The 121,896-nt window shown below is 41.3% G+C and overlaps 1 protein-coding gene across 1 annotated transcript; it reads right to left on the bottom strand.

The window, feature by feature from the left end:
* Positions 1–4,186: 4,186 nt before the first annotated feature.
* TOP1 (DNA topoisomerase I) lies at positions 4,187–106,746 on the bottom strand. Its single transcript, XM_055137526.1, has 21 exons — positions 106,376–106,746; positions 105,901–105,925; positions 70,453–70,555; positions 60,025–60,148; positions 57,969–58,024; positions 53,566–53,661; positions 51,989–52,064; positions 47,391–47,497; positions 38,639–38,754; positions 35,129–35,250; positions 34,097–34,219; positions 31,193–31,380; positions 30,751–30,895; positions 22,394–22,537; positions 21,033–21,218; positions 20,199–20,267; positions 19,552–19,666; positions 18,097–18,224; positions 12,597–12,691; positions 12,081–12,230; positions 4,187–10,192 (listed from the first exon to the last, which is right to left on the bottom strand). The coding sequence occupies exons 1-21, from the start codon at positions 106,406–106,408 to the stop codon at positions 10,090–10,092; spliced, it is 2,304 nt and encodes a 767-aa protein (XP_054993501.1). The 5' UTR covers positions 106,409–106,746; the 3' UTR covers positions 4,187–10,089.
* Between the last annotated feature and the right edge of the window lie 15,150 nt (positions 106,747–121,896).

Raw genomic sequence — 121,896 nt, 5'->3', positions numbered from 1 at the left:
TTCCTGTGTCTTCTCTGCCCCTCTCCCTGACATCCATCTGTATCCCCCGACTCCTCTGCTCCTGGTCCCCACTTAACACAGCCCTCGCCCTCCCACCCCTGACGGCTTTACAGAGTCAGAACATGGCACCAGATCCTTGGATTCAATCCTCTCCTCCTTTTGGCCCCGCACCCACGTGTTTCCACTTCCCTGACCCCATGGTAGGTCTTTCCCACCCAGACTTCCCTTCTTGGCCTTGCTGCATCTTTCCTTGAAGACCTCGCCTTCAGCTCTGAAATGGAATGAAATCTGTCTGTAGCATAGCACCCTGACCGTGCTCATCTGAAATGGAATGAAGTCACGGTCGGGCTATGGTCGTCTCGCCCCTTTCCCCTCACGGCCACCTCAAATCGGATTGCATCTGACCCAGCAGTCCTGTCCTATCTGATCTGATTTCTTTCTCACTCACTCTGACCACTTCCCCTTCACGCTCTGCTCTTCAGAGGCCTTTGGGTGTATAGTTGAATGATTGATCTTGTCTTCGTGAAGCTGTTCCTTAAAAATTCACTCCAGCAATCTAGCTGATCCCTGCGCTGCCTAAATTGAGGACACCTTCAAGTAACAGAGAAGCCTGTCTGGAGAACGTTGAAACAGGGAGAGCAGGGCAACTAGGGAGAGACAATCCAGAGGTAAAAGACCAAGCTGATGCCAGAGAAAATTCAGATTTGCTGGAATGTGTGACTGTAAGAGGGAGTACTCAGGCTGTGTGTATGTGTGTGTGTGTGTGTTATATTGCAAGACTCTTTGAGAGTGGTTGTGTATGTGTGTTTTCCCCAACCACCACTAAGAAGCCCACTCCTATGAGTGAGGCTGAGATGGGTTTGCTGGTCAGCTTCAGCCAGGAGGGCGGTGGAGTGGTTGAGATGGACTGCCACCTAGTGACAGGCCTTTAAAGTAGTGGGGAGGGAACTGAGGTTAACCTACACTGCCCAGGCCAGTCTTACAAGGCATATGTGGTCACACCTGATCCTCATAATTACCCCTCTGACAGAGGATTTGTGTCCATGATGAACCTTGGAAACACACTCAGAGAAGCCAGCAGCCTTGAACCCAAGCCTATCTGACCCCACACATTTTTCTGCCTCAGTAGAGAGCCACTGACCTAAGTAGATTTTGGTGATGAATAGTCTTTGGGCACCTACTCAGCATGGCTGGTCCTGGACACAGGAAGCCCAGCATCCCATGAGTAGCTTGCACTGTGGCTCAGCTGGCTTGAGTCTGAAGAGGAGCTGTTTGTCTGTAGCCCAGTTCAGATTGGGGCCAGGAATTGGGAGAACAAGGGAAACCCAGCACCCACCCAATTTAGGCAGCCTTTGGACTGTGATACATTTAAACATAGTTTCTCTAGGGGTTCCAGAAATCCCTGACCACAGAAACGTGTGTGTGTGTGTGTGTGTATGTGTGTGTGTGTGTATGTGTGTGTGGTGTGGTGTGATTTGGGAGCCACACCTAGCTCTGTGCCTGGAGGTCATTCTGCGGTGCTTGGGGGACTGTGTGGTATGCCTTCTGCATGCAGAGCCCCATAGAAACTCTTATTTGCAGTCTGCTGCCATACCCTTGTTCAGTGAACAGGGGCTCCTTTCGTCCTGGGATCTCTGAGCCAGTGTTCCAGGCTTCAGGTGCCTCCCTCAGAAGTTCAGGAAAAGCAGGGCACACAGAGGGTGTGGCTGGGATGGGCTTCCCCCAGTTCAGCATATATATGGGTACGTGGGTGTAACTGGCAATGCGTGCAGCTGCCTATGCTGGTTGGGAGGGAGCAGCCTGGCACCCACACAAACCACACGCCCGTGACATCACCCATGTTCGCCCTGCTTGGGCCTATTTCTGTGAACACTCATGCTTCAACACGCCTTGACCTACACCAATACGGGTGTCTGGACTCTAGGGAGGAGTCCCAGCCTTGTGGAGGTTGCTTTGGACATGTGGGTAAAACACCTTCGAACAGCACTTGGCAAGATAGTGGGTTCTGCCCAACCATATGACCTACATTGGCTTATTGACTCCTAGTGCTAGTTCTGTGACATGTAACCAGATCAAAAACAGGCATGGAGCACTCGAGACACAAGGAAGACACACAAGAAGTGGCAGAGATGAGATTCAAAACCAGGCAGTCTGACTCCGACTCCTCGGCCCTTTCCATAATGACATCGCCACCGGGTGTGGCTGCTGTTTTAAGTTATTCAGTACAACAGTCCAAAGTTGGGTTCTTTGAAAGCAAACTGTGACAGAGGTTAGTGGCCAGAACATTTCTGAGGGTGTGTCATTGTGATGAGCACTGTGGGAGAGGAAAAGGAAGTGGAGGGACATAAGGAGAAATTAAACTGTGAGGCATTTGCAACCCTGACAGTTGCAGCCAGCCCCCCCTCCCACCCTGGGGAGCCATGCTCCATGGAGCAGGCCTGAAACTGCCTAGGCCTCCATTGCCTGCCCCGCCCCACCACCCGTCTTTGGTTGTGGGCTGCCCCGGGACAAGCCCTCTCTGCCTGGTAGGTGAGCAGTGCAGGTGTTCTTCAGGCTGACCACTCTCCCAGAAGCTGGGGCAAGAGCTTCCCTGAAGGAGAATTTGAATAGTACTGTGTCCACAGCATATTCTCTCCCTGTCCTTTAACTAAACAAACAAAAAAAGGAAAAGGGGCCCAGAAATGGCTCCAGAGGCTGGAGCCTATGCTTTGCACATAGAAAACCAGATCCCCAGGTCTCTCGAGCACTGTGCTAGGAATAGCTCCTCTGCACTGCTGGATGTGACCCCCCAAAAGAAAACATTGTACTAAAGTTAATAGGGTGTACTATTGTGTTATTATCAAGAAGGCATGTAATATGTAACAGTATATACTCTGCTGAAACTGAGAACTAAATATGGCTAAGCTTCCTGTTAACCACAGTAAAATCTCTTCTGATTCTTATTCCTTATAGGAACTTGAGTGACTAGAGAAGGGAAATAGAGTTCAACTACAGTTCAAGGAGGTCCAGGCCACAGAGGTAGGACTTAGGCTTGGAATGTCTAATTTATTTAATACACCGTGTGAAACTTTATCCTTTTACTTTAAACTGCTTTTTTTGCTTTCTTGGTCTTTTGGGTCACACCTGGCAATGCTCTGAGGTTCCTCCTGGCAGTTCTTAAGGAACTATACTGGATGCCAGGGATTGAAATAGGGTTGGCCACATGCAAGACAAAAGCCCTACCCACTGTACTATTGCACCGCCACCTGGAGTGTTCTCTTTCAGTGACTTCTAATATCTAAATGTGTCTTACCAGCCTTCTCTAGGTTTGTGAGTCAGTCAGCCTGCTCCTCAGTGTATAGTCAGCACATCGTATTTACCTTAAAGCACCTTGAACTGCCCTGCACAACATGCTCTCTGTACACTCCTTATGTGCCTTCCTCAGGCGGGTAGCAAGGACACTATAATTTCTTCACTATCGAGAAGGGCTAAGCTCTTGCCTAGCCACTGGCCAATGCCAGTGCAGATCTATTACTTGTCCATTTTCTAACTTTCTTCCCACTACTTGTTCTTCTCTTTCTTTCCCCCACCCCCCTTTTTTGTTTTTTTGGTTACACCTGGCGATGCTCAGGGCTTACTCCTGATTCTGCACTCAGGAATTACTCCTAGCACTGCTCGGGGGACCATATGGAATGCCGGGAATCACACTTTGGTTGGCCATGTACAAGGCAAATGCTCTACTCGCTGTACTATCACTCCAGTCCCTCCTTCTCTCCCTTTGTATCCTCCTTCCGTAGACACTCCCCTGCTGCCTCCTTTACATCAGTAATAGAGCATTAAGATTAGTTAGACCAAGTTTCCAGTCTAGTAGTGGATACTGAATTGCAACCAACATGTCAGTAGATCACAGTTCCCTGAAGTACTGAGAAGAGATGCCAGTCTTTAGATCTGTAGGTGACTGGAGGTAGTGATGGTACAGCAGGTAGGGAATTTGCTTTGAATGCATCCCAGATGGTCCCCTGAACACCTCCAGGAGTAATTCATGAGTGCAGAGCCAGGAGTAACCCCTGAATATCACCAAGTGTGGCTGGTCCCAAAACAAAAAACAAAAATGTATATACCTTAAGATATGGTGGCTCTCAGTCAATCTTTTGCATCGTAAGATCACTCCAAGTGTCGTGACTTTATTTTGGAGTTAAAACAAACATTTTTAGACATGCAGGATCAAAATGTCCACGTTTATTTGTTACATGTACATATACATTATTTAAAACAAAGTATTTGTGAATATTAGTTTTCCCTATTATCGCCTTTCTAGTAAATAGCTTTTTCAAACTCCGCATGAATCTTCGATTTATATTTGTCACCATTAAATTCATTTCTTGAATTATCTAATTCCTAAAAGCCTTTACTGCCTTTTACACTGAGAGCACGCCTGAAAAATCAGTTTTGTTTAGGAATTTACACATAACACCCATTTGAAGTGTAAAATTTGTGGAACCTTGACAAATGTAGATGCTCATATTATCTCCACTCAATGAAAACCAAACATTTCTATTGCCCAAAGAAGTTTCTTGCTACCCCTTCTGCACGTGTTTCCTCTGCCCCATCTAGCAACTGATGATCTACTTTCACTTACATCACTATAGACTATTTTGTTGAATTTGATATAAATGGGATTTGAGCACATGCTTTTGTGTTCAACCTGCTTGAAATTCATCCATATTTCTAAAGAAAGTCTGAATTATTTGTGTTGCGATCACTAAAAATTGTAACTTAAGCAATTAACCTTCATACAATATTAAAGGTTTAACTTTATGTATCAATAATCTACATAATACTTATTTCAACTTTTTTACACAAATTTTCAAATGCATATAAAGTATAGAAAGGATTATATAGGGAATGTCCACGTATCCATTAGCGAGTTTTAATTATAAACTGGTGGCCATCTGTATTTCATGTCGTAACTCCTTCCATATTATTTTAACACAAATTCTCAACTTTATAATTTTATTCACAAATTTGTGCTTAAGTTTTAAGAACATTTAACCTAACAACAGTATCATTATCAAACCTAAAATATGTCAGCACCTACTACTAAAGTGATCTTTAAGAGACTTGTTTATATGTAATACTTGGGATTGTGAGAAATAATTACTAAGTCTGTGGTAAATTTCTTTGCTGCCTTGTTTACTGATTTTGTAAGAGAGCTACTTAGAAGTATCCAAAACTAGCTTGACTGAGGTCATTTCAGGATAATGTTTTTCTCTCCCAAAAGTGCTTTTTGGTTCAAAACAAGTTGAAAGAGCATCCCAGTATATGAGGACTTTGTATGGACTGAAATAAGTCAACTTTTTTGAGGGAGGCCACACCCAGTAGTGGTCAGGGCTTACTCCTGACTGAGCTCAGGGGTCACTCCTCACAGGGGACCATATGGGGTGCTGGGGACTGGATCTGGGACAGTCCCATATAAGGGAAACACCCTATTTGCTATACTGTCACTCCCACCCCATAAGTCAACATTTCTCAACAAAGTTTTTTTTAAATATACATTCAGTGCATGTGGTGCTTAGGAGGCAATTTCAGTTGGTAATTTACTGGAGTGAAGGATGATGGCTACCTGAGTTTCTGTAAGGAGGGAAGAATAGATGGGGCTTTTCACTGAAATGTGAACTCCATCCTAGCTTAAGTAATAAGTACTGTACTGAGCTCCAGTTTAAGATTCGAGATTGAGAAGTCCTAGGATCGCCAGAGAAATACAGTTTCATCTCAGCAGTCCAGGCTGGAAATAAGAGGAATAGGCAGTCATCTTTACTTATGAGTAAGCTAGACCATGAGAAGAAAATGCCAGTAAAGGACCTGATAAAAGAGTCAAACAAGGAGGGTGGCATAAAAGCCAGAGAAGCACTTTAAAGAAAAGCATCATATGGATTAAAGATGAGCTGGGAGAGCCCTCTGAACACCAAGCCCCAAACACAGAGACACACAAATGCAAAAAAAGGTAGCATCGTACGGTAAGGTTCTGTTTACATTAGACACCCAAAAAAGATAAATTTCTAGAAGTGGATTAGTGTAGGCTGGGTGTGGGAACATGGAAGAACTGAACTTGGGCCTAAGGGATCTTACTAGAATGAGTGCAACGCTGACTTAACTGGCACTGCTATACCACTCAGTAAAGTTACTAAAAACATTTTGCACCTGATAGGTGACTTCACCGGAGCTGTCAAAAGAGTGATGTGTTCACTGACTGTGATCCCGATGGAGCGGGGGCTGAGGTGATGGGAAGGAAGCTAGCTGTAGTGGGTGGAGGAATGACCAGTGGCGGGGATGACTCACTCCAGGTGCTTGTTTGTGCAGTGTGGAGGGTGGGAGGGGTAGGTGGCTGGAAAGGGCTGAGTTGAGAAGTTTCTTTTTCCATTTTTAAAATGTGGCAGAGCTCTGAGGTAGATCTGACAGGTAGGACAGACAGGATTTGCTGACCAGCTACGAGGGGTGAGAGCCAAGTAAGCACCCAGATGTCTGGTTTAGGTTGAAGACAGCTATCTGGCTGTGCCTACAGCTGGACTCACCTAGACTGGTGTATGTGGAGGTAATTGAGGCACATTATTAAGAGCTAAAAAATTGTACGTGGAAAGGTATTTTTTTGCTTTTGCCATATGACCTATGCAGCCTCCAAAGGCAAGCATGATATTTTTACAAAAACATGGCAGGAGTGATAGTACAGTGGATAGTACAGTGCCTGGCACACGGTTGACCTATGTTTGATCCCCAGCATCCCTGATGTCCCCCAAGCCCTGTCAGAAGTGATCCCTGAGAGCAAAGCCAGGTCAGGAGTTAAGCCTTGAGCGCCACTGAATGTGACTTCAAAACCAACCAACCAAAAAAAAGTGAGGGAGGCCTGACGTGATGGGGCCCTTCAAACCTTTTAACTTTGCTGGAAGTGGAATGAGGTAACAGGCCTACTAGATTACCAAGCTGGGAGGGCCTCATCTGGACTATTAAGGCCAGTTCCCATATCCATCCTCACACCTCGCTGCCTGGCCTCTTCCTCAATGTAAGTGGTCAGGTGAATTTGCTCCCTCTCCTAGTCAGCTGCCACCAACCAGATGCTTTCACAACCATTTACCCACATGGAGCTGTTCTGCACGTGCCTCAGAAGATTTGTATGCAAGTCCTTGTGGGAGAGGTATGCCCAGCTTCCTGCTCCTCAGCAGAATCTGCCTGTAAGACCTCCTAATTTTGATGTGGTAAAGATTGGTCTCCTAGGTGTTGCATGTTCTGGCTTAAGTTTGCATCATACACCCATGAGCTAGCTACAAAGTGTATGCATTGACTGGGTACTGGAAGAGCCCCTGCTGACATTCCTTATAGTCAGTTGATCGCCTCAATACCACAAGACTGAAAAATACACGGTCACATTGTGCTGCTCCAAAGCAGTGACGGTGTCATCACTGGGGTGAATGCTCACAGGGTACAGAAATAAAGATGGGTCAGATACCGTAGAGGGATTTGCATGTAGCTGATCTGGGTTCAATCCCTGGCACCATGGAGACCACCAGGAGTGATCCCTGAGCACAGAGCTAGGAGTATATCCCAAGCACCATTGGGTATTACCCCATCCCTATCCCCGCAATAAATGACAAATGAAGATAGCTAATGAGGAAGACCTCCAGGGTTCCCTGCAATGGGTTTGACACCATCCCTATATCCAGTCCCAAGTTGAGTTCAGTAAAGGGCAAGGAGATGGCTTTCTTTCCTAAATTCAGTTGCCCTATGTTAACTAGTGGAGGATTCAGGTTAAGGGGGCAATTTTGACCACTACTGTCTTCTTGCTCCTTCCTTTATTTGAGTGGAGACCTCACCCCATCACCTTGCTCCCAGACTGAGAGGTAATCCAGGAAAGGAAGTTTTTTTTTTTTTTTTTCTTTTTGGGTCACACCCAGCGATGCACAGGGGTTACTCCTGGTGGTGCTCAGGGGATCATATGGGATGCTGGGATTTGAACCCAGGTCGGCCGTGTGCAAGGCAAACGCCCTACCCACTGTGCTATCACTCCAGCCCCAGGAAAAGAAGTTTTAATAGCTGTGAAAGTTGGGCCTAGTGGTGCTCCTGGCACTAAGGCCATACCTTGGTATTACTTGGGGGATTGGGGAGATTCATGCTTTGCTGTGGCTTTACTACTTCTGCCACATTCTCAGTGCATAAAGAGGAAAAATGTAGGAGTCTCTGTTCTAATACAAGAAGTGGTAACAGCTCATGTCCTCCTTCAAACATAGGGAGATGCCTGCATTCCAGTCAAGACTCTTGGGAACTAGCGTTCTGACAGCTCAATGTTCATCATAATCGCCATCCTGACTTTAAACTCAGTCACATAAGCAAATACTAATAAGCTGCTTTCTGCTTCTAGCCAGTACCAGATCAAACACTTGAAAAGATGTGTCTCCAAAATACCTGGCTTCGTCTTGCTCAGAAAAATATTACCCACGCTAGCTTCTAATACAGTTCTTGAATCAATACGTTTTGTAGATTTTCTGTACCCTCCCTCATTTCTTGGACATGCCTCTATCTAAGAAATGTAGACTTTGCTCTCTGACACACAACTGCAAAAGCTGAACAGATAAAGTCTCACCCAGTCCCAGCTCCTTTTTTTTTTTCTTTTTTGGGGGGTCACACCCAGCAATGCTCAGGGGTTACTCCTGGCTATGCACTCAGGAATTACTCCTGGTGTTGCTTGGGGGACCATATGGGTTCCTGGGGATTGAACGCCCTACCCGCTGTATTACTTTCGCTCTGGCCTCAAGTCCCAGCTCCTTGAGAGGGAACCACGCTTGTCACCTTAACAGTCAGATCACATGCATGAAGTGCCAACCCCAAATCCCCACTCTGACCTGCGGCTCTGTAACAAAAAGGCAGAGACTAAATTTCCGTTAAGTTGTAGGAATTTATTTTAAATAACCTACAGTTGATTAAAAGGGAATTCATGATAAAAATAGAAGATACTTGAGGAAAGATGTGGGAAATGGACTCTGCACACACACTAAACTAACAATGCCTCTAAACTAATGATTATAGCAAAAAATGTTTTCACATTAAAATTCTGCTTTTTATGTTTTTTTTTCCATTTTTTACACAATTACAAAAGAAAAAAATAAAAGCCCTAAAATCTTGATTATTTTTTTTTCCTTTTTGGGACCAAATACTCATTTTCCTCTAGATTTATTGACCTGTGGAACTTTTTATACATCTTTCAAGTGAAAGACTGGGGTTTGAAACAAAAAGATGAATATCTGAAAGGGTACAGAGAATGCTCAGAACAAAGAATGATGGGAAAATGGTTTCAGTCACTGATTATTTCATTATCCTTATACTCACTCACCCGTCATCCCTCCCCAACCCCAATCTACACGATCTTTAAGATCAAGAAAAAGGTTTAAATATTTTAAAATAATTAAAAAGAAATAAAAATTCACATTTAAAAAGGAACACTCAAGTCAGGAAATATTTTCCCATCATGCTTTTCTGTGAATAGGTGTCTGAACCAAAACACTGCCGATGTCACAACTGCTTCAAGTTTAATGAAAATTGATTCCCATGACACAATAGATAGTGACCACTCTAACAGGTGCGCTGGGTTTTTGTTCTACTTAATTTTAAATTCCTGAAATGGGGGAGGGAGGGGAGTTTAGGAATTCATTTCTATTAAAATATAGAAGTTATTGCAAAACCCTAACTGTAAAAACGCACCAATATAATCGGACTTTGTATACAGTAGCTAAGAGAATCCCAATGCTTCAGTGAAACAGTGAATTTGCCTGGCAGAACACTTGACAAATTCCCATCCACTTGCCCTTCTGGAAAAAAAAAAATTCAAAACAAATCATACAGCTAGAATTTTGATATTTGAAATATTTTTAAATAAGTTGTCCATAGGACAACTGGCTCAGCTCTCCCTTATAATATCTCCAGGTTTATCTTTTCGCAAAGATGTTGGTTTGTTAAGACTTGCTGCCTCTCTCCCTCAGGTCTGAGGGTAAGTGAGGCTCACAGTTTATCCATCTCCCCAAACCACACTGTTCCTTTCCACAGAACCCTTCCCCTCAAGACTGGCTAGAACTCGTAGTCCTCATCGGCCATGTCAATAGCCCAGGCAAACTTCTCCCGCTGGGTTTTGTTGTAAATTTTCTCAATTGGAATCCCCCACTTCTTGCACCTATGAACAAGAGAAATAAAGGAAAATTAATGATTTGGGGAACAAAGGTTAAGACCTGGAACTAAGGGTGCACAGATGGGCTGCCTTCTTCAAATGGATCTGTTCCAGACATTGTTTTAACATTGTTAAACTAATTAACATTGTTCCAGACCATGTTCTCAGAGTTTGTGTTCATCGCATTTAAAAAGTATGTTTTTTTATCAGAGATGTACAGATTAAAAAGTGAAGGCAGAGGTCAGCAAAATGTTACAAGAGATAAGGCTCTTATATACAACCAAAGCCCAGTTTGGTCCCCAGTACCACCAGGGATCACTCCTAAGAGCCAGGAATACCCCCCAAACCCCCAAACCCCAAAAAGCAGAGATTTCACTAGCAAGTGAGCGTGAGGATGAAAGCAGAACCCTAATAGTCTGGCTCCATGCTTTAAACCACTTCACAATTATGCTGCTCAAGCTAACAAAACCTCTTCCATGTACAGGGCAAAAGGAAGCCCTGGCCTACAGGTGCCACAGGAGTTGATTCCTAAGCCCACACCATAATAATAAACATCTTTTCCCAAGAGTCATTTACTCTGGATTTTGCCTTCTGAGTTAGAGTGCGAGAAGGGAAGAGGGAGCAAACTGCAGATTCTATATGCCTTTACATTGTTTAGCTCCATTTCTCATTTTTTATTTCTTTGAAATAATTTTATAAGGGAACTTTGTTGAACAGTTAGATAGTAGGAAAATGTAGGCAGAATTCTTCATGAAAAGAATCTAGAGACATGTCAGACAGAAATTTTAAAATGGGACTATATCAAATTAAGAAGACACCCCACAGGTGCTAGAGTGACAGCACAGCGGATAGGGCATTTGCCTTGCACGCAGCCGACCCAGGTTCAATTCCCAGCATTCCATATGGTCCCCCGAGCACTGCCAAGAGTAATTCCTGAGTGCAGAGCCAGGAGTAACCCCTGTGCATCGCCAGGTGTGACCCAAAAAGCAAAACATTTTTTTAAAATTTAAAAAACGTCTGTTTAAGATGACACCCCACAGACTGGGAGAAAATATCTGTCCACCATTCATCTAACAAAGAGTTAATAGTCAAGATATATAAAGCATTTATAAATCTTAAAAAATAAAACTCATCCAAAAACGGGGAGAAAGGATGAACAAACACTTCCTTAAAGAAGACCTAGATTGGGGCTGGAGTGATAGCACCGCGTGCAGAGCGTTTTTTGCCTTGCACACGGCCGACCCGGTTCAAATCCCAGCATCCCATATGGACCCTGAGCACTGCCAGGAGTAATTCCTGAGTGCAGAGCCAGGCGTAACCCCTGTGCATCACCAGGTGTGACCCCCCCCCCCAAAAAAAAAGAAAAGAAAAAAAAAAAAGACCTAGATGGCCAAAGGACATATGTGAAAAAATATGCCCCATCACTTATCAGGGAAATGCAAATTGAAATAACACCTCATACCAGGGAGACTGACACACATGAAAAAGAATAGAAACCACCAGTGTTGGCTTGGATGTAGAAGGAAAAGAACCATTATCCACTGCTGGTGGGAACGTCAAAATTAAAAAACAATGCACATATTTATCAAAAAAGTGTTAGCTGTTTTATATATTCCCCTCAGCAAGCACCAAAAGTGTATATTCTTATCCTAAAGGTCCACAAATAAGGACATTACACTAAACTTTACCTTCTAAAAGTAAGGCACACACTCAAGACAGATGTAACAAGTCTGGCATATAGGAACATTCCCCCTCCCCCTGCCCCCAATAGTCCAATGCGTGGGCATTGTGCACAGTGTGCTATGGTTAGGAACATGAAGGCTGATGTGAGGTATGCAAGTCTCCCATCAAGTTTCTCACGCCAGCAGCAAAAGTCTGAGAGCTCTGTCCTTACCAAGCCACTGAGATCCTAGGGTCCAGATAATTGAGTTTGGAGGTCCCCAAGGCAATCTGTTTATTTTCTTCTCGGTCTGTGGCCTGAACTTCAAGCTTCATTAATTGTTCCTCCAGTCTCTGCACAGCTTTCTTCTTTGATTCTACCACCCTAGAAGAATAACAGTCATCAGACCTAGGCTAGCTCTCTGCAAATGAGTGCTTGCAACCCCCCACCACTTTGGGCAGAAGTAGCATAAAAGCCCCAAGTACAGAGCCAGAGCCTTGCAAATACTGAACCCGGGTTTAATCCCTGGCACTTAATATGGTCCCCCAAATCTGCCAGAGTGATCTCTAAGCTCAGAGCCAGGAGTAACCCCTGAGCACTGCCAAGTGTGGCCGAAAACAAAACAAAAGTGACAAATACAGAAAATTTTCCAAAGAAACTTTAGAACAACAAAGCCCCTTTGGCTAGTTAACAGACCCATTTTATTCTCATCATCACCTCCCACAGCTTTATTTAACATGAGGCACATACTTCTTAGTCTTTGCATCCTTCATGACCTTGGCATCAGCCTTAGCACTCTTCAGATCTCTCCGGGCATCTGCTAGCTGTTCCTTTTTAGCATCGATCTGAATGAGAAGAACAAAAGAAACGAGGTTGGGGAAATTCGCTCTCTCATGCTCTGAGGCTAAAAGGTTTTTATATCCCAGTCCTCCTCCTGCTTCCCAAAAGGACAGAAACCAAGTAAGTACAGAAACCAAACAAAAATGTGGGTGACTGATAGATCACTTGAATGATTGAGACTCTGGGTTCGATTCCCAGCACCCCCCCAAAAAGGGACAGAGGTGCACTGAGGTTTAAAATATAAGTATGGGGCTGGAGAGATAGCACAGCCGGTAGACATTTGCCTTGCACGCAGCCAACCCAGGTTCGATTCCCAGCATCCCATATGGTCCCCCGAGTACCGCCGGGAGTAATTCCTGACTGCATGAGTCAGGAGTAACTCCTGTGCATTGCCGGGTATGACCCAAAAAGAAAAAAAAAAATAGACTCCAAAAGAATATGCCGGGGTGGGGGGGTGTTGGTGGTGGTTGTGAACAACAGAGTGAGCAAGACAGAGACAAATGACAGGCTTCATCAGAGAAATGAAACCTTGACAAGTCTCTACCAAGCTAAGTTAGCTCTCTAGTTTTTCATTAAAATACCCAAGATAAGCTAGGGAGATAGTTCAACTGACTGGAGCATATGCTTTACATGCAGGAGGCTCCAGTTTGAGCCCTAGGACCTTATGTATCCCAAGCACCAAACTGGAAGTAGCCCCTGAGCAATGATGAATATAGCCCCAAACAAGAAAAAAACAAACCCTGAGTGGTGGCTTCATAAAATGTACAGGAACTACATTTGCACAACTGAATACAACTGCTATTTGTCCATTCATGTCCTTCAGCAAGACTTCAAGGAATAAAAGTTACCTCAAGGGCAGTAATTGAAAATAGGAGTTACTTCCAGTGCCCTTATTAATTAGGAAACTCCAGAAAAAGGAACTTGGAATTTTAGACACCTGATGGTTTCAGACAGATAAAAAACTGTTTACAATTCCAAGAACAGAACAGAGCAGGGCAAGAAATGATCTCTATGAAACCAACAAAGTTACTAAGCAAGACTAGCTAATTCTTCAGACTTAACCAGCACTTCAGGAAGGAGCTGCCAACTTCTCAAGAAAAACAGAATGGGGCTAGGGAAATGGCTCAGCAGGAGAGCACTTGCCTCCCAAGTGTAAAGCCTTGAGTTTGATTCCTGTCACACACTCCCCCACCCACCAAAAAAAAAAAAAAAAAAAAAAAAAAAAAAAAAAAAAACCCAAAAAAAACGAAACAAAAAACCAAAAACAAAAAAGCACTGAAGAGAATATTTAAGCAACTAAATAATAGCCAGGAAGTCAATTGATCTATTCCAGACCAATTCTTAGCATGGCCTGGTTTTGGCATTCTGAGACAGGAAGGAAATTACAGTAGTTTTCACTCAAAAACAAAAGATTGCTAATATTTTTAGCCACGAAGCAATTTTTCCAAATGAAATCTCAGGGAGTCCCAGCCTACAAAGGAAAGGACAAGGGTAGCTGGCTCCCCCCCCCCACCACCACACTTGATAGAACCATGGAAGGGCCCTGGAAGACTTAATAATTAGTTCCTGTTAATAACATGGCCAACAACATGAAACCATTGCCCAAGTCTGCTTCTCACATGGCAAAGGAGGGGCAGGGGAAGCCCAGACCTGCTGTCATCTTGCTTACCCATAAGGCCAAGAGAACCTCCATAGAGCAAATACATGCCTGACTCACCCACTGTGCGCTGTTGCTTTGTGACTAGCATTGTCTTATTAGACAAACACAAAGCTCAGGATTGGAAACAGAGGCCATCATTGTGAAAAAAAATCATAAACTGCAGTTTGCTATGAATGGCTAATTTCCAAAACCTATATTCTAAGTCAAAATGTAAGGAACATTCTACACACAAAAGCATCAAGACTCCACTAGCCAGTTTCTTCTTAGACTAGAAGTGTAACAAGCCACAATCCTTTAACCATTTCTGTAAATGCTAAATTGGTAGGCTATGTAAGTTCTCAAGGCATCAAAGACTCCATTGATTCACTCAGCAAACAGGGGCGTGTGTTTGCTTTGTGGAAACACAGAAAAAAGTTCCTGGGTTTGGAGGGCTCGACTGGCAGGCAGCCTAAACTGCCCAAACAGTGGTTCCAGAGTGAGATCAACAATAATAACAACAAAAAAACACCCCTACTCATGCTCTAGGGAGGAGTCTCCTGAAATAGATAAACAAACAACAACCTGAATATCCAGGCTTTTATTTTTGGGTTGGAATCAGACAAGAACAAATGATACCAAGTGATTTACCACTTAGTTTTAACAGAATGGTAACAATGCAGCTCCTTGTAGGTATTCTTTAGGGTTCTTTGCCTACCAAGTGTACAGTCAGCATACAGCATCACTGTATTTGATAGGCTCACGGACATACATACTATGGACACATCCCTTCAAGAAAAACAAAATGGCATGTGAGGCATGAATTACAAGTTGTGTGTTGTCCCATGACCCAGATGTACTACCCCTGAGTATTCTTGGAAAATTTTAACAAAAGAAAAATACTCTGGGCCTTAGAACAGTTGTCTCATGGGACTGAAACTATAGTACAATGTGTAGGGTGCCTATCCTGTATTCAGGGATTACATACAGTCCACTCCTCAGTGAAGGGCAAGGAGTAAGCCTTAAGCACTGTTTGCTGTGTCCCAAAAATCAAAATCAAAGCCCAAAACCACAGTTATCTTGCTTGACAGTGATAGTTTTTGAACGCTAGTCGCACAGCTATAGAATTGGGGTGGGTGGGGGGAGACACCGAACACAGGCAGGGGGGACAGGACACCCATGCACAAGCACACCCGCTGTGTGCATCAGGGCTTACTCCTGTGGCAGTGCTGGCCGAGGGGGGGGGGGGGGGGGGAGAGTGGGGCAGATGGGATGCTGGGGATCAAACCCAGACCAGATGAGTGCCAGGGCAAATACCCTAACCACTGTACTATCTCTTTGGCCAAGCTATATAATTTGGAGAGAACTTGTGATTATGTCATTTAACTAGCACTGTAGCACTGTCATCCCGTTGTTCATCAATTTGCTCAAGTGGGCACCAGTAATGTCTCCATTGTGAGACTTCTTGTTACTGTTTTTGGCATATCGAATACACCACAGGGAGCTTGCCAGGCTCTGCCGTGCAGGCGGGATACTCTCGGTAGCTTGCCGGGCTCTCCGAGAGGGGCACAAGAATCGAACCCGGGTCGGCCGCATGCAAGGCAAACGCCCTACCCACTGTGCTATCACTCCAGCCCGTCATTTCCCTAACCTAGCTGAAATTCATCATTACCTGTTCAATAATCAATATGGGCAACAAAACTTACCAGTATTATTTACAAATTTACCGATTAACAGTATTACAGGACAACAGGACATGTCCTGGAGATAGCACAAAGGGTTGGAATAAATGCTTTGAAGATGAGAGGCCCAGATTCCATCCCTGGTAAATGGCTCCCAAGCACAATGCAAGAAACTGCTGAGCACCACCAGGTATGCTTTCCCCCATAATAATATGTATTATAACCAATGCCTGGGCCACATTAACACTACGTTAGCATGAGGTTTCATTCCCTTACATAGGAAGGGTCTGTATTTTTGTCAACAGAAAGAAGCTATAAAAGACAGACCTTCACCTATGTACCCCTTAAAGATTTAAGGAGGTGAGATCTCTTAGGTATAAGGAGGAGGAGGAGGCAGCTTTTATAGGTAGAGATGTGGTGTGGGGATGTGTGGGCTGGTAATGAGCTTTTGTGAACCAAGACACCAAACCAGAGAAGGGTGGATCCTCTCAATAGGAAATATTACAGAAGAATCTAAAGGTCATGATAATATGAAAGAATCATCAAGAGTCCAAGGCATTCCCTGTGACAACGCCCAGATTAGCCCAGATTAACTTTTATGTATACAGGAAACGCCAGGCCAAGACAATTTGGAGAAATTATAACCTCCCAATTGCCATTCTAGGCTTTTTCCTCAGTCAAGCCCAAGTTCTTTTCCCTTTCTCTCTCCCCCGCCCTTCTCTCCCCATTTCTCTGAACGTCTTTCAATAAAACTATTTTGCTTAACTAATATTAGTATTTTCATATCACCAGTTGCAGAGTATCTTACAGTATCATTAAGTTATTACTACCGTGAAATTCGTAATAGTTAAAATACCTACCTTAAGATCTTAATAAGTTAATAAGGAAGCACATTACAGTGTCACAGACTTTAATATATATTTTTAGGTACATTTTAGTATAACTGATTTCCATCATAACCCTATGTGCTACAGAAAGGAATATCTGCATTTTATCATGAATAAATATTCAAATGTGCTGATTATACAGCCAGTGCTAACACAGAAATGTCCATCTTATCAAATGCCGAATGTATTGTAGCTTAAAAGCTACTGTCAAGCAGAGCAAGGGGACATGGAAGAGGAGAATCATCTACTTCTTTGCAAGTCTTCCTCTCGACTCTGGCATACAGCCAAGAGTCAACAGATGTTTAACAATGAGTTATATAAAAAATGATTCATGTGGAATGTGTTAGAATAAAAACAACTGTGTTGCGATTGAGGGAAATTAATGTTTCATCATCTTCTCAATTTGAAACCATCTAATTTGGAAATAGTTGTATTTGAGGACTGTGGTATGAAAATTCTATGAAGACTGTCTTTGTAGTCATTATCCTTAGATAAAGCAGTAATTTGGGGGCTGGAGCAATAGTACAGTGGGGAAGGCATATGCCTTGCATACGATCGACCTTATTTTGATCCCTAGCATCCCATGTGGTCCCCTGAGCACTGCCAGGAATAATTCCTGAGTGCAAAGCTAGGACTGACCCCTGAGCATCACTGAGTGTGACCCAAAAAGGAAACAAACAAACGAACAAACAAACCACAACCAAGAAAGGACAGTTATCAGCACTATTTTGAAGAGGGTGTGTCCAAGTTTGCTTTGCAAAACTGTTTAAGTAGCTAATGTGGAACTTAAAAGGGTTTCTTGAACAATGAGTATTCACTATAGTTAATATTTTGATCAAAGATAATTATTTCTATTTGTTTACATTTAGCATGGACCTTTTTCCAGAACAGACCCAAACTTGGGCCCCCAAATTGAAATCCTTAAGGCTAAATTATTAGTGTCTTTTGTTTCTGACTACCTACCCACAGCAACATGGTTCCCTTCACTTTGCTACCTCACTGTGTAGATCCCAACCTTATTTGGCCTACCACCAAATGGGGGAATGATATTTGCTCTCTGTACCCCTGCATATTTACCTTCTACAAGTGAAGAACAGAAAGCATTCTCCCCTGCCACTGTGCCTGAGATTGCTACTGTGCCTCCCAACCTCCTCAGGGTGCGCCAAGAGCTCCACTTTGGAAACAATCATCTAGATTCAAGATACCTTAGATTGTAAGTTCATCATGGACTTCTCAAAAGTTTTAGGTGGTGCCCTCTGATGGTTACAGAGAATCGCAACAGCTCGATTGGCTCGGTTGTAAGAAAGGATCTTTGCTGGGATGTTCTCATCCGCTGTAAAGAAAGTGAAGTTAGTTTAAAACCAAGAGGAAATATACCATTTGCCTCTTTCATTCTTCATAATCCTAGTTTTACAGATCCGTATCTCATTCAGACTGAAGGCCCCCTCAGTCAGAATCTCAGAATCAACAGTTATTGCCTCGGTATCTACCCTCCACCCAACACAGCCAGAAATTGGAATTGGAACAAAATAGTCTGAAAAGAGGGTAAAGTAAAGGGAAATTTTAAATTTTAAAACCATAAGACATGGGCCGGAGTGATATTACAGGGGTTAAGTCACTTGCCTTGCATGTGGCAATCCATGGTTCAATTCCCGGCACAACATATGGTACCGAGCACCACCAGGAATGATACCTGAGCACAGAGACAGGACTAAGTCCTGAGCATAACCCCCGCCCCATGAGGGGCAGGGGGTGGGGGACAGGGGCAGGCTGAAAATAACACAAATTTAAATATGAAACAAAACCATAAAGTATGCTTTCTTTAAAATTTTTCATCTTAATCATCATTTTTCAATTTAGGGTCAACGATAAGTCTACGGTTGGCTGGTTCATGAGAGTTACTGCATCTCATAGACAATTTATGTAACACCATGTGGTAAAAGACACCGATAACTTTCTGCAGACTGGCATTAATCAACGGTTGTGGAAATAACTAACCTAAGAACAGTTTTCCTGGTACCATGTAATTTTTAATCCCTCCCCTAAAATACTGACCCCTCAAACATACTCAAGTTAGAAGAAGTTTAGCAGTGATGGAGCTCTGGAAAGAAAAAAATTTATGCCTCCTGTAGATATACCTCCTTTTACTCTATTTTTTAGGAGATTACCACCTATCTTGTTGCTTTGCCTTAAGGACAGATCCAGCTTGGTATGTGGGGGAACCATGCCAAGATCAAATCTGGGGGTTTCTGAATGCAAAATGTGCCTATCTTCCAGCCCTCTGGCCCATTCTTAAGGGAAAATAAGAAATGGTGTAAACATCTTCATTTGCTCCTATTTTGTACCAACAAGCATGATTAAACTTTTCAGTTTAACACAACAGCACAGCAGTTGTCTTTACCCTTTTAAATTATATACACAACACAAAATACGTACATTTTCAGAGCTGACTACAAACTCCACCTCAATATTCAATGGAATTTTTCTACAAGTTGGTGTGGAAATAAAACTTATCTTTATACAACTAGGCTATAGCTCTCAATGAGAGGCTATGTTCTAATGTGAAATCACAGCATTAATAAGGAAAGTGGAAGTTACAACACAGCTGTGTAAGGTCATCATCAGTGAGAGTGTGTGCGCTACCTGAAAGTAGTACTTACGAGCTGTAAGTTCTTTAAGCTGCTGCTGTAGCGTAATGGAGGCATTGTATGTACGGAACACCTTGGCTGTTAAGCCTTCCATGAGATCCTGAAGATGCTTATTTAAAATACCAGTCTAAAGGATACAAAGGAAAAGAGGATTTAGGTGAAAGGCATACCAGCTAGAGAGGATGTCTGGAATTTAGGCAGAAGCCATATACCCTGCTGTTTCTTGCAAACTCTGTAACACTGATGGGAGTGCAATCAAAAACCTTGACAAGGTTATTGTTGCCCTTGCCAGAAGATACTTGAAAAAAGAATTCCCAAACACAAAACTGTATGGTAATCTTAAGCAAGTCAGTAAAACAAATTTGTCTTTCCCCGTTAATATCTTCCCTGGTAACCAGCATGGTTCTCCAGCAGCAGAGTGGCTTGGCATCTGGACAAAGGAAAGCTCTGAAGAGCTAATGGAGGATAAAAGGTAAAGGTTATCTACCACATCTTAAGGCTTTGGCCATGGATTCAGTTTGTGATCCCAGGGAGAAAGAGTGTATAGGATGCCACAGGACAAGCTAAAGGAGAATCCAAGTCACCCCAGGCAAACCTTCTCTTTAGGAATTTGCAAGGCTCTGGACCATTTTTGGACCCATTGCACTATGTCCACTCACATTGAGTCTATCAAAAAGATCATCCTCAGGCTGCTTGTTCTCCATAAATAGTTGTAAGTTTTTAAAAACCTGTAAGAAAGGAGAATCTAACTGTTACAAAACATTTGCGAATGCAAATGAATAATAGCACAAGAAATACCCATCACCTTTACCTAGACTGAGATAAGATCGTCTCATTCACCACTTATACACTGTGTACTCTGCTCACTCATTCTATATAGATATGTAGATTTTAGGGGTACTCATTTTGTGCCCTCTTATCCTTAAGAATCTCAGTGTATTTTCTGAGGATAAATCTTCTTTTAAAGAGTATAAGCTTCATAAACTACATCATCATACTTTGCTGTGCATATTCCAAATCTGTCAGTTAATAATGTCCTTTCCTTGCCCAGCATGCTCTAGTAAAGTCAATTACATTTAATTGTCAAATTGTTTTAGTTATAGATACAGCTAGCTTACTTTTTTTACTCCATAAGACACTGCAGAAGTTGAGGAACACTTCCAAAGTGACAATGTATAACATGATCTGGGGCTACAGAAATTTGGTTAGATCATTAAAACAACAGAGTGGTTTAGATCTTATGTTGAGTTGATCTGTTGTGAAGGCCAACTCTCTACAGCATGCTTCACAGTAGATGGCTCCTCATTCCCACAAGGAAGAATGGGAAGGGGACTAAGAATCTGAAAGGAAGTATCTGCAGGACACCAAATACCTTCCTCTTCTTTCTCTTTAAAGTCATTTTTCCAGGTGAAGACCATGGATGGAAGGTAGGAGACCAGAGGAGAGGAAGGAAAAATCCAGGCAAGTGAGAAGCACAAGCAATATCAACTTACTCTTTTCTCAACAGGGACCTTGTTATAGTATCTGATTGAGTCCTTCCCAAGGAAGTCAAATTCTACCACATATTCCTGACCATCCAACTCTGGGTGCAGATTGATGTGTTCTACACGAAGTGAGCAGCAACCCACAGTGTCCGCTGTTTCTCCTTCCTCCTTCTCATTACCTGCTCTCAGAGCCAGCTATCCAGGGATGGGAACAAAGGAAGGAATTAAAATAAAAAAAAATGAATAAAGAAATTTGAATCTCACAGGATCTCTGGGAAATGAAACCAGAAGCCCCCTAATTTTTCTTGGGGCAAGAGCACTAGCCTACAGGTCCTGGCAATTCTGGAGTCTAAAGATTCACGAAACATTTATCTTCCCAGAAATCTACTTTTTAAACTTTTCCCTCTCAAATGGGGGTAGTAGAGAAAAGGAACATATTTTAAAAGCAAAAGGACATGCCCTCCCCTCTTTTAGCTCTGGGTTCAATGTGTGGCACCATATGCACACATTAAGGGGAAAAACATGAGGGGCCCCAAACTTGGCAGTGCTCAGTGTTTACTCCTGGTGGGTTCAGGGGACCATATTGGGTACCAGAAATTGTACCTGGCTTGGCATGTGTACGGCAAGCTCCCTACCCTCAAAATAAAATACATATCCCAATGCATGCAAAAAACATTTGATGAAATGAAACATTTGTTCATAATGAAAAGAGTATGGACTAGAAGAGAAATTCAGCAGGTTAAAAGATAGCTATCAATAAAGCAAAATGTAGGCACGTTCCTATTCTGGGCACTCATTAAAAAAAAGTTAATTTTGCTCAATCACTGAAACAATTCAGAATTTATGCTAAAATTAGGCAGTGGAAAATTGCGGGGTAATCATATAATCATTTTTATCTTTAAGATATTGAGAACACTGGGGCCAGAGAGATGGTACAGCAAGGAAAGCACTTGCCTTTCAGCCTTTCATGTTGTGGACCTATGTTTCATTCCTGGCACCTTGAATGGTCCTCTGAGCACCTCCAAGATTAAGCCCTGGGACTGCCATATGAGTCACCCTCAAAACATTATGTGTGTGTGTGTGTTTTATATATTTGTGAAGCAAGAGGGGACTGCTTAATGCATTTTCAGGCTTATACCCATCTAAACTAAAAATACCCTCCAAAAGATCACAATTCACTACCCACAGAAACCTTTGTTTGAACAGTATGTGGTTCCTGAAAATGATAAGCACACACACAGCGCACACTCCATCTTGATCTCATCTTGATCCAAGTGAAACACACACACAGCGCACACTCCATCTTGATCTCATCTTGATCCAAGTGAAACACACACACACACACACACCCCTCCCCCACCACTTCTCACCTTGTCAATAAAGTATAAGGCTACAGCTCTCTGCCGGACTTTCATCTCTTTGGACTTCCAGTCTTCTCGATATTGGTTCCGGATCTTGTCCACACACTTCTTCAGCCGACGAGCAGTCTCATATTTCTGCCAATCTTTCTCACCCTGCAAAGATCCAAGAATCCCAAATGCAGAATGACAGGGATGACAGTGTAGGGATTCTGAAATTCTAAGTTCAGAACCCTGAACAAAGAAACTAGACTTCAAGCAGAGCACTGGAAAGAAACTTAGGGTATTTAACCTGATGCGAGCTCTTACTTCCCCATTTCACTGTCAAACACAACTGGATCCTGTCTAACTGCTCAGAAAGTCTCAGCTAAATATTTATGCTCATGAAAAAAATCCACATGGCATTTCCCTGAAGTTGATTTCTGTCAATACCAAGGTATACACATGCCCACTGCATACAAGGACCTCAGCTTCACTGTTGAATCTGTGATCCAACAACAAATGCAGCTAGGATTGAATGTCATTAAATTCAAGATAACCATTCAGTTTGATGGAGCTGTCAAGGAAACAGAACCAAAGATTACAAGATGTAATCACCCAGGAACATTGAGGAACTTCCAGAACAGCTACAATTATTCACCATTTTCTAACCTTTGCATTTAAAAGTATTCTGATTAGATCGAGGTAAACAACGTTAATGGGAATAAAGCTTTTGGACTAAGGTTTAAAAATCGATTCTAAAAGAAATGAAAGGTTTTTAAAAGGTTACGAAAAAGACAATTTAATCAATGGCTATAAAGAAAACTTTGCTGTAACCATGTACAAAAGAAACAAATTTTTTTTTTTCTTTTTGGGTCACACCCAGCGATGCTCAGGGGTTATTCCTGGCTTTGCACTCAGGAATTACTCCTGGCGGTGCTTGGGGGACCATATGGGATGCCAGGGATCGAACCCAGGTCGGCCGCGTGCAAGGCAAACGCCCTACCTGCTGTGCTATCGCTCCGGCCCCAAAAGAAACAAATTTTTAAGCAAGGACCAAAATCAAAAGAAATGGAGTTTAAAAATATCCTAAGGAATACAAAAGGTTCGAGTATTATAAGGGTTAAAATAGACTATAATGGGAACCTAGATAGTACAAAGTGCGGGTGCTTGCCTTGCATGCAGCTGACCAGGGTCTGATCCTCTGCACCCTGTATGGGAATAAACTCTGAGCACAGATGCATGTGGCCCAATCCATGCCCCCCACCCTCAATTCCAAAAGAATAGTGATATAAACACAAAAATGGAAGAATCTTCATCTTAATTCTCCCACCTTGTATGTGGCCGACCTGGCTTCAGATTCCTCTGTCCCTCTCGGAGAGCCCGGCAAGCTACTGAGAGTGACCCGCCAGCACGGCAGAACCTGGCAAGCTCCCCGTGGCGTATTCGGTATGCCAAGAACAGTGACAAGAAGTCTCACAATGGAGAAGTTACTGGTGCCCACTCAAACAAATCGATGAACAATGGGACAACAGTGCTACAGTGCAGTGCTACAATGAAAGGGTAGTAATTTGTACCCACCTATGCCTGGTTTTCACCAATCACGTAGCCACAGGTCCTATAGTCAAGGAAATTTGCAGGAATATGTGTGTGTGGGGAAGGGGGTACACAGAGCAAGAAAAGGTAGAGACTTCTAGCTCCTGACAAATAATAAAAAATAAAACCTTACCCAAGTACTGCTGAGGACCCTTTCTCACAACCATGTGTGGACTAGTACTATGTGCTTATTTGGCTACAAACAAGGGATTTAGTATTACTTGATATGAGGGGTGATTTCATAATTAGTGATACAAAGAAATAGAATTTAGGTCTAAATTCTAAATCTATATCTAATTAGAAATAGATCTAAATTCTATTTCTTAGCCTTGGAAAGCTTAAGTTTTAGAAATACCTTCTGACGTTTAGGAAAGTTAGTAACAAAAGGTTATATTAACATTAATAATAACATGGCTTGGGTTTTTTTTAAGCCACACTTGGCAATACTATTTGGGGGAGGAAGGTGCTTCTGGCTACTGCTGGCTTGGATGCGGTGTGAGGGCTCCTAGTGATACAGGAGTCGGGTAAGCTGCACGTAAGGCAAGCACCTTAGCTCCTGTACTTTTTAACATTTGGCTCTTTTTAAACCTTTTCCTAAAGAACTTTAGAGGAATATTTCTAAGTATGAAGAGAAAAAGATGTAATGGTCCCTTAAAACGGAAAACAAAGTGTAAAACAACACATGACTAGGATACAGTAAAATTTTGAAATAAATTTCATACGGCATAAACTTCAGATATATATATATATATATATATACATACATACATATATATATATATATATAATCAGAAAGAGGAATTGTGAACTGAAACTGTGTCCCACTTACAAGATGACTTTCTAGGCAGAAAAAGGCAACTCTACTGGCATAGAGAATACACTATAAGTGATGGGAAAGAGAGAGATAATCAAATCAGAAATGCTAGCTAGTGGTTTTCTTTCTTTGTTCACAGGAAGAAAGTGTGGCAAAGGCAGATGAACCAGGAAGAGCCTCACATCTCACTCTACCAACCCCACCCACCGCCACAGGGTGTGGTCTCTATAAAAAATGTAAAAGATTCGGGGCAGGAGTGATAGCACAGCGGGTAGGGCATTTGCCTTGCACTCGGCCGACCCGGGTTTGAATCCCCGCATCCCATATGGTCCCCTGAGCACCGCCAGGGGTGGTTCCTGAGTGCACAGCCAGGAGTAATCCCTGTGCATTGCCAGGTGCGACCCAAAAAGCAAAAAAAAAAAAGGAAAAGATTGAAAGTTACTGTCCTATGGAGTATCTTCATCTATACAAAGACCACAAATGAAAACAAAAACATAGTTAAGTAACCACATGTAAACCTGGAAGATGGTTCAAGGACTGGAGCACAAGGAACCCAAGGCTCAGTCCCCAGGGACCGCTAGAGTGTTCCTGGAGCACCGCCAGGTATAGCACCCAAAATATTTTTATTTTTTAAAGAGAGAGCAAGTGAACATATAGATGGAGAAGTTCCAATATTCCTTTAAAATGCTCTAAAGGAAATTTCATGTAAGTAAAAGGAGAATTTGCCACCTAAAGATCCTCAAAGTATTGGGTGTACTTCAAGAAAAACCCTGAGGGTAGGTGGCAAGCATAGAAATTAATCAAGTATCTGAATGTAATTAACCATTAACTGAGTTTGGGTTCTTTGGCTGGATTTTTTTGGTAAGTAAAACTGGGTCTTGGAAAATGGTTCAAAGAGCTGGAGTGCAGGCTTTATGTGCGGGTATCCTGGGCTCAGTCCTGTACGGTCCTCTCAAAACAAAAAACTAAAGACATCGAAATATAAACTATATTGGGGCTGGAGCTATAGCAAAGCGGGCAGCCATTTGCCTTGCTCAAGGCTGCCCGGGTTCTATTCCCAGCATCCCATATGGTCCCCCCAAGCACTGCCAGGAGTAATTTCTGAGTGCATGAGCCAGGAGTAACCCCTGTGCATCGCTGGGTGTGACCCCCCCCCCAAAATAACCAACAACAATAACAAAAACAAAACAAAACAAAAACACAAAGAAATATAAACTATATGTAAAGAATTAAAAGTAATCTAAAGGTTAACTATCTGGTTAAAAATAAACAACAACTCTGTACAATTACTTTAGGGCCACACCCAGTGATGCTTAGTGCTTAGTCCTGCTTCCGTGGTCAGTAATAACTCTTGGTGGTGCTTGGGGGATGATACAGGATACTGGAGATTGAACCCAAGTCAGCTGCATGAAAAGCAAGTGCCCTTCCTGTTGTGCTCTCTCCAGCCCTACAACATTACTCTCAGAATGAGTTCAAGCAATGCTGCCCAATAGAAAAATCAGTACTATTATCACTTCAATAATAACCAATGAAATATAGCAGGAAAACAATCTCATTCACAACATTAAAATTAATAGGAACTCTTAGAAAAAAACAGAAAGCCAAGAACAGTTAAGAAAATTTTGAAGAACAAGATAAAGGAAACTTGTCTTTTTAAATTATAAAATTTCTGCTTAACATTAAGCTAGCTACAAGTAGTAAACCATCTATGCAGTCAATGTAAAAAATACAATGCCAAACAGACAATATACAGGAATATTTTTCAGGGTCTAGGGAGATAGCTCAAAGGGCTGGAGCATATGCCCTGATGTATAATGCCCAGATTTTTATTTATTTTTTTAATTTTCTTTGCTTTTTGGGTCACACCCGGTGATGCACAGGGGTTACTCCTGGCTCTGCACTCAGGAATCAACCCTGGCAGTGTTCAGGGGACCATATGGGATGCTGGGAATCGAACCCGAGTCGGCCGCGTGCAAGGTACAGTTACAGACTGACATACAATGTTCAAGTGCCCACCCCTCCACCTGTACCCATTCTCCACCACCAATGTTTCTAGTATCCCTCCCACTCCCCCCCCCCGCCCCCCGGCCTCTGTGGCAGATACATTCCCTCTTACTCTCTCTCCTTCAATGCCCAGATTTTAATCCCTGTCACCTCAAGGCCCACAAGTACAACAAGGCGCAGCCCTTCAGGCCCCCAGCCTAAGCATGAGCAGCACAGCTTCACAACAGTGGGCACTGTACCCGTCTGCATATTTGGCCAAGGACCACTGGGAGTGACCTTGGGGCTCCCTAGGCATTGCTTATGAGTTCCCACCACCCACCAAAAAGAAAACAAAACAAGACATTCTAGTGAAGCTAAGATCGAAATCCATAAGGCGAAACTTAGGAAATCTTCCCAAGAATGTGAAATATGAAAAATTCAAGAATAAGAAATAGAAAAAAGGCACACATGCACACATGACTGGGATGGGGGGGGTATGGTATTGGTGTAAACTGGTTCAAATACTTCAAAAACAATCTGAAAATATCAGGGAACCAGAAAGACAGTACAGGCGTACAGTATAGGACCCCCCGAGAACTGGATATGGCCCTTCAGACCCAAGCACCACTGGGGTGGGCCAGGTAACAGCTGACAATGCAGAGCCCAAGAAGCAATGGATCCCCTGGTGCTCACACTGAACCCCATCAGCCAGATTGGTTAAAAAAAGAAAAATCACAAGAAGGGCCTCTTAGGAACCCATCATCCTAAAACAATTTGGAAATGTTTTTAAATAATAAGCAACATTTCTAAGTCCAGAGGAAAAGCATAGTGACTTAAAACACAGGCCCTGCAAGCAAATGGTCCGGCATAAGGCCAGATCACCAGTGTATAATTCTGGCAGCTCTGCTGTCTGCAATCCCTGATGACCCAGGGATAGCAGCCATACCAGTCAGAAATGTTTTAGTACTACACCTGAAGGGAGAGCACACTTTGAGGAGCAGAACCAGATGTGTGTGTAAACCCTGGATATCTCAATAACATCAACAAGGGAAAGGGGAGGGGAGAAGGAATATAAAGTTAGGATTAAGGGAGAAAAAAAAGCCCAGGCAATTCTTTCAGGAGTAAGCTCTATTCATCTATTTGTGTCTGTTAACATCTCTTAAAAAAAAAAAAAAATCTCTCCCATTGTGGGATAAAAAGAAACATAGTAAGGGAATAAAAATAGTCAAAATCATCAGAAGTATAAAATTGAGTTTAGATCTGAGGGCAGAGGATGTTCTCAGGGACACCGGTGTAGTGGGTTCTCTGATGATGGGCATAGTGTTAAAATGATGTATGTATGAAAAGTATAATAGTACTCTAAATACCAGTACTTCATTACAAATGGTTATAAAAACAAGGAGAAAAAAGTATATCCATGTAACATGAATTTATCCCAGTATTGGTTATAAGAATAAAAGACTGAAACAACCTAAATATCAGTAATTAGCACATAATAGAATACTATGTACCAAACATAAAGAATTTAAGGTGTAACATCAAGAAAAAAAATTCTCAAAACCAAAGCTGAGTTTCAGAATTTCAGTAATATATCTAATTCATAATAACACCTTTAAAAACACTATTTTATATACATGCAAATATATATACTGTAAGAAATAAACAAAAACATGAAAATAGAAGGATTTAACTCATTAATTATTAATCTCCAGGGAGATATGAATGGTCCACCAGTGCTTCAGTGTGTTTCTCAGTAACACTTGTCATGAAATGAAGTAACCAAATAATACTAAAGATTGATACAAGCCAGATCATGGGTTTGAGATTGCTCACTACATTATCTATTCTTTATTCCTTTTTAATAGGGTGACTCCCTGCAGTTGCTCAGGGGATGATGTGTACCAGAATCTGAACCTGGGCCATACTTGAGCCGTCTCCCACACAGCCTTCCAGGGGAACGTATACACTTGACTGTGGTGCAGAGAAATCACACAGTTGGAGGCACTGGGGATTCTAGGAAGCAGTTGCCTCGGTGAGGCAGGTACTATAACACTGAGCCATCACTAGGCCCCATGTCTATTCTTTAAAAATAAAATCTGGGGAGAGCACTTGCCAGGGGTGTTGCCTTGGATGCACAAGACCCTGTGCTGGATCCGAAGTATTCCACAAGCGCCAGCTCTGCTGGTTCCCAGCAACACTGCATGGCTGAGCACTAGCATTAAACCAGGCCCAGGTGGCTGAGCATCACCCGAAGTGGCCACAGGTTGTGCACTGTCAGGGAACTTGAAAAAAATAATTAAAATAAAAACTCTAAAGTTACATCTAACTTAAGCTAAAAAGAATGCATGTCCTGTTGGCAGTAATCAAAACCTACTTAAGAGCTGTCAAAGCCTGGCCTTTGAGCATTATCTCACTATTCTAAATAGAAAAAAAAAAAATGAAAAAATGGCAGAAAGCTGAAGAAGTCAACTTTACACTCTTCCCTCCCACCCCCAGCCCCCCTGCTGCCGGCGCCAGTGGCAAAGCTTTAACCATCAGCATGACTCTTAGGATCTCCAAACCCTTAACTCTAGTCTAGGACTCTGTGCTGGTTTCATGAGTACTTTTCATACCTGTCTTAGAATACCTCTCTTTTTAAGTCCTAATTGTAATATAATTTCCTTCATAAAGTCGTTCCTGATCTTTCCTGGTAATAACTGCTCTATTTACCTAAAGCGTTTAACATCTACGTTCAGATACAACTGGATTCTTACCCATTCTGCTCCAGGCAAGTTTGTGAGAACTAAAACCCACTATTACACCACTACAGACCTATAGCCCAGCACTATCTCAGCCAAAGAATGAAAAATGTTTTTTAAAACTGCTTGACTTTTCTTCACCAAGAGGATGACTTTTACACCTAATGATTTTTTACTTAGTTTCTGATTCTATACTTACTCTAGTTGAGAAAGCATTTTTCCAAATTAACTGAAGGAAACGCACAGGTGGTATTTTTCTTTGGAACACAGGATGATAAAAGCTAAAAAAGGTAGGACAGAGCCTTTTAAACTATGATTTTTATATCTTAATAGAGGTTTTAAAACCTACATCAAGATTAAACTTTTAAATTTTGGTTTGCTTTAATTTTGGCAGTGCTCAGGGCTTGTTCCTGGCTCTGTGATCAGGGATCACTCCTCTTGGAGCTTGGGGAAACATCTGTGGTGTGGGGATCAAACATGGAAGGCAAGTTGTCCTACCCTTTGTAATAATTCTGTCCCAGGACTAAAATCTTTGGCTCTAGTCCCCTACATGGCAATAGTTAGTCTAAACAGAATTAGCTCGCCACTATTTTGTGGAATCATTTCTTTTTTGGTTAAGGTCACATTTCTAGAGTATGTCTGAGGAAATGTCTAAGACTCTCCCAAGCAGGATATGCCTAGCAAAAAACTCAAACTATCTTTTTCTCTTTTCAAATAGCATTACCAAATAATCAAAATAGGCATAAAACAGTTTATGGTGCTACCACATACATTAACCCATATGGTCCTGGTAGAATCTAACAAAAGGAAACCTTAGGAAGCTGGAAGTATGTTAAGACACTAGATATCAAAATTTCTTTCAGGAAACTGAGTGACTACATTCCATTCCTCAACGTAAAAGGAAATGAAGAGAAGAGAGTTTAAGTAGCCAATATACATTTATCACATTCTGGCCACAGACAGCTATCAATGTGAAGATAGGGAATACATCTATCTTGTTACAAAGACTAATTCCTACCACCAGGAACATGATTTAGAGAATATCTGAGTTAATAAATAAGGGTTCGTTCTTATACAGAAAACACATGCAGTCTTAGAGAAATTAGCCGAAAATGCAAACCACTAAACATACCTGTCCTTTCTTCTTGAGGGGAGCGTTTTAACTTGTCAAAGTGATTCTAGACACCAAAATCCATCACATTTCAAAAAAAGACAAGAGATTTTCAGACTAACTGATGCAGCTCTCTGCAGTCTTTTACCTTGATTCGAGAACTAGGGTTCAGCATGATGTATTTAATGGAACCTTGGATATTCTCTGTCCAGGAGACCAGCCAAGTAACCTTGTTATCATGTCGGACCTCTTTCCATTTATGTCCTGGAGGAGGAGAAGGAACCTTGGCATCTCTGTGGAAATAACAAGCAGGAGGTGTGAAATAAAGAGAACAATATGACTACTCATGACCTAAAGTGGGTAAGTTTCCTAAGCCTACATTTCCAAGATTCCTAACCAGCGATGAGTATCTGAAAAACCAGTGTGGGGGGAATTTATACACTGAATTAATGATGGTCTGCAAACAATTTTCTGTAATGTGGGTTAACATTCCCACATTAATGTTATTCCCACCAATAACAAAAAAAAACAAAAACAAAAACAAAAAAACCTCCATTTTATCTCTGGCCCAAAGGATGAACTGTGCTTACTTGCTGCAGTTGATGATTATATCTTCAGGCATAATTCGTCTCTTCAGCATGCCCATCTTTGGATGGTTGCCACGACCACGGAAAAGCCCAGGAGGTTCTATCTTGAAGTTGGCAATCCTCTCTCTGTGATTATCCATAATACAGAAGCCATATTCTTTCAGTAATTTTTCATTCTCCTCTTTGATTTTCTGTAAGACAGAGAAGTTCTCAAAATAGATTCAAAGTGCTCATCTCTATTCATATGTTCTTATCTCTTAGGAGAACTGGTCAAGATGGTGGGGAAAAATACCTAAAAACAACCCCAAAAACCACTTACTTCAAACAAGAGGCCTTCCCCCCACCTCCTTTTCTGGCGCTTTGGATCGCGTAGGCGATGCTCAGAGGTTACTCCTGGCTCTGCACTTAGGGGAATTACTTAGTGCTCGAGGGACCATATGGGATGCAGGGGACTGAACCCAGGTCGGCTATGTGCAAGGCCAACACACCCTACCCCTTTTACTCCAAAATGAAAATTGTGTTAAATGATACATATGTGTTTAAGAATATTATCAAAATAGTTCTAAATATAACTTTATTTTATTTATTCTGGTGGGGAGAGTGACAGTCCGAGGGTATTAGGTCACACCCAGCAATGCCCAGGGGTCACTCACAGCAGTGCTCAGGAACCATGAAACATGAAAGGTAAGCACCTTACCCACTGTCCCATTGTACTATTTCTCCAATCCTTAAATGCAATTTCAAAAGTATGATTTTGTAGGCCTGGAGACATAATACAGCTGGCAGAGCATTAGCCTTGCACAAATCAGACATGAGTTCAATCTCTGCCATCCCAGAGGGTCCAGCGGTCTTCCTAAGCATCACCAGGAGTAACTCCTGAGCATCACCGTGTGTGGCCCAAAAACAAATTAAAAAAAAAAAATACGGTTTTGTCTATTACAGTAAAATTAAGAGTTAAAACGGGAGATAAAAAGAGTCTGATTAGGTCTCATGAAGAACTTCTCATGAAGAACATCTCTATGTGTTCTAATAGATTCTAGAGCCCTTTAGTGTAAGGTACTGCACATGGGTTTGCAGGCTTAAACAAACCTGTCATGTCCTTGGCACATGAGTACATGTTATCCATGTTGCATAGAAGGGGTGGTTATTTTTAGCCCACTCACACTATGCTGACATTTCATAACATTCTCTACTTAGTGACACAATTTACGTCCTGTTGCTTTGTAGAGTCAAAACTTGTTAAGTCACAAGTGTCCTTGGCAAATGTTCCAAAAAGGTAGTATTTCTTTAACTTATCTTTGTATAATTATTTCAAAAAAGTGCCAAAGGATTCTCAAATTTAAAAATACCTCTAAAACAAATGGGGAAGGGCTGGAGCAATAGCACAGCGGGTAGGGCGTTTGCCTTGCACTCGGCCGACCCGGGTTCAATTCCCAGCATCCCATATGGTCCCCTGAGCACCACCAGGGGTGATTCCTGAGTGCAGAGCCAGGAGTAACCCCTGTGCATCGCCAGTTGTAACCCCCCCCCGAAAAAAATAACAACAAAAAAAAACACCAAACCAAAAAAATGAAACGAATGGGGAGACAGCTCAAGTTATCAGGTCCACACTAAAAGCACTGTTAGCAGTAGCCCCTAATACATATTTAAAAATAATAAATAGCATTTAAGGGGATCTGTTCAGTTCAAATCTATGTTCTTCAATGGTCAGTTGTCTTTTTGGCTTTAAGTCTGTTACAACTAATCAATTTAGCTAGTGTTATAAGACAGCAGCCACAGATAGTATGTTTAAATACGTGTTAAGTGTCTTGGTTAAAAATCTTTTTTTCCCTTTGGTTTTTGGGCCATACCCAGTGGTGCTCAGGGCTTACTTCTAGCTCTGTACTCAGGAATCACTCCTGGCAGGGCTTGGGGAACCATAGGGAGTGCCAAGAATTGAACCGAAATTAGCTACATCCAAAGCAAGCATCCTACGCACTCTACTATCTTTTCAGCCTCTGGGTTAAAACTTTTCAACAAAATAGACCATGTACAGCTGGAGATAGTACAATGGGTACGATGCTTGCCTTGCATGTGGCTGACCTAGGTCCGATGCTCAGCATCCCCTAGAGTCCCTTGTGCTCACCAGGAATAATTCTAACTCCTGATTACAGAGCCAGGTGTAACCCCAGTGCTGAGTGTAGCCCGAAAACCTTAAAAAGATAAAAAAAGAAAGAAAAATAGGCAGTCTAGGTTGCCTATAGAAAATAATATCCCAAGTGGAAACTAATAAAATTATTTAGACGAGAAAATGCCCAAGGATAGGAGACAGAAACAGATGAACATGGTTTGATTCTAGAATAAAGCAAAGAACAAGTAGGTATATGGTCAGGATTATTTTATATCTGCATTAAGTTTCTAATTCTCAAAGACTGTGGGAGCAGGTCTGTCCATCCTTTGAATACTGCTGAATTATATTAGAGTTATATTACTGCAGTTACTGACTGGGTTCAAGTGGGTGGAATTCCAACGTTTGTAAAATGAACTATTAACTGTCACTGTCATTCCGCTGCTCATCAATCTGCTCGAGCAGGCACCAGTAACGTCGCCATTGTGAAACTTGTTGTTACACCACAGGTAGCTTGCTAGGCTCTACCATGCAGGCAAGATACTCTCAATAGCTTGCCAGGTTCTCCGAGAGGGGCAGAGGAATCGAACCTTGAGTCAGCTGTGTGCAAGTTATTTGCAATTTTCAGTCTATATAAAATCCTTAGAAAAAAATTAACTTTACTAGGCTGAGAATCCTAAATCTTAATATAGCGCCATATGAAATCACTGAAGTTGTATTGAAAAGAATCAGAAAGAAGAAAATCAAGTGAACTATCACTATTCCAACACTCTACAAAGGTTAAGGAAATTCTGTAATACCTGCTTCTCTTCCTTGCTCATCTGCTTCCGAGCCTCAGACTGAGCTTTGAAATACTGGCTCATCTGGTTAAAATCACATTTGCTTAAGTTGGTGATAATATTCTTCTCATCATTAGTCATTTCCTAGTTAAAAGGGGAGATAGAAAAAGGTAATCACAGTTATAAACTTCTGGATTTCCCAGGGATTATGCAAAGCACTGTATTTTTCAAAGGTGTCTTAAGAGAAGACCAATCTAAAATTCACCTTCGAGGGAAAAAAAACAACAACCTTTTAATTACTCATTCTGTACGAAATATGCAATAAGAAAATGTTTAAAGTGACTATCATAAACACAACTCTAACGTGGTTTTTTGAGTTCCTTGGCACACTGCCATAATCTCCTAGGCCCAGGAGTCTCTACATCACATCTAATAATAAAAAAATATTTCCATACTTGTTTTCTCAGAAATATTATCCTCTTCTATTCATCTATTCCTATTTCCAGAGCTATTCAGGAGGCAAACTTCAAACCAGGCTGTCCATTTCATTCAAACTGAGAATAATAAAAGACTGTTTATCACCTAGGTAGGGCCAGGGATAAAGCTCTGCAGTAAAGCACTTGCATTGCATGCGTGAAGCCCTGGCACTGAAGGGGTTTTTAAAAAATAGCCAGTAAAAATACTGGCTCCGTGGTTTCAAGAACAGTGAGTATCTTAAAGCAAATGAGCAAGAGTCAAGAGAGGATGGGACATTACATTAACATCTCTCTTGCTAACAGCAGACAGAAAAAGTCCTTTAGGGGTAAAACTTTCTTTTACTTCACTGGAGTTAAGGTTTTCTGCTTGATCTATCTGATAAACTCTCTTCTGCAGCCAAGAGAGCTGGCAAGAAAAAGTAAGTATTCTTGTTGGATAAAAACCATGTAAACAAAAGCCCCCTAATTTTTAACACAATAAAACACAAACTTTCTATCAGGGAATATTTTTATAAAATTAGTTTATTATTTAGTAGCTGATCAATATTTGCAAGGTGCAACACATGAACTACAATACCTTTCTCCAGTCTTTAAAGAAATTTTTCCTAAATATTTCCTTAGTAGTATATTCATGGTCGAGCATTTTTGCAAAGAACGTAGCTACTTCTTCTGCTTTGGGGCTCAGCTTCATGACTTTACCTAGAGGGAAAAGTGGTTCCAAAGAGTGAGGTGTAGTATTGATGTTCTCAGTATAAACACTGAGCTTTGAATACCTCTTCAATGTTTCGCTTCTTCCCAAGGTCTGGTAACATATGGTAATACAACAAAACAACATAGTGCTTTTTAATCTATTTGTCCAAATTCTTGTTCTCTTTACCTTAATAATCTCTCTCTGGAGTCTATGACAGTGGATTTTTCTCAAGTGCCTGCTCAGGATCAGTGGGAGAGTGTGGATGTGTGTGTGGAAGGGGGGGGGGGGCCAAGCGCTGGTAGGAATGCTCAGCAGTCATGTTCCTTTTTCCTTCAACACGGTTTTCTAATAACTCCAATAGTTTTTGAAAATCAAATCCTCATAGTCTACTACTGCAACAACAGCCTCTTTTCAAGAGGAGGGATAGGGCAGGGAGCAGAAGAAAGAAATTGTGGGTTAAAGAAATAGGCATCATTCTTTTAAAAGCCAAGTGGGTGGAATATAAATATCAAATATACTTATATCAGTCAAATTCTAGATATTCCAAACAAAAGTTTAAATGAGTCTTTTCTCTAGAACCACATGGCTCAAAGTGTGGTCTACAGATAGTAATAACAGCACTACAAACACTTCCTTAGAAATGGATAACCTCAGGGCCCTCCAAACCCACCAAATCAGTAAGTGTATTCTTTAGGAGCCAGGTGGCTTGTCCACACACGGCCATTAAACATACACCACTCTGAAACACAGGCACTAAGAAGAGGCCTCTTTCAGGAGAAAAGATGTATCCAAGAGCACTGAGGTTCCTGACATTCTTTCATGTGCTTAGTAAAACCTACTTAGTCTAAAGAAATTCTGAGCTTACCTTATGCTAAATGGTAAAGAAAATCTAAATGGGGTTTTGTGTACCTTAGTTAATAAAGCATAAATGAAAAATAGTTAGAAATGTAATCTACTTTTCAAATAGAGTACTTTTAACAGTGCTCTTATGGCTAATTTCCAGTTTTTCTTTAAAACAATGGTGTTTCCAACACCATAGTATTTAGTTTATATGAAGTGAGATTAAATACTATTCCACTGCCTTACTATTAAACAGGTTATTAGTAATTCACCGAGGGTTTTTTGAAGTCATAGAAAAGCAAAACATGCATTTCAAAATTCAGAATATCTTACAATAGTTGGGAAGTTAACTGTTCTCACTATTAGGGATGTACGGAACTATAGTAGCACAAAACTCAAATTGTCAAAACTGATAAAACAAATGGCTTGGAACTCATAATAACAACAGGTGGCGCTGCTTCCCTCTATTAACCCAACAAACTCCTTTCAGTCTGAAAGTCACTGAATACGATAAAGGCTTTCCAGGGTTTCATAATTCTCCCACGAAGGCATGACCCAGAGTTACCAGTGAAGTTATAACAAGCTTTGAATACAGAAGGGAAACACTGTGTTGCTAAGAATAAAATGCAATAAAATACAAGAATGTAAATATCAAGAGAATTTGAATGAGGAAAAAAAAAGACAAAAGACTGAGTAACCTGACTGAGAGCTGTCCCAATAGACTATATTTTGATGATGATTTTAAATGAGCTGTCATATGACAAAATGACAATTCCCAGCAGCCGTGCTGTGGGAGGATGACTTGAAGGTTCCTGACAATTGGTAGTAGCACTTTGTGGAAAATGACAGAGCTCCAGAAGAGGAAGCTAAGCCAGATCTGAAAACTGAAGCAAGGAAGTAATTCACCGATTTAGTCAGACTGTACCTTCTTCCCCTGCCCAGCAGGTAGAGTCTGCAGGACAACTTAAAGTATTAACTTAGAATAACAAGTCAAAAAAAAAAAAAAAAGAAAAAAAAGAACAACAAGTCAAATATGACATTTATGTTGTATGGCAGGAATTTACACAAAAGGAAGAAATTCCAGAGGGAAGAACAACTGGAAAAGTGCTAAGAGGTTCTGGAGTTGTAATTCCTATAATCCAGGACTATGCAAAAACAGGAAGAGACCCTGGCAACTGGTCATGAATGGGTTGGGCCCCAGCTTCCCATCTTGCAAATAAAAATCCAAAGGCTGGGTTGTCTCGCATTCCTACAAATCACTTTGAACCTGGAATTAAGGTTTTACCAGAGAAGTTCCTGCTAAACTCAGACTAGGGCTAAGAAGACTTCACTTTTACAACTGTCTTCCTTCTTCCAAGGTTCTAGGCTCTTTCTCTACATTAAAGTTTTGACTTCTGAGTCCTATTAGTAATCTCCGGGAACGACTCATTGAAATGATAAATGCTATAACCCTGTTCTCAAATGAAAGGTCAACATAGATCAGAATGCTTTTCTGATACTAGTACTTGTCATTCAGATTATGGGGTATACTGAAAAGTTGCAATAAACAAATTTTAACTTGCCAGGTTTGACATGTTCCTCACTTGTAGGACCTATCTTTTCCATATAAACTACTATTTTTATATACAAAATCATGGTTCTGAAACCTCTGTTCACTACTAACACTTTTCTGTTTTCCTCCTCTTTCTCAAAGTTGTTCAACCACTTGGTTCAAAAGTATCCAATACCATTCCTCATCTATTAAACGAATCCACAATTTACTCTTGTGAACCTTAAGCACAAAAGATGCTGAGGAACAATACTGTAGTTATTCTGAATAGCTTCTTGGAATGTGGGAGATCAGCTGAGCATTACCAGTCTGCTACACTGCCAGTAAGAGGAATGTTAAAGACATTCAAACGTTCAATTCAAGGACAGAAGTACCAATGACAATAATTTTGAGGGTTAGCAGTATGAACATATTTATTTGATAGTGGGCAGGTAAGGCATTTTATAATTTCTCAAACACTGCTACATCTTCATGGCCTTGATCTAAGAAAATTAGCCAGAACCTTTCTTCAAAGTAGTTCTTAGAAGCTGGTGGCAAACTCTTCAATACTCAGATACTAGTACTATTGATAGTGATGAGCAGTTTACCAACTTTCACTCTACCGTTAAAACAAAATACTGTCATTTTAATAAAGTAAACTTTTCTAATAACTCCCAGAGAGTAATTCCCAGAAGTACAATTCAGGTAACAATGTTTAGCTCTGTCACAACATGTTAAACATATGTTGTAAGCCATGTAAATATGACTTCTTTTGGAGACTATACAGATGTAAGACATTAACAGCACCTTTCACACAGTGCTTTTTCAACTTTCACACAGGGCCTTTAAGAGTTGAATAAACACCTGATGACCTTTCCCCAAAACCATACAATGACAATGAAATAAAGTGGATTATATAGCACCAGAATCTTCTACATTTTCTGTTCCTAAGAATTTATACAGCACCAGAACCTTCTATAATTTCTATTCCTAAATCGCCATAAACTGTACAACTCTGGAACACTCACCATCATAGTAAAACTTGACACTCTCTGGAAGAGGCTCATATGGTGGAGCAAATACAGGACCTTTATGCTCTAGGAATTTCCACTTGATGCCTTCAGGATAGCGCTCTTCCTCCCACCTTTAAAAGACAAGGTTCAACCTCATTTAGTGACACTTCACCTAATGTAGAGAATATCACCTATTAAATGCCAAAATAAGCATGCTGATTAGTGCTCTAGAATGATACTAGCCTCAGAATGGAGGCCCGATGAAAATAATTAGCACCCTTTATTTTGAAAAAGTCAAAACAACTAGTAAGATGTAATGCTCTAAGTAGAGAAAAATGTATTTCAACAGTTCAGAGATGAGTGATAAACAGATGAGGTCTATGGAAACAGAAACATGTTTTACCAAAATGGGATAGTAGTAAACCACATGGTATACACAAAAGAGGTATTATTTGTATTATTAGTACATATGATTAGGTCTCCTGGAAGTAAAAATATAAAGTAAATGTACTTAAGGAAATAACCTTATGAAAAGAAAGAACAAAAAATAGTCAATATCTCACTGGGGGATCAACTAAGTTTATGGTATTTACAAGGTAGCTAGAGCAGGCCACCTTTGAAACTATTTTTTACTCACAACATTAAGAGGGGAAAAAAATCTGGGTTTTTTTCTTTTGGTCTAAAACATGTTCATAATCCCAGGCACACAGACATATAAATTAAATATACTAATCAAAATTTACTGTTAGTGAATCATTAAGAAATTTGTTCTCAAATATTTTCAGATTTTTCATGACTCCTATATTCAGTAATGAGACCCCATATGATGCTGCAATCCATAACTAGGCTCCAGAGTGATCTAACACTGAGAAGTGAATCTAAAAACTTGGCAGCAGCAATTTTGTTGTGAAAGCCACACATAGCAGTGCTTAGGGACCACACACACTAATGGTGAAACCTAGGATCTCATATCCACAAGACATGTGCTCTACTATATTCCCCACCTCTCAGCAGAAACAACTTTTTAGATGTATTAGCCAAAAGCATTTGACTAATAAACAACAGAAAAACTGGGGATGGAGCAATAGCACAGTGGGTAGGGCATTTGCCTTGCATACGGCCGACCCAGGTTTGATTCCCAGAATCCCATATGGTCCCCCAAGCACTGCCAGGAATAATTCCTGAGTGGAGAGCCAGGAGTAAGCCCTGTGCATCGCCAAAAAACGAAAACAACAACAACAACAACAACAACAACAATACAAAAAAAGAAAAACAAAAGACAATGAAAAACCATATGCCTGTCATTTAAATGCATCCACTAATGTCATTTTTATACTGAATCATTTCAAAGTAAACGGAATTATTTATGATAGTTCACCATTAAATATTTCCATAAAATATTTTCTATAAAATAAATTGTATCTCTTATATACAATTATCAATCTAATATATTTAGTAATTCACTTATACCCAAATCTAAGACCCAAATCTCCCCTATTATATACAAAATATTTCAGGCTAAGATCCATTGAGTTTCACACGCTGCAGTTGGTAGTGTCTTCTACTTAATAGAAGGAAGGTTCTGGAATTACAAATGTGACCTCTCCATTCTGACCACTGCTATTTTTGAAGATTGGTCCTCTTCATACAGACAGAATATTCAATACTTCATGTATTTTAACTTTCACCACTACCACACTAAAATCTGAGTAAAGTTCTACATAATCTTTGTGATGGCCCATTATGCAATATTCTGTTTTCTATCACAAATCCAGTATTTTACATCATGTTCAAAACAGTGAATTATTATTACATAAAACACAGTGCTCACTATGAAACCCAAACCACATATAGTCCAATGATATTTTGCTGAGTGTCACAGTCATTAAATGAAGAAAGGATAGTCTTTTCAAAAAACAGGGGCTGGAGCAATAGCACAGAGGGTAGGGCGTTTGCCTTGCACGTGGTCAACCCAGGTTTGATTCTCAGCATCCCATATGATCCCCTGAGCACCGCCAGGAGTAATTCCTGAGCGCAGAGACAGGAGTAACCCCTATGCATCACGGGTGTGACCCCAAAAGAAAAACAAACAAACAAAAAAACAATGTGAGGCAGGAGCAGTAGTACAGCAGGTAGGGTGCTTGCCTTACACTTAGCCAACCTAGGTTCAATCCCTGGCATACCATATGGTGCCAAGACCCGCCAGGAGTGAATCCTGAATGCATAGCCAGGAAGGAGTAAGCCATAAGCACCCCTGGGTGTGCCTACCTCCCCCCCCCCCCCGCCAAATAAAATAAAAGTGATGGGAAAACTGTAAAAGATTGAAAGTGTGTCCTTTCTCTATGTTAAAAAACAAACTCAACATAAATCAAAGAGCTAAAACTATGACTCTTTAAAGAAAACACGCAGTAAAACCTTCATGACACTGGATTTAGTAATAACTTTTTAGAGATGATAATAAAACCACAAAAGAAACATTAAATTTGACTACAAAATGACTACTTTGAAGAGCAATCCACAGACTAAAATGGCAACCCACAAAATATTTGTGAAAACATCTCAGTGTTTCCCAGGGGTTGGGAAACAGCCTCCAGAACTGGGGGAGAAGGCGGTGTATTTTGTTTGTTTGCTTAAAGACAGTAGACTGGGTGAACAGGAAAATATGCTGAGTTGTTTTGCTTCTTTTTTCTGAAAAGGAGGCAGTAGGTGAAGTAAATTTGGGAACCTCCGATCTGCACAATAAAGGGTTAATATCCATAAACCATAAAGAATGAAAACTCAGTAATAAAAACAACCCAATTAAAACACAGAGAAAGCACAGAATATATATTTCCTGCCACCCAAGATCTATAAGGAAAGATGTTCAATCATCACTAATCATTAAGATAATTTAAATTTCTATCTTAAATAAATTAATCATTATAAATTTATCACATCTCTTAAATCATGAGATATCACTTCTACCCACATACATGGATGGCCTTTTTAAGCCAAAAAAGGAAAAAACTTAGAAACAGAAGTGGCTAATGAGACTGCAAATAAACTTCAATTTTTGGGTCATAGGACACTGTCCTCATAGGACACTGCTGAATTCATTATTCAGTACATCCACTGATGCAAACAGTATGCTAAATTCTTCAAAAGCAAGCGCAGAATTTCCATATAATCCAGCATTTTCAATTCTACAAAGATGGCCCCCTCAAACTTTAAGCAAGTATTCAAAATGGTTCAAATGCTGAATTCACATTAGCAAAAAAGACTTAAGGGTCTATTAACAGATGAATAAATAAAATGTGGTCCCGCACAAAATGGAATATTCTTCAGTCTCAAAAATGAAGAATTTCTAGAAGCCAGGAATATGGTTCAAGGTCTGGATTTAATCCCCAGCACTGTATAATCCCTGACCTCACCATCAGTGTCCTTGGTACCACAAACAGCAGGAAAACTGATACATGCTACAATGTGGACAATCCTTTAGAAAGTCATCTTAAAACCAGTAACAAAATGATACATTATATGTGGCATTTTATGAAAGCACAAAAAGATGGTAGTTAACAATGGCTAGAAGAGATGAAAGAACAGAGTATCAGTTTTGCAAAATGAAGAGTTTGAATGCTGATTTACAATGGCCACACAAAAAGTTTAAGTTACCACCACCTAACAGTATCACTTAACCATGCTCAGAGTTGGTCAAGTTTTAATGTATTTTACCACAAAATAATGTTTTCATACCTTAGATTCAATCAAATCTTTACATGAAAGCAGTACGTCTATAACTAACCTACTTCACTGCTATCAAACTGGTTGGACTGGGGTTGAAGAGAGAATTCAAAGGGCTGAGCACATGCTTAGCAGCAGGAGACCCCTATTGATTTCCAGGACCATATACGGTCCCCTTGAGTACCATGCCAGGAGCAACTCCCAAGCAGGGGTAGGAGTAGATAGAACATGAACGCAGCTGGGTGTGGATCTGCTAACACCTCCAACCCAGATCAAAAGGCCTACACGCAGGAACTCACCCAAAGCCCAATTACCCTCTAAACAGAAACAAAAGAGATAAACAAAGGTAAACTACGCAGGCATGGATGTACACATGATGTTAAGTTTATCTGTGGCAGAGAGACTGTCAAGGGGTTAGAATGTCATACTTTCCTTTATCCTGGGACTTTATTCCACGCCTCTCTCATCATCTTTAGCATTTAAAAAAGTTTGTTTTTCTGGTTTTGTGCCATACCCAGCAGTGGGTATTCAGGACTTATTCCTGGCTCTGTATTCATTCAGGGTTCACTCCTGGTGGGTGGGTTTGGGAGATCTGGGGCGCTGGGAATCGAACACGAGCTGACTGCATGCAAGTTAAGTTGTTCCAGGTCACCTTTAGCATTTTAAAATTAAGACCTCAAACACAGTTACTTTTTGACCACTTAAATTAAGAGGGCTTGGAGAGCTAGTTCAGGAGATAAGGTGCTTTCCATGTAGCTGACCCTGCCGGTGGTACTGCACATGGCCCTCCAAAGTACTGCCAAGCATCAATCCAGAGGGCAGAGGAAGGAATGGCCTTAAGCACCACTGGGTGTGGACTGAAAACAACCCCCTGTCCCCACCTGACCCTCCAAACGATGAGATCTACTAAACCGTGAATCATTTGATAATAAAACAAACAGAAAAACAGATGATATATCAATGAATCAATAACAATTACGATACAAATGAAAACAGTAATACTGGCCTCCATAATAACTTTCAAACAAAACTTAGGAAACCATATAGACACTGTCAATTTGATTACAAAATCTTCAGAGGGGGCAGAAGAACAAGATTGTTCAAGTAGCAAAGTAAATATCATGGTATCAAGTTCCCTTATAGTTGACAAGCCCTGCACACTACAAGGTAAAATACATTACTTTCAGAACTCAAAGTACGTATTAACTTTCTGAAATAATGTCTAAAATCAAGGACCATTTCTTTGGATTGAGGATATCAATCTGTATTCCTCAAATTTCTTATCACTGTTACTAACTGGATTCATAAACACTGGACTTCCAACACTACGTCTACACATTACTGTTACCCTTACGTTTTTCCTTTGCTTAAAAAAACTCAAAACTGCATTAAAGTCACCCCTATGATTGCTGTATAATGCAACTGATCCCAGTTCACTCCCAACACTGCATACAGACCCCAAGGATGGCCAAGTATCACTCCTGAGCACAGAATCAGGAATAGCTATTGGCCATCGCAAGGTATGTCCCCCAAAACCAGTATTATTTAAAACATAAAGTCCCATATAACAAGAGGAGTCCCCCCAGTTTATATACATATATATATATATATAAAAGTTTAGAATAAATAGGAAACTTCTACCCCAAAAAGTGAATATAGCACAAAGCATAGCTAAAGCCCCATACAAATATTCAGAATCTAGACCGTCACCACTTATAACACTGTTAATATAAAGAAAATGTGACTGAATTAAGAAACCCTTAAAAAGGAATCTTGACTTTTTCCATCTCTACTGTCACCAAAGCAGACAATAAATATCAAAGCGCTTAGATGGGCAGGTGTGTGTGTGTGTGTGTGTGTGAGAGAGAGAGAGAGAGAGAGAGAGTGTGAGAGAGTGAGAGAGAGAGAGAGATAGGGTAGGTGGGTGTGGTAGTGTAGTAAAAGAATCTATAATCTACATATTTGCCATGCTGATAGTGTATGTGATTTTAAAAAATGGGAGTACTTACAATTTAGTTACCTAATGATTCACTGAGGATTTGCCCACTGACCTCAGAGTTTAACAGGCAGAATACAGTGAGAGAAAAGCTAAGTTATCCACTGGGACCATGCCTATTTTCTATTTTCAAAAGTGGAAATATACTGTCATCAGTACTGTGCTTAAAAATATACAAACTGGGCTGGGGCACTAACTCAGAAGGCCAGGGATGCATAGGACCCTAAAGTCAATGCCCATTATCACCTTCTTGAGAAGCACCAGGTGAAACTATAGCAGTCCCCAGTACTACTTGAAGAGGTTCTCATCAAAGCATATATTCTCAATGTTTATCAGAATCGACAGAAGATGTACTGGAAGCTGATTATTCATTCACCTACAAGTGGCAAAACTGATAAAGGATTTCTACTGAAGAAGCAAAAGTGGGCTATTAGACCTAATTTTACACCCAAAGTCAGACCAGAATATTCTGAACCAGAATAAAAACAAATGCTTCAGGACTTAATAAAAGCAAAGATTCCAAAGATGGGAAAATGTCAGGGAGTCACTGATGACAAGGAAGCAAACTTATTCATGTAACATTTACCGAGCACCCACCACAGAACCGAAAGAATCCTAAGAGACTGGGGCATTATTAACTCATCATTCTCCTGACTACCAATCATAATGTCCAGACCTTTATATAAATTAGTTTCAAAGAAAAGAATGAAATAAAAATGAGGGAAGTCAAGACATGGAGCTTTTTGTTTTCTGACTCTAATCTTTTGAAAGGCCCATAATTCCTTTTACTGATCCTTTTACTTTTCTTCTAACCCCACATGTTCTCCTCAATAATACCAGGTGATAGCTGTGCTGGCATCTCTGCAACTGGAGCTCTGCTTCTCTCCAGGGCCTCCCCAGAGCTAAACCTTTCCCCTTCTCTCAAAGGTGCTGGGGACATAATAGTTCGCAGCTATAAAAGACACAGACCCAAGTCTATGCTTCTATATATCCAACTATACAGAATAGTTACCTCAAGGCTGCAAAAGAAAAAGGGAATACAATAAAGAGCCAAAAAAACCTGTCATACTTTCGGATCCATAACTCAAGATTACTTACACTTTCCAACATACATAAAAATCATATTAATGAAAATTTTAGGAAGATTATTTTAAGTATGTTTATTTCAAACTTCAAAACAAAGCTCATATTAATTAAACCATATTACAGTGTGAACTTCTAGTAGTATGTGCCAGAGACAATGTGTTAAAAATTTTTTCCATCGGCTGGTCTCTCATTCTGGGTAACTCAGGGAAGGGACCACCAAGCAAAATGTGGTTGGAGGTCATTTGGGGGAAGGGTGAGGCGGGCAGAATACAGACTAGAGACTGAACACAATGGCCACTCAACACCTCTTTTGCAAACCACAACACCTAATCAGAGAGAGAGAACAAAAGGGAATTCCCTGCCATAGTGGCAGGGTGGGGTGGGGGGAGACGGGTCTGGGGAGGGGGGGAGGGATGTTGGGTTTACAGGTGGTGGAGAATGGGCACTGGTGAAGGGATGGGTTATTGAACTTTGTATGGGGGAAGCATGAGCATAAAGATGTATGGATCTGTAACTGTACCCTCACGATGACTCTCTAATTAAAAATAAACTAAAAAAATTTAAAAAAAAATTAAAAAAAAAATTTTTCCATCTAAACACACTTCTCAAAAACTAATCCCTGGAGTAACAAAACCTGAGAGTTGGTCTACAGAACTGAATTGTGGATGGTGGTGGAAATCGAGAGGTCCATGGGGGAAGCTGATATTCAGGGGTGTGTGTGGTTGTTGAAGCAATATGTGTATAAACTCTATCATTAACAGTATTGTAAATCATGGTATGATGTTCAGTAAAAACAAGAAAGAAGGGGAAAAATTAACCTTTGGGGCAGACAGATAGGTTGAAGAGTTAGTGTGCACATCTGTCTCTCCCCCTGACCCCCACACCAGTCCCCACAACACACACCTTTGTCCTCCGTAGATCTTTACTGAATCTTTACTCCCATAATGAACAATGCTGTATGATTTTCTAAATTACAGATATTCTGACATTAGTTTTTCCCAGTCTGAGATATTAAAGGAAAATAAAAAGATCCTTTCTTTTTAAACTTCTTTGCATGTTTGACTAGCTATGAAGGTGACCTTATTTTCTTTAATGAACTATTCCTTACTTCTCAACTAGACCAGTGTTCTTCAACCTTTCTACACTTATAGACCCAGCACCTATCGGCACACCGGTCCAAAGATCAGAAATTATAACCTTTGTAGCAGGTCACCGTGTTTTCAAACTTTCTACAACTGCAGATGGTACTGATCCATACTAGTTAAAGACTGTTCTTTTTCTATTTGTTTTACAAGATTTTTTCCATATTAGGATTCTTAACCCTTTGTACTACAAATTCTTTCCACAGAGACTTTTCATTCAAAGGGCCCGAGTTTGTTTAGCATATAAAAGATTTGATTTTGAAGTACAAAACTGTAAATATTTTTTTTACAGGTTTGAAAAAATATATGTATATATTCGGTTACTGGCGCCTGCTTGAGCAAATCGAAGATCAACGGGATACAAGTGATACAAGTGATATATATATATATATCTACTTTCAGAAGGTTCTCAGTGTCTCGTAATAATTACAAAATAATCAACTGTTTTCCTTATGAAGTCAATTTAAAAAAACACAGGCAAGGTTTCCACAAAAAATTTTTAGCATAATCCATGTTTTTCCTATTGTTTCAAATGTAATTTTCTTCACTGCTAAACTCTCAAGTATTTCATAGGTCTACTCATCTAGTTCCTCCTTTTAAAACAGATGGTACCTAGTCCTGAGATCCAATAAAGTTGAAAACTAGTCAGTTTTCACTACTTCACCTATCACTTAAAAAAAATTCAAAGTCATTACTCTAGAGGTTCTTTTTAAATACTAACAACCCTCCCAAATATCCGATTATTAATTACATAATTCAATGCTCTTGCCTAAAATCATTACGGAATAATAGCTGACATTTTAACCCAGTGCTGAGATGTTACCATTTCCATTTCTGCTCCTCTTCTTTCTTCGGTTTCTTTTTCTTGCTATCTGGCTCAGGAACTTTTTTATCTTTATCTTTATTCTTGGGTTTTTTCAATTTAACGTCCTATAAAGAAACATGGTAAGAAACACTTAAATAAAAATCAATCACATTTCTAAAATGGGAGGCGCCATTTGAAAGAAAAACTGTGACCTCAGAACAAGGGAAATGTCTTAATTTCACAAATACATTATTTCACTGGTGCTTTAACAGTAGTAGTGTTTACCCAACTCCCTGACAAATTATCAGAGAAAGAAGTTAAAACACTTGTGCAGAATAGCACAGGGTTGCTTAAAACACCTGCCTAGCAAATACATGATCATAAGTTCAAGAACCCAGGATCCCAAATGTGCAAAAGCACAATACAGGCAGCTCTATGACTTGACTCTGGAAACCCTGCTGTCTTTGATCTCTGGCATTGTAAATAATTTCTACTCTGGTGTTTTAAATAAATTCATACTGCAGGCAGTAGTTTGTAAGCAACACCAAAAGTGCTGTGACCATCAGCAAGCACCACAATCTAATATATTCATACCTTAACCAGGAAGTGCAAACTCAGGCTAGTGAACACATGCTAGCACTGCAACAGAAAAATAAGGGCTGAGGAGATTCTAGACCACAATGGTCCCCGAAGCATTACTAGGTATCGTCCTGGAGGTTCCAGGCACAGCCAGGTTCAACCAGCACTGTATCCTTAGACCCTAATATTCAACTATCTGGCCTGGTTAACTGAGATTTATTTACATGTCCCCTGTATTTCTAAGCACCACTTTGGGGGAGGGAAAGGGGGGAGAAAGAGAGAGAAAGCATGTGTGTGTATAAAATGCAGTGACCCAAGTGGACAAGCACTACAGCTAAAATAAGCCCAGTACACCCGACACAAAGAAATTCCAAGTACTACAAGTTAGCCCAAACCTTAACAGTACATCCTTAGAGGTCTCCAAGCATCACAGGGCATGGCCCTAGAGGCCCCCAGCACCGCCAGGGTAGCCAGATATTTTTAACACCACAGAGCCTGAGCAGCACAACATCCTCAGTCTTTGCATTGAGCTGCTGATCCATTTTCCCAAGAATCTCTGGTAGATTATCCCACAAGCTTCCTGAGTACCACTTGTGAGATACCCCCCCCCCAAAAAAAAACCAAACAAGCTGACTCTGTAGAAGACCCTGGGAAATTTCATTCAAGAAATTTTTACACGTATACAGGTATATAAGTATTCATATCTAACATTTACTGATAACAAATTAAAAAAACCGTATTTTTAAAATGACCCCTAAATTCAGTTATGTGGTGATCTTCACTTGTTTAAGTATTTCCATTTTAAATCTCTTTGAATACTTTGATAAATAATGGGGATAGGAGGCTTTCTATTATATGCTTCATACACAATTTAAAAGGAAACTCCTACCTATTACAGCAATATGCTTTCTATCACTGCTATCTGCATAAGAAATAATGAAGAAACAAGCATTTGGAAGGTTCTAAAATGACTACCAGTACCTACAGTATTACAATTCTTTTTTGAACTGCAACTCTAGTTGCTCACACACACACACACACACACACACCCCTACCCCCCCCACACCCGCCAGTAAGACTCTTTTAATCTCCCAAAAGCATCTCCGGAATGATCCCCGAGCACAGACCAAGAAGAAAAGCCATATATTGCTGGGTATGACCCCAAAACAAGTGTAATTCACCAATACAGGAGCTAAATCTTAAAGTATATACACATCAACACAAAAACTATTGAGGCCGGAGTGATAGTAAAGCGGGTAGGAAGTTTGCTTTGCACACAGCTCATCCAGGTTCAATCCCAGCATCCCATGGTGCTCAAGTACCGCGAGGAGGAATTCCTGAGTGCAGAGCCAGGAGTAACGCCTGAGCATTGCTGTGTGTGACTAAAACCCCTTTTCCCAAACTCCCCCTCCCCCCACCAAAAAAAAAAAAAACCCCACAACTCTAAAAAAAAAAAGTACTACGTAACATGTGTAAGCCCCACTAACAGAATCTAAACTCTGGTATTATGGTCTTCATTTCCTAACTGCTCAAGGAAATCTTCATTTAGCAATTTATATACAGCTAGCTATTTAAAGCTACTTTTGAGTCACCTTAAAATCGGTTAAGGAATGGTAGAGCTTGAAAGAATTTTATAGACTATTTGGTATGACCTCTTCCAGTTAATCCAGGAAAGGATGAAACAGGTTTCATTGCTAGCTCCAGATCACAGAGCTGCTATTGACCATTATGATAGCTCAGGTTTCCAAAAACCACTATCGAATTTGACTCAGGGAATAACTTGCAACAGATAAACATTCTAGTCATGAGAGGTTGATGATCAAGATAGTGTGAAAAAAAAAAAATAAAGAATAGTGTGAATAAACACAAGGTCTTTAAATAAAAGACGTTTGAGCTAGAAGATGAAAAACTAGCAGTGGTGAGATAGTAGGTAGGCATTGCCTTGTGAGCTACTGATCAGGGTTACATATGATACTTTGAGCACCATCAGGAGTAGCACAGCCGGGTTTACCCCTGCACACAAACCAAAAAGATGAAAAACTTTAATATCACACATATATCAAACTAGTAATGAAGAATATAAATGTGTCAATGTGGTTTAGAAGAAGAAAGTATTAGTCTAGCATATTAATTCATATGTTTACTATTTAGACTAAAAAGACCACAAAGAAAAGGGAATGTTTTTCAGTTAGAACCTCTCTGAACAACTTCTGAATAGGTATGCAGATGGTCTTCCCATCAGGAAACTACTGGCTACACTGCATGCTTGAAAGCCTCAATATGGAATAATCAGTCACTGAGAAATTTCAGAACAATTCCCAGAAATGAAAACCAGAGCCAGCAAGTTTAGTTTGATGACCTATCCTGCCATCTGGAGTCCCTGTAACAATAACACTTGTCTACTGAAATTCAGATTGTCAGTCTGCATTTTTTTAAGTGCCTGTGCACTCAGAGGGCTCCTAAAGAGAAAAACAAGAGATATTTAAAAAACAAAACCAAAAAAACAACCATTACTTCCAAGTGACTTAACAGGTATTACTTCCAAACTGAGAAAAAAAAGGCATTATTGCATATAAATACAAGAAATAAAGATATAGAAAGCATGCAAAGTTTGTATTTCCCTATTAACTCATATATACTAGTCTAAACTGAGAATGGAGTAACTCCCATAATCACAATGCAGTACTTTAGCCAATACTACAATGGTGTAAACTAGTGATAATTTTTCTTCAAGGGTTCTTTCAAGTATTAAATAATACATAAAGCATTACAAAATACTACCAGACATACAATAAGTACCTACTCTATTTAATGTAATTATTATTATTCACACTGTTACTAGGATAAAGTACTCTTAAAAGAGTAGTCTTAAAAGACTACTAATTCTGTACTGTCATTATTCTTTACCATCGTAACTTCAAGCTATTGGTTTTACACTTTCAAATTCTTTTTGCCCAAGATAGGAGCTAACATCAAATGTAGCATCAGCTAAAACTCAATCATATCTTCTCTTAGGAGAGGTGAAAAAATAAAACCCTAATGAAGCTGATGTTCTCTTTTTATCACAAACAACTCCTTTGTACAGTAGAATGTTCCCTAAGTTATAATTACATTATATTTTAAATGTACTACAAACATCCAATAAAATCGTTCCTTAGTACAATAGGAAGTTCTAAAAGATAATTATATTTTAAATCTACCACAAGCATCAAATAAAGCCCTGAATTGAACTGAGATTTGAAGGATGGGTAAAGGCAGGAGAAGGGAAAAAGAGCACATGTGTTCCATACACAGGGAATAGTATGTGCCACATAAGCATAAAAGAATCTTGTGTTGAAAACAATGGAGGCCAGTGTGTGCCAGAACCAGGTAAATTAGAAGAAAACTTGGAGGAGAGTCCAGATTGGGAGTAGTAGTTGCAGTAAACAGTCAAGATTTCATCATATGTCCAATGGCACCCATGAAAAAGGACTCTGTAGTGTAGTAGGGATGGCTGCCCAAAGTGACAAGCAAGTTTTACTAGATATAAAAGAGCACTGAAATACATCCTTAGAAGTTAAAATATAATTTGTTAATGGTTCCTCTTAAGTGCATGAAAACAATGCAACTTCTCCAAGAACATCAAGTTGGCAGGATAACTATGGGTAGATACCCAGAAAGATAAGCATTCTTAAAACTAGCCAGGGCTGGAATGAGTCCAGCAAGTAGAAAGTTTAATTTGCACAAGATTATTGGAGTTCAATCCCTGGCACCACAAAGGTCCCCAAAATCCCACCAGGAGATTGCTGAACACAGATCCAGGAATAAACTGAGAAACATCAGTATGGCCCTAAAACTAAACAAAACAGAAACTAACAGGACTATAGCCAATGTAACATGTTTCTAAGTTTTTATTTTCTCACCCCACCCTCTACAACATGCTGTATTTCCTCTACAACAAACCAATAAATTCCTTAAACCAGTATGTCTTCAACAGCCATTTTACAGGAAATTTTTTCCAATCTCAAGCCCAACGGATGTAAAATATTCTTACTAACCTCTTCTTCCTCTAGTTTCCGTTTCTTTTCCTTCTTGATATCTTCTGTTTTAATTTTCTTAGGTTTATAATCAGCGCTAGAAAGGGAAATATGAATATGCAGATTAAAACAATTGAGACTTAACAGTGGAGGGAACTGAATCAGTGGTAAAGGATTGGTGCAGCACTCTGCTACTTACTTCTAAACTGTAATACCACAATTAAAAAAAATATATATATAGGTCTAGAAAGATAGTACAAGGATTAAGGTGCTTGACTTGCATATGGCTAACTCCCGGTTCACTATATAGTAGTGCGTATGATCCCCCAGCACCACTAGGAGTGATCTCTGAGCACAGAGAGAGCCAGGTGTGATACAAAAACTAAACTAAAACAAAGCAACAATAATAAAAGATAGGTGTGATTCAGTAGTTCTTATTAGATTTTAAGACCTCCAGCTTGAGGCCTGGTTAGAGCTCACCAAATACCTGCTTTATAATCTTGAGACTGATGGGTTTGCGAGAAATAGTACAGCACTTAGGGTTCTTGTCTTGCACATGGCCGGCCTGTGTTAGATCCCAGGTACCACAGATGGTTTCCTGATACCTGCCAGGAATGATCCCTGAATGGAGCCAGGAATAAACCCTGAGCAGAGCGGAGTGTGGTGCTAACCTCTCTCCCAACAACAACCAAAGAAGTCTGATCCCCAGCCAAGTCCCACATACACAAGTGAGACTCAAGAAGCTCATCTGCTTGGGTTCCACAAAAAAGCTCCACAATCAAGTATGTAATCACTGGTCAACCCAGAAATACCAACAACAAGAGAGAATGAAACAATTTTTTAATTTAAGAAACAAAACAAAAAAACCTGAATTCTTAGAGGCTTCTAAAGTAGGCATGGCTGTTTTCTGGGAATTTGTTCTTGACTATGAACTTGTTCTTGACTATGAACTGGGAACTTCATAGTCAAGAACATGAATAGAGAAAATAACAAAGGTCATATGAGGGACTAACAAACACAGCCGTACATAAAACAAAACGTTAAACAAGATGCAGGCCTAGAAGAGAAGGAAGTGGAAAATACCTACAAAAAGACAAGATACCCCTGTAAGATGGAAATCTGGAACCCATAAGCATAGGGCAATAATGGTTAACACAAAGTAACTGACCTCTGAGCACAGAGCCAGGAGTAAACCTTGAGCACAGCTGAGAATGCCCCCCCCACACACCAAGCCAAAACAAAACGAAACAAATATATGTGTGTGCTTGTTGTGTGTATGCATAAAATAATAGAATTTAACAACTTTACTGAACAAGTCTGCAGAAGAGGTACAGGTACATTTCAAATAACTATTTAAACTAAAAGTAGTTTTTATTCTATAAAATGTATCCATAACTTTTCCAATAAAGAATATAAATATATATTCTCTACTTTTTTCTCAAATATTGAGAATTTGCCTTAGCTCTTATTCAAAGAGAAAATATAACCAAGTCCTTTAATCACAAATTCAAAACAAGCAAATTAACTAATTTCTGTGTACTGTACAAATATACATTTATTCTTTAAACAACTTTTATTTTTACAAATCAGATACTCACTCATCCTCATCTCGTGGTCTCTTTAATGGCTTTATATCCTCTTTGGGAGGAACAAAATAATTATCGTCCTCTGGTTCATCTTTAATTCGTGGTGGACTTAGAAGGAAAAAATTGTTAGTTACTAAGTTTTCAGATATCTACATTAAGTATCCACACTATATAAGATACATTTATCATTGAAAATAAGTACATTAAATAAGATACATTAATCGCTAGAAGCAGTTAGCATAAAATAACAAAACACTTGTACAAACATACTAAAGGGTTTTCCATAAGCACTTTCTCTTATTTCTTACAACTGTGTGAAGTAAACAGTACTGTCTTCATCAGTGAACAGAAAATATCAAGAAGTCTAAAATAAGGATTCCTTATTTGAAATCAGTACTTTATTCCCCCTACACTTCAGTTGCCTCTATCAGCACTAAACCACAATATGATCAAACTAATGTTTTTTCATTTTATATGAGTTCTACCACGTAACTGACTTCACACTACTATTCAAATGTTCTAGGAGCTCCACAAGAAAAAAAATTATTTTCTAAGTTTGGTACTTTAAGCTTCTAAAAGAGAGCATTTTCTAATTCAGAGGCCCAGAGCAAATTAAAGTCATTCTAACTCAAACCTACTGTTCAATTTTCTAATCTTTATTTAAACACAGAAAAGTGCTTTGCCACTATTTTTGTCAGGGTTTTTAACTTCACGGCAGCCACAAAAATTTTATGGAAGAGTTAAGTTCTTGCCTTGAATGCCTCTAACCTTGGTATGCTCCCTAGTACCACATATGGTTCCCCAGGCACTGCCAGCTGTGGCCAAAAAAAAAAAAAAAAAAGTAAGACTTTTACTTTGGCAAGAGGGTGATGAAGGCAACCCCCACATCCCCCTGATTTCTGGTAGACGATTCTGTTCGACAACTTCGTAAACCCAAGAGGATCAAATGAAAAGGTGTATCAGTCTTGGGATATTCCTTGGCATGGAATCTGTCATCAGAACTCACTGTTTACTGCTTGAAGCAACCTAAAACAAACTATAAACTCAGTACAGGGAATGGTCTTTCAATATAAATAGCTCTCTGAAAGGATAGATACAAGATTAAACATTCAGACTAAGCTGCAAAGAAAAGTCAGAATATTTACAGGGTTTCAAGAGTAAATAATAATGCTACTCTTGCTCTTTCCTCAAAGCACCCTAGTTTTCAAAAGAAATTAAAGGAATAGTTCTGCCCTTATTATTTCTGTAGTTTCTCCTAAATGCCAATATCTGCAGCTCTTTCTCCTTACCACAGAAATCACTGACACAGGGTCCATTCTATTTATAGAAAGAAAGAAACCACCATTTACCCAATCTTTATATAAATGGTAGATCATAGTATTGTCATGGGTACAGTAAGAAAGAAGGCCTGAGGAGAAATGATCTAAACCAATTTAGGGGGAACAAAGGATTAGCTCAACAGGCTGACTGTATCCTGGGCATGCAGGAGACCAGGTTCAATCTTGCTACCACATGGCACCTTAAACACCTTCGACCCACCAACACAGAGCCGACCCACCAACACGGAGCCAGAAGTAGCTCTCCAGTTACCACTTGGCATGACCCAGTAAAATTTTAACATTAAAAAATTGATTCCATTTTGGACAGGAACTGAGTGTTAAAATTAAGTGAAGGGATATACACTGATAACCTTTTAGCATTTGTATTGCAAACCATAAGGCCCAAAAGGGGAGTTGCAGGAGGCAGGGAGAGGTCCTAGTTGATCTTTTGGCAGACGATAGTTGTCCTGGGCTCAGTTACTTTGTCTAAGAAATCAGAATTGTCCAGGGTAGCTTTCAGTCCTAATGCTTTTTGAAATTCATTCTGCATTCCATAGTTACAAAACATGCCTGACACTAGCTATTCTTGTCTATATGACCTACAGTGTCTGCAAGATTTTCCAAAATGGGGGCTGGAGTGATAGTACAGTAGGCAGAGAGATTTGCCTTGCATGTAGGCTGACCACATTCAATCCTCTGCACCCCCATATGGTCCCAAGCCTGCCAAAAGTGATCCCTGAACACAGACCCAAGAACAAGCCCTGATCACTGCCAGGTGTGGTTCAAAAACAAAATTTTCAAAAATGTTCTCTGATATCAGAAATGAAATCATTCTATTTTCTGCAATGGAACAAGGTATGATGCTGAGTGAAATGAGAGAAAGGGACAAATACAAAATGAGTTCTCTCATGTGTGGTACATAAAGAAACACTAAGTAACAATTAGTCGATGGCAACAGATTCCCAGAGAAGTTTTACAGAATTGAGTTTGCCAAGATGAATGAAGGAAAGGAAGGAAAATTAAGACAATGGAGGGAACTTGACACGCTGGTGGTATTCCAACACTGTAGACCTGAAACTTTATTAAGAGTACCATAAATCACAGTAACTAAATAAAAATTGGATATAAACAAAAGGTAGACACATTTTAAAGAATTTTTCAACTAAACTGAAGCAAAATTCCAAGGGAGCAAAACTCTCAAAATACTTTGTCCTTGTCAATAATGGAAACACTTCCAACATTTGATAAATCCATCTTGAGGTAGGATTGGTGCTGGAACATACAGTATGTCTAAAACTCAAATACGAGCAACCTTGTAACTCATGGTACTTTAACAAAACCTTTAAAATTAAAATAAATCCATCCTGTCACTTGATAAAGTAACTACATAATCATAAAATCTAATTTATTTATTGGGTTCTGTTTTGGAGTTTATTTCTTTTGAGGGGGTTGTCATACCTGGCAATGTTCAGGGGTTACTCCTGGCTCTGCACTCAGGAATTACTTCTGCCGGTGCTCAGGGGACCATATGGGATGCCGGAGATCGAACCTAGGTCAGCTGATGCCCTAACCACTGTACTACTGTTCTGACTCCTAAATCTAGTTTATTTTTTAAACTGGAAGGAACTTCTTTAAGCAGTCTTATTTTAGAGAGTTGGGGGTGATGAAGAAACATTATCAAAATTACAATTCAACAGAAATAGTTGCCTTAAGACCATGCATTTTCCTTCCTCTTAATAAAGAGAGTACATACTTCCATTCAATCCCTCCACAGATCCATAAAATACAAATCCAAGTATGCACTGAGCCTCAGAATATTAATAAGGATAAACTCAAAATAGGGTTGTTCTTTTCCCCAGGAAACTCCATGATTACTACTGACTGATATGGTGAAAAATGTTTTGAGATTAGTGGGGTAGGGGAGGTTGTATTATCTTGTAGCTTTTAAATGATAAAATTCATCAGGCTATTTATCTGCATAAAAGTGATATTTTATGTTAAACAAATTCCACCATCCTTACCCCAGGCCCCCAGGCCAGAAAGCTTCACTAAGACATTGGTTTTCAGCATTACATACTTTCAGGACTTTGAGCTTCCTACTTCTAGCTATACGTAGCTGTCACTACTCCTACCTCCCAAAGTTCCAGTGCTATCCCACCACCAAGACTTTACCATTTTTTTCCCTCACTTTCCCCTCCCCCTTTGGTAACCATCACCAAAGCTACCACTTAGTTTAAAGTTAATTTTGTTAGAGGGATACCTAGATCAGGAGAAAGACAGGGCCGTGGGGGGGGGGGGGGGGGGAGCACAGAGAGAATGGAAAGTCATAGGTGAACAGGTATCAGAGCTTCACTTATACTAGTGACATGGGAGAGTGGTATAGCCATATTATCCAAAACACACACGCAACAAAACTGAAAACATGAGATCTAAGCTGTAACCACCAAAACTCTGTGAAGTGCTTATCAAATTGATAGGCAGGGATAAGGTGGGGTATGGGGTGGGGAGGGACTATGGGAATACTGGTAGAGGAAAGCTGACACTGAGAGTGGAAGTAGTATTGAAGTACAGCTAAAATTCAACTACCAATAACTTTGTAAATCAGTTCTTTAATTTAAAAAATTGAAGAAAAAAAAAGTAACTTGCTAGTGCCTTTTGCTTGAGTGATTGATTCGTATTCCACAGTAGTATAAAACCATCTGGTAATTAAGTTTTTCATTCTCTTACTTATTTCACCTGGCATAATCACTTCAACTTTTCAGTCTTTAGCCCCAAAAGCACAATTTCATCACTCTTAATGATAGATATTATATTGTATATGTATGATATGTAAACTATCACAACTTCTAAAAGTTCTTGCTGACAATAATCTCCTTTCAAAATAACCTTCTGGAAAAGGTGCTGGTCAAGATTTACTTTAGAAAGATCACTTTAGAAATGATCATGGTGCTTACACCAAAACCCTTGCTGCCAACTTCCTTGGAAACACGAAGGTAAGACCAGGGCAATGAATTTTAGATGAACTCCAACAAAACAACATACATGGGCAGCAGGTCTGCTCTAGGTAACCTCAGAGAAAAAGAAGCAGAAACTTACCTAGAAAAGCCATTCTCCTTCTCCTTCTTTATTTTTGCATCCCCAGAGGCTCTAATCTGAAAGGAAAATCGTAACTGATTAGTATTTGCAGAGGATTAAATTTGAAGAATCCTCCCTTACTTGAAAATATTTGGCCTCAATTCTTAGTGCATCTTGATCCCAGATCGCCTCATGTTGATAGCAAAATGGGTAAGTAAACTAAAGGTCGTGACTTTCTTTTTTTTCAGACTCATTTTTGTATACAAGTTTTCAGAGTAAATTTTCCTATTTATACTGAGAAATGTTTCCTTTCAAAATGGCTATAAGAGCTTGCTGAAGTGGTAGAGCATATGCCTAGCACGTGTAAGGATGTCAACTTAGTCACAGGCACTGAAGGGCCCTTGAATACTGTTAGGAGTGACCCCTATTTTTAAGAGGGGGGTAGTGGGAGGCACAGTCCCCTCCCATGTACCTCTGAATGATTTGCTTCTGGCAGTATAGGAATGAAAAATGAGAGAGGAATAAAGTACATCCTGCCTTCTTCAATTTAGGCAAATTCATATTCACATCCCACCCCACTCTTTGGAAGAAAGGGGACAGCCAGAGGGGTGGGGCATAGGTCCATAACCTGTGGTGCTGTGAGCTATTTACTCCTGGTAATGCTTAGGTGACTATGTGGTGACCAGGACTGAAGCTGGGTTGGCCACCTGCAAGGCAAGAGCCAAACTGGTCACACACATTCCCCCTTCTTTTTAAACTCCCATTTTCTAGACATGTCATAGACTTTGGGTTTTTCTTTGGTTTTGGTTCGGGGCCACACCTGCCTGTGCTTACTCCTGGCTCTGAGCTCAGGAATCCCTCCTGGTGGGGCTCAAAGGACCATACAGGGTGCCAGGGATTGAACCCAGGTTGGCCATGTGCAAGGCAAGCACCCTACCCATTGTGCTATCTCTCCAGTCCACAGGTCCTTAGGAAATCTTCAGACATACAAGAAACACAAACTCATAGAGTATCTCTGGTAGAGTACAAGAAATAGTATAGCAGTTGCTTCTGGAAAGGGAAAAATGGAAGGAGTCAGGAAGACTTTAAAAAAAATTACAAAAACAAAAAAAAAAAACAATATTCCCTGTTTCATTTATATTTACCAAGGACTAATATTTTTACAAAACAAGTAATTATTTTTTCAGTCTGCATACTCATTTGCAATCACATGAACTTCGAAGGTTCGAGGTTTACACTAATTATGTTGGGACCCAGGTTATAAGGGTACCAGCATCACCAGATTTTTTCACTCAATAATTACCATTATAGAAAGGACCAATATATCTCTAGGTCTTCTTCCAAATGCAGAATAAACATTAAACAAAACTCTGACTGGGGCTGGGGTTATAGTACAGCAGATAGGGCAATTGTCTTGCACACAGCCGACCTGGGTTTAATCCCCATAACTCCAGACAGTCCCCTGAGCTGTGCCAGGAGTAATTCCTAAATGCAGAGCTAAGAGTAACCCCTGACCATTACAGGTATGGCCAAAAAAAAAACAATTAAAGAAAAAAAAAAAAGCAAAAAATTTTTTAAACATAAAACTGTGACTTCCACAAATATCAAATTCCTAATTTACCCATTTGTCACATAAAGTAAGATGATATGGATGGATCTGATTTTGAGAAACACAGCATATTCCTCAATACAGTGAGAAATACAGCATAGAAACGAAAAAGCTTTGGGTCAGAGTAGAAGCAAAGCAGGTACGGCGCGTCCTTACATGCAGCTGACCTGGATTCAATTGCCGATGGCAATACATCTGATTCCCTAAGCCTGCCAGGAATGATCCAAGTGCCAGGAGTATACCCTGAACACTGCTGGGTGTGGCCCCAAAACAAAAAGAAACCAAAAGTTTTTTTGGTTTCTATTATTTGACTATGTGTGACTCTTAAGTCTCCAGACAGTTATCATTTCACTCCAAGGCCAAGGATTTTTATACTAGGCAATGAAGGCACTTCCAATACCACTTTTAATCTGTAAACAAAAGAAAGTTACCCTAAGTCTCTTCCTTCCCCACTGTTAAGTTCTGTACCTTTTCCTCCTTTCGTTTTTCCTTATCTCTGTCTTTGTGTTTGTCTTTATGCTTTTCTGAACTTCCGTCTTTGTGTTTGGTTTTCTCCTTTTCTTTGTGTTTCTTTTCAGAATCTTTATGTTCACTGTGAAAAATAAGACACAGCATTAGCCCAGAGTAGGGACCACAAGGATTCATTTCACAAGATCAACTCACAAGATACCCTAAGATAACATGAACCATGGAAACTTACAATGCCTTAAATAGTGCAGGCAGAAGGTTCAAGCAGATCTCAGCCACAATGGACTTTCTTGATCTTGTTTGATGTTTTTGTTTTCGCAAGGGAACAATGGAACCGAACATAGACACAATCATTCTGAAGCTACAGGATATTCTTATTTAATGGCTAAGATTATAGAACCCAGCTTACTCTATCTGCACAACACCGTTTGTCTACCAGCAAAAACAAGACTAAAAGCTCTAACTTGAATATTCACATCAGATGTGCGGGATAAAAACAATTCATCAAACAGACTTGAGACATCACACTTGCAGCCTAGGATTTGTGTGGGGTGCTAGACTCAACACAGAAGATATCTCCTATTAGGTTTAACTTAAAAAACAAAACACAAACAGCTAGTCACACATCCAGGTGGCGCTTATCAGTCCAGGTCTGAATTGGTCCTTTTCTCACAAGAAAAGACCACCTAGTAGCCAGAGTAACAGTAAGGAGATTAAGGCACATGTCTTGCCAACCCACTTCATCCAACGGTGTATACTGTCCCTTATCCCAAGTCAGCATTGCCGGTGTACCCTTGGGAAGCCAGAGTACTGCAGTGAGGGTAATCTTCAATACCACAGGGCACAAGCAGCAGCATATCCTGAAGTCTCACAATAAACCAACAGTCCAGTTGGCTGAGAATTACTGGAAGGGGCCTCCCGGCCTCTGGAGCACTGCTTAGGAGACTCTATGCCCAAACCAACCCAAAAAAAGATCCCATCTAAATGCAAATGTGTGTTCTGTACTAAATGTTTCAAAGTATTGCAAGGGCTTGTGTACTTACTGGTACCACTATAAAAAGAAACTATTCCTCTGGAAACTAAAACATGACATTAACAAAGCAAGAGCCATTAAAATGTCCGTACCCCGAGATCTAGCTCCTAGAAATTTCTCTGAGAACACAGAAATGTTTACTGATGGCCCTCCAGATACGGATACAACCTTAATAAAAAGAAAAAACTATAATGTACCTGTGTTATATAAACAAACAAAAAAATAAATACACACATACAGGAAACATTCATACTGCAAATAGAAAAAAGAAATATACTTTAAATGATTACAAAAGCCTTGGAATGTGGTTTAAACAGTCGAGTTTGAGTTCGGGTATTGTAAGTCTTGAGTTTAAAATCCCTGGCACTGAAGGGTCCCAACACCATCAGGTCTCCAATACAACTGTATTTTTTTTTAAAGGCATTTTTGGGAGTTGGGAGAGATAGCACAGAAGGTAACGAACTTGTCTTGCACAGTCAATCCATATGCACTACGTATGGTTCCTGAGCCCCACCAAGAGTGATCCTGAGCACAGATCCAGGAATAAGCCCTGAACTGCACCAGGTGTGGTCCCCCAAACACAAAAGATAAAACAAAAAACACCCAGAAATATTTTTTCAATGCAGCAAGCAAAAATCGCCAGTTAGTGCAAGGTGACAGAACACCTAGAATGTTTGGTTTTTTCCCCAGTGTACTAGGAAGGTAGTATAGCAATAATGCTCACTGTACAACGTCAACATATTCCACACAAAAACAAAAGGGGGTCAGTCTAGGGTTAGTACAGCATATAAGGCACTTGCCCAACATGCAGCCCACCTGAGTTCAATCTGGCATCCCATATGGTTTCCTAAGCTCACCAGGAGTGATTCCTGACTGCAGAGCCAGGAGTAACCCCAGAGCACAGCCGGGTGTGGTTACCAAAAAAGTCAGAGAGGGTTCAAATTTAATTATGGGGACCGGGGTGTTGGCTCAGCAGTCAAGGGTACATGCCTGGTATGCACATGAGACAAGTTTAAACCCCAGTACATGCCAAGTATAGCCCTCCAGCCCCCCAGCACTGCCAGGTCTAATTCACGCTGCACTGTCAGGCCCGGCAGTGAGCCATCTGGCCCAACTGACCATATCACTAGCAGTGGCCCAGACTCCCTTAGCACGCTTGGAAGGCCCAACACAGATGCAAGACAGCTCTCAGCACTGTAGTTGGAAAAAACAATACCCCCCTAGTTTATGAACTCGTACATGTTGCTCTCTTTTGGAGGAACACAGCCAAGTGTTCCCAACATGGTTTTTCTTCTCAGCATTAGTCTGATGTCATCCTACTCACTCTGTTCTCCTAATGTGTTTTTACCATGTGTTGTTTGTTTTTTTGGCTATAGAGGACACACAGGGCAATGCTCCAGGGTCACCAGCTACACATGGTGGTGCTGGGGAGGAACTATGCGAACAGGGAACAAACTCAGGGTTCTGCACATGCTGGGCATATGGTCTACCACTAACACCAAACCCTTTCCCCAAAAGAAATGCTTTATAAAATAACTTATTCTTTATTTTGTACAAAATGACTCCCTTTATATTAAGAATCCCGCTTCCAATTCTCAATAATTCCTTCAGTTTTGAAATGACCAGTAAAATAACAAACTCGCTGAGACTGCCAAGATTCTTTAGTGGTTTATAAATCTGAGATATGCATATGCTTTTGAAATTATAAGAAAAATGTTTCAGCTTACTGTCCATTATGAAGCATTATACCTTTGTTCTTTAAATAATATGTATATAACTATATGGGCCAGAAGGATATCTAAGACTTGTAGCACATGATTATTAACGCGCAGGATCACAGTCCCGATCTCGGCACTGCCTGGTTACTGAAGCATAGCTTAGAGCACGGAGGTGGGACTAGCCTGTGTAGATCATTTTACTTCAAGCAAAAATTTTCTGGAATAAAAAAGCTATGTTAAATGATAAAGTACCAGGACAGCTATCTCTCATGGTGTTTTCCATTAAACTATACATAATAGATTCAGTAATCTCAATTTAGGTATACTCTAGAGTTGAATGCAATCAGAAATGTTTTCATCCTCTGAAGGCCATAAAGAATAAAGGCGTATGTCTGAAGATGCCACAAATTATTAATATTGTGAACTTCTAGTCTTTCCTTATTTTAATTCCTATTCTCCACTATAGGGTAAACAGGTTATCTAGTTATTCACATCAAACTTCTTTATCTTAATACTACTCATTCTCATATGTTGCCAAGTTCAAACCTCGTCTTAACCATTCCCAATGACTTATTTGCTTGTTTTGCTATGGTTTGAGGGCCATACCAAACCAGTGCTCTGGGCTTCTTCCTGGCTCTGCTCTCAGGAATTACTCCTGGGCAGGCTCAGGGATGCCTGAGATCAAACCCAGATTGACCCTGCTGTACTATTTCTCCAACCACTTGACTTCTTGTTCCCCTTCATAATGAAGTCCCCACTTCTCTATTAAATGGTTTTGCCTCAAGCCACTTATTCTGGCCTCATTTTCTACTAATCCATCTTTGTTAACCTAGGAATTCACATAACTGGATTCTTCACAGAGAAAAATACGTCACAGTACTTCTGTGGTTTGCTTATGCTTTTCTACTTGTCTGGAATGCCCTTTGTTCTAGCTGTCACCTCCTCTTGTCAAGCTCTTAAGCATCTTTCAATGGCTAATACAAGTGCTACCTCCAATGACAAAATAATTGAAAATCAATTGTAGTTTATTATAATAGAACATGTAACTAAAAACTAAGCTTACAAACAGGATGCTTTGTAACAACTAAATTATATTCAAATATCAAAATTAACAGCTCTAATTGCAATATCTGAATGATATTCAACCAGACTTTGGAGGTCATAATCATCACTAGCAGCATCATCTCAATTATTATTGTTACAGTATCCAAAAAGCTATCATCTGCATAACTGTATTGAATTCTTTCCAACAAACTTAAAAGCTTGATGAGACCAGTACTGCTATTAATACTTGAACAAGTGGAAAACAACCAAAATTAAGAGGATTAGGATCTCAATTCTAATTCAGGTACGATTGTGAACTGAAGAAAAAGCATAAATCAAAAGCATACTCGGGGCTGGAGTGATAGCACAGTGGGTAGGGTGTTTGCCTTGCAGGAGGCCGACCCGGATTCAATTCCCAGCATCCCATATGGTCTCCTGAGCACGGCCAGGGGTAATTCCTGAGTGCAGAGCCAGGAGCATCGCTGGGTGTGACCCAAAAAACAAAAAGAAAAAAAAAAAAAGCATACTCATTCTCGATACTTCTCACACTGTCTAGATAAGCACTAGACAATATGACTGGAAAAGCATTTCCCTTAACATTTTATATCAGTAATTTTCTGTCTTCCCTGACCTCGCACAAATTTGCCACTCCAGTCTGAGTGCCAGGTTTAAAATTAGCAAAAGATGCACACAGAAAAAACTAGCATACAAATCTTGTTTTTCACATGTGATTGGTTCTTTGTTCTCACCCATGGATTTATAAATACTGTTCATGTGAGAAGTCTAGATTAATATAATCTATGGTAAGAATGCAAGTTAACCATCTGGCAAAATCCACCAGTGATTCTGTACCATCTAATTTGAGTTCCATATATGTATGTATGTCACGTCTTAGAGGGTCCAAAGTGGGTTTCTTTGGTTTTGTTTTTTGTTTGGGGCCACAACTGGCAATGCTCAGGGCTTAATCCTGGAAGAGCTCAGAAGACCATATTGGTTGCCAGGAAACAATCCCAGGTAGCCCACGTGCAAGGGAAGAGTCTAACCTTCTTCTATCTCTCTGGTCCAGAGTCTCATAAAAAATTTTTCTTTTAGGCGCTAGAGAGATGGCAGGTTCGGTGCTTACCTTACTCTCAATTACTCCTGAAACTGAGAAAGGTAAGAAAACGGGTTGGAGAGAGAGTACAGCAGGTAAGGCACTTACTTTGCATGTGTACACCCTGGGTTTGATCCCCAGCACCCTATATAGTCCCCCAATCTGGTTAGTGATCCCTGAGTGCAGAAGTCAGGAGAAAGCCCTTAGCACAGGCAGGTGTAGAAAACAAAACAAAGCCCTGAATAAATAACCCTGATAAATTAGTAACCTGGTCAAGATCACAAGTCCTAAAAAACGGACCCTGAAGAATTCTCCTCGAAAGGCTTTCTCCTAGACTTCTTAGATAGAGGGTACTAAAATAGCTTAATTTTATTGTGGGGGAGGTGGAAGAGGAAATACCATGCCTTATACACCCTACCATAAGATAAATTATGTCAAATGAACAAACATGACAGAAAAGATTTTTTGAAAGCTTATATTCACATAACCCCTATCTTCCTAAAGTATTTTGAAGAGATTTTTAGTAACACAAAAATTAGCATTTCGGGGATGAAGCAATAGTACAGTGGGTAGGGCATTTGCTTCACAAATCTGGGTTTGACACCCCACATTCCATATGGCGCCCCCAGCAATACCAGGAATAATTCCTGAATGCAGAGATAGGAGTAAGACCTGAGTATCACTGGGTGTGACCCAGAAAGCAAAATCAAACAAAAAACCTATTTCTTTATCTGATCTACAAACTTTTTTTTTTTTTTTTTTTGCTTTTTGGGTCACACCCAGCGATGCTCAGGGGTTACTCCTGGCTTTGCACTCAGGAATTGCTCCTGGCAGTGCTTGGGGGACCATATGGGATGCCGGGGATCGAACCCGGGTCGGCCGCGTGCAAGGCAAATGCCCTACCCACTGTGCTATCACTCCGGCCCCTACAAACATTTTTAGATGATTATAATTCTTTTGGGCTGGAGCCATAGCACAGTGGGTAGGGTATTTGCCTTGCAGGTGGCCAACACGGGTTCGATTCCTTTGTCCCTCTCAGAGAGCCTGGCAAGCTACCGAGAGTATCCTGCCCTCATGGCAGAGCCTGGCAAGCTACCTGTGGCATATCCGATATGCCAAAAACAGTAACAAGTCTCACAATGGAGACGTTACTGGTGCCCACACGAGCAAATTGATGAACAATGGGACAAGAGTGCTACAGTGCTATAATTTTTCCATGGCCAAAGATGATCCCCTTGATTTTGGTACTTTGTAATACCTAGTATAGCAGTACGTAGCAGACAGGATAACTTGCTAGACTTGATCCTGCAACTGTACTCCTAAATGTAAATCCCAAAGAATGAAAAAGCAGGGACCCAAACAAATACTTGTATCACAGGCACTTAGCAGTATTATTCACAAAAGTCACATGGTAGAACATCCCACGTATCCAAAAACATTATTTTTAAAAGGTGGTACAGGCATATGATTAAGTATTAATAAGCCATATAAAAAGAAATGGAATTTTGTTACATGACAATATAGAAGAACCTTGAAAAGATTATAGTAAGAGAAATATACCAGATACAAAAAAGAACAAATAGGAGCAGGAGAGATGGTACTTTGGCTAAGGTACTTGTCTTGCATGTGGCTGACCCAGGTTCAATCCCCAGCACCCCAAATGGTCTCCCAAGTCCACCAGGAATGAACCCTGAGCAGAGCCAGATGTAAGCCCAGCGCACAAATGGTTATGGCCCAAGCTGCTCACTCCTAAAACAAAACCAAAATAATTTCTATAATCCCACTATAATTTTATAATAATTATAAGAAATGTATTTCTATAATTTGGAATTATTTCTATAATTCCAAAAATATTTCTATAACTCTAAGTATTATATGTAATACTTAGAATAAAAAGAAGGGGCTGGAGCAATAGTATAGCCGGTAGGGCGTTTGCCTTGCACACCAACCTGGGTTCGATTCCCAGCATCCCATATGGTCCTCTGAGCACTGCCAGGGGTGATTCCTGAGTGCAGAGCCAGGAGTAACCCCTGTGCATTGCCAGGTGTGACCCATAAAGCAAATAAATAAATAAACAACAAACAAATAAAAAGAATAAAAGCTACCAGGGATAATAGGAAGAAAGAATAGGGAGTTATTGAACAGGCTCAGAGATTATTTAGAATGATGAAAAAAAATGCAGAAGGGATGAAGAGATATTACAGCAGATAGGGTCCTTTCCTTCCACATGTGGCAGACCCAGGTTCAATCCTGAGCACTCCATATGGTTCCCTGGAGTGCTACCAGAAGTAATCTCTGAATGCAGAGCCAAGAATAAGCCATGAACACCACCGTGTTCATGAATACCACTAGGGAGAAAAGAAGTTGGGGGGCAGGGAGAGGGAATTCTGGAGATGAATACTGGTAATAGTTAAATACTGTGAACATAAAGAATGTCACATAAGGGGCCGGAGCGATAGCACAGCGGGTAGGGCGTTTGCCTTGCACGTGGCCGACCCGGGTTCGATCCCCGGCATCCCATATGGTCCCCCAAGCACCGCCAGGAGTGATTCCTGAGTGCAAAGCCAGGAGTAACCCCTGAGCATCGCTGGGTGTGACCCAAAAGGCAAAAAAAAAAAAAAAAAAAAAAAAAGAATGTCACATAAAATTTACACTATTTTACCACAGGGGCTTGCACAAAAGTACAGAGTGTACCATGCTTTGCACACAGGTGACTTGGGTTCAATCCGCAGTACCCCATATAGTACCTCAAGCACCACCAGGAATGATCAACGAGCACAGTGCCAGCAGTAAGTCATGAGCACCACTGGATGTGGCCCAAAAACCCTATTTTTAAAAATAACTTGTCTGAAAAATGGGATGATCACGGGAATTATGAGAATATATGAGAAAAGATCACAGTGTACCTCTGGATTATCTATTCTGATTCAACAATTGTGATCTACCATATAATAAATGGTACATATACTATAAATATTATATATACTTACTCTCTGTACTTAAATATGTGTCAACAATCAGTCAGGTATTATATACTACAGCCACGAAGATGTAAAAACAATACAAATAAACCCAAAATGTACTCACAGGGAATACTTTGAAAGACTATAGTTCGGACAGAAAAAAAAAGTTTTTAAAAAAGACAATGTCAAGATCAATATAACTTAGACACAGGAATCACTCCTGGAAGTGCATGGAGGACCATATGTGGTACAAGGGATCCAACCCAGTTTTGCCATATACAAGGCAAGTGCCCTATCCACTGTACTATTTCTCTGGTCCCAGAATCTGGATATATTTATTTTTAAGCCTTCTTCATTCTAAGTATTCCTTTATGCCATTAAAAAAATATCTTTCAGCTCTCCGCCGAGATGTAACCCCGGAGGCCACACATGTGCAGCCTCTCCACAGCTGCACGAGCATGATTCCAGAGGCCAGCTAAACTACTTTTGGTACCGGCAGCTTCTTGCAGAAATGTCTCTAGACTGTGAACTAAGCCAGGGCCCCATGCCTGCCCAGGCAGAGGAACCCAGGTGTGTGTAATCCCATCAATGGCCAACATCCGAAGAGACTTAAAAGCAAGCTCTCACAAGCTTTATCTTTATCTTTAAGCTTTATCTCAGAAGATATCTTTAGCCTACTTCTCCCTCTGAGAGTTTCCTGCCCACATGGGACAGCCTTCAAGCTTCCCATGGTGTATTCATATGCAAAATCCAGTAACAAACTGGATCTCATTCCCCTGACCCTGAAGAGCCCCCAGTGCAACATCATTAGGAGGGCTGAGTTGAGATAGACTTCTAAGATCTCAGGGAAAGGACAAAATGAGATGTTCCTGAGCCCGCCTGAGAAATCAGTGATTAACGGGATATCGTGATCGTGAAGTTGAAAGAGAGGCAGCAATATCTATTATTATGAATTGTCTATTTCTCTGCGAAGTTCTTTCAGTTTTTAATTCATGCATTTTCATACTGGGGTCTTAGTGATGAAAGTACTGTGACAATGTCCTCCTTAACTTGCCCTCATTCCTTTTACACCATACATAACCAACTTCTTCAGCAATATTCTTTGCTTTCAAACCAACTTTGGTAGAGGGGCTGGAGTGAGAGCACAGCAGGGAGGATTTGCCTTGGATGCAGTCATCCAGTTTCAATCCCAAGCGTCCCATATGATCCTCTGACTACCGCCAATAATAATTCCTAAGTGCAGAGCCAGGAGTAATCCCTAAGCATTGCCAGGTGTGACCCCAAAACAAAAATCAAAACGAAATGGGAAAATCAACTTTGGTACGTATTAGTGGGATTGGACACTTACAAAGTGGAGAAGAAATGAGTCATACGAATCGAGACTTATTTCAACGACTAAAGGTTAAATTCAGTAGAAAAATGGAAACTGAATGACCAAGTGATTAGAAATGAATAGAAAATGTACAGAGAAAAAAACTTTTGAAGGCATGGATCTCAAAGGACAATACTGTTGAGTTTCGTTTATACTGATGTTCATTGGTTTTGATAAGAGCTGAGCCCCTCTGAAAACCTGCTGAAAGCTAGGAACAATCACATGCAAAAAAAATCTCATTATACCCAAACCTTTGCATCTGTAAGAGAACATGAAATCCCTAGTAAGAATTTTGAGTACAGGGACTAGAGTACAGTGGGTAGGACGCTTGCCGTGTGTGTGGCCAACCCAGGTTTGATCCCCAGTTACCATATAATCTCCTGAGCACCACCAGAAGTGATCCTTGAGCACAGAACCAGGAGTAAGCCTTGGACACCTCTGGGTGTAGACAAAAACAAACCAAAAAATGGAGGTTTATTCAAATGACTGGAATGCATACTTTGCATGCAGTAGCCACAGTGTAGATTGCTGGCAGAAATCTTCCACGTCCTGAGCTCTAAGGTGGAAGCAGCCTACAAATATCACCTGCTGTGGCCACAAAACATTCTTTTTCTTTTTTTCTGGTGGTGGTGGAGTAGGAGGTCACATCCAGGGGTGCTCAGTGTTTACTCCTTGTTCTGTGTTCAGGGTCACTTAAGAGTGGTGCCCATGGGACTGTATGTGATAACAGAAATGAAATAGGGTTTGGCCAAAAACAAGACAAATATTTAACTTCTCCTAGCCAAAACTTTTAACTATACCTTTTATAGGAATATATATATATATATATATATATATATAAAGTTTCCAATTCAACCATTTTTTATCTTTCAGTCTTTTTTCAGTCTTATCAAGACAAGTTCTATGTACACTTAAATGTCATCATGCATTATAAAAAACCATAACCTAAGTAAAATTATACTTTTAATGAGGTATGAGATAATAATGAAAGAAAAATGACTATGTTTGACTATGATTACATTCTAATCTAAACATGGCATCTCCAATAAGACCATTCTCCTGTCAATTCTAGCCTCCAAAAATGCTCTTTTTCTTTGTTATCCATACTGTTTAAGACTGAGGTAAGGCCCATTCCCGTGAGTCAATCTATAGATAGCCCATTGTCAAATGAGGAGAGATGTGCTGGTTTGTGATTCAACCCTTACCTGTTGCTATGTTTGGACTTTTCTCGGTCCTTTTCTTTGTCCTTTTTGTGCTCTTTGTGCCGATGTTCTCGATCTTTGTGTTTATCTTTGTGTTTGTGAGAATCTGCAACAAGAAAAGATGAGTCAGTTAAGAGGAATCTTGAGTTATCTCCTGCCTACTTACCTTAACATGCTGGTCCATAGGTACAATGACAGGTTTCAAATGGCATCACAGCCGTAACAGCTGTAACAGCACATTCCATTAGGAGAGTTCACAAAGTACCAAGAGAACACATTATGCTACTCTACCAGTACGTCACAACGACAAAATAGTAAGGGTAAGGGAACCAAATCAACTGTTAAATCAATATTCACTATTTAATATTAAAGCCATACAGCATATAAAAAGATACTTGTTTTTATAAGATGTTTAATTTACCAGGAATATGGCTCAATGGTCAAGGAATGCATTGATTGCATAAAACCAGTATTCAGTTTGCAGCCTCACTAGCAGGGGAGAAAAATCAGACTGTTATCTACAAAACTTCTGGACAATCTAGCCTTCAAATATTGCTTTAAAATCAACTAATGGGCAAGTGAGGACCCGCCCCAAGGGACCCAGTCCCAGCAGCTGAAAACCTCTGAACCCAAACGCCACCCTGCTCACGGCTGCTCTCCAGGTGCTCAGGTCGAGCCTCCCCCATAAGTGAACCCCAGAAAACTAAGGTATGCGGGACTTTGTGACTGAGAACTCTGGGTTCAAAGGGACCAGGAAAGGAGATCCTCTGCTCATATTCCCCCCACCCCCCCACACGTCTATGGTGACTCAGCATTTGCAGCAGCCTGACACTTCATAGGACACACCCTACCCATAGACTAAGAGTACTGCACTACATTTGATGGGATTCAAAGTAGGAGGCAATCAACCTTAGAGGGAAAAATTTTATTTTCTCAGTTCTGCTTTGGGGCAGGGATTGGAGTTTGGGATGGAAACACCGAAAATATGGCGGTGGGAAGGTAGAATGGTGGTGGGATTGGTGTTTGAATATTGGATGTAATCAAATATTGGGAACTACTTTATAAAATAAAAATAAAAAAAAAATCAACTGATATAATTTCTACATACTAGAAAAAACATTTCAAAGATACAGAATAGTAAGACTAACAAATGTGCAAAAATTATTCCAACTGCAATTAAATTTAAGGTTATTCTATCACCTAGCAAGTTTCCCTTGCAATTATTTCTTCAAGTCAATCCCGCCTGCTATCACTCAGAACAGAATTACTGATCAAGTACCACTATAGATGAGATTTGTCTAGACTGCTGGTTTCAAATCAATGAAATTTAAAAATTTACACCTTACAAATTAAATCAGAAAATTTGCTTTTTTAAATTTCTTTCATTCAGCATGTTTATATTCATCCATGCTGCTCAATATATCAATTGGTTATACTATATTTGTTGCATGTTTCACTGTATGCTATACTGCAATTTACCTATTCATCTATTCATGGACATCTAAGCTGTTACCAGACATTTACATTCTCACCAACAACCCCAAGGATCATTTTAATTGCTTAAATTTCACTAATACTCACTATTATCAGTCTTGAATTCTAATTTTAATTTTTGAGGGGTTAAATCCAGTAGTGCTCAGGGTTTACTCCCAGATCAGTATTTGGTGGCGACTCCTGATACTGCTCAGGAGAACTATGTAGTGCTAGAAAGCAAAACAGGCTTCCAGTGGGGCTGATGAGAGAGTATAACAGGTAGGGGCCTTGCATGTGGCCAACCCTGATTTGACCCTGGTATCCCATATGGTCTCCTGACCACTTCCAGGACTGATTCCTGCGTGCAGAGCTAAAAGTAACCCCTGAGCATCACTGGATATGGCCCAAATCCAAAAAAACAAAAAGCTCCCCATTAATAATATAATGCCCCCAAATCCCTCACATATTCTGGATGCATTGTGAAACTGTCATTTTATAATTTCAATTGTTGTTAAAAGTTTTGACTGCTCCTTTGTTAAAATGAAAGTTCTCAGTTTTGATGAAGTATATTTTGCCACTTAAAAAAAAAATGGTTTGTGGGGCCAGAGAGCTAGGGCAGGAAGTAAAGTACTTTGCTTTGCATGTGACTCCTTCAGCCAGTCTTGGTTTCAAATCCCCAACACCATAAATCATCTCATGAGCATTGCCATGGAGCACTCAACACAAAGCCAGGAATAGCCTCTGAGCACTGTCGATGTAGTCCTGAAACCTAAAAATTAATTGCTGAAAAATGGTTTACATTTTTCAGAAGCCTTTGCTGGACAATAGAGGTGGCTCACTAGTAGAATTTAAGATTTGCATGTGTGAAGCTCTCATGTGATCTCTAACACTACAAAAGTTATAGTAATAAAAAAGAAACCTCTGCCAACCCGTGGGTCACAGGCATTTTCCTCCTTACATTGGTAAGGTAATGGATGGACTGGGTCCCAAAACTATATATAAATCTATAAAAATGTCCAGTTGTACTAGCCCCATTTTTTGAAAAGACAGTTCCTTCCCATACTGAACTGTCTGAGCCTCTATTTTCTATCCTTAACATAAATACTCCCTTGTTATTACGACATACAGCTATCTTCACAGTAGTAAGGCTTTTAGCACAGTACTATCTGAATCAGTTTGAAATGAAGTACTTTAACTTTGTTCCTTTTCAAAATTATTTTGGCTTTTCTATGTCTTTCATATTTCTACATAAGTTTTAGAATCAGTTTGTCAGTTTCTTATAAAAACCCAGCTGGAGTTTGCACATGAGATAATAGGAGAAAAGTACTATCAAAATACTGTCTTTTGAACCATGAATATTATACTTCTCTCCACTTATTTGGGTTTGACTCTTTTTTGTTTGTTTTGTTGTTTTTAGGTTACACCCAGCGATGTTTCAGCAGTTACGCCTAGATCTGAACTCAGGAATTACTCCTGGCGGTGCTTGTGGGGACCATATGGGATGCTGGGGACTGAACCCTGGTTGGCCATGTGCAAGGCAAATGCTCTACCCGCTATGCTATCACTACAGTTCCTTAACTCAATTGTTAATGTATGTCCAAATTAACCCAAAGGCCTATTAAAAAAAGCAATTCTTTGGGGCTAGAGTGATAGTTCAACAGGTAGGTACTTGCCCTGCAAGCAGCTGACCCAGGTTCCACTCCCAGCATCCCATATGGTGGTACCATGAGCACCACCAGAAGTACTTCCTGAGCACAGATTCAAGAATAATCCCTGAACACTGCCAGGTGTGGACCAAAAGCAAAGAAAGAAATACAGTCCAGTCAGAGCTGGGAGCACTTGTCTTGCATGCACAAATCCCTCCATTCAATCCCTGACACCATTAATAATAATAAAAAAGAGACATGCTGAGGTCAGGTCACCCCACTATTAAATACTGATCAACTGAAATTACTTGAAATCAACTGTATATTTGTTAACATACCTTTTAAGTTTTGCTTTTGTGTCAGTTTACATAACAAAAACAAGTCTTATAAAAAAGAAATAAACCTGTTTTATCTAAAAAGTAAAGATAAATGGAAAGCAATTTAAGGTAGGCTTCAGATAAAACAGTCTGCTAATAACATCTAAGTTACAAAACTTCAAAACTGATTTTAAGCCTAAATCCCCAAGTTGTATAAATTGTTTTACATAATAAATGCCCTCCACCCCAAAAGTGTGTTAAGAAACAACTATAAATGTAGTAATTCCACTCATATATGTAATTAAGACCCAGGTCAAAAGTCTGAACCACAAATGTCCCTAATTTAAAATACAAATTATTTCATGTACACTACATACTCACTGTGCTAACTGTGCTATGTCAGGTACAAAAAAGGTATGATATTTCTCCAAATATATGAAGGATTACAAGAAAACTGTACAGACGCCCTTTCTAGGCAAACTGATATTAAATAATCTCTAAAGATGCATATGTCCAGATAAACATTATCTGACATTTGCTTTTAAATATGTTCAAAATGGGGCTGGAGCAATAGCACAGCGGATAGGGCGTTTGCCTTGCATGAGGCCGACCCAGGTTCGATTCCCAGCATCCATATGGTCCCCTGAGCACCGCCAGGGGTGATTCCTGAGCGAGGAGTAACCCCTGTGCATTGCCGGGTGTGATCCAAAAAGCATAAATAAATGAATAAATAAATAAATAAATACGTTCAAAATAACAGGGAATACAGGGTTAGATCCAATAACATTAGCAAAAGGTTGATGACTTTACATTGGGTGATAAGATACATGAGTTTACTTCTACTGTGTATATACTTTCAACTTTTCATAATAAAGTCATACACTAGCTCTAAATTCTTCCCCTTTAATCCTTTAGTGTATTTCTTTTTTATTAAGTAAGGGTACAGCAGGGAGATGATAGGTTCAAGACAGAACTTTCATAAAGGAGCAGTAAGAGATAATGTTTGATAGATGAAACTGAATCAAGTCAAGGTGTTCTCTAAAGAAGGGCTTGGAGTTTTTGGTGTTACTTTTTTGTGCCACACTTTAATCCCAACCTCACCCCAAAATGAAACAGTGGAAATGAACTGAAATCATATTGTATTTAAGGTAACAGTGGACACCTAACACTGAAAAGATGTTAGTCAATAAATAAAGTAAGCATAGGGCATACTGATTTACAGTCTTCATGGTGAAGTCTTTACAGAAGGCAGACTAATGGCCTTAAAGATTACTTTTAGTACATACCCTGTCCTTCTGACTGGAAGTCATCTAAAAATAATTACTGTTAAAATGTTTTAGAAGAAAGATTCTTGCCACTCCAAGCATCTATTAAATGCAAAAAGAACTACTGAGCTCAAAAGATACACCTGTAGCAAACAACTACATAGCAAATCACTAGAAAACTTCATTTGTTCTGAATTCAGTTTTCCTGATAACTGAATTCAGTTCCATTCCAGTCTCAATTCCTAACATCCAAAAACTCAGATATGCAGGAAGATTCTTGGATTTAATAATGTAGTCTTGAATGACAGGAAACAACTCCTTTCACTGTTGTTTATTTTTTAAATCACTGTCACTATTGATGTTGCTCATCGATTTGCTGGAGTGGGCACCAGTAATGTCCCCATTTTGAGACTTGTTACTGTTTCTGGCATATCGAGTATGCCATAAGTAGCTTCTCAGGCTCTCCGAGAGGGGTGGAGGAATCAAACTCAGGTCAGCCACGTGCAAGGCAAACGCCCTACCACTGTGCTATCGCTCCAGCCCATTTAAATAATTTTTTAAAATTAAAGAACTGTTTGGGACTGGAGTGATAGCAGAGCGGGTAAGGCGTTTGCCTTGCACTCGGCCGACCTGGGTCCAATTCCCAGCATTCCATATGGTCCCCCGAGTACTGCCAGGAGTAATTCCTGAGTGCATGAGCCAGGAGTATCCCCTGTGCATCGCTGGGTGTTACCCAAAAAGCAAAACAAAGGAAGGAAGGGAGGGAGGGAGGAAGGGAGGGAGGGAGGGAGAGAGAGAGAGAGAGAGAGAGAGAGAGAGAGAGAGAAAGAAAGAAAGAAAGAAAGAAAGAAAGAAAGAAAGAAAGAAAGAAAGAAAGAAAGAAAGAAAGAAAGAGAGAGAGAAAGAACTGTGGTATAAAATGTTATTAATAGTTGAGTTTTAGACATATAATATTTTAACACCAACCTCACCACCGGTGTCAATTTCCCTCCACCAATTATCCCATATTCCCTCGCCTTCCCACCCCATCCTTGCCTGTCAACTTGACAGGAGCATACAAAGTGCTAGTGGTTGCAGTGGTTTTGATCACTGAGTGCAGTTTTGGGTACGAAACTACAGCACTCACCCATATCTCCAGTATAACTGAAGCCCTGATGCCTGTTCACACTTACTTCCCATTCTCTTCTCCCCCCCTTCATTTCTTTCTTTCTTCATCCTCTCTATACACTGACATCAAGGGTGATCTAGATATGCCCCTTTAACTACATTTCCTGACCCAGTATTCTATATCCCACAGGTAAGTGGGATCCTGTGTTTGTCGTCCTTCTGGCCTACTTCATTCAACATGGTAGCTTTCAGTTCCAACCAGGTTGCAGCAAATTGTATAATTTTACCATTCCTTGCAGCTGCATACTATTCCATTGTATAAATATATACCACATGACAGATGATAATGCATTCATCTGTCATTGGATACCTAGGTTGATTCTGTGCCTTATTACTACTGTGCAGAGTGCAGCAATTAATTGAGGTGTGCATACATCCTTGTGAATGTTTTTATGTCCTGAGGGTCGATGCCCAAAAGCAGAACTGCTGTTATTTAACTAGGTGTGAGAAGGTAAATAAATGGGGTAGAGTAAGAATCAGTATCTTTTGTCACTGTTATCTAAAGTGTTCCTTGAGTTTAACAGAAATTTCAGGTATGGAAATTTCCAAATAACAAGAGGGGCCAGAGCTATAGTACAGTGAGTAGGGCACTAGCTATGCACACTAGTGACCAGGGTATAAGCCCATGCACCTCATACTGTCCCCTGGGCCCACTTAAAAGCTCTGAGCACAGCTCGGTGTGTCCCAAAACAAAAAAACCACCAAATACCAAAACTCGGAACAATTGTTGGCTAGTATTACCCAAAGACTAAAGGCTAATAGGCCGAAAAAAAAAGGGAAGAAAGAAAAAGAAACTCTTAGAACTGAATTAGTCTACAACCACTAAATTTGCTCTCTAAATGGGAAAGCACCCAGCTAAAGATCAAACAAGGACTCTGCCCTCAGGGAGTTTACAATCCAGTAATTAAGATAGGAATTTAAACTGCTTAATCCAAGAGAAAAGTATACTATTACTGTCACTTGTCACTGTCATTCCACTGCTAATCCGATTTGCTTGATCGGGCACCAGTAACGTCTCCTCCACCTTGAGACTTGTTACTGTTTTGGCTTATCGACTAAGCCACCGGTAGCTTGTCAGGCTCTCCAAGAGGGATAGGGATGGAGGAATGAAACCTGGGTCAGCTGCATGCAAGGCAAATGCCCTACCGCCATGCCACAATGATGCTAGAGTACTTTACAAACATCGCCTCACCCCACTTTCTTACCACTTTAATAATAATATTCCAGTTTCACAAAAGATAACTATTCCCCCTTTTAAGCATGTACTCTGTGAAGTTAATAGGCTTCACTATCACCTCAAGGCAATAACGATTTCATCAATCCAAGATGCCTTTTTCTTAATGTGTGTGCCAGGAATGGAACCCAAGACCTCACAAATGCAAGGTAAATCCTCTGCTGCAGTCACAACCTGCCCCCTTTTTAGAGGAAAGGGTTTTTATCCAATTCACCAATCCTATATGTAGAAATTTAGTCTGAAGACAGACATCCAGGGTAAACCATTTATGCTAGTTTATTTATATACCTGAAAAGAGAAAATTAAGGTAACAGAAAAGGAAAATTTTTTTCATTTTAGACTTGCAGAAATGAATTCAAGTTTCCTTCCCTAACCCCCAAATCTCAAATGACTGACAAGTACTGGAGTGTTTTTGTAGATTTTTTTATTCTTGGTCTTGGGGCCACCCCAGTGGGGCTCAGGGTTTAAACCTGGTGGGCTTAGGGGACCAAATGGAATGCCAGGAATCAAAACCAGCCTCGTGGAAGGCAAGCACCACTATAGTTCCCTGGCAACACAAGTAATGCTGTTCTTATTGCGTCATAATGCATATATTTAGGAACTGAAAACGTGTTTGGTGCTACATTGCCATACATACTGGCAGTGCTGGGACAGGGAAGAGCACTACTCTACTTCTATGCTCAGGGGTTCCCTGGCCACTGCAGATCCCCAGTTCCTGTCTTCCCGCACCCCCACCCCCCACACACATAGAGTGCATTTAGTCCTTTGGTTTATCTCTCTGGCCCCTACAAAAACTTTTAAAAAGTGTCTACACATGAAAATGTGGCTGTCATTATCTCCATCTCTTAAAAGATGGCAGAATTTTCTAATTTACCCCGCTTTTTGGAACTACTGTAACCCAATAAAATTTACAGGCATTAAAAATCTATAATAACGAACCACCTACTGAAGTACCTTTTCTCTCAAATAAAAGGTATGGTAAGAAAACTGCCCAACTCCATAGAGAAGAAATAAAGAACCTGGATCATGGGGCTGGAGCGATAGCACAGCGGGTAGGGCGTTTGCCTTGCACGCGGCCGACCCGGGTTCTAATCCCAGCATCCCATATGGTCCCCTGAGCACCGCCAGGAGTAATTCCTGAGTGTAGAACCAGGAGTAACCCCTGTGCATCGCCGGGTGTGACCCAGAAAGCAAAAAAAAAAAAAAAAAAAAAGAACCTGGATCCAAGATGAGCAGTGCAGAAGAAAGCTTTCTGGGGCTCCTATCTGTACTATCTTATTAAAAACTTAAGGGAGTTAGTAAGAGAGAAAGGAGAAAGGTCATTCTTGGCAGAGGAGTCACACAAAAGTCAACTTCTATTACTCTTCTTAAATTACAGATGAGAAATTAATCTTCTCATGACCAAGCAAAATTAAGATATACTTCTTGCTAACTAGGAAATAGCAGAAAATGGTTCTTGTAAAGAGCTTATTAAAAACACCAAATTCCGGGGCTGGAGGAATAGCACAGTGGGTAGGGCGTTTGCCTTGCACGCGGCTGACCCAGGTTCGAATCCCAGCATCCCATATGGTCCCCTGAGCACCGCCAGGGGTGATTCCTGAGTGCAGAGCCAGGAGTAATCCCTGTGCATCACCGGGTGTGACCCAAAAAGAAAAAAAAAAACAAACACCAAATTCCTAGGGTCAGTGATAGGGCTCAGTAGTATAGCAACATACTCTTATTCTCAGTGCTAAAAGTATGTAAGGCCCTGTTCTGTCTGTTCTGCCTGCCTGCCTCCTGCCTGCCTGTCTGTCTTTGTCTCACACACACACAGAGTTATGTTTAAGGAGGAGGGACAAGGAAGGAGGACGATGAGGAGGAGGAAGATCGATGAAAGATGAGGTGGAGGAAGAAAGGAGGAGGAAGAAGAGAAGGAGGAAGAGGGCTGGAGAAATAGTACAGTAGAGCAGATAAGGCATTTGCCTGTCCTCAGGGCAAGCCAGATGTGATCCCTGAGAACAGAACTAGAAGTAAGCTTGGAGCACAGTCAGGTGTGTACTGCCCAAAAACAAATTAACAACAAAAAACTAAGGGTCAAATATATAGTACAGGAGTTGAGGCACTGTATGCAGCTGACCCCACAATGATCTCCCGCAACACATGGTCCCCAAGTATTGTCAGAAGCAGCCCTGAAGACCCTCACCACCACTAGAGTGGTACGGATAATTCCTGGCACCAGAGGGTTCAGAGTACCATTGCATACCCAGAGCTTTGCACTTAACGATCAGTCAGCTTGGCCAAGGACAAGGAGTCTCCAGATCTCGAGAGCCACTTAGGAGACTCCCCAAAATTGGGGATGGGGGCACACATCCAGCTGTGCTCAGGGCTTATTCCTCACTTGTGTGCAGGGGTAATACCTGCAAACACCTAGGGACCATAGGGGGTACCAGAGATTGAACAGTGAGTAAACTACACACAAGGAAACTGCTTAACTCTGTACTATCTCTCTACCCTCTCTACCAAAACTTTTTAATTGAATTCTTGTTCTGCCACACACAGTATGACCTTGGGTAAAAGACTCTTAATGGTTGGGCCTATAAAAACACAGCACAGATTAGTGATTAAGAACTTCTGACCTATTTATCATTTGACTTGACACCTGTGAGCTTGCTAATAAACTTATTCTATAAATGAAGAAACTGGGCTGGAGCAATACTATAGCAAGTCTTGCACACATTCAACCTTGGTTTTATCCCGAGCATCACATATGGTCCACCAACCCATGCCAGGAGTGATCCCTGAACACACAGAGTCAAGAGTAATCATTAAGCACAGCCAGATGTGACCCCAAGACCAAAAAAAGAAAAAAAAAGAAAGATACAGGCTCAGAAAATTTAAGAGCCTTTAAGGAATTTTCATTTAATACTTTAAACTTCTGAGTGAGGAGAATAACAATTAGGTCTGAATCCTCACTGTCAATGTGAGAACAATGTTTTGAGCCCTCAACATGGTGACCTAATTACTTTGCAGAAAGCCTGGGAGGTAGGATCTCCCATTTCTTTCCTTTTACACCCAAGGCTTGGGCCAGGGATATGGCTCAGTGGTAGAGCACTAACCATGCATGTGTGAGGAGTGGGTTTGATTCACTAGCAGCATGAGCAGTTGGGGAATTAATTTTATTTCAAAAATGAGTAACATTTTTCGAGTATGGTTCTATAGAACTCCTGGCTAATCTTTAGGAAATTACAAATATGTTGACAATTTAAAAACTATCAATTATGATAGAACTATTAGGGGCTGTAAAGATAGTACAGTGGGTAAGGTGCTTGTCTTGCACATACCAGACCTGAGTCAATCCTCGGCCTCCCCTGAGCACTGTTAGGAGTAATTCCCGAGTGCAGAGCCAAGACTGACCTCTGAGCATCACTGCATGTAACCCAAAAACTAAACAAACAACAACAACAAAAAGATATAGAAGAAATATAAGTGAGCCTGCTTCTTGATTAATTTATGTAACTAAATTGAGTCTACCCAATAATTTCAAATAACTTATGATCAGGTTCTATAATGTACACGTACATGGAGCAACCATACCCATTCTTCCTGTTAGACCATTTAAGACAGGTCAAAGGGCTGGGTGAAAAAGGATTAATGAAAAATAAAGTACAATTTGGCCTGCTCCAACAATCCAATGCCTAGATCTTCCTTAAAAAAGAAATCTACATTTTAAGAGATAAGTACCAGGAGGATTACGCCACACCTTAGAAGCCAGCCTTGCATGCTGGGGAAAAAGGCAGCTCAGACAGAAAAGGCACTAGGAGGGCCCATTTGGGATGGGAGATGCAGGCTGAAAGTAGACTACAGACCAAACATGATGGCCAGTTAATACCTCTACTGCAAACCACAACACCCAAAAGGAGAGAGAGAGAGCAAAAGGGAATGCCCTGCCACAGAGGCGGGGTGGGGTGGAGTGGGAGGGATGCTCGGACCACTGGTGGTGGAAAATGGGCACTGATGAAAGGATGGGCGCTTGACCACTGAATGACTGAAAATGCAAGCATGAAAGTTTGTAAGTCTGTAACTGTACCTCACGGTGATTCACTAAATACTTTTTTTAAAAAATATATACATTTTATGAGTCAGAAAGAGAGGGACAGACAGAGGGACTGCACTCATTTGTGGAGTGTAGGGTAGCATCACATGAGGCTGACACTCAAGGACAGTAGATACAAGGGCCAGTGGGATTGCCCCATAGCTGGAAGACTGCTTCATGAGCGAGGGGAGAAGGCAGATGGAACAGAGAAGGGATCACTAAGAAAATGATGGCTGAAGGAACCAGTTGGGATGGGAGATGCATGCCGAAAGTAGATAATAGACCAAACATGATGACCTCTCAGTGTCTGTGTTGCAAACTATAATGCCCAAAAGTAGAGAGAGAGTATGGGGAATATTGTCTGCCTTAGAGGCAGGGGGAGGGTAGGAAAGGGGGGGTACCCCCGGGATACTGGTGGTGGGGAATGTGCACTGGCGGAGGGATGGGTATTTGATCATTGTGAGATTGTAACCCAAACATGAAAGCTTGTAACTATCTCACAGTGATTCAATAAAATTTTAAAAATTTTAAAAAATTAAAAAATCTACATTTTAAAAGAATGTATTAATATAATACTAGTTAACCCCCATACTCTTTCCCACTCTCATTAACTTAAAATGAGAAATCAGTAAGTAATTAGCAGGGTGGCCAAGCATTTTTCACCAGGGTCTCAAACACAATCACAGTTTAGAATCTGGTCGAGAACAATGGGGCCAGGGCAATAGTACAGCGGGTAGGTCATTTGCCTTGCACACAGCTGACCCAGATTCAATCCCCAGCATCCTATATGGTTCCCAGAGCACCACCAGGAGTGATTTCCTGCACACAGTGATTCCTTGATGCAGAGCCAGGAGTGACCCTTGTGCACTGCTGGGTGTGACAGTATTCGGGTCTCCCCTGCCCAAAAAAACACTGATGAATTTCCGCCCCAGTATTCCATGATCTTAAATCACCTTGCCACTTGCCAGTTTTCTAACTATGAAAGGTAATGAGTTTGAGTAAGAGAATAATCCTTTACTTCTTACAAAGGCAGAAACTTTCCTAGTATAAAGGGCTTTCTTTTGCCATCTTTTGAGCAAGAGGCCTTTTCAATGACATCTCCTGATAGGTTCTGAAACTTCAATCAACTGTTTGAAGAGTTTCTCCCTACGAAGCTGAGTAGCATATGAAAATTCAAACAAGAGTCAGAGTACAGCAGTAGGGCATTTGCCTAGCACACAGCGGACCTAGATTTGATCCTCTGCATCCCAGATGGTCCCCGTGCACTATCAGGAGTGCAGAGCCAGGAAAAAACCCTGAGCATTACCAGGTGTGATGCAACAATAAAAGCCAAAAGAAAAGAAAAAAAAATCAAACAGAAGTCACCTTTCTCCAAAAATTCAAACAAGTCACCTTCTTGAAGAAGCACTCAAGATACAACTTTGTTAAAGATGACCTGACCTCATATTTTGACTACAAATGCACAAAAGAAAAAGATACATTGAGGCAATCTCAGTGAAAACACAGGCTGAAAAAAATTAATCCTCTAGAAAAGATTCCTTATCATGTGCTCATTCATTAAATTTCTTCTCCCAGGATAAATAAATCCTTGAAACATCTTCTTCCTCCCTGACCTTCAAAAGTCCATGAATAACATGCCCAGAGGCTAGAATTTAAGCAAAAAAAAAAAATCAACACTTCTACTTAACATCCTATATTTAGTACGGTCTAATGCTTGCTTTGCACTCGGCCAACCCAGCACCACTATGGTACCTCAGGCACTGCTGAGAGTAAGCCCTAAGCAGAACTGAGTGTGACACCCCCCCCCACCACACACACACACACACACACACACACACACACACACACACACAGCTGGTTTCAGAGATAAAGACAGGCATCTACGAGTATTTGCCATTATCAGGATTATGTGAATGTCTCTCCCCAAAACTTTAATGCCAAACTAAATAAAAGCAACAAGAAGGGCCCAATACAGCAAGTAGGTTGCTTGCCCTGCACATGGATAACCTAGATTTGATTCCCGGCACCCCCTTACAGTCCCCAGAGCCTCCCAGGAGCAATCCCTGATCAGTTAGGAGTCAGACTGATCCGCATCACTGGATGTGGCCAAACCCCACTAGCGCCCAAAACAGAAATAACAGGAAGCAAGAAATCGCTCACTAGAGGGACAATGGGTAAGGGGGATGAAAGAAGTATAACCTTTCCCTCTCCCCCTATATCCCCACTCATAAGTGTTTAAATTCTCTTTACCAATACTAGCTCATTATCAACACAGCGAAGTCAGTCTATAATCCCTCTTAACAGTGGCTGATTTCAATTTGTAGCACAGAAGAATTCTTATCACTATTTTACAGCCCTTCTCAATGAGAACATTTTCCAAATTACAGGGCATAGTCTTCTGACAAATAGGAGAGACTGAATACTCAAAAGAATAAAGAATTTAAGAGAAAGATTGGGTAGATCCAACTGTAAAGAAAAACTCAAGAATAAAGAGGGATTAGTAGTATTTCCAAATTTCTGAGACATTCTGGGGACAATCCAGGGCCTCAACCATTTTCAATTATTAAAATCAAAGTATCATGTTTTCCCAAAATGTATACTATACATGGCATTTTTTCATTGAACAAATTAAAGAAACTATATCTATCTATACAATGGAATACTAATGCAGCCATTAAGGAAAATGAAGTCATGAAATTTGCTTATAAATGGATGAACATGGAGAGTATTATGCTGAGTGAAATAAGGAGAGGGACAGATATAGAATTACTACATTCATTTGTGGGGGGTGGGGTGTGTGTGTGTGTGTGTGTGTGTGTGTGTGTGTGTGTGTGTATGAGACTAATATCCAAGGCCAGGCCAGGAAAAATGGGGGCCAGGAGGACTGGTCAATGGTTGGAAGCTTGCCACAAAAGTGTGTGTGTGTGGGGAGGGGCGAAGGGTAGTTAGGATAAAGAAGGGACCAGTATAAAAATAATAGTTGGAAATGATCATTTTGGACAGAAACTGAATGTTGAAAGTAGGTAAAGGGATATAACTGATAACCTTTCAGTATCTTGTTGCAAACTGTAAGGCCCAAAGGGGAGAGAAAGGGAGGAAGAGGGGGAGAGAGGGAAGGAGAGGAGGGAAGGAGAGAAGGGAGGGAGAGAGGGAAGGAGGGAGGGAGGGAGGGAGGGAAGGAGGAAGGAAGGAAGGAAGGAAGGAAGGAAGGAAGGAAGGAAGGAAGGAAGGAAGGAAGGAAGGAAGGAAGGAAGGAAGGAAGGAAGGAAGGAGGGAAGGAAGGAAGGAAGGAGGGAAGGAGGGAGGGAGGGAGGGAGGGAGGGAGGAAAGGAGGAAGGGAGGGAGGGAGGAAAGGAGGGAGGGAGGGAGGGAGGAAGGAAGGAAGGAAGGAAGGAAGGAAGGAAGGAAGGAAGGAAGGAAGGAAGGAAGGAAGGAAGGAAGGAAGGAAGGAAGGAAGGAAGGAAGGAGTGAGCCTGCCATAGAGGCAGGTGGGGGTGGGGAAGGAAACTGGGGACATTGGTGTGGAAAATGTACACTGGTAAAGGGACAGGTGTTGGAATATTCTATGACTGAAACTCAATTATGAACAATTTTGTAACTATGTTTCATTGTGATTCAATTAAAAGAAATAAACATTAATTTTTTTTAAAGAAAGACATTTTCTCATAGACTTTTAAAATTTGAAACTAGAGGGATTCTCCATTAGAGAACCTAATACTATCAAAATTTTAACCTTCCAAGCACCGCCAGAAGTAATTCCTGAGTGCAAAGCCAGGAGTAACCCCTGAGCATCGCTGGGTGTGACCCAAAAAGCAAAAAATAAAAAATAAAAAATCCCATCTAAAAGATGGCAGATGAAAGCATAAATATTTCTTCTGCTTAAGGATGTAAGGTTCACAATAGGTCCACAATATGCATTCAAATATTTACTGAGTGCTGATTATGTAAGGAATTGTTCTAGGTGTAGAATACAGAAGGAAATAATACCAAATATTTGCCCTCTTAAGATCCATAGTATCTTAATATCCACCAAATCCTTCCCAATATTTGAATGAATGGGAGGGGGGCAAATGAGTAGAGAACTGTTTCCCTGGACTTGATCTCATTAAGGTTCTGAATCAGATTATCTGCTGCTAAAGACCTTCACAGGAAGTTGTAAAGGCCAAGCAAAGCAAGGGTAAAACTGCACATTATTTTCCTCATAAAAATAAGGTACAAAGTGGCTAAGTTTTCTTTGTCAAGAGAAAATAGTGGTAAAACTAAGTTTCCCAGAAACTTAGAAGTACACTGCAATAAAAGAGCAATTGGGGGCCATGAGAGATAGTACAGCAGGTAAAGAAAACACTTGCCTTGCACATGGCTGACCTAAGTTCATCCCAGAAACCCCGTATGTATAGTACTCCAAGCACAGTGCAGAAGTGCTAGGTGTGGCCTGTACCACCCACAAAAAAACAGTTACTCAAAGATAGAAGTCTAACATGTTCAATTTTGTTTTAATCAGCTCTGCAACACAACTTCAAATTTCTACAATCTGCCCTAACATTCCCAAGTGTCCACATGTTCAGAGAAGAAATGCCACAAATTGGCATAAAAATACTTGAGGATTCACCTCAATTCTAATTATAAACAATTCTGTAAAACTAGTAACCAGGCGTCCTTAAAGGTTTGGATGAGAAAAAACAACACTAAATAGCCTGTTGCTTTGCTTTAGACCTCAGTTCCACACTTTTAAAAAAGATTAAATGGCCAGAGGATGTTTCCTCTTCAATCCACTTGTTTTTAAATTTGACTTTTATACTTTTACAACACTGCAATTTTTCTTAGTCTGTCATCTGAGTACCTTCCTATCTATGAATCCCATTTTTAACTTATTTTATTTATAGCCTTCTCTCCCATCCTCACCTTTCCACTATAGCCCTAAAATTCAAGTTCATCTTCCTTAGTTTCTCATTCCAGGGACGAATTAAATTCAAAAAATAAAATAAGCATATAGTTAAGAGATGAGTTTATAGGCATAGAAGAGTCAGAATCAGCTGTTCACACTTAAGAGGCAAAATACATAAATTACATTTTGGGGATGGGGAGTCCTCACCTGCACTGCTCATCCCTGCAGGACAGATCTGAGAGTTGAGTGCTTGGGCCCTGCAATGAAGACACCATCTGGGGCACAGCCACACCCCCCCTCACCCAACAGGAGGCCATGTGGTGCGAGGATAGAACTCAAAGCCTGGAGCATGCAAGGTATAAGCTCCAGTCCTTTGGGCTATCTTCCTAGCCTCTAAATTATATATTAAAAGTCTATTTTTCCTAATAATATAAAAACATCCTGCAAGCAATTTGTAATCTTTAATGAAACATGCTGCTAGGTCCTACATAATCTGCATTTCTCTGGTCTATTTTTAAATCTGTAAGATGATTTCTATTGACCCCCTTACATGACATTCAGTTATAAGAATTCTATGACCAGGCTCATAGATGAGCTCAGGAGCAAATCACTAACCTTGAAGGCATGAAGCCCAGAGCTCAATCCACCACAAGCCCACACATAAGTATGATCCTGACAATTTTGCTTTTGGGAATGTGTGTGAACACCAAAACCACCCAGAGTTATCAAAAGAAAGAGAAAGGAACAAGAAGAATTCTCCATCTTTATATATTGTTCTGATGCATAAAAATTAAGGTAAAAAGAAACTTCATAAATGTCTGAAGACATTGGTTCTTCAACTTGTGTAGGAGACCTGAAACTTACTCATCTTTTCCATGTGGGTGACTGAATCAAGAGCATTAAATACAGAGGCAAGCATTGTTCTAGTATTTTAATATGTTTTCTAGTTGACAAGATATTATATTATAGAAAATTACTTTAAAGAATGCTTATTGGGGCTGGAGCAAAAGTACAGTGGGTAGGCATTTGCCTTGCACACAGCCAACCCGGGTTCAATTCCCAGCATCCCATATGGTCCCCCGAGCACCACCAGGAGTAATTCCTGAGTCCAACACCAGGAGTAACCCCTGTGCAATCCCGGGTGTGACTCAAAAAGCGGAAAAAAAAAAAGAATGCTTATTACCTGTTGGTCCTCTGGGCAATAGTACCAAATACTAATCACCTGCAATAATGGCTAGGCTACTAAGTTGTTTCTATTTTAATAGGGTCTCTGTTCCTCTAAAAAGGCAAGCAATATAAGATGCTGAGTCAGCCACTGGGATTTTTTTTTTCTAACTTAGAGCTGACAATATTGAATCTGTAAAATTGAAGCAGGCAATGTTTTTACCAGTAACTCTCCCAGCATCTACTTGAAAGAAAGAAGACTGAGACACACAACAACTACATTGTATAATCAGGCTTTTGGGAAACTTTGGTTTCTGTTTTCTACTTTAGTGATGAATCATACTTAGAAAAAATAGGTAACTGGTAAAAGAGATTTAACTGAGAAAACAAATACAGGGACAAAGATGCATTAGTAAGACTTAAGATGCAAACTCACAGCAAACTTGGAACTTGGCTTCAGAAGAAAGAGGCCTCCATCAGAGTTCTGTGAACTTCATCTGACATAGCGTTATCAGTCAGGTAAGCAAGCTGGCACTGCTCACTATTCTAGGGTCAGTAAACATTCCTGTAGCATAACAGAATATCCCCACCACCACCACTAAACAACAACAACTACTATTCTCAGCTCATGAGCCGGATCAAAGAGACGTGGCATGCAGAACCCTTCATTAACAGTGACTAGAAACTCGCAAAACCCTATGCTATGAGTTGCCTTTCAAGCTCATGTCAAAATGAAGATTATCCCATGCTTTACCTAAAACTCTAAATGCTAAACTTTCTCCTAACCAATATGCATGCTGAGTCAGAGAGCACAGCAAGTAAGGTGCTTGCCTTGCATGTGGTTGACCCATGTGTGATCTTTGGCACCATATCAGGCCCTTCAAACAAGGCCAGGAGTGATCTATGAGCACTGCCAGGCCCCTCACAACAAAAGGTACACACACACAAAAATATTAAGAATAACCATGCAGGGGGCTGGAGCAATAGCACAGCGGGTAGGGCGTTTGCCTTGCACGTGGCTGACCCAGGTTCGATCCCCAGCATCCCATATGGTCCCCAGAGCACTGCCAGGAGTAATTCCTGAGTGCAGAGCCAGGAATAACCCCTGTGCAGTTCTGGGTGTGACCCAAAAAGGGGGGAAAAAAAAAATGAATAACCATGCTAAGCCTGATTCAACTCTCTTTTAAACCGTTCACAAATAGCCATTACCAATGTGTTATGAATGTGACTAAGATCTACCCCTGCTCTGCAAACTAGACTGTCACATGAATAAGGACTCTAGATGGAAGACCAATGTCCAGTCCACTGTCACTGTCATCCCGTTGCTCATCAATTTGTTCGAGGGGCACCAGTAATGTCTCTCATTGACAGACTTATTGTTACTGTTTTTGGCATATCCAATACGCACGGGTAGCTTGTCAGGCTCTGCTGCGAGGGCTCGATACCCTCGGTAGCTTGCCGGACTGTCCGAGAGGGGCGGAGGAATCGAACTTGGGTCGGCCGCATGAAAGGCGAACGCCCAACCACTGTGCTAACCCTCCAGCCCTGCCTAGTCCACTACAAATTCTAAAGCTGCATTTTCCACTCCGGAGAAGTCCACATTCTCTCTTAAAACATATTACTTCCTCACTTTCTCTCCCCTCACATCTAAGTTAAATTTTTATAAAAACTATCTTGCTTTAGAGGTTTGAGCCTCTAAATAAATAGTACAGTGGGGTGGGCATGTGCCTTGCACACATGGTTGAGTTGGGTCCCGGGTTTCAATCCCTGGCATCCCATATTGTGCCCTGAGCACTGCCAGGAGTGATTCTTGAGTGCAGAGCCAGAAGTTAGCCCCTGAACATCGATGAGCGTAGCCAAAAAAAAAAAAACACCCAAAAACTACTTTGCTTTACAAAAAAAAGAAAAAGAAAAGGCTTCAAAATAGTTGTTTGTTATTTATCCCTCTCAAAGTGGAAACAACATACTTATTAAGACTGCAGTTTAGATTCAGTGAAAGTCCTTAAAAAAGTACACTTCAGAGATCCTTCTAAAATTAAAAGGTCCAAGTAAAATCCTAGGTTAACAAAAGATTCTTTTTCTTTAATAGGTAAAGGTTTCACAAATTCTAGAAAACTGGATCTAAGAATAAGACACTGCTAAAAATATAAATTATCCAGAGGTCTTGCTGAATAGACAGGCAGGTTTTAACTGGGAAAGGCTTACACATTACAGTACGGCACAGCCAACTACTTGCTTTTAGTCTGCCAGGGATCTGCTGGAAATGTAGGCAAGTGCTTTAAAATATGAGAGCCCTGAGTCTGTCTGATACTACATGAATAGCTCCACCCGAATCCAAAATTCCCAGGAGGAAATGAATAGTCAACCAAGCTCTCTTTTACCTTGTCTTATGTCATACAGTTAAGAATTAAGACAGGACTGGAGCGATACCACAGCGGGTAGGGCATTTGCCTTGCATGTGGCCAACCCGGGTTCGATTCCCAGCATCCCATATGGTCCCCTGAGCACTCCCAGGAGTACTCCTGAGTGCAGAACCAGGAGTAACCCCTGTGCATCGCTGGGTGTGACCCAAAAAGGAAAGGAAAAAAAAAAAATCCAGACATAATTCACTATGCTGGGTGTTAGCCACAGCACAGCAGGCAGGGCACCCGCCTTGTACAACGTCAACCTGCACTCGATCCCCAGTAACACATATGGTTGGCTAAGACTGGCCAGGAGTGATCCCTGAGTGCAAAGCCAGGAGTAAGGCCTGAGCACTGCAGGATGTGGCCCCAAACAAACAAAAACAACAAAGAATTCCCTATGCTGTTAAGGAGTCCCTCAAGGCCAGTCACAAGTTTGCCTAGTTAAGCTGGTCATCTTGAAAAATCTCTAAAAATTGTACTTTCTTCCTTTTATTTTTGCTTTTCAGACCATATTCAGCTGTGCTCAGGACTTACTCCTGGCTCTTTGCTCAGGGATCATTCCTGGTACATGGGGGACAAAATGGGGACAAAGAGCTTGAACCTGGTTAGGTCCACAGGTAAAGCAGCTCCTTTATTATCTATTCAGCCGCTGAAGAACTCAAGTTCCGATGAGTGCTGCCCAGAACATTTCAAAGGGTCAGTTCCCTGAATTTTAAGTTAAACCTAAATAGAGCAATAATTTTTAAACTTCAGCGATAATCTAATTTTACGGATTCATCTTTGTTCTACATAAATATAAGACAAAGTTGGAATTTTTACTCTTGCCTCCAAAAGCAATTAATGTAAAACCCTTAAGATGGGTATTTGCATTTCTTATACTATTCTGCAGTGAGTAACACTGTCACAAGGACATCCCTGCAATGAAAATGTTTCTCCCTTCCCAGGAGGCAGAACTGAAAAAGGAAAAGACCCGTCTAACCTGAAAATATACCTTCTCAGGCCAGCTCAATTAGGGCAGGCCCACTCCTGCAGGCTTGTCCTCCTTTGCTTCTATGAAACGAGCCTTTAATGCCTGCTAAGTAGTGGAAGAGTGACTACAAATGTCTGGCCTCTGCAACATGCAGGATTCCAGAACTCAACTCAAGCTATGTGTTATTTCCAACAGGCTAAGGCCTCAAAATGCCCACATCCACAACTTGTGTCTGATCACAGGGTGTCAAATCTGTTGATCACGCTGTTTCATGTACCCTATTCCTAATTGTACAATGGGGACTATTACTATTGACTGTGCTTGAGATGCATGGTTAATTTTCTAGGTGACTAGCTATAGAAAGAGTAAGCCTTCATAAATCTCTCCTACCAAGTTAAATATATTTTTAGAAGCCTTTCTGATACTAATCAAGTAACTCCTTGAAATGATTTGTGCTCCTCCCATTATAAATGACTATGGTCTAAAGTACAGCTACGTTAATTGTACAAGTATGGAGGCCTAGCCATGTGAAATATCTTAAGCAGTTTTCTTAAGTACACTACTTAATATGCTAAATTAAGGGCCAGAGACATAGTATAGCAGGTAAGGTGCTTGCCCACCAAGAGTGATCCCTTAAAACAGAGCCAGGACTAAGTCCCGAGCACCACCAGGTGTGACTACCCCACCAAAATAACAGACCCTTAATTATTCCAAAACTAATTTTAGGTTTCCTATGAAGTCAATATAAAGAAATAAATAGAAGCTACCTTAATCAACTACACTTATTTTGTGAATTATTTGAGTTTGGGAATATAGTAATACCAGGGAACTATTAGGTACTCTTTTCTTTTTTTACAACTCTGAAAAGATATGAGAAAACTAGGAACATAATTGTGACTTGCTATAATCAATTCCATTAACAAGAGTTCAAACCAAGTTTATCCAGCTGCAAAAACCTCTTTCAGTACTGAGGTTGTGGACTGTCAACTGCCTTTCATTTGTCCTAAAAATATGAAGCCTTAACAGAAGGTGAATTTCAACTTACTCTATAATTCACTGGTTTTGAAATTTTAGTGTCCATCAAATCACCTGGTTGTTAAAACCTAGTAGCTGTGCTCATAGCAACAACAAGAGATACAGGAAGGAGTTGCAGAGGAAGAGAAATTTAAAATACAAGTGACTGAGCACCCCCCATCAGGGTTGCTCAAGATGAGACCAAGAATTTGAGGCTCAGATGATGCTCAGTTTCTCAGACAATGCTGAGGTACAGGAAACCTCTATTCAAATCCTCTCTATTTCAACCAGTGCCTTCAGTAGCTCAAGACATAAAGAGTGACCTTCACAGACTGGCTCTTCAATTCCTCTAATCTATGCTGATATGTCCCCCACTGATCTTCTAAAGTTCTACTTTAATCATCTTAAAATAACAGTATAAAAACCTTTCATTTCATTCTTTGTGCTTAGCTTAACTATACAATCCTCACACATGACATCAATAATAAACACTGGCGTCATAAACACGAAAATTGAGAAAATAATAAAGATGCTGATGAAACATACAGTAAAACAACTACGAAGGCAGTTACTGACCCCTACCATTCAGAGCCCACTGAAAGGTCAAAAAAAGGGCCACGAAGTGTACAGTAGGTAGGGCACCTGGGTTCAATCCCAGGCACCACCAAGCGCCTCCAGAAATGATTTCTGAACATAGAGCCAGAGATAAGCACTGAGCACAGCTGGGTATGGCCACACAACCCCCAAAAAGACAGAAATAAGATATCCATTTAGAGTAAGGTATATCAGAAAACACTTTTGGTTCTTTTCTAAAAAACCTTACAAGTCTCACAGTACAATCAACATTAAACAAAGAAAAGCACAAGCAAAATAAGATAATAAAGCATAGCTAGATCAATTTTTCCGAAGGTAATTTATGGTCACCTGCACTAATCACTATCATCTGGCGATTTGGGGGAGTGCACATCTGATGGTGCTCAGGGCTTACTCCTGGCTCTGCTCTGCACTCAGTTATCACTCTGGGTGGGGCTCAGGGAACTATATGGATTGCTGGGGATCAAATCCAGGTCAGCCACAGGCAAGGCAAGCACCCTACCCATTCTACCATCACTCTAGCCCAAGATATTAAAAAAAACAAATAAAATCAAACCCAGGGCTCATATACTTGCAAGTGAGGAATTTGTTCTACTGCTGAGCTTTATCCCCAGCCTGTGGGATTGTTAAAAATACACTAAGAATGCCATTAAGGATGGCTCAGTGGCTAAAAATGTTCACCTTGCAAGTGTGAAACCATCAGTTCATCCGTGGTGCCACCCACATACTCAAGAGTGTGATCCCTGCAACTCTTTCCAGTGCACAGTCAGACATATGTGTATATAACTCCCAACAAACATATATAAGCACTATGATCAAAATGTGCATGAACACAACTAAATGAGTTTAACCCTTGTGAGTCTTTGGTCATGAGTGGAAATGCTACAACCACATATGCAATCCCAGGTCATTATAATAACAGAGGTAATGGGGGGGAAATGGGGAGAATTTTTCAGCATTATACACTAAGGAATAAAATTCCTTAGTGCATAGGACTCAAAGGATATACTCTTTGCCAACCACTTGCTGGTGATTCATATATACATATAGCTTGAGAGGAATAAAGAAAACTTTGATATTCAACCAGCTGGAGAGCACTAGAAAATCCCAGTTCTCAACTTAAAATGTACTGAAAGCATCACATTGACCACATAGAAGATAGTGTTCTTGCCCACTGTAAATCTCTCCAGCTGAGAATAAAAAATCGGTAAAGTACAACAAAGGCTCAGTGAAATCCAGAAGAAAACAGTACTTCTGGTTTGGGATTAAATGATGATTCAGGCAGACTTCAATAGAAAAGAAACAGTTATGTACGACTATGACATTTCAAGAACAAAACTGACTCTGAAATGTTTTTAATTCTCAAAGAGTTTACAAAAATTAGTGCCTTCCTAAAAACAGAGTACACTAAAAACTGAGTTAGCTAAACGATTCCAATTTCTCAAGACTGGGAGGCATTCCAGAGAAAAAGGAATACTGGTCTGAATAAAACATGACTGAGTTGTGGGAGAATAGACACCGAACTTTTATTTCTGTGAAACGGTCTGCTGCAAAAGGATTTTTTTAAAAAATAAAGTTTCCAATATATTTAGCAAAATAATCACTTTCAGATTTCTGTACAATAACATCTATGCTAAAAAATATATTTACATTCATGCAATCGGTATGGCTTCTACTTATATCTACAATTCACTTTTGTAATTACTCTGCTATGCTTTCACTTATAGGCATATTTCATCATATTGCACTAATTATAAGCTATTCCTCTTAAAATTTTGAGCTCAACACAAACTCTATCTGACATCTTAATTCTAGAGATTAACTCCAGTTCTAAAAATACTCTCTAGCATTTTCAGGACTATAAAGAAAAAATAAATACTAGCTTCCTGTTTGTCCAACTGGAATTCATGTGGACACAGAGAAAAGCAGTGTACTTCAAATACAATTTTCCGAACAACATTCTGAGATAAGGGGGAACTCTAATCTCTATTAAAAAAACTATCAAGTTTTATTTCTTATATCACACTATAAACAAAGGAAAATGTGATTTTAAAGGGGTAAATTCATCACCAGCTGAACCTGCAGTAAGCTTACTCCTGTCACGAACTCCTGTTTTTCTATTAAGAAGTCAGTTAGGAGACGTGAGAGTTGTGCATTTTATCTTTGGTGAGCTTTGTGTTTCTCTTCTTGTTTCCTTACTGGAACCATAAAAACTTAAATATAGGGGCTGGGGGCTGAAACAACAGTACAGTGGCTAGGGCCTTGTACACGGCCGACCGAAGATCAATCCCCAACATCCCATATGTTCTTCAAGCACTGCCAGGAGTAATTCCTGAGTGCAATACACATCCCCCCCCCCACACACACACAGGGGCTAGAGAAATATTTGCCTTGCATCCCACTGATCCTGGTTCAAATTCCCACTAACACATAAGGTCCGACAGGGAATATGCCTGAGCACAGAGCCAGGAACATTCCCTGAGCAATGCAGAGTGGCCCCAAGAAAAACTAAAAAAAAGAAAACCTTAAGAAATATATCCTGAAGTATGTTCAACAAACCCTGTTCTATCCCAAGGCTTATTTCTTCATTCCTGGTGTCACATAAAAAACACAGAAATTGTACCCATTCTTCTGAACACACTAGTTTAAAGAATGCATAGTATGCCTTAACTTCTAAATAGTACTGATTGGATTATTCGCATGCAGATTATTTTAAATAATACCATTGTGTATTCCACGTACCTTCCTCTGAGGAGTTTAAGAGCCGAAGTCCTATTGTCCATGTCAAGACACCTCATGGATTAGGAAGTTTTGAAGTTTCATCCTCAGGACTTAATTTCTAAAATTTTAGTTTTTCAAATCTATGAAGATGGTGAACTAGAGAGCATGTGTCACCAGTAATACATTGGTGAAACTGCACACAGACGACCCAGATTCAAACTCCTTATCACATATGGAAGCCTGGGCGCTGCGAGTGTTACCTGAACACAGAGCCTAAAGAATATCCTGAGTATCGCCAAGTGTGGCCAAAAAACAAACAAAAAAAGAAGATGGTGTTTCCACAGTTTCAAGCAATTTTAGTTCAAGAATATAAACTATTTAAAATAAATACTTGAATTAGCTATTGTGACACGGATCTCTCACAGAGAATGTGAGCATTTTTAGTCAATGATAAACCTGGCTATTCAGGAAAATTACTTTTCAAATATATGCGCAGTTCAGTACAGGTGTCTGATATAAAAATGAGAAAAATGTTTGAGCTTAGATCCCTTTTTTAAAAATTCTGGGGCAATTAAGAATCTTTGGGGGTGTAAAGTCTAGGTTCCTCATTTCACTAAGAAGAAAACAACACCTCAGGATTGGGAACAAACAGATATCACTTTTACTGATAGTGAAGCATTTACTGTCAGAAAGTACCTTTCATTCCCATTCATGCTGCTATATGATAAAAGATTTTTTTTTTCTTTTTGGGTCACACCTGGCGATGCACAGGGGTTACTCCTGGCTCTGCACTCAGGAATTACTCCTGGCGGTGCTTAGGGGACCATATGGGATGCTGGGAATCGAACCCAGATCGGCCGTGTGCAAGGCAAACACCCTACCCGCTGTGCTATTTCTCCAGCCCCCTGATAAAAGATTTTAAGTCCAATTAAAAATACGGAATCTCAACAATATAAATAAGACCAGCAGTGCAGTAAATCTATAGGAGATTATCGTGTTCATCACTGCCTAGTCATTACTGGAATTAACATCCTGGATGGCAACTTAAAATTTTATTTACAATTAAGCCTGCCATTTTTAGTTTCCTAAGTATATCTCTAAATCTTTCACATTCTTAAGTGCAAAGGTACAATTCCAGTGTGTGAGTTCCCTCCCAAAGATTCTTATAAGTGTAACTCAACTTATGAGAAACAAACTGGTTTATACATACCAGCTTGTGCTGTCACTAATATTGGGCAACAGAAACTGCCACAAATCCAAGGCACTTCATTACCCTCCTTAGTCTCAGATTCACTCCCTCTTGGGAATAATATCTCAGAATATTCAAATTTAAAGAAATTAAAGCTACTAGAAAAGATAATTGAAGCGATGTCTAGAAAAGGGTCTGGGATTTTGTTTTGTGCCTTAAGGCTTGGGAGAAATTAAAAAAAATGTTTACAAAATTTTCATCTTTCTGAGCCAGGGATATAGTACAGTGGTACAGCACTTAGCACTTGACTGGCATTCAATCCACAAAAACAAACAAAAAGTCTTTAACATCATGACTCCCTGATTTGGGAGATGGGGGAAGGACAATTCTCCCCTTTACAAAAGAATATCCACATTCCAAATCAGGGGAAAATTCTATGACGGATGACCGTCACTCTCAGATGATTTAAACCCAACTGTTGTGTACACTCACATATACTAAGAGCAACTTTCCCAGTTTTTTCATATACTTTAATAGACAAATGTTTCTGAAATGTTTCTTTTGAAGATTTTAATCTTTTGAAACTCCTCAAAATTAGACCCTATTCTGGAAATTTCTATCCTACAAAATTACTTTTTCTGACCTATTCTTAATTGAAATTTAATTTTGAATTATTGGTGTTGATTTTTAAATAATATCCTTTTTTTTAGTAGTATTTTATTATTATTATAACAACATCCTAACAATTATTTAATAATTGTTAATAACAATTGATCTGGGGCTGGAGTGATAGCACAGCGGGTAAGGCGTTTGCCTTGCACGCGGCCGACCCGGGTTCGATTCCCAGCATCCCATATGGTCCTCTGAGCACCGCCAGGGGAGATTCCTGAGTGCAGAGCCAGGAGTAACCCCTGTGCATTGCCAGGTGTGACCCAAAAAGCAAAAAAAAAATAATAATAATAATAACAATTGATCTGGGGTCAGGATACACAGTAGCTAGTTGCCTTGTATGTGTGAAGCCAGGGGTTCAATTCCTGGAACACACACACACATACACACACACACACTTGCGCACACGCATGCATGCACAAATGAAGATCTATTTAGTTTAATCTAATGGCTATTATTAGCAAATACATCCAGTAACTGATTTTAGTCTATTTTAAGCAGCATTTCTAAAACAAATTTAAGCCAATTTAGCATTAGCTAGACTTATAAGGCATTAATAAAATTTGACTTGATAAATATTTTCATAAACTTTCCCGACTTCATATACATTTGTTAACATGTCATTTGCTACTAAATTCGCTTGCCTAAGTTTCATTATTTAAGAGATCCTTGTTCCAAAGAAGTTATTAGTCACTTTAATTATTTGAGTAAGTGAAAAATTAAAGTAACTCAGGTACTTTTCAGTTTTCTGCTTAAAAATGTGTTGCTGGGGCCAAAGAGACAGTCCAAAAGATTAAGGAATGCTTTACATATAGTGACTGATTAAACCCCCACCCCCAACCCCACAAGATCCTCCAACCTTCTCAGAGGCTATACACCAAAGAAGTTGAAGCAATTCTCAACACAAGGACAGGACAGCACCACAGAAGGGAGGGGTGTTGGAACACTGTATGACTGAAACCCAATCATTAACAACCTTGTAACTGTGTATTTCATGATGATTCAATAGAACAAATTAAAAAGGAGGAGGGAAAAGCACTAAATTCCAGGGCCCTCACATTGAATGACTGGCCGACCAGGCCAAGAGATGCCAGGAAGGGCCCCTGGTGCGGGGAGAATAGTTTGGGTTGAGAGGTTTCCCCAGGGGGCGGGAGGGGAGACTGTTTTGGCAATCATGATGGTAATGCAGTAGTAGTGTGTATTTCAAAGGTGTGAAACCTTGGATTTGTCCCTTGAGACAAATATATCCACAGTAAGGGCAGATAAAGCGTTAGATAAAGCATTGCATGAAGCCAACCAGGTCCCCCCTTGACACCCGATATGGTCCTCCAAGCCTACCAGGACTGTCCCCTAAGGGCGAGGCCAGGAGTCAGCCCTGAGCACAACTGCTATGGCCTAAAATACAAAATAATAATAATAATAATAACAAATATACTGACACAGATATTCTGTGGTTTTTAAAAAAAAAATTAAAATCACAAATAATGTACTTGGCATTTCACTACTCACCTAATAGGTAATGTGCTGGGAGCACCCTCAATATAAAATTCAGTTTTTTGTTTGTTTGTTTTGTTTTTTTGCTTTTTGGGTCACACCCAGCGATGCACAGGGGTTACTCCTGGCTTTGCACTCAGGAATTACTCCTGGCGGTGCTTGGGGGACCATATGGGATGCCGGGATTCGAACCCGGGTCGGCCGCGTGCAAGGCAAACGCCCTACCCGCTGTGCTATCGCTCCGGCCCCTAAAATTCAGTTTTACAAAAAGTCAAGAAATTAGTCACATTAATATTATTTCCTTCATTTCTAAATTCATCTTCTCTACTACAAGAGGAAATATATATATACATATATATAGCAATGATCACTGTGCCTTCAATTATTTCTTAGAAAAGTAGGAAACAAATATAAATTGACTGACTCCCAGTTAGCACTAGCCTAGATTTAGATATATCACCTATTATTAACATCGATTGCTTAATAGTCAAAAGGGATCAGTGTGTAGAGTACGTAGTTCAATTAGGAATTCAACCAATGCTAAGTCATATACATTCACTGTGTAAATGTCAGAAGACTTAAAATGTTAACAATTTTTAATACCAGGGCATACCTGTTAATTCAAGCCTAACATTCAAAATTAAAATCCATTCCAGAATAGAAGCTGACCGAAGTTTAAATTTTAAAATATGAGCAGAGGCATCCTCACAGACTCATTAATTTTCAACAGCTTCTGAAATATAAAAAGACCACCTGTTTATTTGAGAAAACTATGATGTTTAAGGCAAGTTTCATAGAACAGTAACTTACCAAGACTTTTCTGATTTTTACTTCAATTTTCTATTTTACCACTGTTGCTCAAACACATACATCAATTCAGTGACATTCTAGACATCTCTTTCCCAAAGTGGGCGATACTGCCCCCCTGTGGGGCAGTGGAACCATCCAGGGGTCAGTAGCAGTCTATAGTACAATTTGTGGGAGTAAGGGTTCACTTAAAAGGTTAATTTCCAAAGTGTCACTAGTGGTTTTTCTTTTCCTTCCCCCCACCCCACCTGAAAAGGGGATAGCAGGCCAAGTAAGTTTGGATATCTCTTGGTTAGAGAGATGTTCTCGAGATGGTATGGTTAGGGGGCCAGAACAACAGTCACTTAAAAGGTTAATTTCCAAAGTGTCACTAGTGGTTTTTCTTTTCCTTCCACCCGCCCCCACCTGAAAAGGGGATAGCAGGCCAAGTAAGTTTGGACATCTTGGTTAGAGAGATGTTCTCGAGATGGTATGGTTAGGGGGCCAGAACAACAGTACAGTGGGTAGGGCACTTGCCTTGCAAGAGGCCAATCCCAGGTATCTCACATGGTCACGACCCACCAAGAGTAACTTCTGAGCACAGAGCCAGGATTTATGTCCTGAGCACCAGAGTGTGACCCAGACACCAGAAGGGGAAATAAAGAGAGCAATGGTTAAGTTAGACCAGTCTAATACTAAGCTAGGGAAGAGGGAGACTCGTGGGTGGGGGGAAGGTAATGTCACGCAGCTTCTATTCTGAAATGGATTTTTAAATTTTTAATGTTATTTTATTTTGAAGACACCCCCTACCCATTTTTCATAAAATCACAGAAGGAAATATATCTATCTATCTATATATGTATAGATAGATAGATAGATGCTTCTCGGAGAGCCTGGCAAGCTACCAAGAGTATCCTGCCCGCACGGCAGAGCCTGGCAAGCTCCCCGTGGCGTACTGGATATGCCAAAAACAGTAACAATAACAGGTCTCATTCCCCTGGCCCTGAAGAGCCTCCAATTGTTGGGAAAGACAGTAAGGAGAGGCTGCTAAAACCTCAGGGATGGGACGAATGGAGACTGTTACTGGCGTCCGCTCGAGTAAATCAATGAACAACGGATGACAGTAATACAGTGAATGTTAGGTTTAAATTAATAACATCGGTGGCTCCTTTCTTCTCTGGTACTCTCTGGTATTTAAAATTGTTAACATTTTAAATCTGACATTTGCACAGTGAACAGTTAACATGACTTAGCAGTAGTTGAATATGTCTGACATAACTACACACCTTACACACCTCTTCTAACTACTAAGCAATTGCCGTTGAACTAAATGCATAATTATATCTGAACCATTTTTCTAAATGAACCATAATTTTACTGGAGTTCAACAGTTTCATATGGGAAGGACAAAATTCTTCCAAAATATACTTTCAAGGAAATAAAAACTAGATTTAAAGAAAATCAGTCTTACTTTTTTTTTTTTCTTTTTGGGCCACACCTGGCAATGCACAGGAGTTACTCCTGGCTCTGCACTCAGGAATTAGCACTGGTGGTGCTCAGGGGAACCTTATGGGATGCTGGGAATCGAACCCGGGTCAGCTGCGTGCAAGGCAAACGCCCTACCCGCTGTGCTGTTGCTCCAGCCCCCAATCAGTCTTACTTTTTACTGTAAATATGGTAAGATCTGTTATGTATCTGCAAAATATATATCTATATCTATATACCTATATTCACACCCAAAGGCACAATGACACTATAATACGAAGTTCCCTGAAGTGATATTTAGCAAAATATTTAATAGAATCCCTTTCCATCGTTTTATAACATAACTGTTGCTATAATATACAACACAAAGCTTTTTCTGACATATTTACAGAACCAAGACACATTTTGTGAACTCCTCACAACATAAACCCAACAGCCTATTTTTTTTAATACATGCTATGTGGTATTCTAAGAATCCCTTGCACTTACAAAAATGGCTAATAATTCACTAAGAACCAAGAAAATTAATGAATTTTTCTCAAGCACTCACAATTCCACATTTCTATGTGACTATTAAACACAAAAGTCAGATTCAATGCTTTTAAAATGCTATTACTATTCACTAGGTCTGACTTAGATTCTTATTTCCATTTACTTTTATAGTCTTACCTAAGAAAAATAGGAGCTAACAACAAATAATAACATTAATTTTACCTTTCAATTCATGAAGTATTTCTGATTCAACTCTGGATTTTACTTTATCAGGAACACTGGAATTTAAAAGTTGCTAGTTCTGGTATGCTGGTAATGTAGACAAGCAACTTTGTTTCGTGTCTAAGTACAATACACTCTTATTTCTGTAAAGGTGTTCCAAGGAGTCTGGCTGCTTAAAGAAAGAACACTGGAGCCCAATGCTTAAGTGCTTCCGGACAGAGTAGAAAGATGTGCCAAATTTCATTTGAAGGTGCCATCAGTTTGCAATTTTTCAAGTGTGATGGGAATTTTCTGAGAGCTATATCATAGTCTTCCCATCTCTCACCCCAACCTGTATCCCACAGCTCTAAGTACAACTATTTGCATAATTTAGACTTAATTCCTCCATCCAATTTGAACCCATTAAAATAACCAAAATCAACACTAGATGATATCAAACTATGAACTCAGTTCTTAAAACTAATCATTGATGGATCTAGAAATTATTCTTTGCTCACTCTTCTTACTAGCCCAGGGTTCTCGAAAAGATCAAATCAGAAAACCCAACTTGTATTATTACCACCATCAACTCTACAGATACTTAGTAGCCTGCACTATACTATAACAATAATGATTCAGCCAGATTACAGCTAGTTCCACTTATACTTAGGAAGTCCTTTCACTTAAGTAAAAGAGATTCTTGGGTTCTGCTGCAGATTCCTTGTTCATTGTCAATATTTCAAATACTAACAAATGACAGATTTTCCCAGCAATTGAGTAGGAACCAGAAAGCTATAAATTCTACATAAACAGCAACAGTTTTAACTATTGTAAAGAATGAGTTCCAAAGGACAATACATTTTTTATATTCTAGGGGATGAGGGCAGGTAAATGAGCAACGTTTGTTTTAATAAATGAACCTGCACAGCAAATGTGAGATGAGTTAGATCCACTTAAAAATCAATCCTAAGCAAACTCTTCTTAATACAAAGATCAATAATGACATGTCTAAGCATAATTAAACATTGATTTTAATTTTTTTTAAACTCTCTTCCAGTTACATCAATCACTAGTTACCAGTGTATAACTTAGTAGCACAAGCACATACATATAGAGTAAAACCAGGAACTTTCTCTAGACCAGAAGTTTCCAAACTTACTTGGCCTACCTCCCTTTTCAGGAGGAAAGAATATATGTCATTCAACAGCCCTCTAAAAATTTACCTTCTTTCAGGGAACAAACAGTCCAATTGTGTGGAGGCTGAGAGAGAAGGGGCAGGGCAATGTCAACTTCAGGAAACAGAAGCATGATAACTACTCCAGCATCAAACCCTTAGGATGGTGGGGAGGCAGTTAAAAAACATTCTCTTTAAAGATCGATCAGGTTTACAGGAAAAGAAAGCAAATGACAACTGTTTAAATCCTTCCCTATTGTCTCTCTCTAAGCAAGTAAAAATATGCAGATTTTAAAAAAGTGGTTAAACTCAACTCACTGCCCTTGAAGAAGCTATTAGGTATACCTAGGCCTCGGTTTTCCTCATCTGTAAAATGGAGATATAATAGTACCTATTCATAAAGATCCTTCTGAAAAATAAAAGATATGATCCATGGAGAAAATGAGATTCAAGCCTGGTACACGATAAGAAGTCAATAAAAAATTGGCAATTACTGCTATTACATATGAATAAATTCCGAAAATCAGTAACAGTTTAATCTACTAGTCCATCCTTCACATATTCAGTAGCTTTTGTAAGTTTTAGTTAAGACCCATATGATTAACTTGCTGAGGACTAAATTTTCATTACCAAGTAATACATCTATTCAACCAGTCTGAAAATCCCAAGAACACTTTTTTTTCTTAGTAGTAAGATCCAACCATGGAGGGGGAGCCGGAGCGAGGAATGGCAGGGTGCCAAGGAGATAAAGGGTAGGGCACTTGCCTTGCACGCAGTCAACCTGGGTTCAATCCCCAGCACCCTTGCCAGGTTAGGAGTACTGTCTTAGCTCAAGTCAGGAGTAAGCCCTGAGCACTGCCAGGTGTGGCCCCAAATCAAACAAAAATCCCACCTTGCTCCTAAGAGATCAAAAGGGCTTCCCACAATGCCACATCTTCTTGCCTCCCACATCCCCAAATCGGTTTCTTTTCCCTGAAGCGGCCTCCGTTGACTTAAATGGGTTAAGAAATACTCCAACCCCTGACACTAAGCACCTAGTCTTGCACAACACCCAAGCTCAGAAGTCACCTCCTTTAAGAAACTTCCCCACCTCCAGACAAAATTAAGTCCTGTAGTTTCCCAAAGCATTTTGGGTATACATATGCCCCAACCTTATAATTAACCAATTATGTCTCCCCAATAGACTGGATTGAGGGCAACAGAACTGTTTTTGGGGAAAGTTCCACTCTAGTACTAAGCACAGTTGGGGGACACAATATGAAACATACTAAGAAGCTCAAGAAATACTAATCTTATAACTAATGATTCTCTCCTTGCACAGTACCACCTCTTGTCTTCAAAACTTGAATATAAGCAAACACTCAGTAGAGCATGTTAGAATGATGGGCTGTCGATCAGAAAACCTAATCAGCTTCTCCCACTGGAGAAGGCTGTGAAAACCCATCCTTTATTGAACAGGATATTATGTAGCATCACAATCAGTGCGAATTCCCCTGCAAGCCACAGAGTGTATCTTCTTCATCTGGATTGTCCCAAGAGCCCAAGGGTTTTGACTTTTTTTTATTGGGGGTATCTATCTCCACGGATACGTTAAGTGGAAATAGTGGAAGAATAAATGACTTGATGTGGCTGAAGAAGGTGAAAATACAGAAAGATCTGGGAAAAGCAAACTAGCTCTCCAATCTGCTTTTGAAAAAGAATGAACAGGAAGCAGGGGTGGGTGCTGGCCACTCTTTTGTTTCAGTAACTAAAATGCTACTCCTAACCCCCACCAGTCCAAAAGATAAGGTCAATAACAACAGGTCCAGGTCCATGGGCGATGCTCAATTACCTTTCTTGACAAGTACACTAAACCCCGCTTAAAAGAAAAAAAAAAAACCCACTAACTTAGGAACGTCAGCAACAATGAAAACTACTCACTAAATACTTTAAATTTTTTAAAATCAGTATGCCCGCGTCCAACATTTACACAGGACGGCCCGCAGAGAACTTGCAAACTTTTTGAGGGATAGCACTTCTAAACCTTTCAGAAGAAAACAACTCGAGGAAAACAATCTCCAAATAGGATCAACTCCACAAAGGGAGGCTTTCGTTTTACAGCCCTAATTCCCATCATCAGCGATCTTGCTGTCCCGCTCCCCCCGCCCAACCCGCATCTAGAATTATTTTCGATTAAAAAATATATATATATATTTTTTAGGAATCACTTACCACCATCTCCCCCACCAACCCCGCCAAAAAAGAAAAAAGAAAATCCCCCTCCCCAAACCCAAAAGCAAACCAAGCAACAAAATTTAAAAACAAAAACCCCAACCGCTGTCCAAGAGGCTCTTCCATCCTGGAAGCAGCCAAGGAAAGAAACAAGCAGCAGAAAAAGGGAAATTATAACCCCCACCTCCAGCCCGCCGCCCCCCACCACCAAAAAAAAAAAAAAATGAAAGTTCTCCTTGAGATAACAAGAACAACCAAAAAAATATTGAAAAATAAAAATTGAAAAAAAGGTCCCGATGGGGCCTCCCGGCCGCCGAGGCGGGGAGGGCCGGGGGTCCCGGGGCCCGGCGCGGCGGCGAGCTCCCCCGGGCCGCTCCCGGCAGGAGCCGAGGGAGGCAGAGCCGAGCCGCGGCGCCGGGAGGAGCGAGCGAGAGAAAAAGAAAATGGCGCAGAGACTAAGTCCCGACCGTCGACAAGGCCACTTTCCCGGCCGGAATCCGCGCCGGGAAGGGCTGCGGGCGGGCCGGAGCCGGGCCCCGCCGCGTCTCCAGGGCCCCCTCTGGGGCGGGCGGCGGCCCGGGGGCGCCGGGCGGCCCGGGGAGGGGGCCCAGGGGCGGCCCGAGGGGAACAATGGGGCCGGTGAGCGCGGAGCCGGGACTTAGTCTCTGGGACGCCATGTCTGTCCTCTCGGGCCCAGGCGGGCCGGCGCGGGATAGGCGGCGGCGGGGGGCGGCGGGGGGCGGCGCGGGGTGGCGGGGGGCTCCGGGGGCGGAGATGGGGGAGCCCTGTCGGGGGTGGGGGGCCGTGGGGGGGGCACACTCACCATTCAATCGGAAATCCGTCTCGATCTGCGGGGAGAGAAAGGAGGCAGCGTGAGACCCCGGGCACGTGAAGAAGCCCCGCGGGGAGCGCGCGCGCGGCCGGGGGCCTAAGCCCACCCTGCGCCCCTCCGGGATGCGGGCGCCCCCGCCCCCCACCTTTCCAAGGATGGCCTCGAGCGGCAGCCAGGCGCCCCCTCCCCACAGACACACACACATACATACACACACACACACACACACACATACACGCGCCGCTCCAGACTGCAACTTGGCGGCTGGCGCCCGCGGCCTGGCGAGCCCATCTCCTGCCACCGGGCGAGCCTGGCAGGGGGGCTCCGGCCTGTCAAAGGCGCCGGGCCCGGCCCCGGTGGGGGTGGGGGTGGGGGCGGGAGCCCGGGCCGGCCTGCGCCCGGTGCGGGAGCGCGGAGCCCGCGGCCGGCGCGGCGGGGTCGCCGCGGGGGGCCGCCCGGAGCGTACCTGGGAATCGTTGTGGAGATGGTCCCCACTCATGACGACCCGAGCGGCGAGCGCGGCGGGCGGAGAGAGGCGCCGAGGCAGACGCGGACGGGTCGGCCAGAAGCCGCGCGGAGGGGCACGGCGAGGGCGCCCGGCGACGTCCGGAGGCGGCGGGGGGCGGGCGGGCGGCGGCGGGCCCGGGGACTCCCGGAACGGCGGCGGCGGCGGCGGCGGCTGGCGGAGACAGCGGCGGCGACGCAGACGGGCTGCCGGGCCGGCGGCGAGAGCAAAGCCCAGCAGTTGTGTAACAGCCTAAGTTCGCATTTCGGCCCACTGCGCCTGCGCGGCCTCTTTTAAAGCGGGACGTCGTCGACGTCAGGGACTCGTGAAAAGAGGCCGAGGCTGGCGGGCCCGCCCCCTCACGCTTCCCCCCTCGGGCGGCAGGGCCTGGGCCGCGCGGGCCCCGCCCCCCTGAGCCTCCCGCTCCGCTGCGATTTGCATAAGCGACCGGCTCCGCCCCCCACTCCCGGCCGCCCACCCGAAGCGGCTTTCCTTTACCCTCGCGACGCCCTTTCTCGGAACCCGGGCCCCCCTTCTAGCATGCACCACGCAGGCGCAGCCGGGGACACCGCCTCCGGACCGGGGCTAGTAGCGCAGCCACGTGGTGGGCCTTTAAAGGCCGCGGCGGGACCGAACCTCGCCTGGACCTAATTGATAGCCCCTTTCGGCCTTTTCCTGCTGCTGCAAGATAAAGTACCTCGGTGACTAGAGCCCCAGAGCTCCCATCAGCTCCGCGGTCTCTAACTGGACCCCAGAGGTTGCTGTGGTGGAGGAGGCCACCCACCCCCCTTTGTCCAGACCCTTTCAACCTTTCATGCCCACTTCTTACCGTTTTCTATTCAGATTTTCAGGTTAGCCCCAGGTTTTAGCTGAGTATACGTAGCCCCCAGATAATGTCTTTATTCTACATTTATTGAGCATCTACTGTGAGTCCTGGCTAGTCAGAGGAAGGGGGTGATGATGCACTGGGCTAAAGGGAAGAGGACTTGGGGTAAATAGAACCCGGCTCTCTCCACCAATGTATCTCCAGCACGTTGTGAGGCAGACTGGGAATGAATTGGGAAAAGGGCTGCCTTTTTTTTTATGTGTTTTCGGTGTACTTTTCAGAAGTCAAATAGCAGTTCTGGGAAGTGGCCTATTTTTTTCTAAACTGTTCAGAGACAAGTGACCTCCTGACATCGACATGTGAATGCCTCACAAGCGTCTCCCTAACCATTTTTCTCTGTCCAGCTAGAAGTTCTGGCCACCTCCCTCGGCCTCATTTCTTATTTATTGCATCTGATCGCATCTCTTCAGTCTGTCTACTTCTCCCATGCCCACACACCTGTGGAACTCTTATCTCTTGCTTCCACTACTAAAATAACACTCCCGATGGGGATCACCACTTCCTTTCAACGTGGATTATTCCTTCCCACACTTCCCATCACGTTTTAAGTTTTTAATCTTGTTGGAAGAGGGGCTGGAGCTATAATCCAGTGGGTAGGGCATTTGCCTTGCACGTGGCTGACCCTCAGCATCTCATATGGTCCCCCGGGCACTGCCAGGAGTAACTTCTGGGGGCAGAGCCAGGAGTAACCTCTGTGCATAGCTGGGTGTAACCCAAAAAGCAAAAAAGAAAAAAAAATCTTGTTGGAAGAGCCCACCTTGCAGTGCTTGGGGGACACACCTGCCTCAGTGCTTAGGGTTGCTACTGGAGGTGCTTAGGGGACCATGCAATACTGAAGATGGAATCCTGGGCTCCCCGCATGCAGAACATATACTCAGCCCAGAGTGAGCTATAAACCCACTACTACTACTCCACTGCCATCTACCAATGCCCAAGGAAGAGATGCATTTGCTTTCCAGGACCCTCCAAAGAAGATCTAAGTAGTCACAAAAATCAGGAGTCACAGATGGGAAGAGGCACTCCCTGGTGGAGGATGTGGTATTGGAACTTTGTATGCATGAAACGCTATTATTAACAATGTTACAAACCACAGTGCCTAAAGTTTAAAATTTTTTTTCCTTTTTTTGGGGTCACACCTGGCGATGCACAAGAGCTACTCCTGGTTCTGCACTCAGGAATTACTCCTGGCGGTGCTCAAGGGACCATATGGGATGCTGGGAATTGAACCCGGGTCGGCTGCATGCAAGGCAAATGCCCTACCCACTGTGCTATTGCTCCAGCCCCTAAAAAAAATTTTTTTAGAACTCAGTCCTATATGAAGTTCCTACCTGACTGAGGAGTTTCTTTCTCTTTTCCTACTACTTTCCTTAATAAACCTTTTAATTTCCAACTCTAAGTCTGAAAATCTCTTTTTCACTCAATATTTTCATTCTTAAAAATATTGAAGAATGGGGCACAGTGGGTAGAGTGCCTTAGGGTGTTTGCCTTGCATGGAGCTGACCCGGGTTCGATTCCCAGCATCCCATATGGTACCCTGAGCACCACCAGGGGTAATTCCTGAGTGCAGAGCCAGGAGTAACCCCTGTGCACCGCCAGGTGTGACCCAGAAAGCAAAAATAAATAAATAAATAATTTGAAAAATATTGAAGAAGCTGGGAGCTGTTGTTGACAAACACCCACCGTCACCACTCTTGCATCAACACTGAAGTCCTAAACTTCACTCCTCATGGTATGGACATTGAATTCCTATGCTTCATCCAGGTTTTGCAGCTGGTGGTGTACAAGAATCACTTTGGTGGTGTTCAGGAACCATATATGGTACTGGGTACCAAACCCTGGTCAACTGCATGCAATGCATGTACGGTACTAACTTTCCAGTCCCTTGAATCACTTTCAAACACAGAATTTAACTCCCATATTTTGTAATAGCTTTTATTTTAAAGAATAGAGCTAATTTACTTCATTAGACCAAAATATCACTCCAGGGGCGAGAGATAGTACAGCAGGGAGGGCTATTTCCTTGCATGTCACTGACCTGGTTCCATCCCGGGCAGCTCATATGGTCCTCAGAGCATCTTCAGGAGTAATTTCTGAATACAAAGACAAAAGTAAATGCTGAGCATCACCAGGTGTGACCCCAAAAAACATAAATAAATTAATTAAATATCACTGCAGTATTTAGCCAATATTGGAGAACAAATATAATTTTATTTTATTTTATTCTATTTATTTATTTATTTTTGCTTTTTTGGGTCATACCCGGCATTGCACAGGGGTTACTCCTGGCTCTGCACTCAGGAATTACTTCTGGCAGTGCTCAGGGGACCATATGGGATGCTGGAAATTGAACCTGGGTCGGCCAAGTGCAAGGCAAATGCCCTACCCACTGTGCTATTGCTCCAGCCCCTATAATTTTATTTTATTTTTTTTTTTTTGGTTTTGGGGTCACACCCGGCAATGCACAGGGGTTACTCCTGGCTCTTCACTCAGGAATTACCCCTGGCGGTGCTCAGGGGACCATATGGGATGCTGGGATTAGAACCCGGGTCGGCAGCGTGCAAGGCAAATGCCCTACCCGCTGTGCTATCGCTCCAGCCCCTATAATTTTATTTTTAACAATACCCATGATCCAAACCAGTGCTGTAGTGCTGCATTACATTCCCCAGCCATAAAACATTCTTAAATATTTTATTTTATGTCAACTGAAATAAAATACTACCTCTGCATAGCTACCATGTGGCCAACTGCTACTAAATAAATATTTTTTTTTTTAAATCACACACCAAAATGGTAACTCAGGCATGGCCCCCTGTGCATAAACATGAAGGCATCAAGCATCCCTACACAGGCTGAACCTCTCTGATTATTGTCAGTTTGTGTGGCTTCCAATAATCAGAAGCTGGTGGACTTCCCTGAACCTGCATGGACACCCTCTAACTCCTGACAACTCAACCAGTGTCCCACAGTACTGATTACCCATAGTGCTGAGAAGATAAGTAACACACAGACAATTTTTTAAAAATTGTTGTCTGTTTCCATGTATATCATGTATCATTTCTTTTTAAAAAAATTTTAATTGGGGGCTGGAGCGATAGCACAGTGGGTAGAGCTTTTGCTTTGCACGTGGCCAACCCGGGTTCGATTCCCAGCATCCCATCGGGATAATAATTCCTGAGGGCAGAGCCAGGAGTAACCCCTGTGTAATTGCCAGGTATGACACAAAAAGTTTAAAATTTTTTTAAATTTTTTAATTAAATTACCATGAGATAAAGAGTTTAAAAGTTGCTGTGATTGAGTTTCAGCCAGACAATATTCTAACACCCATCCCTTCACAGTATACATAAAATATACATGTTTAACCACAGCATTGAATTCATGACTGCTTGGATATGACTGCTTAGAATGAGGCTTAAAAATAGTTGGCTGAATGGGCCTGGAGCCCATTCAGTTCAGTGGCCAAAATTGTCTGCCTTACAAGTATGAGGTCATGAGTTCAATCCCTGGTGCCGCCCATATGCTCCAGGAATACAGTCTCTGCAAGTCTGCTGTTTAGGATCCCAGCTGCCATTACAAAGAGTGTCCTCTCCAGCACATGAAACCAGATCTATCTATGCAAGCACCACACCTACAGGGCATTGTGAGCGCATTTGCAACCACAACTGAAGTATGCAATCCCCGGCAAGCACTACAACCAGAATACTAATGAGCACCTCAGCTCAAGAGTGTGACCCCCAGCAAGCAGGTGTACAAGCATTGCAACAAAAAAGCGTTAAATCACAGGCAAGTATCCAATGCCCAGTGTGCAAGAACCACAACCAATTGTGTGTGCGTGCCATGGTCATTGTAAAAACAGGAGAAAAAAAATCAGGAAGGGTGGGGGGATATTTTTTAAGTTGACTTATTTGAATTTAAAATTTTAAAAAAATTTATCAAGGAATAGCACAAGGAGACAGATAAGATAAACTCCAGGAAGGTGAAGGGCAAATAAATGAAGCTTGAGAAACACTGCTTTAAATCAAAGGTTCTCAGTCAGGGACCATCCCAGTCCCATAAAATAATTCACAGATGACAGTTGATGTGAGGTCTGCTTCCCAAACATGCACTGTGAACAGTGGATAATTTATGGATATTTTACGAAAAGAAGAGATTCATATACAAATGCCTACATTGTTATAATTTAAATAGGCATTTTTCCCATAAGCCTTCTCAGAGTCTTCAATATGCTAACATATATGCCATTTTTTTAAATGATAGGGGCCTACTTTATGGTGCTTTGGGGCCAGGGGTCCATCCTGACAATATTTGGCTTGGTGGTGCTGCCCAGGAGCAGTGCTCGGGAACCAGCAGGGTTAGACCCAGAGGGAGCCATCTGGGGCCAGGATTGAACTCTAGCCTCACACATAGCAAGGCATGCTAATTCATGCCTTGGCATTCTTTCAGCTCTCTCCTCAGAACCCATAAATGAATCTTAAGAAGAGGAACATGATTTTAAGTGTTCCCCCAAATGTATCTAGCCCCAAAATGCGTTTCCAAGACTGACTTTTTAAAATATTTGGAACAACTGGACTTTAAGCCACCTGATCTAGATGACGTCACCAAAGAGATGGCCTCATTCTCTAGGACTGGTTCTGGTCAATTTGGCCCAGAGTCCAGCCCTGCATAATGTACACAAATGTACAAACAGGCCGCTGACCTTCTGACTATAGTTGTTTGACCCCAGCTGGGTCACTTGGATCAACTTCCTTGAGATTTTGTTTGGTTTTATCATTTTGGTTTTGGAGACATGCTCAGTAGTGCTTGAGGGACACTCCTGGCTCTGTCCTCCAGGAGGGTGTTTCTAGAAGGGTATCATGCAGTACCAGGGATTGAACCTGGGCTGCCAGCTTATAGTACGCAGTTCATTGAGCTAGCTCTCATTTCATTCCTTGAGATTTTGAATTGGGAAGTTGAGCGTCATTTGGTCTCTCTTGTGGATGGATCTATGGAATATAAATCGGTAGTTTGAGGATGAGGTTCAGCAAGAGAGAACATGCTTGGCCAGTGTGAGGCCCTCAGTTCGATCCTCAGTACTAGAAAAGAGAGAGAAATTATAGTATGTAAATTATGGAGCTGCTCCAATGATATTTTCTGCCTAGAGGGCCAGAGAAAACTCAGGGGAAGGGGAAGAGAAGAAAATAGAAGATACCTGTAGATACAGGTCTGATGGAGTTCAGAACACTCGTTCCCACTATCTCCTAAGATCCTCATTTCATTCTTGTTCTTGGATCTACCAGTAAGTGCCTCTAGTCAGTGAACTAATGGATTATTTAAGACCTGGCACTCTAAAGCTCACTCCTAACCTGACCTTGATTCCTGGGCACTTACAAAAATCTATCATTCCTTTAGCTTGACTCTGCACACCTCTCCTGGCATTTTTGTGTGCTTTGGTTTAGGGTTCACACTCGCAGTCTTAGGGCTTACTTTGAACTCCGGTCTCAGGGATCACTTCTAGTGGTGCTTTGGGGGACTATATGCTGGGGATCAGAATCAAGGTCAGCCACGTGCAAGGCTAGCACCTTATCCTATACTAAGCCTCCTCCTGGCATTTTGATCTTGATCCCAACAGTTTCAACTTTGGGCTTCAGTGTCTTGTGATAGCTCTCCCTACCTGTGATGCCTTACTTAAGGACTCTGTAGCTCTTTCAAGAGTTGGACACCCTAAGAAAATAACCTACTATTGGGCTGGAGTGATAGCACAGCAGGTAGGGCGTTTGCCTTGCACGCGGCCGACCCGGGTTCAATTCCCAGCATCCTATATGGTCCCCTGAGCACTGCCAGGGGTAATTCCTGAGTGCAGAGCCAGGAATAACCCCTGTGTGTCGCCGGATGTGACCCAAAAAGCAAAAAATAAAAAATAACCTACTGGATGCCCCCAAAAGGACATCCAGACTGGCAATTCCAGTAGCAATCAGAAACACCTGGTGCTGGCTAGTAATCAAACAGCAAATGAAGACTGAAATTTATGGAATAAAAAGAAGAGAACCAACTGAAAAAACATCAACTCTTCAATCAATCAAGAGAGCAGAGGGCCTAGATAGTGATATCTAGGCATGTGACTCAAGTGAGGAGGGTGTCTACTTAACTAGTTCCTCCTTTGCCTTTCTACCAGAGGACCTTCACTCATTCAACCACTATTCCCACAGGGAGAAGGGAGTGGGAACTCTAAGACAGAAGCATTCTATGCTCAGTCCTGGGAATACAGATATTCGTAGGCCTGATCCTCATTTTACAAGAGTTTCTAACAAGACAGACTTATGACAGACTTATCAAAAAAAAAAAAAAAAAAAAGACAGACTTATCTCCCTATCCCCACTTACCATAACATGCAAACAATCCAAGAATGAGGTGCCCAGCCACCGGTTGCTATAGGAATGTTGAAGGGGAGGCCCATTCCACTCACCAGTAGTGGTGGCAGTGGCAGTGGTAGGTAGGGCTTCCTGTTGGATGGCATTCTTATCAGATAAGGAAGTGGGACTGGAGATATAGTACAGGAGGCAGGGAGCTTGCCTTGTACATGGCTGACCTGGGCTCAATCCCCAGCACCCTAAATAATACTCCGCTCCAAGCCCTGTCAGGAGTGATCCCTGAGTGCAGAGCCAGGAGTAAGCCTTGAGCATAGAGCCAAGAGAGTAAATCCTGATCACCACTGGGTATGCACCCTCCTAATTAAAAAAAATGAAATAAATAAAAGATAAGAAAGAATTGGTCTAGGGACTGGAGCATAGCGAGTAGGGCGTTTGCCTTGCACGTGGCCGACCCAGGTTCAATTCCCAGCACCCCATATGGTCCCCTGAGCACCACCAGGGGTAATTCCTGAGTGCAGAGCCAGGAGTAACCCCTGTGTATCGCCGGGTGTGACCCAAAAAGCGAAAGAGAGAAAGAAAGAAAGAGAGAAAGAAGAAAGAAAGAAAGAAAGAAAGAAAGAAAGAAAGAAGGAAGAAAGAAAGAAGAAGAAGGAAGAAGGAAGGGAAGATCGAAGGAAGGAAGGAAGGAAGGAAGGAAGGAAGGAAGAAAGAAAGAAAGAAAGAAAGAAAGAAGAAAGAAAGAAAGAAAGAAAGAAAGAAAGAAGGGAGGAAGGAAGGGAGAGAGCAAGAGAGAGAGAGAAAGAAAGAAAGAAAGAAAGAAAGAAAGAAAGAAAGAAAGAAAGAAGAAAGAAAGAAAGAAAGAAAGAAAGAAAGAAAGAAAGAATTGGTCTAAATCTAGGCAACATAAGCTCAGACAGAGAATCACGGACATGAATCACTGTGGTAGGATGGAACTGAGGGTGAATGCGAAGATAAACCTGGACCTAAGACCAAGAAGGTGGAAAGCCTTCCTCCGATGCTAGCAGAGCTCCTGCAGGATGAACTGTGGCCAGGGTTTGAGTAGATTTGAGAATTACAGTGGAGGAGCGACAGCTGGGATGAACTGGCCCTGGAGACAAGCAGGTTTTGCAGCAACCCTATGGAGAGATGGCTGATGTTTCAGAAGCATCGTTCACCATGGCTGGTCATTTGGAACCACTGTGTTGGTGAAGGCTGTGAAAGGGACAGCAGGTTATTGGCCTATGTCCAGGGCAGAGCTCTAGGAGAAGACAATGGTAGCAGCTCTTCTGAAACTTCTCCTACAGTGTCTGCTGCTGGAGACCTGCTGCTGCTGAGCATGACAGCCACCAGCTAGAAAAACAGCGGGCATGGGGAGGCAAGGAGGCTAAAATGGACTCCGGAAGATTCTGAAACTTTCTGGGTTTTTTTTTTGGGGGGGGGGTCACACCCGGCGATGCACAGGGATTACTCCTGGCTCTGCACTCAGGAATTACCTCTGGCAGTGCTTAGGGGACCATATGGGATGCTGGGAATCGAATCCGGGTCAGCCTCGAGCAAGGCAAACAACCTACCCGCTGTGCTATCACTCCAGCTGCTGATTCTGAAACTTCCTGGGAGGAGAGAAAGATTAAGTTAACATTCCCATGGGGAGGGGGGGAGGGATGTTGGGTTTACGGGTGGTGGAGAATGGGCACTGGTGAAGGGATGGGTTATTGAACTTTGTATGGGGAAGCATGAGCATAAAGATGTATGGATCTGTAACTGTACCCTCGCGATGACTCTCTAATTAAAAATAAACTAATTAAAAAAAAAAGTTAACATTCCCAAAGGAAACAGAACAAAAGTGGCAGCTTTTCTCAATAACCAGCACGTGAACACTTAGCCCAGATCTACCTTTGTAATTTCAGCTTCCTCTGCCTCCAACAAGCCCTCAATCCCCTCCACCTGCCTAGCGCCTGGCCCACTCTAGCATCTTTTCTGCAAGGCAGCCTCTCCACTTAACTCCCCTCTCTCAGTTTTCTCCCCACGAACTTGTGAAAAACAGTATCTCATATTAACTGATTACTTACCAAGTGCCCTTACCTGTGTTGGGCTTCACAGGCACGATCTCATTTAATCCTACTAATAATCATCTGAAGCTTCTCAGCTACTGAGCTGGGCTTAGTCCAGGAAGTCTGACTATGAAGGCTAACCAGCCTCGATCCCTGTACTGAATCCCTCTTACTCTTAAGTCAAACTCACCTTGTTTGTCAGTATTTGAAAAGGGCAGACCAGGATTGCTGCCTTTTCTGATTTATTTACTACTTTTTAAATACCTCATTCTAATCAGAGACTTGCTAGTTTCCAAACTGAGTAGCCTTATTCTCCTTCACCGTCCTGCAGCACCAGTTGATGGGATGGGCATATTATTTGGCCCCTTTCCATTAAGCTCTAATGACCATTAAATTATCTTGATTTTCCTCCTTTCCCTGGAAAGGCCATTTCCCCTCCTTTTCTCCTACAGTACCAAGGTTTCCCAAAGTTTCTTCCATCAACTTTCTCCTCTCTCCGTACGCACTCCTTTGGAAGATTTATGGATTCAGTATTCATTTCTGTAAATAGCTTCTCAAATAGATGTCTCTGGCCTTGTCTTTTTTTTTCTTTCTTTCTTTTTTTTTAGCTATATAAACATTTACCTATCTGCATGTCTAGTTAATGGCCTCTGCAGTCTTTTCAAGTTTCACTCTTCCCTGAACCTACCTTTCCCAGCTATGGTTCTTGGTTCTTGCTTGGCAGAGAGTTTTACCTTTTCCCAGTCATGCAGACTTGGCATGTCTTGAGTTGATCCTGTCCTTCACATCCCATTAGTAGCTACACCCTCAGTAAAGTTGGCCAAGACCTGCTTCTGTAATTATCTATATCCCTCCTAGTCCAAGGTTCTCATTGCATCTGCTCTTTCACACACACACACACACACACACACACACACACACACACACACCTTAATCATAACCAAGATACCATGCCTGGTGCTAATATATTCAACCGTAAATTAGACAGACGAGGTTCCTACCCTCAAGGAGGCCAGGCCTGGTGGGTGGATCATACCAGGGACTAAACAATTGCTAGCTGGGATAGGTGCTTTGGGGATCAAGCACAGTGTGTTTGTTGTATTAGCATCTTTTAGAAGAGCCGACATCTCAGAATTGAGTAGTCAGGCTAAACTTCCCAAAGGAAACAAGATTAAAACTGAAGCCTGAAGGTGAGAACATAAGTCAAGCAGTGAAAGTCAGGGACACTAAGGAAAGCAAGTAAGGGAGAGGATAGTTAGAAGCCAAGAGAAACTGGCTTAGAAATAGGACAGAGTATCATCACTGGGAAAACTACTGGTAATTAATTATGGCTGAGAGGTTAGAACATGAAGAGAGGAAATGAGAGATGAAGCTAGAGGGGTAAGCAGGTTCAATTTAGATAGAGTCTTTGTGTTGGTTAAAGAATATGAATTTATCCTAAAGCAGTGGGGAGTCACTGATGAATATTTTTGTTTGTTTGGGGCCATACCCAGAGGTACTCAGAGGTTACTCCTGGCTCTGTACTTAGGAATCATTTCTGGCAGTCTCAGAGAACCATATGAGGATACTAGGGATCAAACCCAGGTTGGCCATGTGCAAGGCAAGTTGCCCTACCCACTGTACTATTACTTCAGCCCCTCACTGATGGGTTTTAAACCATGGAGGAACATAATACTAATTTCAGTATGTAGTATATGTATAACAAACACAACATATCCAAATATGTAGATTGGAGCATGGAAAATGAATTTTAAATAGTCATGACTGGAGGCTTGTTAGACCACAGTTATGAATGTTGGGCAACAAAGATAAGAGCTGGGGCTGTGGCTCAGTGGTAGCATGCATGCCTCATATGCAAGGCCTAGTTTTGATATCTGGCACCACACAAATACATTTTAAAACAATATAGAGTCAAACAAATAGAGAGGAAAAGACACTTGTCTTTCATGCAGATCACCCTCATTCAATCCCTGGCACCACCTGGCATCCGCCAAGCACCATCAGAAGTGAAGCAAGCACAGAGACTTAAGTAGCACCCAAGCAGCACTTGGGGTGGCACAACATGCCCCTCCATTTTTTAAGGGATGAGAAGATAGCACAGGGAGATGCGCTCAAACATAGTTCTGTCCCAACACGATTTGGCCTTCAAACACTGTCAGGTATAGCCCTGGTGGCCCTGGGGATCCCTGGCAACACAACGCTGAGCAGCAACACATCTGCATTGAACCATCTGGCTTGGTCGGATGAGTACTGCAGGAAGTAGTCCTCAGTTCCCTAAGTACTACTTGAAAGGTACTTCTTCTTTTTTTCATTTTTTTTCAATAATGGTAATGGTGGTCTTGATTGCAAAAAGTCATGACACAGGAAGAATACATTTAAAAGATACTTGGGAAAGAGTATGAATGTATCAAGGGTTGATTATATGCATCTGAAAAATGAAAAAGAAGGGCCAGAGCAATATTACAGCTGGTAGGATACTTGCCTTGTACTCGAATGGCATGGGTTCAATCCTTGGCCTCCAAGTCCAACAGGACTAAACGCTGAGCTCAGAGCCAAGAGGAAGCCCTGAGCACAGTCAAGCATGACACAAAAACCTGTAAGAAGAAATAAAAAGAAAAAGAAAGAAAAAAGAGTAATGGAAGAGGGGAGGAATCAAGGTTGATGTATGGAAAGGATGCACACAAAGCAGAGGACACTTGGGGAAAACGCTATTGGGGGAAAGATGATTTCTGTTCTACACATTTGCATCTGAAGTGCCTGTGGGTTAACCAGGCAAAGATGTCTAGTAGGCAGTTGTATATGTGGGTATGAAACTCAGGAGAGGAACTGGAAATTGTCAGCATCAAAGTGGTACTTGAAATAATTAGTCTAGATGAGGTCATTTGGGAGGGCCTGAAAGGAAAGCCTTATTTTAAGGGATGGGCCAGGTTTAGGAAGTGAATAGAAAGTGAAGAAGAGGAGGGATCGCAAGTTTAGACAAGTTGTCTCAAAGGTTCAGCTTTAAACAGGCAGGGGAACATAATGCAATAGCTGGAGTAACATGAGGTAAAGAGGGCTTTTGTTCACTGGTTTTATGATGACAAGTCAGACTTGTATCGAATAAGAGGGTTTTCTGACTTCTAGTTGAGGGCCTTTGGAACTAGCTCAACCCATTCGACAAAGCATTAGCACAACTGAGCAGATATGGCAGAATTCAGAATTCAGAATTCAGGATTCCACAGTGGGCAAGTCCCTTTGGAGGAGAAACCCCCTCCTTGCCTCCTTGCTCAGAAGTTCTGGACCCTTTCCCACCGGAAGTCAGAACTTGCTGGGGCCTTGACTCAGAGAACTTGTTTTTCAGGATGGTTGCTCCAAGGCCCTAAGGATATTCTCCTGCCAAAGAGTAGACTCTAGCCCTACAGGATCAATGTCGACCTCTCCAGGATTCAGCTTCATGTGCCAAGAAAGGACTGTGGTCGGACAGACACTGACTTTGGCAGAGGGGCTGTGGAGAGAACCCCAGGACCTGGAGATGGATGTACTTCCTCAGGGACCGCGCCAGTAGCCACTGTGTCCTGATGACTGTTTGGGTATGCAGGGCCCTGGGGAGTTGTCCTGTGATGAATTAGGTGGGTCTTCTCCAGCGGAGCTTGTCTATAGAGACAGACGCGCAAACCATCAATTAGCAGACAGTGTTCTGGAGCCTTCGGAGAGAGCCCTTGGGCTGAGAAGCCAGAAAGACTCTCCCTCAGAAGCTGGGCCCCTGGGTTGATGATGGAAAGGCTGAAGATTCCAAACTCTCCTACAAACCAAGAGCTTGGCTGACCTGTGCTTTTTGGGAAAAAGACAACACACTATTTTAAATGGACCATTTTTCTCTGTGGACTTTTCCTTTCCTGGTGAACATGCCTATTCAGAGTTGGCAGGCAGGACACTGGGGAAACATTTGCAAAAAAGACCTTACAGAGTGTTCCGATCTAAGTTTGGAACCCCCAAATTAACAGCTATGGCTGAGGATTGGAGCCATAGTACAGTGGGTAGGGCGTTTGCCTTTGCACATGGCCTACTCTGGTTTGGTCCCAGGCATCTGATATGGTCTCCCAAGCACTGCCAGGAGTAATTCTTGAGCGCAGAGCTAGGAGTAACCTCTAAGCACCACTGGGTGTGGCCCCCCAAACAATAACAACAATAATAATAAAAGCTCTTTCTGAGAGGCTGGAGTAATAGCACAGCAGATAAGCACTTATCTTGTACATGGCTGACACAGGTTTGATCCTTGGCATCCCATATGGTCTTCAAAACGCTGCCAGGAGTGATATCTGAGCAAAGAGCAAGACTAAGTACTGAACACCACTAGGCATGCCCCCCCCCAAAAAAAAAAGCCTAAATAAATAAGTAAATATCATTGCTGAAAGTTGGAGAAGTCCCCTAGGCTTAGTCAGTCCTTCATCCTCAGACCTCTTCTCTTCATTTTCCTTATTCACTGTCTGAGTCTTGTGGCTTTAAGGATCAGAGTGAAAGTTCAACAGGCTGAGTATGTGCTTTGCACATACTGGTTTTTAAAACACAGACCTGGGTTTTAATCTGGTACCATGTGGTCCCCTGAGCACATTACAAGGAGTAACTCCTGAACTACTATGGCCAAGAATAAAAATAAATAAATAAATTCCATTTCCAATTTCATACTGAGATATTTTTTCCTTTTTTCCATTTCCTTGCAGTTGTTTGAGTTTTGAATCATATCTGGCTTTACTCAGGACTCAGTCCTGACTCTGCTCTCAGGAATCACTCCTGGCAGGGCTCAGGGGACCATATGGAGTGCTGGTGATCAAAGCCAGGTGAACCGTGTGCGTAAGACAAGTACTCTACCTACTGTATTATCTCTCTGCCCCCACCCTTTTTTAAAAATCCAACACTGGCTGACAGTACTGAATATGTTTTAGGGGAAAATATTCACACTTCAAATGTACTTTACGACACCACACCCCCTTTTGAACCCTCAACTCCGAACCTCATTGGTAACCTCAGTTCTGTCATCAGAATCCAAGAGCTTGTTTTTGCTTTCTTTTGCAGTTCATTTGGTCTGTTTCTTTAAGTTCCACATGTGAGTGAAATCATCTGGTATTTTTTTTTCTGCAGCCTGAGAAGTCTTAAATTCCTATCTATAATCAGGGCCTTGCCCTGAGGCCTCAGACTTGTGTTTTTATTTGCCCACCCTCCATCCCAATCAGAAATGCCAAACATAATCCTTCAAAGGCAGCTTCTAGCTTCCTTCCCAATTCTTTGCCCCTGCCTCCCGATCTTTCCCAGCACAATTATGAGCTCTCAGGTCAAATCCAGAGTCATCCAGGGCCTCTTCTGCAATCCACCTGCCCCCATTTCTACAGAAAACCCCATGGACACCACTCCAAAGTTTCCAGATAACTTCTCTCCAGCCCCTTTGTCTCTGCTATAGCCCAGATGCCCGCTTCTCAGTGGTTCAATGCAGGAGCCTTCCATGAGGTCAGTCTGGATGTTTGTCTTCCCTGGAAAAGTCTCAGAACTCGGGATGTTTTGAAAAATTGATCCTTTTAAAAATCTGTGAGGAGGGCTGGAGCGATAGCACAGCGGGTAGGGCATTTGCCTTACATGCGGCCAACCCGGGTTCGATTCCCAGCATCCCATATGGTCCCCTGAGCACTGCCAGGAGTAATTAATTCCTGAGTGCAGAGCCAGGAGTAACCCCTGTGCATCTAACGGGTGTGACCCAAAAAGCAAAAAAAATTTAAAAAATTAAAAAATAAAAATCTGTGAGCCTGTGAGCCCTCTCTCTGCACCTCTCCCCTGGCTCCCACCTTTCAGGGTAGACATCAAAGCCCTTTTAATGTCCCCTGACCTGTACCAAGTACCCCCTCTCCCAAATATCTCCTCACCTCTCTCAGATCCTAACTAAAATATCTCCCTTTGCTAAGACTTTATTTAAAATGACACCCGCTACTCCTCTCTCCCTAACTTTACTTACCTCCAAGGTACCTACCCACATTTAACCTACATTTTACTTTTTTGTTTACATACATCACGGATCTAGGCTTAGTGAGAGCAGGCATTTCCCATCTGTTCGGTTATAAGTTTAGCATCCACAGCAGTACCTAGCACACACGAGATGTTCAGATCATATTCCTTCGTAAATTCACCCATCAGGGGCTGCCATGAGCTCCTGACATATATCAAACAGGGGCCGGA

This window comes from Sorex araneus, chromosome 5 (assembly GCF_027595985.1).
Source record: "Sorex araneus isolate mSorAra2 chromosome 5, mSorAra2.pri, whole genome shotgun sequence".
Lineage (NCBI taxonomy): Eukaryota > Metazoa > Chordata > Mammalia > Eulipotyphla > Soricidae > Sorex > Sorex araneus.
Note: the sequence above shows the minus strand (reverse complement) of the source record. Positions and strands in the feature narration are given on the sequence as shown.

What these genes read in the sequence shown, in the direction of transcription:
- TOP1 (XM_055137526.1), bottom strand. Translation starts at nt 106,408, where the DNA reads ATGAGTGGGGACCATCTCCACAACGATTCCCAG. An exon ending in AGACCACGAGATGAGGATGA is followed by an intron (nt 52,065 to 53,565) that starts GTGAGTATCTGA and finishes TTCCCTTTCTAG; the next exon opens with CGCTGATTATAAACCTAAGA. An exon ending in ACCCTAGTTCTCGAATCAAG is followed by an intron (nt 22,538 to 30,750) that starts GTAAAAGACTGC and finishes GGATCTTTGCAG; the next exon opens with GGTGAGAAAGATTGGCAGAA.